This window comes from Lygodium microphyllum, chromosome 2 (assembly GCF_053477565.2).
Source record: "Lygodium microphyllum isolate KBCC chromosome 2, Lygodium_microphyllum_v1.1.10, whole genome shotgun sequence".
NCBI lineage: Eukaryota > Viridiplantae > Streptophyta > Polypodiopsida > Schizaeales > Lygodiaceae > Lygodium > Lygodium microphyllum.
The window spans coordinates 115,387,638-115,531,816 of record NC_141136.1 but is presented as its reverse complement, the minus strand read 5'-3'; the positions used below and the strand labels follow the sequence as shown (position 1 = coordinate 115,531,816).

Below are 144,179 nucleotides of genomic sequence, written 5' to 3'. Positions count from 1 at the left end.
TATGTGTTCACTTATGCTAGAGGGGCTACCTCTTGGATATCCATGGCGCAAAATGTATGACTCTTTCTACTATAGAGGCCGAGTATATTGCAGCCACAGAGGCTTGCAAGGAGGCTATCTGGTTAGGTGGTTTGATTGCAAACCTTGGTATGGTAGATGCTATGCCTACACTGATCAAAACATACCTGCAAATGAAGGTGCCATGGCTACCATTGAAGCTCTTCAAATCCGGGCTGAAGAGAATGCCAGGCAAGCTCCAGTGCCTTTGCTCTGATACCAGTTGAAAGGGAAGTGGAACCCAGGAGGAAGAAGCTTGGCGGTGAGAGCTATGGTGGATGGAGAGCAAGAGCCAAGAGAGAGAGAGACTCAAAAGTGGAAACTCCAACAACCACAATGTGTGGCCGGTCCTTCCTTTATTCAAACTGTCACTAAAAGAATAAAGAATAAGTGACTGTGATGGGCGCCCGCCACCTGCAATGTGTAGTGGCGAGTATTGTCAGTGTAGTAATACACGGGCGGCTAGGCAGAGGCACCTTTACCCCCAATAGAGCTACTTAGATACTTTGCAATCGAGCAGAGCTTTGGATTTATGCTATTGAGGCTAATCTATTGACAGAGTTTAATTTTCAAGAACCATTTTCTCTAATACTAGAATGATTACTATTTGCATAGTACTTACAGGGCTGTCACCAAAATTAGTATACCAAATGAATATGGTTTGACAATCTTGAATGGTGACCTCAAGGAGGAGGTGTATGTGGCTCAGCCACTAGGGTTGAGTTTTGAGAAAAAAAATTATAAGCTAAAAAGGAATTATATGAGTAAAACAAGCTTTTAGACCATAGTACTAGTGGATAGATAAGTTTTTTTAAAAGCTTAAACTTCAATAGATATGCCTCAGATGCTAACTTGAATGTTTAAAGGGATAATGAAACGTTTGTAGTGATTATCTTAAACCTTCTTATTTATAGGGATAATGAAACGTTTGTAGTGATTGTCTTAAACCTTCTTATTTATAGGTGACTATGAAGATCTGATCCATTAGACTTGAAAGGATTTGAGCTCTAAGTTTGAAATGGTAAACTTGGGCTTACCACAATATTATTTGGGGGTTGAAGTGTAACATGAGCCATGAAAAATCTTCATCTCTAGAAAGAAGTATGCATGGGAGATCTTGAAATCATTTGACATGACTAATTTGTAGATAGCTACACTTATAGAGGTCAATTCAAAGTTATCCATTGAGGATACATGAACACTCGTAGACATTGGGAGGTATAGGAGCTTGATCGATAGTCTTATCTATTTATACAACATCTAGCTAGATATTAGTTTTGCGATTGGCATTTTGAGAAAGTTCTTAAATGAACCATGTTAAAGTAATTAGAAAGCTAGGATATGGATGCTTAGATGCATGAAGGAAACTCTTGACTATAGTATCTCATATAGTTTCAAAAGCTCTCTTATGTAGAATTATGACTTAGACTAAGTAGGTGTGATAGTGATTCTAGGAAGTAAGTTTTTCAATATTGTTTCTCTTTGGGTTTAGGAATCTTCACATGGATCAATAGGAAATAACCAATAGTGAAATTGTCTTCTATGGAAGGAGAGTATAAGGCAGCTTATTTTGTTGCATGTGAAGCAGTATCATTAAGGAGGATTATATGGCATATGGGAGTGTATGATGAAGATCCAATAGTGCTAAGAAATGATAATTAAAGTTGCATCACCATTTCCAAAAATATAATATTTCACATGTCCACCAAACATATTGAAATCTAGTATCATTATGTGCATGATTTGATTGAGGGTGGGATTGTAGAGTTTTACATTACCAACAATTTAGTGTTTCACATGCCCGCCAAACATTGATAACTAGTATTAATATGTGCATGATTTGATTTAGGATGGGATATAGAGTTGGCCAATAGAGGAGAATGGAGTAGATATATTCATCAAAGATCTTACGAAGGATCTACTTCAAGTTCATCTTCAAAGGCTTAGCTTTGAGCCAGGGATGTAATTCACATGTAGGTGGAAAGTGTGAGTGGGGGGTTATATATGCTCAATGTCCGACCCTCATAAGTTGCTGCTAATGATCCATGGTGCTCAAAGTTGTAAGGTCCCCATTATGAGAAGAATCCATCAACTAGCCTGATGTATCATGATTTGTACGTCAAATGATGTGTATATGATTGAATAGCCAAAAGAGGACCTTTGTGGGTTTGGTCATTGGGTTAGATAGGTGGTTAAGCTAGTGGTAACTTGAGGCATATTGCATTGAGTGGTAGGGTGTAGGAACTATTAGGGATCCCTATTTTGGGATGCAAAGGCCGTAGAAGTGGCCCTTGGCTATGGGAGTCCAAGTAGTATACTCAGCTTGATGGAAAATGAAATATTCACTATAATATTCTATAAGTGAGTAGGAAAGGCTCATTATATGTGGTAGATCAATCAAACATGCCAACTTGACCACCTTCACGAGGTATAAAAGAGAGATTGTGATCCAAATTCATGTACAATTTATCTTTCACCTTTTCCGTATTCTTCTATCTAGCCTTAAACTCTTCACCTATCATATATTTAAATCACCATTTAAACTTCATAGTGGATGTGCATGGGTGAACATAGCCATATTTGTGTTAGCTTTTTTGGAGTTAAAGAAGTTTCTATCCTTCTCTTATTTGTTATGCACTCTTTATCCCTTGCTCAGGTTTTGTACGCTCCACCATGTACTTTTTATCGAAGCTTCTTCTCCTACATACTCTTGGTGAAATGGAGTGGAGCATGGCAATGATGGATCAAGAGCTTGGTGCACAAGGAATGTATATTCAAAACTTGAGACCATCTGCCACTTTTGTGGGAAGTAGACTACAATGAGAAGATAAGTTTTAGGTGAATCTACTATAAACTTTAATTCCTTCCTTGATTCTTTGCTTTCATTAGGTTGAAAGAGAGAGGCTTGTGGCCTGAAGCTAGAGTACGAGCCAACTAAGTGAGGAAACGTTGAGCTAGATGTCTACATATCACTCGATATCTTAGTAGATACTAAGAATGTGATGGAATCATAGGTTTATCCTACCCATGTTACAAGGTTCATGCTTAACTATGTGAATCTTTTTCTCTAGTTTCTATTTGCTTTGTTCACTTTTACCTTTAGTGGGATCTTTAGCTTTAGTAAGCCTTCTAACCCAACCTCTATTCTTGTCTTGGCAATCCTTTATGATTACATCACCATGTTTACAAAAAGTAACATATATATTGATAGTGACTTTCATTCGATCTGCAATAATAACAAGATTAAGTCAAATCAACCAAAAGAAATAAGTCCAATGTGACACACTAAGTGTTCTAAAAAATAGCTTTCCTAGCTTTTTTATTTGACTACACACACAAATTTTAAGGAAAAGAGAATGCTAAATCCACTAAAATATCATGCAGTATAGACTTCATACACAATCAAGATCTTTGGAAGCACCAAAGGAATAAATAGGGCGATTTGTTACATTTTACCTAGTATGCCTTATAGTAAAAAACATGTGGTTAGAAGTTGTACTCTCTGTCAATTTTAGTCACCTTTTTAAACAAAGAAATGTGAGTCCAACATGAGATTGAGTAAGTGGTCTCAAAAATAAACGTCCTAACTTTGTTATTTGTATATGTGCACAAATTTTAAGGAAAAGAGAATGTTAAATCCACTAAAATATCATGCATTCTAGACCTCATACATAGAAGCACAAATTTTGGAAGCACCAATGGAATAAATAGGGTCATTTGTTATAGTTTAGCCAATATGCCTTATAGTAAAGAGCATATGGTTAGAAGTTGTACTCTTTGGTCAAATTTAGCCACTTTTTTAAACAAAGAAATAGGGTCATTTGTTATAGTTTAGCCAATATGCCTTATAGTAAAGAGCATATGGTTAGAAGTTGTACTCTTTGGTCAAATTTAGCCACTTTTTTAAACAAAGAAATGTGCATATGTGTGCATTTGAATAATGGAAGGATAAGCACAAACAAACAAAATCTCTATCATTCACAAAGAGAACTTTCATAATATAAAATTTATTAAGCTAAGTGGGGTCAAAATCATTAAGATAGTCACATGTCACATTATGAATAAAACAAAAGCACCCTGGATTATGACTATAGTTTTTTCATTGTGACATGTTGTTCTTTGAGAGCTCCTTACCAAATGCATGGAAGAATGTCACATGTGCATGAGCCAAATTGTAAAAGCACATGCAATCTCATGCACAAAGTTCTACCATGTGATCAATATCCAATCTCTATGTGCAAAAATTTATTTTAGTTAAAGCAAGAGGTGCGCATATCTCATGAAATCTTCAAATGTGTGGAGATAATAAACAATGGGTCAAAACTTGATGGTGAGAGGAGAGAATGTGACACAATTAGCCTAATATTTTATGATATTGAAATATGCACAAAGCATTTCTTAAGGAGCTTTCAAATCTTTGTTTTACAATTCTTGCTATTATTTCCTAGATCCAAGCATGGATGAGACTTGAAAACCATAATGAGTATGAACACATGTGGAAACAAGGATTTAGGACCAATTACCATGCCTCACTTCTATAGGTTTGCTAGAGATAGCTTATGTATGTAAACTTAACCTTTTATGTCAAGCAATCTCGTAGGATCTAGAATATGAAATGCTTGTGGCCAAAGTACTCTAAGGTGGAAGTTGTAAAAAGAAAGGAGTCAAGATAAAGGACTAACACGAAAGAAATGGTTAGTGTACTACCGAGATCACATTCATGTTTCAAAAAAAGAGAGAGGTAAATGCTAAAATCTTACGGGAGACTCATGGTAGCCCAATTGCTAGACATCAAAGTTATGCCAAGGCTCTTAATGTTGTTCATAAAAGCTGTAACTAGCCAAGACAAATGACTCTTGAAAATCAAACCCTTCAACTTGTGAAAATCCTTGGGCAACCAGTCTAGCTTTGTACTTTTCTAAGGTACCATCAGCCTTGTACTTTACCTTCCAGATCCACTTGGTGCCAATAACCTTTCGCTTTGCTGGTCGATCCACTAGCTCCGAAGTGTCATTCTTCATTATGCTGTCATACTCCGCCTGCATAGCAGCCTTCCATGATGGATCTGCAAGTGCTTCTTCTAAGTCAGTTGGCTCCTTTACTTCTCTCATAATCTCAACCATCAAGGCCATATTGACTATGTGAGCAGAAGCCCTCCTTTGCTCCTCTGTTCTCTGAGACCTCCTTGGTCCATCTGCCTTATGAATCCCTGCTCTGATATACTCAAGAACTGTGTATAATAATGTGCCATCTTCGATGGCAGTGGCTGTGCAAGGCTGACCCATGTCCTCTGCATATAAATATGCCATATCTTCTGTCTGATGACTCTGTTCCTCTTAGAGAGAGAGAGAGAGAGAGAGAGAGAGAGAGAGAGAGAGAGACTCTGGAGGTATGCCACCTTGAATATTTCGAAGGTGGCTATACACATTTGTCCTGGAGCTTGAGAATGCAGATATTCATAGGAAGGCATTTAGATTGGATCTTGCAATTGGTAACAATATTTTGAAATTCTATGTTAAGTGCAACAACATTGTAGATGTAGAGAATGTATTTTTTGGGTTATTACAGCTCAATGTTGTCTCTCGGAGTATTATGCTGGAATTCTACTTTGAACTCAGTCAAAGAGAAAAGGCTGCACTTTTCATTAGTAGAATCATGTTGCTAAACATAAATCAGATGTGTTTTGGAGTGTCCTTGCCTCTTTTTGCTCATGGTGACTTTTCTCCTTGAGCAGCATTTATGTTTGGCCATTGCAGAGCTTTGTAGTTTTAGGATTTTCTATACCTTTAGTTAGTGTTTCCTACATCAAGGTACCCACTTATACAATCTCTCACTATGTTCAGTGCACATTATTTTATTTCTCACATAGCCTTCTTGGAAAAGTTTCATTTAGCTATTGTTTGAAGTGCTCCATGTCTACTCAGTTTCCTTCATGGTCTCCATAAAGGGAAAGCAATCAGGCAGTCTACGTGGTGGTGTACTACAGAACGGGTTGAGCTGAATAGAGACTGACTAGGTTTGTAGAACTATAGATTCATTGAAGAGTTTGGTATCACAATGGAAGGCTAGACTAAATGTGCCATTGCTTCTGATGCCAAGCCGCCGTTCCTCTTTTGAGACTGTACTCATGAAACTCTTAGGGATGAGGTGAAGATAAACTGGTGGCCATTGTTGTTGAAGCTTGATTGTTTCCTCTTTATAAATTATGTGCATGCATTCAATCACTGCTATTATGCAACAATTTTCAGGGGCTTTAGTATTTCATTGTTCAGCTAGTAGCGATGTGGCCTTTTTTATTCTCTTTTTAGTTGTGCTCATGGCTTTTGTATGCTACCTAGATGACCTCTTATACATTTGTTTATTCTTAACTCGACAACTTTATGGAAAAAAATCACTGATGTGGACAAACATTAGATGAAAGACACAAGAACAAATCAGTAGTCTTGTTTTGTGGCTGATGTTATGGTTGATGTTGTTATGCCTTGCAGTTATACATGCAAATGCAAGAGGAAGGGGAATAAGCAGGTAATTATAATTGCCCTTCATGCTTTTGGTTCCATCTTAGAAGGAGAAGGATTTGTTGAAGAGAAATTGAGCAACATATTGTGTTTGAATATGGTACAAGTTTTACATGCTAAGGTCTCAAACATGGAGCTCACTTTGGATGTTTTTGTTGGTAGCATGCTGATAAGCATATATGGAAGTGTGGAAGCATTGTACAAGCTTTCCTTATTAGAATTCTAGAATGACCTCCCTTCAATGGACAATCTTATGTCCCTTCTATTGCAATGCAAGGTTGAGAAGAATCCAACATATGCTTCTTTTGTGAATATGCACATATACAAAAATGGACTTGAGTCTCACAAGGTTCTTGGAAACCATTTGGTTTCTGTGCTCGTAGAAAGTAGACTTGGCTTACTACTAAGCAAGTTTTTCACAGGCTTGTCCAGCAAAGTGAGCATTCTCGGACTTCTCTTTTCAAAGGCACATTGAATCTGGTGACATATAAGGTGCTCTCACTTTGTTCCAAAATATGCAAGCAAATTCTGTCCATCCAAGCCCGTTTACAATTCAGGCACTATTACAGGCTTGCACAAAGCTGAATTTTGCTGATATTGGCTAGAAAGTACTTGTGGATGTGGTCAATGAGGGGTTTGAGAAGGATGTTTTTGTTTGTACTCAACTGGTAGATATGTCTGCCAAATGTGGTCTCTTTGGGGAAGCACATGCATTCATGGATGAATTGCCTTACCAAGATGCTATAATGTGGGCAACTCTGCTTGCAGAATATGTGGATCATGGACTTGGTGACTAAAGTGCTTAGCAGATATGCAAGTTCAGGGTATATTTATTGATGGTGTCACCTATGTTTGTAGCTTGAAAGGATTGCTAAGATAGGAGCCATGGATAGTGGTCAGGAATTACACAATGAAATTATAAAACAGAGCTTTGAAAAAAATCTATATATTGGCAATACACTGGTGGATATGTATGCAAAGTGTGGGTTGTGGCAGAAGCACTTGAGGTATTTGATGAACTTCCAACTTGAGATGTTGTCTCATGGAATGCTTTGGTTTCATGATACATTGACCATGGTCTAGAGGATGAGGCATTAGAAACATTGCAATGGATGAAGATGGACCGTTTTTCACGAAATGTGGTTACCTTCATTTCTTCTTTGCAATGTTGCTCTACCATGGGAACAATAGATGGAGTTCTAGGTGTACATTGTGAGATTGTGAAACACGGGTTTGGAAGGTATCAATATGTTATCAATAGTGTGATTGATGCATATGCCCGATGTGGATCATTTGCAGAAGCACATGATGTGTATGATGACCTACCAGTTAAAAATGTAGTTGTTGGACTACACTGACTGTAGGTTTTGTCAGAAATGGATTGAGTGAGAAAAATTTGGATTATTTTAATGCCATGTAGGTGCACGATTATGCTTCGCTGGATGGTGCCTCATTTGTTTGCATTTTAAAAGCTTGTGGTAGCATGAGAGCTTTAGATGAGGGGAATAAAGCCCATGCTTTGATTGTGAAGGAAGGATGTGGTCGGTAATGCCTTGATTGATATGTATATGAAATGTGGTTCACTTGAAGATGCACAGGATGAATTTGATGATTTGATAGTTAAATTAGTAATCTCATGGAAGATATTAGTAGGAAGCTATGCTGAGGAGGGACTTAGTGAGGAAGCACTTGATTTGTTTGGAAAGATGATAAAAAGTGGTCTCTCTCCTGATGCTATTACTTACATATCCATTTTAAAATGTTGTGGAAGCATATGCGCCAAAGGTAGGGGCCAAGGTTTCCATGCTGAAAATGCTATTGAGGGGCTTGAAAGAAATCTTGGTGTTACCAGTATCTTGATAGACATGTATGTGAAATGGGGACTGCTTCTAGAAGTGCATCACGTGTTGGATGACCTACCACTTAGAAATGTTGTCTGCTGGACTGCAATTATATTTGGGTATGCTGGACATGGACTTGCAAAGGAAGCTTTAGAGTGTTTTGATAAGATGCAACTGGAGGGTGTGGGTTCAAACATAATTACACATATTTGTGTGCTAAAAGTATGCATCATATCACGAAACGTGCAGAAGGTGCTTGCCACACATGATGCAAAGGTTGTCAAGGAAGAGCTTGAGAGTGATCCCTTCATAATCAACAATTTGGTGAATGTGTATGCCAAAATAGGTTCAATTATAGAAGCACAATATGTGTTTGACACCTCAACCATCCAAGATGTTGTCTTGTGGAATGCTCTGATTATTGGGTACATGGAACATGGCCTGAATGAGGAATTTCTAAGCTGCCTTAAGCAAATGCAGTTTGAGAGTGTACCTTTTAATGATGTCACTTATGTGTGTAGTTTGAAAGTTGGTGGGAGGTCAAGGTCTTTAGGCTGGGTTCAAAGAAACACATATAGAAATTGTAAAAGAGGGATTTTTGAAAGATGAATTTGTTGCCAATGCACTGGTAGATGCTTATGCAAGAGTTGGCTTATTTGCAAAAGCCGAGAGATTGCATAATGATCTAGCAGTTAAAACAATTGTCTCGTGGAAGGCATTAATCACAGGGTATTGTCAACATGGGAAGAGTTTATTTATGTTGATACTTTAGAGATGTATGAAGTCATTCAAGATTTTGTTGAGCATGAACATGAGAATATGGAAGAAGAAGAGGTAGAAGATGAAGAAATTGACATGGCATAGGATACTTCTTTTGACACTGCAGATCCATAAGACTTTGGCACATGCTGGAGGATGTGTAGGTTAAGAGGGGATGGATGTCATGCCGCTACGCAGACACAGTGTGAAAAACTCTAGAATGCATTTTCATTCGACGTTCTTATTAATCTAGAGAGCCAATGGCATATTAGTCATTAATGTCAGTGTTTGTAGTGTGAATGGTCCAAAAATACTAGATTTTTGGACAAGTTTAGCCAATATTTGATATTTTAGATATTATATCTTATAAATATCCAAAAATTGAAGACAACTTCTAGAATAGGATGACATGTAAAAGAAAGCGTGTAGCTTTTAGCAATTTTGGGAGGATTTTATGTAAAAAGAAGGATTGGCGAAATCACGCTATGTGTGATCACAATTTGAAGGCAGTGATGAACAACACTCTAAACTAGGAGATGCAGAAGGAGTGATCTGGCAGAATTTTGGCCAAGTGTCCTAGTATTTTACTTCCCTTTCGGAGCCAATGGAGGCATCAGATTAGCACTTTGAGCAGCATAAAGGAATGTATTTTTTAATGCACATTTTTGTCTATAAGAGATTTATCTTCTCATAATGCAGAAATAAATTGACAGGCTTCACCTCTGCGAGTATTCTTCTACATCTTCTATTTCTTTAAGCCCCTTCTTTTTCATCTACTCCTCTCCCTGAATCTCCCTTCACCCTGCTGTTTCTTACCCTCAGGGTAGACTTTTGACCCCAAATGCTCTGACAATGAGCTCCGAAACCAGGGTTGGCCTAGCAGGATGTTGTAGTCTATACCCTTCATGATGATGAAATCCATTGAAAATTGGATTCCTGTGATCTCCAACAACCAATTCTTCAACACTCCAAATGTCTTAACTTTCATCCCATTGACTAGTGTGACATTGAACCTAGCGTTCTCAATAGGCGAAGTTACCTCAAGCTTGGATCATTGCATGGCTAAGCACATTGACTCTTGCCCTAGTGTCTACAATTCCTTTCCTCATTGCGTCTCTTAGTGCCATGATAGGCAAGACTGCATGCATCTTAGTGCCTTCCTAGAAAGCATTAACATGTAAGGACTTGGGTACTGAGTGCATCATCAAGCTCAGTATTTGAGTCATTGAATCGAGGTCCTGCAGGTTAGCTGCCCCTAATCGATTGGTCCTTCCACCCACTGCTTCAACTCCTGCCATAGCATGTTGGGTTCTTCCTAAGCAGGTGTCCTAGGTGCAAAGTCACAGAGGTTGACACTAGCATTGTAAGAAGGTTGCCAGCTGTCTATTTCCCTCCTAATTCCATGCTTCTTGGCCAATGGTCTTGGCTAGTTTGTTGGCTCGTGGTACCTAGGCTTTGCCTATGTGGTGCTGCTCATGGTACAGATGCATCTCTTGACTTCAATCGAGTCGACGAGACCAGTGTGCTCACACTAGAAAGCTCATTAATTTCATATTCTAATATGGGCTCTGTGTCCTTTAAGTGCTCTTGGGCTCACCCACTCCTTGACCTTATCTATGGCTTCAAGCTAGTGCCTTGGGCTAGGGTACTCCCCAACCTTAGCACTCCCTTTTTCTATAGTCTTTGGAGTGGATGTTTTTACCTCTGCATTTGTGACTCTTTTTCCTATAGGTGGTGTCATGGCACTCCTTGTCTTAAGTGCGATCTTTGCCTTAGCTCTCCTTTTCCTTTGCCTATGACTCTTTTTTCCTATTGAGGTTGTGTTTAGGTTACTAGACCCTGGCAATGATATGAGAGCTTTGTCTGTGCTCGAGTAATAACATGCTACGGGATGGGTGTAGCCTCTCCATTGAGTGTTTTGATCCTAATGGCACTAATGGCATAATTGTTGAAGTAGAGGATGGTTTTCTTCTAGGGCAATCGACGAGGCAGATGGGTGATTTCACACTTGGGCATCTGAGTTTAGCCTTCTCTCTATTGGCTTGCTCTCTCTTAGGGCAGCACAAAGAAATGTGTCCTAGGTGACTACAAATCCAACATTGGATTGGCTCTTGGTTTCCCTCTTTGTTGTACAAGATGTAAGGGTTCACATATGCCTCCCCATTAGTTGGTTCCTCCACATAATGGATCGGAGCATCACTCATTGGTGGGTGGGTTACGAAAGGTCCAGGTATCCTAGGGATGGTTGTGGGATTAATCTCCATTCTAGGGATGGCCGGTTTCATATCATTAAGCGTTGGAAGAGCCAACAGGGCTCCCATTCCAAGTAAGTTTGGTGGCCTATCCCCTAGGTATGGCTGGTTGTACGATTGCGAGTATGGAAGTGGTAGCCTGCAATGCATGGCATCATGGTCAAACCTACTGCAATTGGCGCAAGGTTAGGACCTAGGGTCCTAACATTTTGTTGGTAGGAGACTTCCACCGCAATGCACGCATTGGACATGTGGGCACGTAGGTCTCCTCATTATCTCTTGCAGCCTTGCTAGCTCCATCTTCATCTTTGCTAGCTCTTGGCTTTGGTCAATGCTTTTCCCTTTATCTTGGATGCCTGGAACTGACCATTTGCCAGATGCCGTGGTTCTCTTTTGGGATTTGGAGTTAGTATCATCTTAGTTTGAGTTTCTAGAGCTTCTCTCTTTGAGTTGGGCATCTAAGCTAGTGTACCATGTTCTACACTTATCATCTAGGTAAAGATCAAAAGTTTACGTATGTTGGGCAAGGTCCATGAGGCCATTAGCCTCGCAGACTTGCTTGAACTGCTCTATGAAGCTATATGGGTCATTTCGGCTAGTATATGTCTAGCTGCTTCATGATTGCGGGAATTTTAGATTGTGCTCTTAGAGCCTTAGGTGACTCCTAACCTTGCAAGCAATGAGGTTCTAAGGTTGCTGCACTTTGCTCTATAGACGTATTGTTTATGAGCCACTTCATGAGAAGCTCGTTCAGCGTCAAATCTACCTCTAGTGCACTCTCCCTTTATGTGCTAGGTCTTGTATGATTCCTACTGGCTAGAGCTAAAACACGTTGGACTTCTCACATTTTAATGTCTTGCTGCATCACCTTAGTTTGCTGCTTGTGGTTGTAAGCTGCTATCTTTTGTAGCGCTAGCCGTGCTAATCTCCTCTCCTCCTCGAGGTCTGCTATGATGTCTTATGATGGCCTATTGTGGTGCTCCATCCTGGTTTGTAAGTCGTATTTATTCACTATCTATTGGATGTCAACTAGGAAATCTCCCAAGTCAAGTTCATCATTCTTGCGGTTGGAGTGGGTCTTGACATGTTTGCAGCTTCTTGCTCCACTAGGATGTCGATGAGGTTGTTTAATTAAGTTGGGCAGTGTTGCACCTCCAATCATGTCAATCCATCGATACATGTAGCGTTTTGTGTTGGCTCTCTCTTGGTCCCCGACTGGTTGGGTTTCTTGATCGTTTGTCTAAGTTTGAGGGTCATCTCTTATTAGTGGGTTTGTTCTTCTTATTATGTTTGAGTGTGTTTCTTCTTATTACAAACAACCCTCAACTTACATCCAGTCAGTGTGTGCGTGGCAATCTTTTCATGTATGGTACAAAATCAAGCTTTCAACTTTCAAGTGCACATCCAGTGACAACAATGTGGGTTGCGAATGCAAGCTAATGAATGCATATCTCGCTCTCCCCCTGTTTCATTTTTGGCCAAATATGGCTCTAAGGGCAATTTTTGGTCGCTCTTATGGGTTCTCTAGGGCCTCTACTACTTCTTTTAGCTTGGTTAGGGAGTAATTGCGGTTTGGGGCTCTAAATTGGTGGATAGCTAACGGGTTCACTAGCTGTCATTTGTAGGTCGTCAAGTTGCACTTTCTGTAGTTAGGAGGTTCTATGAGTCATTAGATGCATTTAGAAGGCTGTCGAAAGATTTTCCTACTGCAAGAGGTACTCCACCTAGCCCATGATGTGCTGGATCTAGCAAATTTTCCTATCAGCTTTCTGGTTTGATTTGCAGGCCTTCAATTATCACAATCACACTGTTTGATTTTGGTTAGTTTGATTGTTTGATTTGGAGAGATTTGAGTGTTTGCATCCTGATGGTTCAATTATCCGATTGTCCGATTTTTTGAATTAGAAGAGCCATGTGTCCAATTGGACGTGTTGGGGTATCGGAGTGATCCAATTTAGAAAATCAAGTTGTCCAATTATCCAGAATCGGACGTCTGAGCCCGATTTTGAGAAGTGGACATGCATGTCCAAATCCAACGGTAATGGTTCCAGATGAGGTGAAAGTTGAATCGCTGAGGTAATGATTCTAGGCATGCCAAGTCACACAAACTTTCAGAATGCAAGAATAGATAAGGGGCAAGGTTTGTATATACCTGACTCAGCTAGAAAGCATCTATACGTGACGATTGATTTGTGCTTTGCCTTGAAACTCTTTCTTCTCTCTCAAGCTCTGTCTCTCTCACTCAAACATTTGAGACTGAAACTGAGCCTTCACCTCCTCTTCCTTGGGTTTTAACCCCTTGTTCTAGTGCTAGAGTGTTGCCCAATTCATGCTCTTGCCTTGTCAATGGATTTCAACTCCTTTTGTCCTTTGTTTTTGCCATGTTTTGGGCCTATTTATAGTAGCAACCCTAAAGCAATTAGCTTCAATTTCTTGGTCCTATCCTACTCTAAATGCAACAAAAATCAAAGCTCAAGTATTGAAATGATTTATCCTACTTACTTAATCATTAAAAACTCAAAATAATTACTTGATTTGAAGATTAAACTCCCAAATCTCCTACCTACATCAAGCACCGATTTGGGGATAAAACCCTACTTCAATGCTCAATTTGAAGCGTGCAAGTGCTTAAGCTTGAATCCATTGCTCATCCATTTGGTGCGCAGATCGGACGCAGGTAGCTCACGTAGTGAATTCCCAAAGGTCCCCAAGAACAAAGCACTCTACTTTTTAGCACAAAAACCAATGTAAAAACAAGCACGACATGAGACAAAAGACAAATTGGGTTGAATCTCCCCCATGCCTTGTGTGAGCGCTTCACAAAGCATGTATTTAATATATATTTCCAATCTTTTTGCTCAAAATTTAATGAATAAAATAAACTGTCATTTTCTTATTAAGGTTTATCACCTAATAAAAAAATCATTATTTGATAATTAATTGTAAAAGAATTTTTCAATTAAATCCCCCTTTCCCCTCACATTGCATAGTTACATGGGGTGGGTGATGTTTTAGTCAAACAATCAAAGTCCCTATCAGATGTCTTGGTTGGCTGAAGTTTGGTCAATAGTCGATTTTGATTTTGATTTGGTGTTTTTATTGGTTATTGATTAGAGTTAGGGATACGGTGTGTATTTCTTTTTCTTTTTTGCCTAATACGGGGATATTGGGTGCTTGTATATATATATCGCATGAAGCTTTCGATCGCATAAGTGTAGAGGTCATGCCGAAATTTTTCTAGGATGTGGATTGCCTAGGGTGGTTAGTGAGTTGGTCAAGTCTGTGAGAGTTTTTGTGGTCAATATTTTATATCTTGTTATTTTGGTTGTTTTGTAGGCATTCTTTGTGATTGTCTGTGTGTGAGTGTGGTGTGTGTATACCATCTAAATGGCGCATCGTACTCCTCCCCTAGTCTAGTATGTTCATTTGTTGGTGTCTCATGACTACTCATCATTGCTGGATTCGGATATTATCAGTAAGGCGGGATTATCCAAGTTTGTAGCACTTTCATTGCTGCTTATCCCAAAGGATACTGATGTTTGTATGATCAATTTTTAGCCTCTTCCAATAAGAGGTCTGGTCCTATTCAAGGAACAATTATCCATATGATGCTTAAAATCTTGGGCAAAGTTCTGTCCTTACCATATTGAGGAGATCTTTTCCCATTGTTCGACAATTGTTCTCTAACAAGGATATCCTCAAGTTGCAGAAGTAGACCCAGGATGCATTGGACCGTAAGAGGATTATTACTACTTCAGGCATTAGTGTCTCCATGATCTCTAATCCTGTCTGGAACCAATTATACCAATTCCTTTAGGATAGGTTTATGCTTGTCAAAACACCTTCTAACTACCTTTCGAAGGAGTTATTCACAACTTCTCGAATAGTGTTGAAAGAAATTACTATAGTTCCTATCTCTTGTCAAAGGTCGATTGGGATTTTGTTAGAGCCACAAGGGGTAATGTGACTAATATCACATTTGGTTCCTATCTTTCTATTTTCTTAGCGTATGCTGCCCCCCAAAGGAAGTTCCTAACTTACCAGTTGATCCTCCAGTGGTTCCTCTTTCTCCTACTATTGAAAGCATTGATGTTGTCATTGAGGATCTTGATCCCCTCCCACTTATGGTAATTCAGAGGAAGCGACTTGAAATGAGTGGTTGAATCAGCTCCACATCCTCCTCCAGTCTCCATTTCTGTTTAGTGTAGCAGTCAGTTGCTTTGCCAACCTTGCTCACAATGTCAAACCTTTTTAGAGCACATTGAGATGGTACTCTGGAGATTTTCATTCCCTCTCTACAATGCTTGGTGATAGGAGACACAATTCTTTGAGTGGTTGAATCAGCTCCACATCCTCCTCCAGTCTCCATTTCTGTTTAGTGTAGCAGTCAGTTGCTTTGCCAACCTTGCTCACAATGTCAAACCTTTTTAGAGCACATTGAGATGGTACTCTGGAGATTTTCATTCCCTCTCTACAATGCTTGGTGATAGGAGACACAATTCTTTTCTTATGCAAAGACATCCATAACTTTTGATGACTGCCTGTATCTAGCAGCTTTATTCTTCTTGTTATAAAGAAGTTCAATATTCTAAAGAAGAGTTGAATAAAGCGAATAATGAGCTAGATTCTACTTAAGAAAGATTTTCTAATCTTTATACCCAGATGGAGTAGTAGACTAAGATTATTGATGCTTAGAAAGTGGAGATTTCTAGTTGGCAGACACTAAATCCCACTTGGTTAATGTAAGTGAGGAGAGGGATAGATTGTTGCAAGAGTCTCAAGAGCTTAAAGTTTTGATAGCTTCCCGGACAAAAGAGCTTAAATCAGCTAATACCATCCTTGAACAAAGCAACACTCAAATTCAACAACTTAAGGAACAACTGGCTCAGTTCCATTCTACTTTGCAGAGTCCTACTGTGTACAGTTAGTTCCTTCCTTATCCCTTGTGGATTTTGCGATCCTTCAAAGGAATGCTACCTTATGCCCCTTATTCCAAGCCAAGGTGGAAAGACTTCAGTCTAGAATGGATTTATTGTGGACTTATTTGAGCAGTTTCAAGAGTTTGTTCCTCTAGACCACTCTTTCTTTGTTTATTATTAGCAACACAAGCTGGCCTTCTATATCAAACTTTCAACGATGGATTTGCCTCTTCTAGAGGATGGTTGGAGTGGAGCTTGGTCTTCTGCCGATTTATTGATTGAAGTGACTAGAATGTTTTTTGAAGACTCTGTGACTAGAGACACTATGCTGTTGTCTTATATGTACTTGAGAAGTGATTTATTAATCCTAGATGATGAAGATTTAGCTTGGTATGTAGGGGATGTGGTATTACAAGCTACATTATGATGTGCTAAAAGGTTCTAATAATGTCTGATTGGTTCTATTTGAGTCTGTTGACCTTTTGTTTTGCTCTATTTTCCTTTTGTAGTATGAGGGGTTAGAATAATGATTGATAAAGTTTGAGAGTGTTTGGAAGCTTGTTGATTGATTCTTGATAGTTTTGAATGATTTAAGTAAGCTCAAGGCTTTTAGATGACCTTCTATATGGTACTATTTTTGTTTTGTTTTATTCTGTATGCATCTATAAGTGTGATGATGGATGAATGTGTAGCTTGGGGAAGTTTTCCAATCTTGGGAAGAGATGAATATAAGTTCAAAATAGCTCGAAGAAGTTGAAGAGGTAGTTGTTGAAGACTTGAAGTAAAGGTTGAAGTGACAATGACACTGATGAGCTATGAAGGGACAATGTAGTGGCTCTAGTGACCTTTCATATAAGATATACCTCTTGGGAGGGGTATCCACGACCAAAGAGGGTTTATGAAGGATTATTCTTGATTATCCATTGTACTAGAGAGAGAGAGAGAGAGAGAGAGAGAGAGAGAGAGAGAGAGAGAGAGAGAGAGAGAGAGAGAGAGAGAGAGAGAGAGAGAGAGAGAGAGAGAGAGAGAGAGAGAGAGAGAGAGAGAGAGAGAGAGAGAGAGAGAGCCAAATCTATGAAAAACAATGTATCTATGAGTAAGAGATTGTGAGAGAAAGCTATGGAACTTTTGAAGAAGAATACTATGTGATATTTTCCATTCAAAGTGGTGTATTCTCTTGTGCTCTTATGGTTTCTATATGAATTCTATGAAGAATATGAAGAGCATAATCAATTTGGTTCAAGCTAAAGCTGTGGGAGAATTGTTTCTATGAAGCTGCATGAAGATTTCTTGTTCTTGGTGTTGTTTTCCTTGTTGTGGTTACATAAAATCTGAAAAAGATATTTGTTGATGATACAATATAGATTTTCTTGTAGTAGATTCCTTGTTTTCTTGGTGTTCCTCTTTGGGATCCACTTTATCTTGTATTGCTATAAGGCTGAAGTACATTGAGATATAGGCTAGTTTGCTTCAATCTTCAATATAATGGCTATCATAAATGATTAGCTTTGCTTGGGTGAATTTTCCCCTTGATTGTACACCAAAGCTCAATTTGGGTCTTCAATCTCTTGCATGCAGGCCACAATAATTTGAGAATGGGTTACCCCTTGGATTAGCTACTACAAACTAATGCCTTCAACTGCTCCATGGAGTACTTGGGTCTTCAGTAATTGAGTATGGATCTCTAAGGTGGCTATGGAAACACAAATTTTTACTTACGGTTTCAACATCAATTTCTTCAATTTCTCTTTGCCCCAAGCTAAGAATGGCTTAGACTTGTTAAGGGATCACCAAAGGATGAGATAGGAAGTTGTAGATAGAGATTTTTCACAATTCTATTGTTTACAAGCACCGCTACTAGCTAGCTTGATATGGAATAGAAAAAATGCTATCACCTTTGTTGATCTATTGGGCCCAGATGTCTATCACATTACTCTTGTTACTGTCACCAGCAACTTGAGAGGTCAACATGATTTGGCCTATTGTTCCTTGGTCTCTTGATGGCTGTAGCAGGGTGGAATCACCTTTGGAGTGGCTAAGGATGCCTTGGGACTATTGGCACCTATTGTAGTAGTACTCTCCCTCTCTCTCCCAACCTCCACATAGCTTAGAATGGTTGTAATGATCCTTATCAAGCCACCAAATAGCTCTCAACTAGTTTGTGTGGGTAATTTTGACAAAGTGGTAGCCTATTTTGCCACTTGAAGCCTTCTATTTGTAATTTCTAGCTTCAATTAGTTAAACTTCATAACCTAATCTATTTGTAATTTCTAATTAATGATCAATTTGACCTTGCCCTATACTTGGATAGTGCCTATTCACAATTAATGTGCTAATCCCCATATGTGACATTTAATGGTCTCAACATTAAGTAGCCTTGGACTAGCATTTAAATAATTAATTAATGCCTAGTCCCATAATGTTACGACTAGACATTTGATGTCCCAATTAATGGCCTAGACCCCAAATTGACACTAAGCACCCACAAGTACTTGTTCGATATAACTTTGTATGACTTTTTCCAATGTTCACCCATAGTTCACTCAGTTGAGTTAGGTTGTCATTGTGACTTTGCCCAATTAAGAGAAGAGAGAGGAGTTTGACATCTTTGAGGGACTCACTTATGAAATCAAGCTTGAGAAGGTAGCTGTAAGTTCATCATGGACTTGCACTTGGGTAGCTCTATTATATCAAAGAAAATCAATGCATACTAATCCTTGATCTTCCCCTTCATCTTTGGTTTTAACAATTGCTTGTCTATTGGGATAGTCCTATGCTATGTGCCCTTTTGTTCACATACAAAGGAATTATTTGCACCCTTTAATTCTTTGCATCGTGCAATTGATTCCCAAGACTTGACTACTTGTTTTTGCCTCTTCTCAACCCTATTTTAAAATCTACCCTTCCTTTGAGCCTTTTGAAAACTTTTTGGATGTCTCTCATCATCATGTTATAAGTGCAAATCCTTTTGACGCATCAAAGCACGACTATACTAGCCGTCTCTGTGACTTGTGTCATGGTGGTGTTTATGCAAAAATTTATAATTCCCTTAGGTAGCCTACAAGAATACTTCTCAATTTTCTCATGAAGGGGGACATCATGATAAGAAGTAATGGGCAACAATGCCTCTCAAAACTTCTTATTGTATCGCTCTAGATTTTTGCATTGTAATGCATCCAACATATTCCAAGAAATAGTGATATCCACTTCAAAGGTGATCCTCAAGCAATTAGAAGCAAACATTTTCTTAAACTGTACACATGTTGATGGTGCCTTACCTTGCATTAGAAGTGTGGACCACCATACAATGCATTTCCCTTCAAAAAAGCGGCTACCTTTTGCATATTAGAAGTTTCGGTGAAGTTACCTCCCCAATAGGCAACATCAAATGATTGAATGAATGTCAATACTTTCAAATTGTCGTGCACACCACTAAAGGCTTCAAACTTTACCCTCTTCCCACCCTCACCATAGTCCTTTGCTAGCCCTTTGGAGTCAAGTTATCATAAACTGGCAGTTGCAAAAAGGGTCCACTTTCTGTAATTCCATTATAACTACCACCATATGAAGCATTTCCATGACCAACAATCATTTCTTGAGCCCATACACACCAAGGGGTGCAGATACATTACCATACATTCCACTTCATGCTTGAGGTATCATGCCCATACCACTATACATGGGTTTCACATTCAACTTGCCATACTCAGAAATATTGGGCCTTGCATTCCATGCATTGGTTGATACATACCCTAAAAATTTGTAAAATATATCCCCATATGCCGTCCTCGAGAAGCCATAGCATGGAATATCCTACCACCACCAAAGAACCCTTGGTGCCCCATATTTAAATACATGTCTTATTGTCCAAAATACATTGGGTTGGCACTACCAAGATGGCCTTATGTTTGTGTGGCTTGCCTAGGTCCCATTGGCTCTGGTTGCTTTTTCTTATCACTAACTTTTGGTGCATCTTGAGGTTGTGTTGGCTCTTCTTTTTGGGAGCTTCTTGTTGTCTCGAGGCTTTAGAGGATGATGTCTTCTTCTTGTCCTTATTGCCCTTCTTTGGTGAGTTAAAGAATCTCATGAATTGAGGATCCCTGGCCAATTGAGCAAAGATGCCTATTCTTGCCCTCAATCGAGCCTAAAATTGGTCATTCTATTCTTCATCTCCTTGCTGGTCAACAACATCTTGTGCCCTAAAGGAACTTGCTTCTTTCTCTAGACCCACATTCTCTTCTTGCCTATGTGGTGAGCCTATTCCAAGTTTATGTTTTGCATTTTTCCTATTCTTTTGTTGGGTACCATCAGACTGTGAGGCATCATCATAGCTTGAACAACAATGTGATGGCATGCGTACTATAATGCACTCACCTAGTCACAATTTCAGCAAGAGTTCAACTTCACTAACTTGCACATAAGTTCCTTGAGCCTACTACTCAAGGGAGTCAATGTATCTTGACAATCAAACCATGGAGCCATCCTTCTTTGCAATCATGGTGATAAGCTAATTTAACTCAAATTACAACAAGCATTAAATATACAAATCTAAAAATACACACTTTAATACTTAAGCTTGGATAGTTAACATGTAATTGGCACCCCTTGTAGTATTTTATTATCTTCTATTGCTATAAGGTTAAAGTACATTGAGATATGGGTAATCTTCTTCAATCTTCAATATAATGGCTAGGCTAGCTCTGGTTGGGAAAAAATTGTCCCTTGATTGTACAACAATATGGGCTCAATTTGGATCTTCAACCTCTTGCATGTAGGCCACAATAATTTGAGAATGATCGACCCCTTGGATTAGTTGCAAATTAATGCCTTCAGCTACCACATCGAGTACTTGGGTATTTAGTAATTGAGCATGGATCTCGAGATGGAGTGCATGCGAGAAGCGAGCTTTTGAGTGAGCTTTTTTGGGCAACCTCCATTTCTTGTTCCTCATAGTCCACTTATTCCACCTCTTGATTTTTTTGACCTCCACCACCACTACCACAACAACTTCCTCCACCACCACCACCACCGCCATTGTCGCCACTGTCACCACCACCACCATGACTACCTCACTACCACTACCACCATCTCTGCTGCCACCAATACTGTTGCCACCTCCACCACCACTACCATTATCCCCACCACCTCTATGATTGCCACCACTACCTTCACCCACTTACTCACTCACTCACTCACTTTCTCTCTCTCAGTTTCTCCCTCTATGTGTATATTCTCTTTTTCTCTTTCTAGCACACTCGATCAAATAGCACTCCATATCATGTAAACAATTTCTCTCTCTCTAGCACGTAACGTGGATTCATTCATGAGATCACCTTGGAAGAATGGAACACCATGACCCACACCCCTCTCTCTCTCTCTCTCTCTCTCTCTCTCTCACGAATTACTCCATGTCTTCACTCTCTCTCAGTTTAGGGTTGTACATGCAATTTCTCCCTCTCACTCTACATTCTCTCTCTCTCTCTCCCTCTCACACACACACACACACACACACACACACACACACACACACACACACACACACACACACACACACACACACACACACACACACACACACACACACACACACACACACACACACACACACACACATCTTAGTCACTCACTCTCTCTGTGTTTATCTCCCTCTCTCTCTCTCTCTCTCTCTCTCTCTCTCACTTTCTCTCTCTCATGCATGCAATTGGTCCACATTGTATCATAATGCCTCACATCAAATTGTGGCATGTGTTGTAACAAATGCTTCTCTTAAATCCTAAATACGTCTCTACCTCTATCTCTATCTCTATCTCTGACTTTGTCTCCGTCTCTGTCTTTGTCTCTGTCTCTATCTCTATTTTGTCTCTCTCTCTCTCTCTCATATAATGTGAATGCTTGGGTAGGCACTCGGTGTTTTTAGAACTTTAATTTCAATGCATTGATAGCTCCTTCCCCTCCCCCTCTCTCTCAGTTCCCCTCCTCTCTCCAACAAATATGATACAAGACAATTGATACAAGCGGTTGTGCTAAGAGGTAGTGTTGGCATTGCATTGCTGGTCACTATATAGGTGGTGTTGCTTCCAAATACAATGTGCAAGTTTTCTTCAGTGAGTGTGGGTTGGTGTATAAACATGTTGGCATTTGCATCCATCCCAAACACTCAGAGGTATACATAGTACAGGTGCTTGCATGCCAAATACGCTTTTCCTTCTGCAACACGGTCCATGAAATCTTGGCAATTACATGTTGGATTCTTTGCAATGTGCACATCATAACACTCATGCATGACACTTAAGTTAGCTATCTCTAGTTTGAAAATCTCATGCTTCAAGGCCTTCACCACTGTGTGGTCCTTCACAGCTGCATGTAGAGCAAACGTTGAGTTTATCCTTTTCCCTACAACCTGTGAAACACCTCTTCAATATCTACACAAGCCCTCATTAACATCTGCCTCTTGTGTGTCGCCTTTTGTAAAATAAACCCACCACTCTCCAACATGTGAATTTCTTCTATGGTCAAATAAGTGCCTCATGCCACACTGGCCATACTTGTGGAACCTTTGGCGGTGCGTGTTGAATGGAATAACAAATGTTCCATGTATGGTCCACACTATCATTACAGAACCACATGAATTGGTGTCGCATTCCATGTTGATTGCTAGCTTCTCCTCTTGAGTTAGATCACTCCATGATGCCCCAAAACAAAGGTGAAGGCACCCCATGTGATGTATTTTTAATAGGTTTTTTGGATTTTCCCTCTCTAGCTCCCAACCATCCTTGGCATTGTACATGGATGCGAGTTGGAATCCTTCTTATAGCCCAAACGGTGTCATGAAGGACTCTCTCCACCACCGTTTCCTCCGAACAATTTGGTGATACTACCCTTGATTGGTCGGAAGGAAAAGTGACCTCAAAGTTTAGTTTTCTTGTGCCCTTTTTTCTAGGTACATTTTCGGTCACATACTTAGGCTTGTGAGAGGCATTGGCTTCCTCGGATCCCACTTTCCCATCAACATTGTGTTTTCTTACTATAGTCACATTGTCCCCTCAAAAATCAAGATGTTTATGCAATTCAGTTCCTCTTGCCACCTCCTCAATCATTCTTGTTGTAGCCCACTCAAAAGCTTCTTTGATATGGGTCCTGCACCATGGAACTTTCCACCAATGAGTGCATGTTATTTTGTGTTCTATGTAGTAGAGCGTTGGTCAAATCACTGACACATGCATTGTACAAGTTGATAGATCCCTTGAATCCCTCCCTTGCCAACCAACTTGCATGCATTGGCTCTACCAAGTTCATGGTTAGCATATGAGCAATGTGTTCCACTACCTAGACAAAAATACAACACGAGAAGGTATGGAGCATGAGAAAATAAATGCACCACATGTCACATCCTACTATTACGAACTTGTCTTACCCCTGACAAAGTGCGTCTCCAATGTGGATATCTGATATGCCACCAACCAAGCCAACAATCCATAGCTGGTATATTGCAATCTGTAACTTTTCCTAAGGCCCACCAAGCCCGAATGAATTGATATTGCATTGTTGCATCATCTTTTGCGATTGCACACCTTCACATGCGGCACAAGCACTTATGCTCATCTTGAAAAATCTTGTGCACATACTATGACGTATGCATTTGGAAACTTTGTTCCCAATGAAATAAGAAAGATCTCTCCCTTCCTCACATTACATTGTCTGGACCACCATTGAATAATGTGTGGATGGCCCTCCAATTGGCAGCTACTTCATCTGCCATGACTCCTTGAAAATTAGCACTTGGGTGTCCACACTTCTCCATCACCTCATTCATCTTTGTCCAAAAAAGAGCTTGTGCATATGTATCCTCTTCCTTCATCTCACATATTGCTAGAGTCATCAACTCTTGTACACTACAAAAACACAAGAAAGAAATGGGAGAGTAAGGAGAACTATGCTACTTAAGTTTGTGTTGTGATGGTAGAATCAGGTAAGAGAAACTACCTTGGGTCATACACATGTGCTGCCATGGTGGTCCAATCATTAATGCGATGCACATGGTCAAAGCATACCCAGTTATTGTGTAGATCCCCAGTGCCATTCCTTCACATACGATTCACTAAGTCAACCCTTGAGGCTAGCCCAGTTGTTGACATTTTGAATATAAAGCACCTACTATCTGTTAGAAGATACAGATCTAGAGCATGACACAAGCTATGGTGGATGAAAGATGAAGACCAAACTCATAATGACATGGACAAGTAGAGACAAACTGTTACACAAGTGAATTAGGTTCCAAGATAGATTAGCTTGGACTCATAAACACAATCTTGTGTAGAATTGACAATGACAAGATACTTAACTGAAAGTACAAAGCATCATGACATTGTATTCATTTCATAGTCAAGTACAATGCTTTATAGACTTTGAGTTGTTCCACTCTCCTCACTGTGCATATGGGATTCAGGAAAGCTCTTCTTGGATCATAACATCATTTGTCTATTTCTCAACACCCCCCTCAAATGATGAGTCCCTACACTTGCTGGATTTTGCCCCCCCTACATGATAACATGGCCTGGAAGACTAGCTCATAGGTAGCCTAGTCAAGTTAAAGCTTGAGACTTTACATCTTTGGCAAGGGTTTTACAAACAAATCCACTAAGGAAAACATAGAGATCCACTATGGGAACAAATTTCTTAGAACAGCCTGTCAGAGTTGTTGATGGTGGCGGAAGTATCTTTTTCTTCTTCTTCATTCATAAATTGACTTTGGTGATGGTCATTCTGCATCTGCTGTGCTCTTTTCTTGTGGAAGCATTCACTAACAATATGGCCAGTTTTACCACAATATGGACATGTCATGCGACTCCTGTTGTCAGTGTTGAATCCTCGACCTCTTCCCTTGGGTCCAACAGCTCCTCTAGTGTATAAGAGGTTTTCCCTTGAGATGGTTTCTTTTACATCTTTGCTTTTAAATTTGCTTTCTCCATCAAGCAGTGAGTGCTCAATATCTTTGAGTGAGAGACTCGGAACGTTACTTAAAGTGGACACAAGGTTCTCATATGGATCCTTGTTTACACTTGCAAGCAGTACGACTATTGCTTCATCTTCATCAATATTCTTCTTAAGAGTTGCAAGCTGGGTTTTAGGCTCTTGAACTTGTTAATGTGCGTGGTCATAGAAGCACTGTCTTTGATATCTAGTTTATAAAACCGCATGAGGAGTTTTACCTTTGAGTTCTTTGCTTGGGTACCAAACATTCTGTCACGTTCCTCGCAATCGGTTCTAGCATTTCTAATGATGGATATATGATGTAGTATATCATCACTTAGTCCCTAGGCAATGATGCCTAGTGCCTTGTTATTCATTTTCTTCCATTCTTTGGTTTTAAGCTAGTCTTCTTCAACGAACCCGTCTTCATCATCTTCCCCCTTGCATTCTGCATCATCTTCAAATAGGTCCCACAAGTCCTTTTGCATCAGGTGATACATGGTCTTCTCCTTCCATGCATGAAATCCTTCTCCATTGAATTCAACTATTTGCTCAAGCTCTGCCATGTTGCTAAACTTTAGTTAACCAGCAAATGTTTGTATTTTAATGTGTCAAGATACACAAGAGAATCAATGTCAAATTGACACTAGTTGAGTGTTAAAGCTGAGTGTTAATGGATACTAGTCGGTACTTGATCTGCTTTCTCTCACAAACTTCCTAGATGGCTTCTGAGCTTGCTTGGGCACTTCCAAATAGTAATGAACTTTAGAGAGTATTTCTTAGCGATCAAAATCGCTGTTGATGACTTCAGTGAGAAGAACCTGTGAAGAATGTCAAATTTTGAAGCTTTGGCTATGGCTTCCTAGCTTAGGGTTTAGACACAGGTTTGGTTTTTTATTGATTTCATGAGCTACAGTGGATCATTTCCAAAAGTTTTTTAATGGAAATGTAGCTCTCTTCAAGCTCTATAGAAGCCCTATGATTTCGATGGAAACGACTCTGCGTGGAAGGAGAATAGACGGCTCGAATGGAACCAGGTGCAGATCAGACAATGTTGTCCAATTTTTGCAATGCTGAGTGGTCGATGACTGTCATGTGCCAGATAGAAGAGTTGGAGTTCATGAAGGTTTTCCTAGAAGAGACCTTGGAGAGATATGGCCTCTATGTGGAGATACAACTCCTCCAAGTCAGGTGGGTGCTGCTGTCCATAGACACATATATGGCAGCAACTTCAAAAATAGGCAATGCTGAGTCAATAGTGACCCAATGTCAATGACTGAGGTATAAGGGAGGAGCTCTGGAAGCAAGAAAACAATTCTCTAGAAGGAATTTCAGAGAAATTTGGCCTGTGGAGAGAGACATAAAAGCTTCAAGTTGATAGGGTACTGTTGGATATGGCTGCCATGGAAGCTTTATTGAAGGTAGAATTGCAAATGAAGTTGGGGATGAGATCCGACACTCAACATGAGTTGGGAAGAGGTGGAGATGATCTACTAAGCCATGCCTGATTGGGCTCTGATACCATGTTAGAAGATGCGGATCTAGAGCATGACACAAGCTATGGTGGATGAAAGATGAAGACCAAACTCATAATGACATGGACAAGTAGAGACAAACTGTTACACAAGTGAATTAGGTTCCAAGATAGATTAGCTTGGACTCATAAAAACAATCTTGTGTAGAATTGACAATGACAAGACACTTAACTAAAAGTACAAAGCATCATGACATTATATTCATTTCATAGTCAAGTACAATGCTTTATAGACTTTGAGTTGTTTCACTCTCCTCACTGTGCATATGGGATTCAGGACAGCTATTCTTGGAGCATACATCATTTGTCTATTTCTCAACACTATCATTGTCAACAGCTTGCCTAGGAAATAGGCTACCATGTAAAAATCTACATGCACAACGTTTATTTAACTTTAGAGGACTAGATTCCATTCCTTGATCACTCTCAGTGTGTGCTTCACAGACCATGTGTTTGAACTTGCATGCACAAAATATTGATCTTCATATGCATGGCCTTTTAAAGATATTTTGAAATGTGTTGTGAATGGAATAATATGTTACCTATTCCTCTGAATGAGTGGTTGGAGTTCCTCAAGTATCGTCAAGAGTTCAATGTCGAACATGGGGACACCTTGCTCATGAACTAAGGCACCCATCACTAGCCTTCTATCCATAGCCATTTGCAAGTATGTCGAGGTCTATAGCTGCACTAAAGTCTCTTTCCATTTCCTCTACAATATTTTGCACCTCTTTGACATTAGCTCTACATGTGCCTCTTTGCACCTCATGGTTATGTGTGCCTCTTTGCATGAGAGCGGAATTTAGGTGACGGGAAGTGCTTAAAAATAGCTAAAAATTATGAATATCAAGGGAAAAATATTCACTGTCAAAGGCGGCGGCTCGATCTAGGACGATTTTAAGCGCCAAAGTGCTTTAAAGGCGCCCGAGCGACACTTGGTGATTTTTCATAATTTTTCAGACAGTCGTGCGGATTGAGACAAGCTACTGGCCAATGCGGGATGCTAAGCCGGACGCCCAGGATTTTTCAGAGCTCGATTCCGAGTCCGGACGGGGAAATGGCCAAGAAACCGGTCAAGATTTGAAGAGGTGGACAAAATTTGGCCAAAATGGGCAAGTGACCCTTGGGAGCCCAAATTTAAATGTCACATGAAAGTTTGGGAGAGAAGAGATGCAACAAATCGTGGGAAGGAAACGTGAGCAGATGGCGCCGAAATTCACGCCATGATGTTGATCATGCTTCTCCCTGCCTGCAAACAACCCCCCTGTTTGACAATGGCCCCTCATTCCCCTCCGTATCCTGACTCTATCGCCGCCCTTCGCCCGTCGAATGATGGCCTGGTTTGGAATTTCTGATTCTAGTCTTTCTCTCTCCTCCCTCTCTCTCTTCTAAGAGGCAGTTCATGTGTGGGAAGGAGCAATGAAGAAAGAATGATGGAGGCTTGTCCGGCATGGACCGGATTGCTCCACGGGCTGAGAATGGTGATTTGTGATGTTGCTGGACATGAAGTGTTGCTGTTTTCCTGATCTACAGCCATGGACACAAAACCCGAAACACGCGTTTAAGCGGTAAACTACAAAATTACAAAGAAAATTTAGTGTTTTATGCTTTTGATTGATGGAATGCCGTTCATATGGACTAAGATTTGATTATGCTGCTGATTCTTCTGAGTTCTTACTGTTTATAACCAGAAATCATGAAAAACATGCATTTCATGGCTCGAAATAATGTCAAGAAACCCGAAAACGCATGAAAAAGGGGGAAAAACAAGGGTTTTGGGCATATAAATGGGGAAAACCGTCGATACACATCAACTAATCTTTCAATTTTGTTGCAAATGAACTAAGGGCCACAGCCCACAAACTGGTTTTCATTTTCAGCAATTTAAAAAATACAAGAAAATGAAGAAAATGGGGGAAAATGATAAAAAAACCATGAAAAATAGGGAAAAAATACATTTGAGGCTACGAAAAATATAGAAAAATGGGATTTATGTTTGTTGATGTATAACAAGGCTGGGGCATGAAGTTATGCTTCAGTTCAGCCTTGTTTATATGTTTTAGTGCGTGTTTCCTTCCTTTCTTCACATAAAATGACAAGGAAACCCTAAAAGAAATGAATGTAATGATGCACTATCAAAACAGGGAAGGGTAGAGTTGTGGAAAAAATGGTTAAATGCCGCTGAGCATGATGAATAATTTGCTGATTTTATATGTATTGCATCTAGGACGGAATAATAATGATAAAAATTAAAACCTAGTAGCACGAAGATCACTTCGGTGCTAGGTGTTGCAGCGAAGCACAAAGCGGTTAGAAAGAAAAGCATGAAAGAGATGTTTTGCACTTGCACGCTGCTGGTTTTTTAAAATGTTTAAGCACTAGGCATCCACCTCTTTGCATGATCATTTAGAGGAAATTAAAAGTATCAGAGTTAGCTCCTGGATATGCATAGCAATTGTCTTCAGTAGGCCCTTGACCCACCGTTGAGAGCGTGAGGTTCCTATGCTGTAGGCTAGTCGAGGGTTATAGGGGAAGTCAAGTAAGGACAATGGTACATTCCTGGATACGTTTATTTGGTACCTTGAGTGACGTTTGTGCGAAATGTCTAAATGTTGAGCGACGCATCGAGGGGCCAATCCCCAAGGTGTAGGAGAGTCGCAGAGGGTTGACGGCATTCAGCCGTAGGAGGAACCCCATGTGTATGTGATTCGAGCCTTTTGGCCATGTGAAAGGGACTCCCTCTGAGGAGCAATATTGGGTTAGGATCAGTTGGACTACAACGTATTACAAACGCAATGTTTAGGAAGGCAGAGATTTTGATAGACGCTCCTGGCCGCGAGGCCGAGGGGTTGTCTTGTGCGTAGTGACGAGGTCCGGCTAGTGCATGAGCCAGTGCCGGCCCGTTTTTAGGTCCATCATTGCACCTCTTTGACATTAGCTCCACATGTGCCTCTTTGCACCTCATGGTTATGTGTGCCTTGATGAATAAATAGTCTTGACATTGGCCTTGCTAACATCACATAATACACTACACACTCGCACTTGGAGAGCAAGATGGGAGGGTTCTTACAATAGAAGCATCCAAGGCTTTCGAGACCAACAATATAACTGACATTCTAACAATCAGTATGGTGGTATTGAGTTTACTTGCATGGCATGTATTTGGACTTGATTAGTGTGTTTTACTTGCGATAGGGTACTAGAACCATGTCATGCGACTCTGTAATCACTTTAATGATAGTGGAGCGAATGAAGAATCTTCCACCTATCCATGCCACCTTGTTTGGGGAGCTAAAAATTGACCTACAAATACAATCTCTATCGGGACACTCTAGCTCTTCGATACATTTGCTTCGGTGAACATTATCGATTGAGGAATGCCATCGATGTTGACGTGGGCTTTGTCCAGTAATGGCCATCGTACTTTTGCTTCATATCCTCAATTGGATGCATTTTGTCAGTTACTGGTGGAAGCTCGTACGCCCCATTGCCATCATAGAAAACAGGGATCTCCTCCACTCTCTCTATAGCGCTCATATTCTGAAGCAAATGATGTAAGACTTGGTGTCGGCCCCCCAAAGACATTATGTACTCAACCACACTTACATCATAAGAGGATTGTTACATCCCCTCCTCTTCCACATCAAGCGTGATAGGGATGGTGTTGTTTTTCTCAATGTCCAAGGGGGTGGGTGAGACTTCCACGATGATTGTTGTTTTCTCAATGCTATAAGGCTCTGGGTGAGGTCTATGGTGGGCGAAGGCTGCAATGTAGGCCCATTTCCTTGTTCGAAAATATAGTCTTGTGAGACCAAGGTATCTAGAACATATACTTGGACATCCTCATGGTCATTGTTACAATGGACCGACGTGCTTTGTATTCGGCCATTTGCATGGGTGATAGCAAGAAAATGGTAGCCATTGCCATTGCAAATGTCTTCATTCTTCAACATCAGTAACCAAATACTTGTGTAGTGCATAATATGTTTGGTAGAGAGGGATGATACATATATGCAGACCTCGGTATTTGGTGTAGCACTAGATGTTGGATCCATTTCCAAAGCTATCCACACATGTACAAATACTCATGTTAGATATGGGTGTCATTGAAAGACGTAGTGTGGGAGTGTATGTCATATAGAAGAGAGGGAGAGAGAGAGAGGAGGATATATAAAGTGTGTGCATGAGAGAGAGAGAGAGAGAGAGAGAGAGAGAGAGAGAGAGAGAGAGAGAGAGAGAGAGAGAGAGAGAGAGAGAGAGAGAGAGAGAGAGAGAGAGAGAGAGAGAGAGAGAGAGAGAGAGTGTGTGTGTGTGTGTGCATATACATGCATGTGTGTGAGTACGAGTGTTGTATATATAAAGTATTCGGCACGAGCAAGAGAGAGAGAGAGAGAGAGAGAGAGAGAGAGAGAGAGAGAGAGAGAGAGAGAGAGAGAGAGAGAGAGAGAGAGAGAGAGAGAGAGTGTGTGTGTGTGTGTGTGTGTGAGGGGGAGAGAGAGACAGAGAGGGAGAGAGAGGATACAAAGATTGTGTGGGAGGGAGAGAGCAAAAGAGGGAGATAGAGATAGAGAGAGTGTGTGAGTGGATGTGGGTGCCACGAGAGAGAGAGAGAGAGAGAGAGAGAGAGAGAGAGAGAGAGAGAGAGAGAGAGAGAGAGAGAGAGAGAGTGTGTGTGTGTGTGTGAGTGAGAGGGAGAGGGAGAGGGAGAGGGAGAGGGAGAGAGGGAGAGAGAGAGAGGATATAAAGATTTGTGTGGGAGGGAGAGAGCAAAAGAGGGAGATAGAGAGAGAGTGTGTGAGTGGATGTGGGTGCCAGGAGAGAGAGAGAGAGAGAGAGAGAGAGAGAGAGAGAGAGAGAGAGAGTGAGTGAGTGAGTGAGAGGGAGAGGGAGAGAGGGAGAGAGAGAGAGGATATAAAGATTTGTGTGGGAGGGAGAGAGCAAAAGAGGGAGATAGAGAGAGAGAGAGTGCGTGAGTGGATGTGGGTGCCAAGGAGAGAGAGAGAGAGAGAGAGAGAGAGAGAGAGAGAGATGTGTATATACTTGCAAAATTAAGAAAATAATCCACAACTTGAGGGAGGAGGAGGCGTTGTATCATAGGGGGTGTGTGGCCTTGTATAACCACTTTGACATAGTGGGGCATTAAATGCATGTCAGAGAGAGAGAGAGATGGACAAAGGGAGGTTGGGAGACATGTGCCATACAAAGAGAGAAATGTGAGAGAGGGGTGCTAATCGTATTTTTCTACTCCAAATATTGGGCCACCCATGACCCCTTCTTTGGTGAAAAATGATCCCAATTCACATGCACTCTCTCTCCTCAGCCATCATGGCCCACACACACACACACTCTCTCATACCCTGGACCCTAAACCCAAATAACTAAGATAGATACAGGCACCGAGATCCCTTTCTCAGTGGGTAGAATAATCCTAATCCACATGCACTTGCATCTCACTTGTATTCTCTCTTCATTTCCTCTAAAAAAATCCCATACAACTAACGTATTAATGCACAATCATATTAACTAATTATTTAGTATTACTATTACAATACATTGATTTATATGAAATGATTAATAGTAATATATAAATTAATAAATAAGTTAAGTAATATTAATATACCAATGGTTCACTTCATACTAATTGATTGCTATAATAACTAATTAATTAATAAGCTAGTTGATTGATATACATGAATTAAATAACAAGCTAACTATTATCGATTAAAAAATTAAAAAATAATTTAATTGATATAATTTGACTGATACACTAATTAACTAATCAATGAACTAATGGATACTATCTTGGTAAATATTATTTGATTTATACTAAACTAATAAAAAAGTTAATTAATAGATTAATATTAATTAATTAAGTAATAAATAGTTTTAAGAAAGGGGTTGTCGACAATCCCTCATCGGATGAAAAAATTTTATGGCGACCCATTCCTTGCGAGAGTAACTTTTCGCCCAATTGGATTTATGGGTTTTCTTCGTCTAATAAGGGGTTATCGCCGACGACTCCTTTTTGGCGAAAATAACAAACCATAGATCCGAGAATATACAGCATGGTGAGAATAGGGACCAATAGGGTACGGGTTTTTTTTTTCTCTTGGGTTTTAAAAAAACCCGTACCCTATTGGTCCCTATTCTCCCCATGCTGTATATTCTTGGATCTGTGGTTTGTTTTTTTGCCACAAAGGGGTCACTGGCAACCCCTTAATGGGCGAAAAAAAAACATAAATCTAGTTGGGCTAAAATTTACTATCCAAGAATGGGTCATCGATAAAAAAATTCATCCAATTAAGGGGCTGCCCCGACCACCCTTTTTTGGTGAGAAAAAATTACACATATCACATGCTCTCTCTCTTTCCCCTCTCTTTCATCACTCTTTCTCTCTCCCCCTATTTTCTATCTTCTTCATCTATAAAATGATCCATCCCTCCTCCCTTTTCACATTGCAAATTGTTCCACTCTCGGTATGCGATTCTCTCTCTCTCTCTCTCTATCCCTCCCTCACTCTCTCTCCTTTGTCTTTAAAAGGACCCCCTCCCCTTGCAATTCAAGTTCTTGTTTTCTATCCCCTACCCTCAATATGGTTTCATCTCTCTCTCTCTACCCCCTCTCTCTCTCTCCACACCTCTCTTTCTAACGTAGTCACACATACTCTATCTCACCGTTCTATCCCAGTATTTTCCCCTCTCTCTCTCCCCCTCCCACTCTCACACACACACACACACACACACACACACACACACACTCTCTCTCTCTCTCTCTCTCTCTCTCTCTCTCTCTCAATCTATCCCCACCTTCCTCCCTCTCTCTATCTCCTCCTTTCTCCCTTGTCTCTTTGTCTCCCTTCCTCTCCCTCTCCCTCGCTCTCACTCTCACTCTGTCTCCCTATATCTACCTCTCTCTCTCTCTCTCTCTTTATCTCTCACTCTCTTATTCCAATGTCATCTCTTCCTTCCCCCCCTCTCTCTCTCTCACTCACTCACTCACACACACACACACACACTCTCTCTCTCTCTCTCACAATTGGTATTTCATTGGCAGGAAATTGAGGAATCAATATATTTGTAAGAAGTAATCCTAACCCCCTCTATCATGGCCAAATCTAATTTCAAAAGACAAGATCATTTCACTCTTTACGAGGGCAATGCAAGGATTGCAGAAGGTTTAATCTGACAAACCTTTCCCTCACCGAGCTTGCTCCCTGGATGAGTGGGAGTTTTTATCACCATCGTGCATCAGAGGGGTGTGAAGGCCCGTGGCAAATGCATTACTGAGATTAACATTGAGGAAAATGAAATGGCCAATTGAACAGATGGTAAGCATCTCCTCTCTTGATTTTTGTTACGATTTCTCTATCTCCCCTTATAACCCTATTTTGGATCATTGTTTGTAGGAGAGAGAGCAACGATCGAGGATGAGTCTCTCGAGGACTCTAACCTGCCTCCACGATCTACAATAGGACAACAAGCTATTGTCATCGACAACATGCAATCACAAGGGGGGAGCCACCCTCCAAGAGCGAGAGGAAGAGTGATACAAACATGATCATTGACTTTCGCCGAGCTACAAGCAACCGTTGCAATTGCATGTGGGGAAGGAGTGACATCAAGAGAAGGTGGGTATGCTTCGATGACAAAGGCAAGGAAGGGCAAGATAAAGCTCATACTATTGGAGAGTGATACTGATGAGGAAAGCAATGACCATCAAAGCATCAAGTCCTTTAGTGCACAGCAAGGGCATGGCCATACGCAACCCAAGAACAATCGAACACAAAGAACCAAAAAGAAGCACATGACAGATGCTGCTGGCAAGACCACTCTCATAATCACTTGTGATAAATGTATTCTGCAAGCATGCATAGAAGATCAGTTGGAAGTGTTGACGGTGAGTGCTTGTAACAGATGGCATCATGATTTAGATTATGGTTTTTATTTCTTTACGTTGATTGGACATTAATTACTTCATCGTCTCATTTAGATGCGTGCATCCACCCCTTTGCCACCCATCCCAATATGCCGTTTGGTTTCCATGCCTACAATTAGACAAGTCACATCGAGGTACAAGAAACTCTCGAAAATCTTTTTTAGCAATGAGTACGTTAGAGGGATTGGTATATTCATAGTGTCATTGGAGACTCCAAGTCATCAGTGCAAGGAGGTTGATGATATGATTAGATCTGAGTGGGATTTCCATTGGCTAAAGAAGCACGAGGACTTCGAGGCAAAAATCAATGGCATTGATTGGGCCTTTTTGTTAAATTGTATGTTATGTTTGGGATGGTAACCGTCAGCTCACATCATGGATGAATGAGATACACACATGTGAGTGGCCCTAAACCGTAGGACCTTAACATTTTACAATGTGTTTGTTTCTTACGTCATCCTTAACATAATTGATTTTTTGCAACATCCTTTCCAGATAATGTGAGGCAACATGTGCACGTTGATTGTCGCCTTGTGAAAGTGACAAGTGTGGCAGAGGGGAAGATTTTGCTAGCTATTTCTTGTACAAATAGGTATGCAATGGACCATATTCATGAGATCCAAATATGCATAAGATCCTAATATAGAATATACACAGACTGGCACAAAATGGGGTTGTTCATACCTTGTATCCAGACCTTGTTTGCAAAGCAAGGATGCTAGGGCAGACTGACCACACAACTATTTTTGACAAGCTAACTGATGAGGCAAAGGCATGGGTGCAAGCGCATAGAAAGCTGACGCTCATTCCTGCATGGTACAAGGTACCATTGATTGCACTGGCCCACGTTATGTGGAAGGTAGGTAGTTCTTCAAGCTATCTTAACACTGTTCTTCCTGATGCATTTTTTCCTAATGCAATGATGTTGTCCCTAATTACCAAGTGCAGAACAAATATGATATGGCAATGTGACCAATCAAACAGAAACAGACATAGCTCTCCAACTTTGAGTTTAGAACCAAGTGGGGCAAGGCGTACTATAGTGTCAATGAAAAGCTTGTCAAGAAAACTCGATGTTTACTAAGAGTTGCAGACCCTAGTCTTGGAGAGAAGTGGTATCAGTAAGTTGCTACCTCTTTGTACCTGCAATCTATATGTACTCATACTACATTGGTCCAAAGTAACAATGTTTTTGTCAATGCAGAACTGTCTCATGCTTGGAGTGGGGCTCCAAGACGGGGGGTGCATTGAAGGAGGAGATGAAGGAGGAGAGAGTATACACATTGGTATCCTCAAATCGCGTAAGGATATTGAAGGCCATGGAGAGTTCTGACAGGAAAATTCGAACATTGATGGGCATGCCTGAACGTAGGTTTTTCTTGTTCATCTAAATCATGTGCATCATAAGTTTGACGAATTGGTATTAAATGACATAACTTTGATTCAAGCAGATGGAAATGTATCATTTCAAAGTTGGGTAAGAAAAGAGACCTTTTGGGCCATGTTGTAAGATGGCGGAAAGAGATTGCTTTTGAGTTGGGAGGACTACTATAACATTCAAGTGGAACACGATTTTGTTCTTCTAATACACCCAAGAGATAAAGAGAAAACATAGAGAGCAAATGTTTCGCATTATCTTCCATGATTTCAAGCTAGATGAAGATATAGAGTCACAGAAGTCAATGAAGTTAGCAACATGGAGGCTTCTGTATACGTAGTTCACAATATCCTTCTTTAGTAGCATGTCCGCGATGCTATCTTGTCAATCCATTTAAGATTTGTAATAGTGACTTTGCAAGCCAGGTTCATGTACGGGCAGATGGAGAGGAGGGCTATATGAACTTTGCGAGGAGAGCGTGAGGACTAGGCAAACGTGTAGGAGGATAAGTGCATGTATGAGGATTACTAGATAGAGCAAGAGTGGGAGGAGGAGGTATATTGAAGATGCCTATTTTCCTTAACTATATAGAAGGTGAATACCCCTCCAATGAGAAAAGTTTGTACAAAAAATACTCAAGGAAAAAACAAACACAAGAGACAAAAGGATTAGGAGGCATGGTAAGTGAAATGAGTTGCATTCTTAGGAGTATATTGCACTTTGTTATCTCCTAATGAAGAGACTATGATGGGTTCACAGGAAATTGATACTAGTAGTGCGGTTATTGTAAAAAGAAAATAGAAGAGCAAGCACACCCAATATCATTGAAGAGAGGCCAATCGGCCCTCATCACCAATTAATGTAGTTTCTCCATACCTAAAAGGTTTGATGTTTTGAAGTACTATAGCCAAGACATCTCTTGTGTCCCTGCAGCGAAAATATTCTTATTCATAACCAAAGTAACATCAACAATATTTTTTAACATGCAGAGGGTGGAAGAACTAAGTGTCTTGGATTTGAGGTCACATCGAACGTGGCGCATGCACAGAGAGGTAAAACAACGATGCTCATGAATTCCACACATGTCATGATTGGATGATGTTAGAGTTTTAAAATATTCTATCATTATATGATGTTAATAGTGATGTGTGTCCTTGTGTAGGGAAGGAAAGAATGCAAGAATATGGACTAGTCGTGCTAGGGGATATGATAGCTACTAGTAAACAAGCGTGACTCGTGGTTTTTTTTCCATAATATAATGCCAATGAGAATGGTCTGCATTTTTGCAGAGGGGAATACAATTTTTGATTTTCAACCTATAATGTTGGAGGATGTGCTAGCCCCAAACATTGGTGAACTAACGTATCTCAATAATACTATCCATAATAACATTTTGAATGAAAAATATGTTGCTAATTATGAAATTATCATGTAGAGGGCCATACTGAAAGTCACGTGGAAGTCCACTTGCAAGACATCGTCTCCCACAAAGCTACAATGGTGCAAGATGTTCCAGCCACACATGCAGGTAAATAAACATGTAAGAAGAATATTATCTATCGTTAACATTCAGTAAGAAGAATATGTTACTAATTGAGGAGTCAATGTGTAGAGGTCCACAACATTGAAAGCCCCATGGAAGACCCCTTGCAAGTCGTTGTCTCCCATGCCGCTATGATGGCGAAGGTGGAGTGGAATACTATTCTTTGTGACCCATTCGAGATCAGACATGCATTGCAAAATGATCAACTAAGTGAGGCATTCTCTTGATTGGTAGAGGCATTGGAGGAGGTCAACCAAAACAAGATGGTCAAGGTTAACAAAGAAACCACAAACACAACATGCAATATCATGGTGGTTCTCGTCTCCTTGAAGATAGTGACGTGCATGGATTGGGGGATGGAATTCTGTAATGGAACTCCCATACTAAGGCATAGTCAGTTGATGCCATGTATCTGGCTAATCGTGCTCTCAAGGACACATGGATGTTACTTTTCCTTGCCACAACACACTCCATGGTAGATATTGTCGAGCAAGTTGTGGAGGATGGAGAGGTGAGAGTTTTAAAGTCATTGGAGGTAGAGAGGTGAGAGTTTTAAAGTCATGATATGCTCATGTTGGATACTATTTATGTATCACACTTGTTGGATCCATTTAGTGAGTATAATTACTAAAATTAGTATTTCAATCTTTAAATGTAGGTATATGTGCTATATATTCTAGCGTACATGCATTTAGTTATCGCTTACAATGGAATCATCCCTCCGGAGTTCACAAAAGACGACATTACTGTGAATGAGTGGGTGCGAGATACATCAGGATTCCCAATGAGAGGTCACTATGAGATCCAATGTTGTTAAACTATTGTAGATATTTATTGTAAACATTTAGTAGATTCCTAATCCGTTATATGACTACCAAATACTGTAGGTGGCATGCAACATGGTAGGGCTTTTTCAAACTTTGCACTGGTAGCGCTAAATTCCAATAGATTGATTGCATATTTGTATCACTTCATCAAAGATGGAAGACATCTAAGAGTAAAGGTAACATATTTACATAAACTTGTACAATATGTGATTGTAATGTAGTGTTTTTTTTTTCATACCAATACATGGGTGCTCACCCTTCCACGTGTGCATGTACAACTACCTCCCACAACCCGAAAATTAATCATGTTCAATATGAATGGGGTGCTTCTACATAGGCAGCCAAAGCAAAAGGGATCGTTACCAGTGAAGCCCCTAGAAGTGGACAGGTATTGGGTGATTTTGTGGCAAGGGCTCGCTAGATTTTTGAAGGAAATATCTACATTGTTTGACATTTTCATTTGGAGCTCTATGAAGGAAGACAACTTAAGTGAGATACTCCAATTGGTTAGAAGTGAATGTGTGAATTCGTCAAAGCAAGCACCAACCTTTGTATTCCAATATGGACAAGGAAAGTGCAAAGCAACTCCCACAACAACTTCTGCAGAAAGGAGTTACACAAAGCCCCGTTTCATGAAATCTTTTGACGACATTGATTGGCCACACTTTAGCCCATAGCCCACAGCCCACAGCCCAACAACAACACTATTTGTGGATGATAACATGGAGAAGATGCAGATGAACCCACCCAACACCTTTATATATCCACATCCATTTGAGGGAAACCCCATGGACACTACCCTTCTGGAGCACATGCTTCCCTACTTGACCGAGCTAGCGTGCTTCCGTGGTTCAGTCCTAGACTTTGTTAGGGATCACTAATTCCACCCCCCAGCAATGGAACTCGATTGATATTTGATGTGCATGATGAATATGTACTTTTAAAATTATTAGATTATTTTTATTTACAAGCGCAATAAAATGGGGATGAGAGGGAAGAGGAGAAAGAGAGAGGAATGTGCAAGTGAAGGAGATTCTATATAGGCATCCACTCAATTGCAATACTACAAGATGTGTAAATAGAGCATGTGCAAAATATCTAGGGAAGGGTGGAGGGTAGAAACATGCATGTGTGTGAATGTATATGTGCACAGTGGATTGAGTAACAAAATGAGGTAATATTGTTTTCTTGATATTAACTATTCAAACAAAGTGAAAAACAATAGATATTGCACGTTACTATAGTGAGTGTAACAAACTATTTGATACCCTATCCTCTTGTATAGTAAGTCCACACAATAATGCTCGATTGAAAGTAGCAAAAACATGTGCAATGTAGTTTTGCTTATGTGTGCACAGTGAAAGTGATATATTAGGATATAATATCAAATCATGCACATAAAAGTGAGAGGTACGTGAATGTATATATGCGTGTGGGATAGCAATTTGATATTCTTTTCATCCTGATATTAACAGCTAAAAGTGTTTAAGACAATTTACCTCATGTAAAACCTTGATCCTTGTAATAATAAGAAGATTGTGAAAAACAGATAGATGATCCTTGCAAAATTAAGAGAGGGAGGAGAGAGAGAAATTGCTAATTTAGAATGTGTGCGAGTGAGAGAGAGAGGTTGCTATTTGAGAGAGAGAGAGAGAGAGAGAGAGAGAGAGAGAGAGAGAGAGAGAGAGAGAGAGAGAGAGAGAGAGAGAGAGAGAGAGAGAGAGAGAGAGAGAGAGAGAGAGAGAGAGAGAGAGAGAGAGAGAGAGAGAGAGAGAGAGAGAGAGAGAGAGAGAGAGAGAGAGAGAGAGAGAGAGAGAGAGAGAGTTAACATGGGGGGAGAAACATGGGAGGGACGGTAGTGGTGGAAGCGGTGGAGGTGGTAATGATAACGACAATGGAGGAGGTGGTGGTGGTAGTGGCAGCAATAGTGGTGGTGGTGGTGGTGGTGGTGGAGATGTTGGTGGCAATAGGGGCGGTAGTGGTGCCTGTTATGTGCACAAGAGAATAGGAGGAATAAGTGGAATATGTGAAACAAGAAATGGAGGTTGCCTAGAAAAGCTCGCTTCTTGCCCTTCCCCCTCGAGATGGATGTGAAAACCCTAATTTTAGTTGCTATAAAATAAGTTTTCAACAATAATTTCTTGAAATATTTTTCCCAAGCTAGAAATGGTCGAGAATTGTTAACAAATTGTTAGAGGATGAGAGAGGAAGCTATGGATATAGAATCTTTGCAATTCTGTGTTGACAATCATGTGTACCAGGAGTTGTTGCCTCGATTTGGGATACCAAAAATGATGTTGCCAGCTATTTCCTCTACTAATCCTTGGCCTCATGACTATGGTAGCCTTCATGTATTGGTTGGAAAAGCCTTGGCACTATTGACACATGTTGTAGTAGCATCTCCCTCTCTCTTCCAACCTCCACATAGCCTAGAATGGCTAGAATGAACCTTGATTGACCTTCACCTAGTTTGCATGGGTAATTTTGATAAGTGCATGCTTGTTTTGCCACTTGAGAATCTTGTAATTTTAAATCTAGCTTTAAATATTTAGTTTTTAGAATTTGTTTTGTGAGAATGAATTAATTTTTCCTTTAACCTTGCCCAATAATTGGGTACTCTCATTCACAATTAATGTGCTAACCCCCATGGGATATTTAATGATCCCAAAATTAATTAGCCTTGGACTAGGATTAACTAATTATTAATGCCTAGTCCTACAATTTCACCATTTGACATTTAATGGCCCAATTAGTGGCCTAGACCCCAAATTGACAACAAGCACTCACAAGTACCTGTCCAGTGTAACTTTCTACAACTTTTGCTAATGTCACACATTGTGCACTTCGATTACGTAGGTCTTTTCCCTAACTTAACTTACTTGCATTTCATATATGCATCTCACATGTGCACAAATTCGTAATGACAAAGATAAGCATTAAAAATACATGACCTCATGACGAGGTCACAACATCATAAATAGGGGATTCGACTATATAAGTGTTACTCAATTTAACATTGAGGGTTGGTAAATGAGAAGCATATGATAATAGGGGACTTGGTTTAATCTTATTGTGGAGTCTTAATCTCAAATTGAGCATGAAGAGGAGGAAGGGACAAATCCATTGGGACTGAATGTTGAGATTGAGGATGAAGACTTATAAGAGGAAAAGCACTATAAGGACTTGGTTCAATCTTATTATAGAGGCTTAATAAAAAAATTGAGTGTGAAGAGGAGGAGGGAATAGCCAATGAAACACCAATTTGAAATCAATAAAGATGAAGACTTTCAGATAATAGCACTATCAAGGGCTTGATTTAGTCTTAATGTGGAGGCTCAATCTCAAAATTGAGTCTTAAGTAGAGTAACAATATAAGGGACTTGGTTCAATCTTACGGGAGAGGCTCAATCTCAAATTGTTTGTCAAGTTAAGTAGAAGGAGGTACATAGTCATAGAGAATCAATTTTAAAGTTGAGTGTAAAAGCTTTCAATATTCATAGCATAATAGGGGGCGATTGAATCGTATTGTGGATGTTTAGTATCAAAATTGAGAATGGAAAAGTGAAAGGAAGTAATAACATATTTAATTACATACTATGCACTTTAGTTGATTGTTGATGTGAGACAAACTTACCTTTTGACCAACAGTAATGTGGAATATGTTTACCTTTTCGATTAAGGGTACATTTTTGCATTCAATATTGATGTTGGTTTTGAATGTGGCCTCCCAAGAACTTGCACACAACTCCTACATTTTGCAAAGCATCTACACATGCCACATGCTTATAAGCTACATTGTAGTATTTGGGTTCACATATATGAGGAAAGGAGAGGTACTCTCATGAGTGCAATTAGCGAGTCTTAGCAAAAGAATACAGAGAGAAAATGTAGCTTGTAACCTCTTCTTTGTATTCATGAAGTCATGGTATCTCCATAAGCCATTGCACATCATCTTAAACTCCCATATGATGATGATGGTATGTATGTCAATTGTCATCTTGCACTAGCATAACTAGATTGAAAATATATGTCATCTCTCTATGATCACAATGAAGGCTTCCAATAGGATGAACCTCATGCACATGGATGACTTTGACAAGTTGCAATTGCAAGACCAACAAGAATTCACAAGTGTGTGAGCTTACTAGGGTATGGGGGTGGCATTACATATATCAAGAAGGAAGATTGGCCTGCAATGTTGATGCAAGACCTACATTGTTCAAGTCAACAAGATGAGCACACAACGTTACTAGAAAGTACTATGAGAGTTGGTGGAGTATATTTAAAGAGCATGTTGGTAAGCAGCATGAGGGCTAGAGTAGAAAATTTTGTGAGTAGGCAATGGCTGACTTGGAGCTCAAACTGATGTCTAAATTGGGTATTTAAGAGCGATCTCTCTCTCTCTCTCTCTCTCTCTCACCCCACCCAAAAGGCTCAATTGTAAAATTGAGCCATTTAGAGAACAACTCCTCTCTCCTTGGGCTCAATTTGAAAATAGAGTCTCTAAGAGGCTTCATGCTCAATTCCCAAGTTCAGCTTTCCACTTCTTGCTTAGGCTCAATTCCAAGACTGACTTTCTCCAGTACATGTGCCTCCTTACTCCTTAGAATCAATTACAAATTGACCTTGTAAGATAACTTTAGCTTCTTTCTTAGGCCCAAGTTTAAAAATAGCTCCTAAGAAGCCTCAAGTCTCTTTTTAAGCTCAATTTAAAAATTGAGCCTCTAAGAAGCCTTAGGCCTAATTTAAAAGTTAGGCCTTCCACTCCTCCCTTCTTAAGAGCATCAAGCTTAATTTCAAAATTTTGCCTTTTGTTCCTTCTTACTTAGGCTGAATTTTAAAATTGAGTATCTAAGAGACCCCTAACTCCTCTCTTCACAGACTCAATTGCAAATTCCAACCTCCAAGAGGATTCTAGCTCCTCTCTCCTTAGGCTCAATTTCAAAATTGAGCCTCTAAAATATCTTGAATCTCTCTCATTTAAAGCTCACTTTCAAACTTGAGCCTTCTCTTCTTAGGCTCAATTTTAGAATTTTGTGATTGGGCATACAACTCCTCTTCTTAGACTGAATCCCAAAATGAAGCCTCTAGGAGGCTTCTAAGTCCTTTATCCTCAAGCTCAATTGTAAAATTAAGCCTTTTGAAAGGACTCTAGCTCTTCCTTTCCTAGGCTCAATTTCAAAAATTGCCTTTAAGAGATCTCTAACATCTCCTATCTAGTAAGCTTAATTTTGAAATTGTGCCTTTAAAAGGACTTTAACTCCTCTCTTTTGAGATTCAATTTCCAATTTTAGTCTTAGAGAGACCTCTAGCTCTATTTTCCTGAGGTGTAATTTCAAAAAGAGGCCTATAAGTGGCTTCATGTGTAAGTTTGAAATATTTTCTTCTACTCCTTAGTGAAGCTCAATTTCAAAAATGAACCTTTGATATGACTCTAGTTCCTTTTTCCTTCATCTCCATTGCAAAATAAAGCTAGTAAGAGGTCTCTAGCCTCTCTCTTGGCCTTAATATCAAAATCAAGCCTCTAATGAAGCTTAAAATTGGTACTTAAATTGGCTATTCTATTCCTCCCTCCTCAAGCTTAACTTGAACTTGTTGAATTCACTCTTTCTAGGCTTAGTCTACCTAGGCACAAGTCTATGATTAAACTCAAACTACTTTCTCAAGCTCAATTTCATAAATGTCTCTTAGAGACGTCTAGCTACTCTCCTCAATCTTAATTTAAAAATTAGGCCTCTAAGAGGACTCTATCTCCTCTCTCTTTAGGCTCAAATTGAGCACATAAGAGATTTATAATGTCCAATTTTAAAATTGGGATGGTTAGGAAGCCTTAAGTTAAATTTTCAAATTGGGCTTTCTATTACTGTTCTCTCAAGCTTAGTTTTAAAATTGAGTGTCTAGCTTCCCTATTCTTAAGACTAAGCCCATAACCTCTCAACTAGGAAAAAATTTATAATTTAGCATATACAAGGTCCATAACTCCTCTTTTCGCAAGCATGATCTCAAAATGGATCCTCTACAAGGATTGTAGCTCCTGTTTTCTTGGGATCAATGTCCCTCCCTTCTAGGCGACTTTAAAATTGAGTCTCTAAGAGGCCTCAACCTTGATTCAAAGTTGAGCTTTTCCATCATCCCTCCCAATGCTCAATTTTAAAATTGTATGTGAATTTCCTCTTGAATTAAAAAAATGATTCTCCAATTTGAAAACTAAGTATCCAATTCTCCTAGCCCTTGGCTAAATTTCAAAATGGAGCTTTTGAAGCCTATCTTTCAAGGATCACTTTCAAAATTGATCCCCCAAATCCAGATTAAAACTTTGGAAAAGTGAAACTAAGAGTGCTATCTTTGAGGTCCAACCTCCAACTCCTCTTTAGATGCTCAAGTTTTGTTGCTTCTAAAGTGAGATTTTGAGTAGACTATGCCACATTTACGGATGAGCTCTTCAACTATTTTTAAGTTAAAATATGCTCTATTGATTTATTAGAAAATATCAAATCCTATCACACTTAGAAGAACTAATATTTGAGGATAAAGAGGTCTCGTACAACTATCTACGCAACAAAATGTATAGGCCAAAGATGCCTAAAGTTGATATACCTCTTTCAAAAGATTGAAATCAAACTATATATACATATCAAAACAAATTTTTATTTTTTGCCATTGATGATAGCCCATTCAAAGGATGCAAAATTGCACTTTCTCTCATCTATTTATTAGTTAAGGAGATGACATTTGGTGTGCAAAATTGTTGTCGTACCTTCATTGACCAAAAGAAAAATACAGCATCAAGAAGAAGGTACAATTTGATACATTTTATTAGCTACTTATCACAAATGTCATCAATTTTATAATATTCTCAAGACATAAAAAAATAACAGCAAGGCTTCCATTGGTTAGTTATCAATAAAAGATCTCCATAGGTTGAAGATGATCTTTCAAATGCTATAATATATTTCAAGAACATGATTTTAGAAAAAGTTCCTTATTCAAAAGAAAGTTTAGGGTCATGGACTAGAAAGAAGGCTTACTATGAACCAAATTGAACTCTTGAAAAGAGTAATAGAATTAAGAATAAGAGTGACCAACATGCCATCACATATGCCACAAAATTACATTATCATTATGACCTTTATAATTGATGTACCAACAAGATCATATATATCCAAGCTACAATGTTGGTAAAATGATATGTAGATAGGAAATAATTTTTTATGTAATTTTTTGGCAAGGTTTTGAATTCAATAGTAACAAAATTGTTTGATTTTGTACATGAAAAACCATGTTGGGAAAAAATTAGAAAGAGAGAGTACCTTGTTATATTACATTCAAGTTAACAAACTTTTGGAGCATGGATCTATTACCCCTTTTATAGGTAGTTTTCTCTTCAGATGGTGAAAAAAATGAGAAGAAGATCTCAAATATTTCAAATTCAAGATTTGGTTTGTTTGCTAAAGACAAAATCAAGTGCTCCCAATTCTTATTGTAGTACTATGGCTTAAAGGTAGGTTTCCATTCATGGAGAAGAATGTGTTTAGGGAGTAGAAGTGAAAAAGCTCATTCAATAGGGAAAGATCCTAAAGTCCAATACTTTTGATGATTTATTCTATTTTTATGGAGATGTAAACATAAAAAGTATTATAGCATAAATCAAAAACTCAATTACTTGTATAGAGATGAAAAATGTAGGGTTTGTTTTCGGTCAAGAAATTCCAACTTGGAAGAAATTTCAAGGAAATATAGTTGGCGAAACAAAGTTTAGTCCATTGGATTTTGTGCATTTTTAAGTAGCTTGTTATTGGAGAAGAGCTACTATGCTACATTAAGTTTGGATGTAGTTATCACTCTATATAAAAAACTTTTTTCCAATGTATCATTATTATAGTTTTTATTTTAAAGTCTAACTTTTAGTGGTATTTTGTTTCTAAAAAAATATTGCACGCACACGCACGCGCGCGCGCGCACACACACACACACACGTACGCACACATGTACGCACGCACACATGCACGCACGCATGCACGCATGCACGCACACACACACACACATCTATAATATATCATTATTATATTTTTACTTTTTATTTTGAAGTCTAATTTTAAGTGTTATTTAGTTTCTAAAAAAACCTTGCACACACACACACACACACACACACGCACGCACGCACGTGCGCATGCACACACACACACATAGCATATACAAGTTTGATATGCTTATTATTATATATGAGTCAATTTTAGAACACATTTTATTTTCTTAATTTTATCATATCTATTATGACTCACACATTACTCACACAAAAGAAAACATAAAATCATATTTTTAATGATACTATACACATCCTAGATATGATTTTATAAAATTATCATATTAAGATAATGTACTATATCTACACATGAAGCATAAGATTTTCTTATAACCATAGTTGTTTCAATATACTTGGCCAATATTTCTATTATGATGAAGAGTCTTAAATACATTTCTATTAGGCTTATAATCAATATTAATGAGTGCATGTTATGCTACTATAAATAATCTAATGTACGCATAAGATTTGGGTCACTATAAAATGTTATATTTCAAAATGGCACTTACATAAGTGTCAAAATTACTAAATTGTTATTTTAAGTAAGATCTCTCCAAAATGGCTAGTTTAAACTCAAGATTTCAAATAAATAAGTTCAATTGACACAACTTTCATGCTTGGCCATCCATGAGTAGATGAGAAATTATGGGATGTAATATCTTAAGATACATCTAACTAAAAGTCATCTTTGTGGGAGTAAAGAGCCAACATACAAAATAACATATCCATGTACGATGCTAATTAGGACAAATTTGGTTGCGTTAACTAGATTTAAAGATGATCCATAGTAGAAAAATGCATATAATGTCATATATCATTGGAAAGATCTTGAAACAAAGAATATCAATGTATGATATCTAGAAATTCATGATTATATTTACAACACGATTAATATGCACAAAAAGCATAGCAAGTAGCATCCTTTCCCTCGAATATAAAAAATGTCACGTTGGAGCATTGTGTTTTAATTATCTTACTCAAAGAAAAAGAGGTTAAGGTTTTTAGCAAAGATACAATCTTCTATACAAAGAGCATCATCTAAAGGAGCCAAGGTTACATGTTCATATTGTGGAAGAGGCCATATCTCACAAGTTGACATTGTGGAAAAGAATGATTATTGAGACCACAATTGAAATAAATGAAAGTGTCTAAAATGCAAGAAGGTAGGGCACAATACTCTAGAATGTTGGATCCAATATGCCAACTTCCTAGAGCAGAAGACATTACTGTCAAGAATCGCGTGATGGGGGGATGTGCTTGAGCTGCTGCGCTAAACACACACTGTATACACAAGAGGAAGCTCACTCAAGAACACAAGAAGAGAGATGGAGGCCAAAACGTTTTCTTGCTGATTTTTTCTTCTTCTACACCCACTATACAATACAGACAAAGTATAGATAAGATCCAACATAAAGGAAAGTGGCCTTCTAAGTCAAACAATGCATAATAGACTACACTAATCGACTGGTGTTATATCTTTGCCAGCTGTAGGTAGGTGTAATAAACTAAATATAATAAGTGATAAGTCAGTGGCCATGTGAGTATCACAATGACCACCAACGTACTAAGTGTAGATGTGCAGACTTATCTAGCCATGCGGTCTATCATCAATGTCCACACGTGTTGAGCTTGCCATCTCAACACTCCCCCTTAAGCTCAAATCTATCTCTGCAAATCCAAGTAAGCTTCGAAACTTTCGAAGCTTCTCTGCACCCAATGCCTTTGTGAAAATGTCGGCTATCTGATCCTGTGTACTGACATATACCAAGTCAATCTCTCTTGCAAGTACCTTCTCTCTCACAAAGTGGTAGTGCACCTCAATGTGTTTTGTCCTAGCATGGAACACTGGATTCCTAACTAGCTGTATGCTGCTCATGTTGTCACAATGAATGACAACCGGACCATCTCCTTGCATGTCCAAATCACCTAATAACTTTTGCAGCCATACCACCTCACATGCTGCCATAGCAGCACCTCTATACTCAGCCTCTGTACTCGATAAAGCAACTGTAGGTTGCTTTTTGCTGTTCCATGTAACTGCTGCACTACCAAGGGAAAACATGAATCCACTCGTAGATCTTTTGTCTAATATGCTACCAGCCCAATCTGCATCTGTGTATCCAAAGACCTGTATGTCCTTACCTACCTCATAAAAAATTCCATAATGTAAAGTGGACTTCACATACCTCAATATATGTCTAACTATATCCAAATGAGGCTTTCTAGGCATCTGCATAAACTGACTGACAAGGCCAACATCATAGCTCAAGTCTGGCCTTGTGATAGTTATGTATATCAAACTCTCCATTATCCTCCTGAACATAGTAGGGCTTCTATCTCATCCCCAACGTCAGCACTCAACTTCACATTTTGCTCCAATGGTACTGAAAGAGGCTTACATGCTGTCATACCATACTTGGATAACATATCCAAGCCATACTGCCTTTGGGAAAGCCATATAGCATCATCACATCTGATCACCTCAATGCCAAGAAAGTATCTCAGCTCACCCAAATCTTTCATCTCAAACTTCTTCTTCAAGAAGTCCTTAACTTCAGCAATCCCATTGTCACTGTCACTTGTAATAATCAAGTCATCCACATAGATGACTATGATGACCAAACCTGCATCTCCCTTTCTCACATAAAGTGAGTGATCAACATCAGAAATACAAAATCAAATATTGACAAGATACTCTCCAATCTTGTCAGACCATGTTCTAGGTGATTGCTTCAGCCCATAGAGCACCTTCTATAACCTGCACACATATGTGGGATGCTCTAAATCCTCATAACATGTTGGCTGCTCCATATACACTTCTTCTTGGAATTCATCATGCAAGAAGGCATTCTTAACATCCATTTGCTGCAAACTCCAACCTTTGGCTACTGTCAAGGCAATCATACACCTAACAGTTGCCATCCTAGCAACTGGACTGAATGTCTCTTCATAATCTATGCCATATGTTTGAGCATAGCCTTTTGCAACCAACCTAGCCTTATACCTGCTAATTGAACCATATACATTATGCTTGACTTTGTAAACCCACTTACAGCCAATAGCTTTCTTATCCTTAGGTAAGGGTACCAAATCCCAAGTCTTATTGGCTTCTAATGCAACCATCTCCTCATCCATTGTTGCATCCCAATGAGCATGGCCAACAGCATCCTCAAAAGAAGTGGGCTCAACATTCTCAACTAGTTTCACCATATAAGCATAATGGTGAGTTGCATAACCTTCAAAACCAAATCTTTTAACAGGGTATCTGACCTTGCTAGATCTGCGTACCACCGGATCACTCAATGGAGCCTTTACATTACTATGAGCTCTCTGTACACCTGGTGTCCTGACTGAAGGAATGCCAAGCTCATCATCCAAACTCTTCGAATCACTAGAATCTGTGTCAAATCCCAAATGACTGGTAGATGCATCATTACCATCCAACACTTTCTTCTTTCCTTTGTCCTTTCCTGCAACACTTAAAACCCACTTGAAGATGTGGGGCTACTCCTTAGTCTCCTAGACCAAGGGCTCACTATAGGTATAGTACCAGATGATGTTTCTGGTCCACTAAGACTCTGTGATTCTTGTTTTTCTTTCTGCGTATAACTACCATGATCATTATCATCATCTAATACATCACCAACAGGTGCATATTAGCTGCTCATCTCATCGAAGATAACATCCCTGCTCACTCTGAACTCACCTGTGAGAGGGTTATAACAACGATACCCTTTCTGCTCTAAAGAGTACCCAATAAAAATACATTTTTCAGCCTTTGGATCAAGCTTCTTCCGTAGCTCATCTGGCACATGAATATATGCAACATATCCAAATACCTTCAAGTGTGATACATCGGGCTTCTTGCCAATAAAGCACTCTTCAGGAGTCATCCCATGAACTACAACTGTGGGAATTTTGTTCATAATGTAGACAATAGTGTGGACAGCCTCAGACCAAAAATGTTTGGGCATATTCTTTTCAGCCATTAATGCCCGTGCAACTTTTGCAATATGCTTATTTTTTCTTTCTGCAACCCCATTTTGCTGTGGAGTATATCTGTAAGTAAATTGCCTCTTTTATCTCATGAGTTCTTAAAAAGCTAGTAAACTTATTAGAGAGGTACTCTCCCCCTCCATCTAATCTCAAGCACTTCATTTTTAAGCCTGTTTCTGTTTCAACAGCTGCCTTAAAAGATTTGAAGTGCTCAAACACATCACTCTTTTCTTTCATGAAGTATACCCATAACTTCCTTGAACAGTCATCAATAAATGTGACAAAGTATTTGTTGCCACCAAGAGATACATTTTGTGTAGGCCCCCAAATATCTGTATATACTACATCAATTATTTTTCTACTCACTTCTCAGTCATGCGAGAAGGGTTGTCTTGCATGTTTACCAAACTTGCATGCTTCATAGACTTTATGCAATTCTGCAACCCTATAACCAATCCTCTGGAATGTATTAATTTCAGCCTTTGCACATTTGTATGTCCAATACGTTTATGCCATATTTCAATATCTGCAACTACTCCTTTTCCTTTAGCATACATAGTAGCATCCATTGCAAGAATTCCAGCATCTAAACATTGGGCCAACTCTACTTCCTTTTGCGACCACCTGTACCTATCATTAAAGTCTTCTACAAAACAACCTTTTGCATTGAATCGGACCTGCAACCCCTGATCTACCATTTGGCCAACAGACACTAGATTCATTGTAATTGATGGCATATATAATACATCTGTTAGACTCTTTGTCTGGCCATCATACAAGGACAAGGAAACCTTTCCAATGTGTGAAATTGGGTGGCATGAATCATCACCCGTTTGCACATAACTTGGATTTTATAAGTCTTGCATCTCTCCAAACCATTCAACATGTCTGGTCATATGATTAGATGCACCTAAATCAACATACCATACATAATCATGTGTCCCCTTTCCTGTAACTGCATTCATCATATGCTGCATAACAAACAGATGCTCATTTTTGTCTTCATTCTATCGTGAAGACGATGCGTAGTTTCCTTGTTGCAATTTACTACTGTGAATATCATCCTTCTTTGCATAGCAATGGGATGCAATATGGCTTGTTTTGCCACAATAATAGCAAACAATAGTAGAATTTCTAGAACCTCTATTCTGCCATCCACCTCTTCCTCTAGAGCTCCTCCAGCCTCTAAGGTTTCCTCGGCCTCTTGAAACCTGCATTTCACCAAATTGCTAATTGAACCTATTTTTCTGGTTATCACCAGCACATCCCATACCATGGCCTCTCGAATAGGATCTACCACGCCCCCTTCCTGAACTAGAGTAAAATGCTTGAACCTGTTCACCATTTTTTTCAGATGAGTCACCCTACATATTGATATCTTCGGTAGTGATGAGAGAGATCAACTCATCAAAATCTAAAAATGGCTTCCGTACATATACTGAAGTAACAAATGATTTCCATGCCTTCTCATTGTTAAGGCCACTCAGAGTGGATGAAACCAAATCATCATCATCTAACATTGCATCAATCTGCTAAAGCATCTGCAATGCTCCTCACCTTCAACACATACTCATTGATAGACATTTTTTCTTTCTTCAAGGCATCTAACTCTTGCTTGAGTTGAATCTTTTGTGCCTTTGTATTTACTGAAAACATGCTCTCAAAAATTGTCCAAGCTACATGTGAAGTTTCTGCATTCCTGATATGTCACATCATAGTATTATCAATGACTGTAGATAGCCAGTATATCACCTTTTTGTCTTTCACATTCCACTCTTGCCATGCTTTTAACTCATCTGCAGTCGGAGGAATACCCAGCTTTGGCTCCTTTTCTTCACTTGAAACAAACTCATAAAGGCCATTTCCAATGAGGAAGTTTGTCACACAAAACTTCCATGAAGGGTAGTTGTTCTTGTCGAGCTTCTCAATAATGGGATTTCCATTGTTCTCTACCATTATCACAAATAAGGATACAACACAGCAAGCTAATCTTCTGCAATCTTTCACAACACGTGCACAACAATACACCAAGCAACCTTTTTCACTGATTGCTCAATAGTACATGTAATCTGCAACCTGTTTGCAGATAAGCCTTATGTTTGCTTTCTGCAAATACCTAAAAAATTATAGATTCGCAATCTAGAACCTGCGTATCTACTTTCGGCCAATACAACCGAAATCACAGTGCACCTTGAAACTGCTGTCTGCAACCTTGCAACTCTAAAACGGGGTCTGAAACGGCCTCAGACGCCCAAAATAACTGCGAAAAAGCCCTAAAGAGCCTATTTGTAGAATATATAGTGATTTGCTCGCACACCAAATCTCACAGCAATCTGAGATTTTTGCTCGACCCTGCTTTCGGTGCCTCCATAGGCACTATCCAAGAGAGAGAGTGGAAGAATGGGAGAGCTTCTTACCCGTTGCTTGCTTGCTCGAACCTTGCTTCTTCTTCACTTCAGCCTTCAAAATCAGCATCTCTCAGTGATGCGGCTCTGATACCATGTCAAGAATCGCGTGATAGGGGGATGTGCTTGAGTTGTTGCGCCAAACACACACTGTATACACAAGAGGAAGCCCACTCAAGGACAAAAGAAGAGAGATGGAGGCCAAAACGTTTTCTTGCTCATTTTTTCTTCTTCTACACCCACCATACAATATACATAAAATATAGATAAGATCCAACATATAGGAAAGTGGCCTTCTAAGTCAAATAGTGCATAACGGACTACCTTAATTGACAGTCGTTATGTCTTTGCCAATTGTAGGTAGGTGTAACAAACTAAATATAATAAGTGATAAGTCAGTGGCCATGTGAGTATCATAATGATCACCAACGTGCTAAGTGTAGACGTGCAAATTCATCTAGCCAAGCGGCCCATCATCAATGTCCGCACGTGTTGAGCTTGCCATCTCAACAGTTATATCAACAATTCAAGTTGATCTAGACAAATTCTTCTAGCCCTTGCGTTTATTCCAAATAAATTGTTTATAAAAAGTCAATCAACATAAAAGATTCATAAAGAAACCATTGAGCTATGACTAAAAACTACAACCTATACATATTATACAATGTAAAAACAACTATACAACCTACCCTTGAGGAATGCATTGACATCTAAGGGTATAATGGACTAATTACATTTTATGTTTCACACAAGGCCTTAGTCTCAAAGGATGGTTGAAGCTAGTTAGGAAGAATTAATGTAAGCAAGAGGTTTTCAATCACATTAGGGACCTTGTGTTGAAGGATTTGGAGTCAATATAGGGGTGCATCCCCTCATTTAGGGAGGTAGAATCAAAGGCTTGTGGGCTATCCTTTAGGGCTCACAACAATTGTATTGCATGCCTATTTAATAACACATAATCAATAGACATGTATTTGTGTTCAATTGAACATTCTCTTGCTCTTTTTCCAATGGCGCCCTATCATGTTGATCATGATTAACTTTTTTACACACACAAGTAAAGGATCCAAGTAGTAGTGTAGAAGGATTTCCTCCTAGGCCCATGTCACTTGATGGAGTAGCTTAGGGGTGTTGAAGGAGGAGCTAATGCCACCATGAATCTATAGGATGAGTGCATCATTCTTGGATGGATCCTAAAGAAGTAGTAAGCCACTACTCAAAGTATCAAATGGCATGTGAAATCAACATGAGACGAGTCAAAAATTATGCAATAAGTAGTGATGGTGCCACGTGATGCTGAAGGATCCCAAATAAAGGGGTTACTTATTACAGATCGAATAGAAAAAGGTTATGTTTTATTAAGGGAAAATTCACAGATCCGGATATTTATAAATAGGCCTTAAACGCGCATGATATAGAGGGTATACATATAGTGAATTCCTTGGGCTTGAGATCAAGGATGAGCAAGTAAATCTACAAGTTTCACTCAATGACATGGAGTAAACGGATTCATGTTGTCAAATATGCAAGGGTTTTCACTTAGGTTGTTAGCCAATTTAGCTTACAACTAGCCAAGTTTGCAAATCCCATAACATAATGCTATTGCAAAAAAAAAAGGGCACATTGAGCCATGTGTAGTAGATTTCACTTAGGCAATGCCTTCAATAGGGTCTTCACTTAGTGAAGCACCCTTTTGCATAAATCATGCATGGGGAAATTTCAAGTTACAAAGGGGATATGTGTTGATGTTGAGGAGAAATAGAGGGCAGATAGAAGCTATAAATGTATCAAGAGAAAAATCAACCCCCTCTTAAGGTCATGTCATGTCAGAGGTGGAAGAGGAGCAAGCAACCTTTCTCGCCATTATGTCTAGGCCAAAGGGGGAGAAGAAGTGAGGGTATTGGCCCTAGTGATCCACATAGTGATCCTATAATACTAGAGTGTAAAGGAGTGGATCCTATGAGAGGATGCACATTACATTTATGAGGTATTATCCATATATTGGGATGTTTTTCACATGTTTTTGTATACAAATGACATCTCATTGGTAATATTGAATCCTTGGGGATGCTCAATATGGTGAGAATGGTGCCACATCGAGGTGACTACTTAAAGAGAGAAAAAACTATACAAACAGATGACTCGAATCACAGAAATTGGGAAATTGAGTGCTTGTACGGTCTAGGGTAAGACCTCTGAATTGTAGTGATTTGGGGGCTTAGAAGGAAATAAAACTATTAAAAATTAAGGGTATTGTAAGTAGAAAAGATAAAAGACCAAAGGACTCAGGGGCCCCACATAAAAATGACTCTATGACTCACCTTAATGAAACAAAAAATGAGGCAAAGAGAGTAACGGGGATATACATCAAATGCGTTGAATGCTTCGACCCTATAATTTTTAGGAATTAGGTGAATCTTTTGCCATGCCATGAGGCCACCCATTCTAGAAAGGTTGACGAGATCATGTCTTTTCAGGAATGAGGCGGATATTTTTTGGAAATGATCATGAGGTCATGTCTTTTTAAGCATGCAAACACACTATCGTGGCAATATCCTTGGTAGGATGCTTGAGATGTAAAAAAAACTTGCATCAATACAATGTCATCATGGTTAGAATGAGTGGTGGCTTACTCAAGTGATGTAAGAAGGGGTGGCATTAGTACTCTTTCACATAGTTTCAAAGGATGGCGTTATATCTTTGCCAGTTGTAGGTAGGTGTAGCAAACTAAATATAATAAGTGATAAGTCAGTGGTCATGTGAGTATGATAATGACCACCAACATGCTAAGTGTAGACGTGCAGACTCATCTAGCCGGGTGGCCCATCATCAATAGAAGCTATAAATGTATCAAGAGAAAAATCAACCCCCTCTTAAGGTCATGTCATGTCAGAGGTGGAAGAGGAGCAAGCATCCTTTCTCGCCATTATGTCTAGGCCAAAGGGGGAGAAGAAGTGAGGGTATTGGCCCTAGTGATCCACATAGTGATCCTATAATACTAGAGTGTAAAGGAGTGGATCCTATGAGAGGATGCACATTACATTTTATAAGGTATTATCCATATATTGGGATGTTTTTCACATGTTTTTGTATACAAATGACATCTCATTGGTAATATTGAATCCTTGGGGATGCTCAATATGGTGAGAATGGTGCCACATCGAGCTGACTACTTAAAGAGAGAAAAAACTATACAAACAGATGACTCGAATCACAAAAATTGGGAAATTGAGTGCTTGTACGGTCTAGGGTAAGACCTCTGAATTGTAGTGATTTGGGGGCTTAGAAGGAAATAAAACCATTAAAAATTAAGGGTATTGTAAGTAGAAAAGATAAAAGACCAAAGGACTCAAGGGTCCCACATAAAAATGACTCTATGACTCACCTTAATGAAACAAAAAATGAGGCAAAGAGAGTAAGGGGGATATACATCAAATGCGTTGAATGCTTCGACCCTATAATTTTTAGGAATTAGGTGAATCTTTTGCCATGCCATGAGGCCACCCATTCTAGAAAGGTTGCCAAGATCATGTCTTTTCAGGAATGAGGCGAATATTTTTTGGAAATGATCATGAGGTCATGTCTTTTTAAGCATGCAAACACACTATCGAGGCAATATCCTTGGTAGGATGCTTGAGATGTAAAAAAAACTTGCATCAATACAATGTCATCATGGTTAGAATGAGTGGTGGCTTACTCAAGTGATGTAAGAAGGGGTGGCATTAGTACTCTTTCACATAGTTTCAAAGGATGGCGTTATGTCTTTGCCAGTTGTAGGTAGGTGTAACAAACTAAATATAATAAGTGATAAGTCAGTGGCCATGTGAGTATGATAATGACCACCAACATGCTAAGTGTAGACGTGCAGACTCATCTAGCCGGGCGGCCCATCATCAATGTCCGCACGTGTTGGGCTTGCCATCTCAACAGTTACATCAACAATTCAAGTTGATCTAGACAAATTCTTCTAGCGCTTGCGTTTATTCCAAATAAATTGTTTATAAAAAGTCAATCAACATAAAAAATTTATAAAGAAACCATCGAGCCATGACCAGAAACTACAACCTATGCAAATTATCCAATGTAAAAACAACTATACAACCTACCCTTGAGGAATGCATTGACATCTAAGGGTATAATGGACTAGTTACATTTTATGGTTCACACAAGGCCTTAGTCTCAAAGGATGGTTGAAGCTAGTTAGGAAGAATTAATGTAAGCAAGAGGTTTTCAATCACATTAGGGACCTTGTGTTGAAGGATTTGGAGTCAATACAGGGGTGAATCCCCTCATTTAGGGAGGTAGAATCAAAGGCTTGTGGGCTATCCTTTAGGGCTCACAACAATTTTATTGCATGCCTATTTAATAACACATAATCAATAGACATGTATTTGTGCTCAATTGAACATTCTCTTGCTCTTTTTCCAATGGCTCCCTATCATGTTGATCATGATTAACTTTTTTACACACACAAGTAAAGGATCCAAGTAGTAGTGTAGAAGGATTTCCTCCTAGGCCCATGTCACTTGATGGAATAGCTTAGGGGTGTTGAAGGAGGAGCTAATGCCACCATGAATCTATAGGATGAGTGCATCATTCTTGGATGGATCCTAAAGAAGTAGTAAGCCACTACTCAAAGTATCAAATGGCATGTGGAATCAACATGAGACGAGTCAAAAATTATGCAATAAGTAGTGATGGTGCCACGTGATGCTGAAGGATCCCAAATAAAGGGGTTACTTATTACAGATCGAATAGAAAAAGGTTATGTTTTATTAAGGGAAAATTCACAGATCAGGATATTTATAAATAGGCCTTAAACGCGCGTGATATAGAGGGTATACATATAGTGAATTCCTTGGGCTTGAGATCAAGCATGAGCAAGTAAATCTACAAGTTTCACTCAATGACATGGAGTAAACGGATTCATGTTGTCAAATATGCAAGGGTTTTCACTTAGGTTGTTAGCCAATTTAGCTTACAACTAGCCAAGTTTGCAAATCCCATAACATAATGCTATTGCAAAAAAAAAAGGGCACATTGAGCCATGTGTAGTAGATTTCACTTAGGCAATGCCTTCAATAGGGTCTTCACTTAGTGAAGCACCCTTTTGCATAAATCATGCATGGGGAAATTTCAAGTTACAAAGGGGATATGTGTTGATGTTGAGGATAAATAGAGGGCACATAGAAGCTATAAATGTATCAAGAGAAAAATCAACCCCCTCTTAAGGTCATGTCATGTCAGAGGTGGAAGAGGAGCAAGCATCCTTTCTCGCCATTATGTCTAGGCCAAAGGGGGAGAAGAAGTGAGGGTATTGGCCCTAGTGATCCACATAGTGATCCTATAATACTAGAGTGTAAAGGAGTGGATCCTATGAGAGGATGCACATTACATTTTATGAGGTATTATCCATATATTGGGATGTTTTTCACATGTTTTTGTATACAAATGACATCTCATTGGTAATATTGAATCCTTGGGGATGCTCAATATGGTGAGAATGGTGCCACATCGAGGTGACTACTTAAAGAGAGAAAAAACTATACAAACAGATGACTCGAATCACAGAAATTGGGAAATTGAGTGCTTGTACGGTCTAGGGTAAGACCTCTGAATTGTAGTGATTTGGGGGCTTAGAAGGAAATAAAACTATTAAAAATTAAGGGTATTGTAAGTAGAAAAGATAAAAGACCAAAGGACTCAGGGGCCCCACATAAAAATGACTCTATGACTCACCTTAATGAAACAAAAAATGAGGCAAAGAGAGTAAGGGGGATATACATCAAATGCGTTGAATGCTTCGACCCTATAATTTTTAGGAATTAGGTGAATCTTTTGCCATGCCATGAGGCCACCCATTCTAGAAAGGTTGACGAGATCATGTCTTTTCAGGAATGAGGCGGATATTTTTTGGAAATGATCATGAGGTCATGTCTTTTGAAGCATGCAAACACACTATCGTGGCAATATCCTTGGTAGGATGCTTGAGATGTAAAAAAAACTTGCATCAATACAATGTCATCATGGTTAGAATGAGTGGTGGCTTACTCAAGTGATGTAAGAAGGGGTGGCATTAGTACTCTTTCACATAGTTTCAAAGGATGGCGTTATATCTTTGCCAGTTGTAGGTAGGTGTAGCAAACTAAATATAATAAGTGATAAGTCAGTGGTCATGTTAGTATGATAATGACCACCAACATGCTAAGTGTAGACGTGCAGACTCATCTAGCGGGGTGGCCCATCATCAATAGAAGCTATAAATGAATCAAGAGAAAAATCAACCCCCTCTTAAGGTCATGTCATGTCAGAGGTGGAAGAGGAGCAAGCATCCTTTCTCGCCATTATGTCTAGGCTAAAGGGGGAGAAGAAGTGAGGGTATTGGCCCTAGTGATCCACATAGTGATCCTATAATACTAGAGTGTAAAGGAGTGGATCCTATGAGAGGATGCACATTACATTTTATGAGGTATTATCCATATATTGGGATGTTTTTCACATGTTTTTGTATACAAATGACATCTCATTGGTAATATTGAATCCTTGGGGATGCTCAATATGGTGAGAATGGTGCCACATCGAGGTGACTACTTAAAGAGAGAAAAAACTATACAAACAGATGACTCGAATCACAGAAATTGGGAAATTGAGTGCTTGTACGGTCTAGGGTAAGACCTCTGAATTGTAGTGATTTGGGGGCTTAGAAGGAAATAAAACTATTAAAAATTAAGGGTATTGTAAGTAGAAAAGATAAAAGACCAAAGGACTCAGGGGCCCCACATAAAAATGACTCTATGACTCACCTTAATGAAACAAAAAATGAGGCAAAGAGAGTAAGGGGGATATACATCAAATGCGTTGAATGCTTCGACCCTATAATTTTTAGGAATTAGGTGAATCTTTTGCCATGCCATGAGGCCACCCATTCTAGAAAGGTTGACGAGATCATGTCTTTTCAGGAATGAGGCGAATATTTTTTGGAAATGATCATGAGGTCATGTCTTTTGAACCATGCAAACACACTATCGTGGCAATATCCTTGGTAGGATGCTTGAGATGTAAAAAAAACTTGCATCAATACAATGTCATCATGGTTAGAATGAGTGGTCGCTTACTTAAGTGATGTAAGAAGGGGTGGCATTAGTACTCTTTCACATAGTTTCAAAGGATGGCGTTATATCTTTGCCAGTTGTAGGTAGGTGTAACAAACTAAATATAATAAGTGATAAGACAGTGGCCATGTGAGTATGATAATGACCACCAACATGCTAAGTGTAGACGTGCAGACTCATCTAGCCGCGCGGCCCATCATCAATGTCCGCATGTGTTGGGCTTGCCATCTCAACAGTTACATCAACAATTCAAGTTGATCTAGACAAATTCTTCTAGCCCTTGCGTTTATTCCAAATAAATTGTTTATAAAAAGTCATTCAACATAACAAATTCATAAAGAAACCATCGAGCCATGACCAAAAACTACAACCTATGCAAATTATCCAATGTAAAAACAACTATACAACCTACCCTTGAGGAATGCATTGACATCTAAGGGTATAATGGACTAGTTACATTTTATGGTTCACACAAGGCCTTAGTCTCAAAGGATGGTTGAAGCTAGTTAGGAAGAATTAATGTAAGCAAGAGGTTTTCAATCACATTAGGGACCTTGTGTTGAAGGATTTGGAGTCAATATAGGGGTGAATCCCCTCATTTAGGGAGGTAGAATCAAAGGCTTGTGGGCTATCCTTTAGGGCTCACAACAATTTTATTGCATGCCTATTTAATAACACATAATCAATAGACATGTATTTGTGTTCAATTGAACATTCTCTTGCTCTTTTTCCAATGGCTCCCTATCATGTTGATCATGATTAACTTTTTTACACACACAAGTAAAGGATCCAAGTAGTAGTGTAGAAGGATTTCCTCCTAGGCCCATGTCACTTGATGGAGTAGCTTAGGGGTGCTGAAGGAGGAGCTAATGCCACCATGAATCTATAGGATGAGTGCATCATTCTTGGATGGATCCTAAAGAAGTAGTAAGCCACTACTCAAAGTATCAAATGGCATGTGGAATCAACATGAGACGAGTCAAAAATTATGCAATAAGTAGTGATGGTGCCACATGATGCTGAAGGATCCCAAATAAAGGGGTTACTTATTACAGATCGAATAGAAAAAGGTTATGTTTTATTAAGGGAAAATTCACAGATCCGGATATTTATAAATAGGCCTTAAACGCGCGTGATATAGAGGGTATACATATAGTGAATTCCTTGGGCTTGAGATCAAGGATGAGCAAGTAAATCTACAAGTTTCACTCAATAACATGGAGTAAACGGATTCATGTTGTCAAATATGCAAGGGTTTTCACTTAGGTTGTTAGACAATTTAGCTTACAACTAGCCAAGTTTGCAAATCACATAACATAATGCTATTGCAAAAAAAAAGGGCACATTGAGCCATGTGTAGTAGATTTCACTTAGGCAATGCCTTCAATAGGGTCTTCACTTAGTGAAGCACCCTTTTGCATAAATCATGCATGGGGAAATTTCAAGTTACAAAGGGGATATGTGTTGATGTTGAGGAGAAATAGAGGGCAGATAGAAGCTATAAATGTATCAAGAGAAAAATCAACCCCCTCTTAAGGTCATGTCATGTCAGAGGTGGAAGAGGAGCAAGCATCCTTTCTCGCCATTATGTCTAGGCCAAAGGGGGAGAAGAAGTGAGGGTATTGGCCCTAGTGATCCACATAGTGATCCTATAATACTAGAGTGTAAAGAAGTGGATCCTATGAGAGGATGCACATTACATTTTATGAGTTATTATCCATATATTGGGATGTTTTCCACATGTTTTTGTATACAAATGACATCTCATTGGTAATATTGAATCCTTGGGGATGCTCAATATGGTGAGAATGGTGCCACATCGAGGTGACTACTTAAAGAGAGAAAAAACTATACAAACAGATGACTCGAATCACAGAAATTGGGAAATTGAGTGCTTGTACGGTCTAGGGTAAGACCTCTGAATTGTAGTGATTTGGGGGCTTAGAAGGAAATAAAACTATTAAAAATTAAGGGTATTGTAAGTAGAAAAGATAAAAGACCAAAGGACTCAGGGGCCCCACATAAAAATGACTCTATGACTCACCTTAATGAAACAAAAAATGAGGCAAAGAGAGTAAGGGGGATATACATCAAATGCGTTGAATGCTTCGACCCTATAATTTTTAGGAATTAGGTGAATCTTTTGCCATGTCATGAGGCCACCCATTTTAGAAAGGTTGACGAGATCATGTCTTTTTAGGAATGAGGCCAATATTTTTTGGAAATGATCATGAGGTCATGACTTTTTAAGCATGCAAACACACTATCGTGGCAATATCCTTGGTAGGATACTTGAGATGTAAAATAAATTGCATCAATACAATGTCATAATGGTTAGAATGAGTGGTGGCTTACTCAAGTAATGTAAGAAGGGGTGGCATTAGTACTGTGTCACATAGTTTCAAAGGATGGCATTATATCTTTGCCAGCTGTAGGCAGGTGTAACAAGCTAAATATAATAAGTGATAAGATAGTGGCCATGTGAGTATGATAATGACCACAAACATGCTAAGTGTAGACGTGCAGACTCATCTAGCCAGGCGGCCCATCATCAATGTCTGCACGTGTTGGGCTTTCCATCCCAACAGTTACATCAACAATTGAAGTTGACCTAGACAAATTCTTCTAGCCCTTGCGTTTACTCCAAAGAAATTGTTTATAAAAAGTCAATCAACATAACAGATTCATAAAGAAACCATGGAGCCATTACTAAAAACTACAACCTATGCAAGTTATACACGGTAAAAACAACTATACAACCTACCCTTGAGGAATGCATTGACATCTAAGGGTATAATGGACTAATTACATTTCATGGTTCACACAAGGCCTTAATCTCAGAGGATGGTTGATGCTAGTTAGGAAGAATTAATGGAAGCAAGAGGTTTTCAATCACATTAGGGACCTTGTGTTGAAGGATTTGGATTCAATAGAGGGGTGCATCCTGTCATTCAGGGAGGTAGAATCAAAGGCTTGTGGGCTATCCTTTAGGCCTCACAACAATTGTATTGCATGCCTATTTAATAACACATAATCAATAGTCATGTATTTGTGTTCAATTGAACATTCTCTTGCTCTTTTTCCAATGGCACCCTATCATGTTGATCATGATTAAGTTTTTTACACACACAAGTAAAGGATCCAAGTAGTAGTGTAGAAGGATTTCCTCCTAGGTCCATGTCACTTGATGGCGTAGCTTAGGTGTGTTGAAGGAGGAGCTCATGCCACCATGAATCTATAGGATGAGTGCATCATTCTTGGATGGATCCTAAAGAAGTAGTGAGCCACTACTCAAAGTATCAAATGGCATGTGGAATCAACATGAGACGAGTCAAAAATTATGCAATAAGAAGTGATGGTGCCACGTGATGCAAAAGGATCCCATATAAAGGGGTTACTTATTACAGATTGAATAGAAAAATGTTATATTTTATTAAGGGAAAATTCACAGATCAGGATATTTATAAATAGGCCTTAAACGCGCGTGATATAGAGGGTATACATATAGTGAATTCCTTGGGCTTGAGATCAAGGATGAGCAAGTAAATCTACAAGTTGCACTCAATGACATGGAGTAAACGGATTCATGTTGTCAAATATGCAAGGGTTTTCACTCAGGTTGTTAGCCAATTTAGCTTACAACTAGCCAAGTTTGCAAATCACATAACATAATTCTATTGCAAAGAAAAAGGGCACATTGAGCCATGTGTAGTAGATTTCACTTAAGCAATGCCTTCAATACGGTCTTCACTTAGTGAAGCACCCTTTTGCATAAATCATGCATGGGGAAATTTCAAGTTACAAAGGGGATATGTGTTGATGTTGAAGATAAATAGAGGGCAAATAGAAGCTATAAATGTATCAAGAGAAAAATCAACCCCCTCTTAAGGTCATGTCATGTCAGAGGTGGAAGAGGAGCAAGCATCCTTTCTCGCCATTATGTCTAGGCCAAAGGGGGAGAAGAAGTGAGGGTATTGGCCCTAGTGATCCACATAGTGATCCTATAATACTAGAGTGTAAAGGAGTGGATCCTATGAGAGGATGCACATTACATTTTATGAGGTATTATCCATATATTGGGATGTTTTTCACATGTTTTTTATACAAATGACATCTCATTGGTAATATTGAATCCTTGGGGATGCTCAATATGGTGAGAATGGCGCCTCATCGAGTTGACTACTTAAAGAGAGAAAAAACTATACAAACAGATGACTCGAATCACAAAAATTGGGAAATTGAGTGCTTGTACGGTCTAGGGTAAGACCTCTCAATTGTAGTGATTTGGGGGCTTAGAAGGAAATAAAACTATTAAAAATTAAGGGTATTGTAAGTAGAAAAGATAAAAGACCAAAGGACTCAGGGGCCCCACATAAAAATGACTCTATGACTCACCTTAATGAAACAAAAAATGAGGCAAAGAGAGTAAGGGGGATATACATCAAATGCGTTGAATGCTTCGACCCTATAATTTTTAGGAATTAGGTGAATCTTTTGCCATGTCATGAGGCCACCCATTTTAGAAAGGTTGACGAGATCATATCTTTTTAGGAATGAGGCCAATATTTTTTGGAAATGATCATGAGGTCATGACTTTTTAAGCATGCAAACACACTATCGTGGCAATATCCTTGGTAGGATACTTGAGATGTAAAATAAATTGCATCAATACAATGTCATAATGGTTAGAATGAGTGGTGGCTTACTCAAGTAATGTAAGAAGGGGTGGCATTAGTACTGTGTCACATAGTTTCAAAGGATGGCATTATATCTTTGCCAGCTGTAGGCAGGTGTAACAAGCTAAATATAATAAGTGATAAGATAGTGGCCATGTGAGTATGATAATGACCACAAACATGCTAAGTGTAGACGTGCAGACTCATCTAGCCAGGCGGCCCATCATCAATGTCTGCACGTGTTGGGCTTTCCATCTCAACAGTTACATCAACAATTGAAGTTGACCTAGACAAATTCTTCTAGCCCTTGCGTTTATTCCAAAGAAATTGTTTATAAAAAGTCAATCAACATAACAGATTCATAAAGAAACCGTGGAGCCATTACTAAAAACTACAACCTATGCAAATTATACAATGTAAAAACAAGTATACAACCTACCCTTGAGGAATGCATTGACATCTAAGGGTATAATGGACTAATTACATTTTATGGTTCACACAAGGCCTTAATCTCAGAGGATGGTTGATGCTAGTTAGGAAGAATTAATGGAAGCAAGAGGTTTTCAATCACATTAGGGACCTTGTGTTGAAGGATTTGGATTTAATATAGGGGTGCATCCTGTCATTTAGGGAGGTAGAATCAAAGGCTTGTGGGCTATCCTTTAGACCTCACAACAATTGTATTGCATGCCTATTTAATAACACATAATCAATAGACATGTATTTGTGTTCAATTGAACATTCTCTTGCTCTTTTTCCAATGGCGCCCTATCGTGTTGATCATGATTAACTTTTTTACACACACAAGTAAAGGATCCAAGTAGTAGTGTAGAAGGATTTCCTCCTAGGCCCATGTCACTTGATGGCGTAGCTTAGGTGTGTTGAAGGAGGAGCTCATGCCACCATGAATCTATAGGATGAGTGCATCATTCTTGGATGGATCCTAAAGAAGTAGTGAGCCACTACTCAAAGTATCAAATGGCATGTGGAATCAACATGAGACGAGTCAAAAATTATGCAATAAGAAGTGATGGTGCCACGTGATGCAAAAGGATCCCATATAAAGGGGTTACTTATTACAGATTGAATAGAAAAATGTTATATTTTATTAAGGGAAAATTCACAGATCAGGATATTTATAAATAGGCCTTAAACGCGCGTGATATAGAGGGTATACATATAGTGAATTCCTTGGGCTTGAGATCAAGGATGAGCAAGTAAATCTACAAGTTTCACTCAATGACATGGAGTAAACGGATTCATGTTGTCAAATATGCAAGGGTTTTCACTTAGGTTGTTAGCCAATTTAGCTTACAACTAGCCAAGTTTGCAAATCACATAACATAATGCTATTGCCAAGAAAAAGGGCACATTGAGCCATGTGTAGTAGATTTCACTTAAGCAATGCCTTCAATAGGGTCTTCACTTAGTGAAGTACCCTGTTGCATAAATCATGCATGGGGAAATTTCAAGTTACAAAGGGGATATGTGTTGATGTTGAAGATAAATAGAGAGCAAATAGAAGCTTTAAATGTATCAAGAGAAAAATCAACCCCCTCTTAAGGTCATGTCATGTCAGAGGTGGAAGAGGAGCAAGCATCCTTTCTCACCATTATGTCTAGGCCAAAGGGGGAGAAGAAGTGAGGGTATTGGCCCTAGTGATCCACATAGTGATCCTATAATACTAGAGTGTAAAGGAGTGGATCCTATGAGAGGATGCACATTACATTTTATGAGGTATTATCCATATATTGGGATGTTTTTCACATGTTTTTGTATACAAATGACATCTCATTGGTAATATTGAATCCTTGGGGATGCTCAATATGGTGAGAATGGCGCCACATCGAGTTGACTACTTAAAGAGAGAAAAAACTATACAAACAGATGACTCGAATCACAAAAATTGGGAAATTGAGTGCTTGTACGGTCTAGGGTAAGACCTCTCAATTGTAGTGATTTGGGGGCTTAGAAGGAAATAAAACTATTAAAAATTAAGGGTATTGTAAGTAGAAAAGATAAAAGACCAAAGGACTCAGGGGCCCCACATAAAAATGACTCTATGACTCACCTTAGTGAAACAAAAAATGAGGCAAAGAGAGTAAGGGGGATATACATCAAATGGAGTGAATGCTTCGACCCTATAATTTTTAGGGATGAGGTGAATCTTTTGCCATGCCATGAGGCCACCCATTTTAGAAAGGTTGACGAGATCATGTCTTTTTAGGAATGAGGCGAATATTTTTTGGAAATGATCATGAGGTCATGTCTTTTTAAGCATGCAAACACACTATCGTGGCAATATCCTTGGTAGGATGCTTGAGATGTAAAAAAACTTGCATCAATACAATGTCATCATGGTTAGAATGAGTGGTGGCTTACTCAAATATTGTAAGAAGAGGTGGCATTAGCACCTTGTATAAGCACATTATCATTTTGAGGGTCAGCTAGAAAGTAAAATTTGAAGATCTATGAATGATGTTCATTTCAAGGTTTAAAGTTATCTATTTAAAGATCTATGAATGATGTTCATTTCAAGGTTTAAAGTTATCTATTTAAAGATCTATGAATGATGTTCATTTGAAGGTTTAAAGTTATCTATTTCAATTCACAAAAACTTGATCTTTATTGCTTCTCCAAGAGATTTTGATCCTTGACCTAAAGCCTCAAAGTGAGTGTAAAGCATAAGCATAAAATGGTGAGCTCTTGACCACACACACACACACACACACAAAACATGCATGCGCACATGCACATGAACACACAACATGCACGCGCGCATGCATGCACACATGCACATGAATGCGCGTGCATGTTGTGTGTGCATGTGCATGTGCACATGCATGCGTGCGTGCATGTTGTGTGTGTGTGTGTGTGTGTGTGTGTGTGTGTGTGTGCGCGCGCGCGCGTGAACCTTGAATCAACACAAACCAAGCAAAGAAACCACATCTTTAGCAGTCAACCAACTCTTAGTTTTATGAATTCTTCACCATGCAATGATTTAAAACTTCAAATTCCCAAGCATTCAAACTAAGATTTTCAAGTTTTTGTGCTATCTTGTTGGAAAACAAGGATAGCCTTATGTGCTCAAGAATGCTCTTATACAAGATCAAGCACACATTGCTTGTGACAAGAACATATTGCATTGCATAAATTGTAAAGCTTGTAATGGTTTAGGCACTGCTATCTAGAGTGGTAATACCTACCCATGAAAAACTTCATTAGGAAAGTATGCATAATTAGTTTCAATATATATCTATATTGTTTGAGTTAGACATTCTCGCAATACCATAAACTAGCAAGGCCTTTGCATTCAATGCCAACCCATGTATTAAAGAAAAATTCGCTAATGAAATGTTCTACGCCTTGGAGTTCGACATTCTCATAGTACTATAAACTACCAAGGCCTTTGCATTCAATGCCAACCCATGTATTTAAAAAAATTAGTTGACGAAATGTTCCACACCTCAACATATATAACCTTCTCACACATAGATGACATTGGGACATAATTAGTGTAGAAATAGAAAGGTTTGGCACATCTAAATGGGTAGCAAAAGCTCAACAAGCATTATTTCTCATAAGCTTATATTTGGCCCCTTGCCTCATGCATCACATTGGAGTGAAATGAGTTACCAAAGGAAGCTGAATAGAATCCTTGGTCCTAAGGCTAAAAATCAAGTGCTATACTTGAAGATGGAGTTCTATGCACTCAAGGTACAATTCAAGGAATTAATTATACTACATTTTAGTAAAATGAAAAGGAAAATGACTCAGTTAGTTGAAATTGTTGCTATAATCATTAAAAGGAATGTTGAAGGTGTGTTCATTACTAGTTTTCCAACAAGAATATGCCTCCATCGAAGATGTCTTAAGAAATGTCTTTAGTTACCTTAGAGCATAACATGTCTTCTCTACAACTCAAAGAAAAGAGCCAAAAGGAAACGAAGCTACTGCAATTACTCTAAGTATTTATTTTTAAGGAGGCCAAAGGATTAAAGTAGCAAGGTCAACTGCAATAATCATTGTGGCAAGATTGGTCATGACGAAAGATGTATTACCACAAAAACAAGCCAAGTTGTATTAACGAATGCCACTTCTTGTCTAATTTATAAACGAACCTTAGCTATCATCCTCACTATCTTCATTGAACCTTAGCTAGAGTTGAAGATATTTTAGCTAGGGAAATCATTGAAAATTTTATGGAAATCATATCCTATGTCAAACATGCAAACCAACTCCTTGAAATTTTACACTTGGGATTCCAATTTTAGATACTACAGAGTTAGACATGTCCTCTAGAGAACCAAACATGGTGCTACGCGAGGTGGGGGGATACTTAACATGTGGATAAATGTTCTCATATTTTTCTGAAAATGAAGTTCCAATATCTTCATACATTGGTTTAGACATAACATCTAAATGGGGAACATAACCCCATTTTTTGATACCCCTGCTCAGGTTATTCAGGCAAGCATATACCTTGACACTATGGGAGTGGCCTTGCTCTGCCACAAAGAACTCGTGCAAATTATCTGCAACCTCGATCCATGCTTGGCCAGGCTTCTTCCAAGCCCCAGTGCATTTTCTTAGTTCATGCACTTCTCTAACCTCTTCCCACATTTGAGCGCCTGCGTATATACTGGACATAAGGATATATCCAGCACCAACATCAGGATCAACCTGAATGATTCGCTCAAACGATCGCCTTCCCACCTCTATATCACCATAGATCTTGCAAGCCGAAAGTAATGACACCCATCCTGTGAGGTCAGAGGTCTCAGGCATGGTTAGCAGAATGCGTTCTGCTTCCTGCAAGAGTCCTGCACGACCAAAGAGATCAACCATGCAGTTGAAGTGATAAGTATTTGGGAGAATCTCATGACTTCCTCTCATGAGATTTATATATCCATTCCCCGTCTCAACCTGCCCACTGTGACTACAGGCTGCAAGGATGCTAGAATAAGTCATGTCCTCGGGCATTAAGCCTTGATTTTGCATAGTTTCAAAGCACTGTTTCACAGAGCCAGAAAGGCCATGATGGGCATAGCCTGCAATCATTGCTCCCCATGAGATCAAGTCACATTCAGATAAACCGGAGAAAACTTTACCACCATCATTGAAGCTCCCACATTTTGCATACATGTCCACTAGGGCATTACAAACATGCAAATCTAATCCATCCTCAGACTCAACAACCTGATCGTGTATCAAATGACCCTGAGCCAAGGCTCCAAGGCTGCCACATGCTTTTAAAATGCATAGAAAGGTGGGCCTGTTGGGTTTTATGCCTTGCAGTTGCATTCTACCAAAGAGGTTCAACGCAGGCAAATCATGCCCTTGTTGAACATATCCTGTTAGCATCGCACTCCATGACACCACATCATGAGATGGCAAACTGTCAAATACACGGTATGCATCTTCCAGACTCCCACATTTTGCATACATATCAATAAGGGCACTCCCAATCACTGTATGAAATCCAAGTCCGTTTTTAATAATATCATAGTGTACTAACTTCCCTGCATCCAGGTCAGTTTCACAGCAGCATGCTCTCAGGATGCACAAAAGTGTCACTTCATTTGGTTTTAAACCTTCCTGTTGCATTTTTTGTAGACACTGGAGTGCAGGAAAAGTATGGCTGCTCTGAGCATAAGCTGTAATCATGGAACCCCATGACACTAAATCTCGAGTTTGTAATCCATCAAACAACTTCTCTGCCTCCTCTAAACTGCCACATTTGGCATAGGTGTCGATAAGAGCATTTCCTACTGTAACATCTGAATCCAGCCCATCTCTAACAATCTGGTCATGCAGCAGCCTGCTCTTATTCATTTCTTCCCTAGTGGCACATGCTTTCAACATGCATAAAAAAATAACTTTATCAGGTTTCACACCCTGGCTCTGCATTTGATTGAACAGTTGAAAAGCAATGCCATCATGGCCATGCTCAGCATATCCTGCAACCATCACAGCCCATGTGATAACACTCTGATTTGGAAGTCTGTCAAATACTCTATGTGCATCAGATAATCTCTCACATTTGACATACATGTCAATAAGAGTGCTTCCAATAGCAATATCTGTTTCAAACCCACCACTAATTGTAAGAACATGAAGTAGCTTGCCCTGCATTAAATATCCTGCATTGCCACAAACTTTCACAATGCACTGGCATGCGATTTTAGTGGGAGGTAAACCCGTTCTTAGCATCTCATCAAAAACCTTCAGTGCTAAGATGCTTTCCCCCTGCTCTGTGTAGCCCGCAATCATTGCACCCCATGCTGCAGCATTTTTGTTTGACAACTTGTTGAAAATATTTTGTGACTCTTTTAACCCTCCACATTTTGCATACATGTCAATGAGAGCTGTCCCAATAACTATATTACACTCAATATTTTTGCTAAGAACTTCAAAATGAATAAGCTTACCCAAAGCAAGTGCACCCATGCTACTACATGCTTTCAAGCTGCACATAAAGATGACTTCATCTGGCTCAATCTCCTCCAGATGCACTCTTTCAAAGAATTCTAGAGCAACCTGGCCGAGGCCATGCTGGACAAACCCTGCCATTAACACAGCCCACGATACTGAATCTCGGGGTTGGACCATGTCAAATACCTTCTGTGCCTCGTGTAGCCAGCCACATTTGCAGTACATATCAACAAGTGTGTTGGCCACAGTCACATCTACCTCAAGTTTAGTTCTGACCAATATATCATGTATACACTTGGCTAGGTTTGCATCTCCAATATTACTGCAGGCCTTCAAGGAGCACAGGTATATGACTTTGTCTGGGATGACCTTGTGACTTTGCATTTCTACAAATAGTTTAAGAGCAGAATGATAATTTCCCTGTTGGATGTAGCCAGAAATCAAAGCAGCCCATGATACCACACTTGGATGTGGTAAATTGTCAAATACCTTTTGAGCCTCATACAAAGCCCCACATTTTACATACATGTCAATTACTGCACTGCCAATGACTGCTCCCAATTCCCACTCACTCCTGACCAATTCATCATGTGTGATCTTTCCCTGCTCTAATTCACCTGTGCAGCTACAAGCTTTCAAAATACACAATTGCATGACCTTGTCAGGTTGTATCCCTTCCTCTTGCATTTTCTTGAGAAGTTCCAGAGCTGTTGAACCAGCACCATGCTGGACATAACCAGTAAGCATCGCACCCCATGAAACGATATTGCGACTTGGCAGGTTGTCAAAGACTCTATGAGCATCCTCCAAACTACCACATTTCGCATACATATCAATGAGTGTGCTTCCAATGATGACATTCAGTTCGTGCTCACTGTTGATAATTTGGTCATGTACCAGCCTGCCCTGATGTAAATCTACACCATTGGCACAAGATTTTAAGATGCATGCATATACATAGGCATTAGGGGACACTCCCTGCTGTTGCATTTTGTAATATAGATCAAGAGCCCTGCTGTTTTCTCCATTGTTGACATGGGCTGAAATTATTGCAAGCCACGTGTAGACACCTGGGCTCAAAACCTTGCAAAAGACTAGGTTTGCTTCCAACAAGTTATGACATGATGTAAATCCACGGATCAGGTGATCCCCTAAAATGGTCACAGACTCTAAGTTGTTGTTGATAAGTAAAGAATGCAGATCCTTTATGGCCAGAGAATCTTTCTTTCTCATGCATTGCTGCAAAATGGAGTAAACAGTGTCCTCAGAAACAGGGGATCCATGCTTATGCATTTGATTCAAGTCCTGAAGTTCCCGTTCCAACTGATTGCCTGTTGTAGTGATCTGCTTAACATGTGTAAACAGTTGGAGCATCCTGGCAATTATGGATCAGCAGTGTATGATTTCATAGTTGAAAAAATACCAAATGACGGATGAAATGTACAAGCAATCAGTTAAAACTACAAAAATAAATGCTTCAGATGTGCCTGGTAGGAGCAATGAGTCATAACAATTTCTAACATCTGTAGATATCATGAGCTAGAACCCAAAAAAAAAACTTGTGTTTCGGATGTGTGCAATGTGCTGTTGGCCATTCCATGAGCCATCCACCGCTGCCATTTGTTCCTTGGTATAGGCTTCCTTGATGCTGTTTTTTCCAGAGAAGAGAAAATATTCTATTAATAAATCCTCTCAACTGACCATTAGTACACCTAGCACAGTTATCATAGGGTTTCTTAGGACAGTTAGTAAACCCAGAGCCGCTAGGCCTAGGGTTTACTACCTGAAGACATATTATGCAAAGTGTACATGTTTGATTGCACTATCGATTGATCATCATTGTGTTGAGCATTCTCTTGTGATGCATTCTCGCACTGTTGCTTGCACAGCTGGGCCAATGATGGTATCAGAGCCAGGTTCGCCAAAGCTATTGCTCACATACCTAGGCCAAACTATTGCTTGCACAGCTGGGCCAATGATGCTATCAAAGCCAGGCTTGCCAAAGCTATTACTCACATACTTAGGCCAAACTAGAGCCATTTTGGTTATCCACCATGGCAATGAATTGCTTAACACAAGTGAACATTTCTGACTTGAATTTCAGGGCAAAAGGCCAAGTGTACCTAGAATAATCACGAAGGAAGGTAACAAAATAATAGAAGCCTTTGATGGATTTTGTCTGCATAGGACCAAACACATTTCTGTAAATAAGATGTAACTTATAAGAGACACTAACCCGAGCATCCTTCAGAAAAGGAAAGCGATTTATCTTACCAAGGAGACATCCTTGACAAAACTGATTAGCCAGCATGTGGATTTTTGAAAGATCACATGTGATTCCAGCCATGAGGATTGCCTGTTTAGCCAGCATGTGGATTTATGTGTGATTCCAACCATGAGCTTTGGTCAAGGTGCCCAAATCTCTGAATAAGCAGCATGTGTAGGTGTTGTTTCTGACCAGCATACTTGGGGTTTGCCCGGTGATTTCCCCTTTCATTTGTGTAGCATGGAAAACACTTGATCTGAAGTTATTGTGGCATTGTGATTGACACAGCTTTGCTCTTGCAATAAGAAATAAACAAGCTGGTCAAAGGTATATGAAGTTTGGTTTCCCATAGTCATCGCTAATCTTACTTTGGTGGCAAAACCTCAATGATAAGATTCGGGCAAACCATTGGAAGTGGTAGATACAAGCTTATTATTGAGAACCACCTCATCAATATTGAGTAACTACTCTCTAAGATCCTTAATACCCCTGAGATAAGCATCAATATTACCTCCATCCATGTGAAGGTCTTTGACTTGCTTCAGAGATAAGCAACATGTGCCTTATTACATACCTCATACAATGGAGATCCCAAGCTTGCTTAGCTGACTTGCATGGTCTGATATGAGAGATTATTCTTTTCATCATGGATAACGCAATCAATGTATGGGCTTTGGGCAACATGATGACCCCAACAAGCCTCTTCTTGAGTAGGAGTGGTTGAAGAAGATGATGATAATTCAGCATCATTAGCACCAGCTCTTGACGTAGAGCCAAAGGTGGCTGGTGGGGAAGAAGTGGAAGACACGGGCCTCATGTCAATGCCAAATACAATATCACATAATAAGCCTAGATAGGATACTTGGTGCCATCGACCTTATCATCGGCCCCAAGCATGCTAAATAAATCATCATTATTGTTGCTCATGACGGCTGATCAAAAAATAAGGGCTTCCAAAAGATGAAGAGAGAAAACAATCACCCCACAACATGGGGGTGGGCTACAACCATTGCAAAACTTGCTGTCCACTAGGAATGCCAGGTAAAAAGACACACAATGCCTTCCTCTTGCTTGACTTTTCTTTTTTTTGGGGAGAGAGAGAAAGAAAGAAGAAAGTTATATTAACATCTACAAAGGCCAAGTTGGCCTATGAGACCAAAATGTTACATACAAAATGTCTAGGAAACTTTCCAGGTCCCAGTAAAGCTACCATCTAATGCTATGATAAACTAATTGAGTAGGTACAAAATGGTATATAGGCTGGGTACAATTCATATGTGTTCCAAGTATGGTGTGGAACTGCTCATGGAGCTTGGTCATCCTAAAATGTCCCGCATGGTCTATCTAACATCGAGAGGCTGAATCGGCGTGGCAGGGCCCTTTGGTGGTGGCGTAGTATCCCTTGTATCCTTGACATGTGCCTCCTGCGCGGGCGGGGTTAGTTGGGCATGGGCATCGGGCTTTGCTTCTTGTCGTGGCTATGGCTAGCGTGGTCCCCCACGGCCAAGAGGTTAGTGGGGCTGGTGGGGGCTCAGGGGTGGGGATGGTAGTTGGCTGTCGGTAGAATTCTGTGAGCAGGCATTGGGCAGCTCCCTATCTCTGCTTCAAGGTCCAAAGGAGGTGGTCTCTATGGCGTCGTATTTCCTATAGGAAGAGCCCAAGGCATCTCTGGTCCTTGAAATCCATCACTTTGGAGAGTGGCCCGAATCCTTCTTTAAACTAGTGGAAGCCTCCCCGGTTCTCGTAGTACGCTGGGCACCTGCATATGTAGTGTTCTTCTGTCTCCAATTCGAGCTGGCAAATTTGGCAGATCTGATCTTTTGGGGGGAGGGGGTGGGCCCCGTATCTGGTGTGAAGATGTATGGATTTGTCCGATGGCACTTCTGACTCCATGGGACAAGTATGTCCATGCAGCTTGGGCGGGAAATAAAGCCATCTGGAGATTTGTGCAGAAAGTGCTCCTAGTAGAAAGCCTTCTTTGTCCCTAGGTCTTCTGTAGGAGTCACCCATGTCTTGGCCGTGTGTAGCTGAATGATGTCCATTCTGATGATACGGTTCACCTTCTCCCGGCTGAGCTCCAGGAGGGGGCAATCTAGGTTGTATTGTAGTGGGGGGAGGTGGTCCATGTGTAGGCCAAGTGGCCTTTAGTGTCCCCTTGCAATGCTAGCTGTTTGGACGACTCCAGCGCAAGTCTAGGGTACCGATGCCAAGGCAAGTCCTATAGTCGGTGCAAGAAGGCCAGTGTTTGGAAGAGGGCCTTAGCTACAATGGGTGATGCCCCCATCTTTGCTCTGATGATCTCGTGTGGCACAAAGGGCTTGCTCCGGATCATCCATGAGATCATAAGTACCAGGGGTCTCTCCATCTGCTCCCATCCCTCATAGGTGGCCTCCTCTTGAGGCAGTGGCTGGTCCTGTGTGGCCCTCCTCATGTGGTAGAGACTGGATCCCCATATGGGAGCCCCTACAAGAGTGCTGGTGTGACTAGAGTGTCAAATAGCCAGAGCTTTGTACGAGGCTCCCGGAATTGTATGTGGGCGCATTGGTTCTCCATGGATCTGAGGGCTGCATTGCCTCGTGTTAATCTATCTTCTCCCGCCTTTCTCAAAGTGAATCTCGGTCCTGAAAATGTAATCCCCAGATAAACGTATCTTTGGACCACTTCCACGGCTTCCCCACAGTATGTGAAGGGGGTATTGACTGTTGAATCCATTGGGTTGAAGTGTTGAACACCATGAACTTGGTCTTCCCCAGGTTCACGGTGAGGTCTTTATCCTGGTAGAAGGCCCGTAGTGCCTCCAATTGGCACTGTAGCCCTTCAAGCGTGCTGGAGATGAGAACTATGTCATCCGCATATAGTAAGATGGGTATCAATATCCCTCCTAGGCTAGATTCCTCCCCTCCCAATCTATCCATGTACTCTATTTCATCAATGTAGAGACCAAATAAAGTAGGTGAGAGTGGGCATCCCTGTTTAACTCCAATGGTGTTGGTTATCTCCTTTGACAGCCCCCCTAGTGTTTTGACTCGGCCTGTGACCAATTCGTATAGTGCCAGTATCCCCCGACACATTTCTGGTGGGATCTCCAGTCCTTGTAGTCTCTGCATGAGCCTAGCTCGTGGTACCGTGTCGAAGGCCTTGCGGAAGTCCACGAAGCAGTAGTATACCCGCCTCCCGTGTGCCTTGCCCTCCTCTATAATGGCTCTAAGTGTGAAGATATGGTCAAGAGTGGAGTACCCCCTCCTAAACCCTGCTTGTCCAATCGCCCGATGCTAGTGTTGCTCTGCCCACTTGCTCAGCTCATGGTCCAAGATGGATCCATAAAGCTTGGCTAGTACATGGCCAACCATGATTGTTCGGTAGTTCGTGGGGGCCATGGGATCTCTAGCCTTCAGGATAGATATTATGGTGTTGGCCGACTAGCTGGCAAGGAAGCCCTCATATAAGGCTCTGTTGAACATGTGGGCTAGAAGGGGTACAAGTATGTCCTGGGTATGGGTCAGGTGCTCTGCTATTAAGCCTTCATGGTCTTGGGTTCGGCCATTCTGTAGTCTGTCAATGGCGTCCCGACCTACTCCGTGCTAAAGAATGTAGATGACTTGGGTCTGCTCCCTGGTGGTTGGGGCAGCAAGGGATGCTCGGATATTTGGTATAGTAAGGTCATATATGCATGCCATGTGTCCGGGGAGGTAATGGGTGTCTGAGCACGTGGCTCCTAGAATGCCTTCCACGCCTCCTTGCTACCCTTTCCCAAGAATAGTTGGTAGAATTCGCGTTTCACTTTGGATAGGTAGGCCCGTTTCTTCCTTTGTACAAGGTGTCAAAAGATTAGGCGTGCCTGTTTGTGCGTGTGTACTTCCCGTGCTTCGTCCTGTTGAAGTCAGAGCCAGGTTTCCCTGCACTTTGCGTGGTACTAGCTATTCTGTGGGACATTCTTGTCTAGAGAGGAGGGACGGGGGGATGTGTGGGGGAAGTACTTGGCCGCTAAGGTGTGGAGTGTTCCTGCCAATTGTGCTCTGATCTCCTCCTAGGGTGAGTAGGGGTTCATTTCCTACAGGCTCCAATAGAGGTGGTCGGAATAAGCACTCGTAGTTAACTTGGTGAAGTGGTACCTGGGGAATCTTGGGAGACTGCTTGCTGGGGGTGTTGGGTCACATCTACAGGTGATGTCAAACTGCAGGTAGGCATGGTCGGTGGCCACTACGAGCGGGCGGGGTGATATTCTAAAGGAATGGATGTCAGGGATAAGTGATAGGGGCCCGAGTATGTAATCCACTGTGCTTGCTCCCAGTTGCTGTGTAGGTATTCCTGGTGCCCCTCGTTTGTTGCAATTAGCCGCATGCTTATGTGGAAAGCATGTGAGGGCATCCGATCCTGGCCATCTATCTAGCCCGTTGAGGATGGCTAATCCGTGCGCGCCCCCTAGCGCCAGTAGGTGGTTGCTATACTCAGTGCATTCAATTGTATCTTGTGATGTACGGTTGAGCCCTATCTCCTCCGGTGCTATCTCTTTGTACATGTGGTCTTCGCTCTCGAAGAAGGGAGTTTGTCTCTGTGCTGTGCGGGCATTGAAGTCTCCAGCCAACATGACATCCCCCAAGTTATAGTGCATGATGTCCTCGTATAGTGGTAGGTATGGTGACTCCCCCTTCTGTGGCGCATATGGGGAGTGTGCTAAGGGGAAGTAGCACACCGCCATGTAGATGTCTCGAGGGCGATCTGTGTGTATCCGAATCCACATGAACTGGGCCTTCTCATCTTTTCGCATGACTTGCACCATAGGCTGTAACTCCTCCCTGTAGAGCACTGCGACTCCTCCAAACCCTCGTCGGGTCCCTTCTTTTGTTCAGGCTCTAGGGCAGCATGCCATCTCCCATTTGTATCCCCTCACTTTAGGTAGGTGTGTGCTTGGGCTATGGTGGGTTTTTGTATATAGGATGATATCCTTGTCGGTGAAGGTCTCTTGGAATAGTCTTGCATCTGTCTTCATAGCTCGGTTGCAGTTCCATACTGCAAACCTTGAGTGAGTCTCATAGGCCACGCCCCGTCATTGATGTTTATCTGTGATGATGACACGGCCATCTCAATATACTGCCCATTTCCCTGCTTTGCGCGCTTCCAACATTTGTGGCATGCATTCCTTACATTGTGCCACCTGTGCGAGTGTGAGATCATTCACCACATAGATCTTTTCCCCTTTTAGTGCTGTCCTTTTAGAGAGGAAGACTCGTCGGGATTCTAGGTTGGCGAATTTGAGGATGAGAGGTCAGCTTTTGGTGAGGTCTTTCCCTACGTGCCATGCATTCTCCACTATTGTGGGGTCCTCAACTCCCAGCTTTTCACATATCTTCTTGGCGTCTGCTAAGGGGCTCTGTCCCTCCGTCCATCCTACTACCCGGATATGGAGCGCTCTATGTTTTCTCCTTTTCTCCTCCTCCAATGCTGCATTCACAAATTCCTCCTTTGTTGGTGCCTTCTTCGCTACTTCAATCCACTTGGAGTTCTCAGCCACCTCAGCTTGTGCTTGTTTCACTATGTTTTGCCCATGTGTTGATCTCCTTTGTCATGTGTGTCTTCAACTCGTAGATCTTGGTTTGCACCTTTGTAGGCATTGTTTCGGTAATTTCCCCTTCCTCGAGGAGGTCAAGCTGGAATCTGTAGTCATCAAGCTTATGCCTCAGCTCTTCAATCACCCTATTTCTCTCTTGGAGGGATGTTTCAATGTCCACCTTCCAAGAGGTGAAGTGTGCTGTGATCTTTGCTTAGATTTCATTCTTCCATCCTTGCACTTTTGAGCTTATTTCCTCCTTGATTTGGTGTGCAGTTTCCGCACACATTGCAGCCATGATTTCCTTGATGTTCCCGACGTCCTGGTCGTGCATCTTGCATACGTCTCGGAGGGCCTCCATACTTTTCCTTGTGTGGTAGTCCGTCATCTTGTTGATGCTGCTCCAATTCGTCGAGTATTTTTCATTTTTCTCCCCTCGTGTGGTTGCTTAGCGACGGTGATGCTTTGCTCAAGCCCATCCTATCAATCCACTCGTCTTGCCTAGGGGATTGGGTCATGGGCTGTTTGGCCCCATTGCAGGTGGGTGGCGGGAGATGGTGGGGTTATCGGGATGCTAGCTGGATCTGGAGGTGGCGTGACTGGCTGGGAGGGTGACGGGTCCAAGTGCGGGGGCAGCGGGCCGAGAGGCTTGTGGTTGGGGGTAGGCTTGAAGGGGGGGGGGGGGGACACTTGGGTGGTGGCGAGGGCCAGGGAAGTGGGGGGCTAAGGGGGTGATGAGAGCCTGTTATGGCCGCGATGTCGGGCCATAATAGACCCACCGCCAATTGTGCTAGGCGGCAGTGGGCCTTGTTCGAGTCGCCGGGGGGGAGGAAAATGGTGGTTAGAGTCCTCGTGGCCGTCCAATTCATGGGGCCATCCGAGTGGCGGGGGGATGGTCCAAGTGACGAGCGTGGGCAAGTTCTTGGGCGGCTAGTGCCTGGCATCCGACTGGGCCCTTTGGGCATCCGAATGATGATGTGGATTGGACGGCAGACCTTGCATCTGAGTGATGACTTGGATTGGATGAGTGGTCCGAATGTCGGGTGTGATGTGGTCTTACTTTTTGTGGGTCAAACGGCGGTGGACAACCAGGTGTTGGGTCGGCAAAAGGCCTGAGGGATGGCACGGCGGCCTCCGGGTAGATGACGTGATGGTTTGCTAGCAGAGTTCGTAGAGATCGCTACGCGATGGCGGGGAGGGAGATCAAATGGCGGGCAATGGCGGGGGGAGAGGCATAGATAGATAGAGAGAGAGAGAGAGAGAGAGAGAGAGAGAGAGAGAGAGAGAGAGAGAGAGAGATTAACATCTACATAAGGCCAATGTGGCCTATGAGACAAAATCCAGAGTACATCCATGTCTAATGTCATCTCATCAGTAAGGTAAAGATAACATTACAAATAAGTGGGTGGCCTATGAAACAATACTGAAAATAACTATACGATGGGACTATACTAGGGTTGAACCATGTGTAGTATTGTTCCATCGATAGAAAAGAAAAGGAAAGGAAAGGGAGACCAGATCTGATAGAACCATGTACAAAAGTGTGGTGGAGACTGGATTGTAGCTAATCTCAAGATCTGCACATGATCTCAGCTATGATGTCATCCCTAGCTGCTTCCCTGATATGCCTGGTGGAGAGTCTTTGGTGTCTCGTGATAATGGCTCTAATCCGACTGCGATGTGGCCTCCTTGGACGTGGTCCTAGTAGACGGGGTCGTGCTTGACGAAGGGAAATGGCTCTATCCAATGTGACTCCACGGTGTGGCCTGTAAGGTGTCTGGCGGGGTGGCTCTGTCTCTGCTAGGCTGGTAGTGTCAGTAGGGTCGGCTCTGTAGAAGAAGTCTGTCACTGCTCTCTATGTGTCCCTCTGGGTGAGCTGGCCTCCTGTCTCGCAGTAGTGCAATTCGGCGCCTCTCGAGCTCTAGGAGGAAAAAACCTAGGCATCTATGGTCCTCATACTCCATGATGCGACAAAGGGGTCCAAATCCATCATGGAAGAGGCAGTGGTACCATCCTCGTATGTCATAGTATACTATGCATCTGCATATGAGTGCTCTTCCGTCTCAGACACAAAGCTGGCAAGTCCTATCCTCTGCTAGGGTATTTGTTCATCTGCTTGTCTCCATCTGAAGCCTATGTGAGGAGGTGTGAATCTGTTCGATAGCAACCCATACACTATGGGAGAGATGGGTGTCCATATATGCTGGCCGAATAGTGAAACCATCATCAGAGAGACACAAGAAATGACTCTTGTAGAACTCCATCCTCGATCCTAGAGAAAGTGGTGGATGGATCCATGTCCTTGCTTTTTCAATCCTCAAGATGTCAACTCTGATCGGCTGAGACAAAGTGTAGGGCAGTCAAGGCTATAATCCAAAGGTGGAAGATAGGGTCAATATCCAAACCATGTAGACTCATCCAAATAGCCATCTGTGAAAACCAACACTTCTTCTCGCCTCCTGTCGCTAGTTGTCTAGATGAGGTTAGTGCCAATCTAGAGTATCTATGGCGTGGAAGTTCCCATAGTGTGTGCCAAAAGGTCACTGCCCTGAAGAGTGCCTCCATAACTATAGGTGTTGCCCCTAGCTCTGCTCTGACAATGGGATGTGGGGTGGAGGGCTTACTCCTAATTATACGTGCTATCATCATGATCAATGGTCTTTCCATGCTGTCCCAACCATCATAATAATCCCTCTCTACTCCAATCTAATCAGAGAATGGGCTAAGACGCCTGTGGTACAAGCTACAACCCCATACCTCTGCTCCATATAGTAATGTAGGTGTGACTAGGGTGTCAAACAACCAGAGTTTGGTGCGGGGCTCCTGGAATTGTATGTGAGCACATTGACTCTCGAATGTCCCTAGTGCTGTATATCCATGTGCTAGACGTGTCTCTGATGCCCCTCTCAACGAAAAACGTGGGCCGGAGAAGATGACTCCCAAATAGACATGCTCCAGTATGTCTCTCCCAAATGTGAGCCCATGCTACTGGAGTATTGAAAACCGTGGTTTCAGTCTTCCCAAGGTTCATTGTGAGGTCTTTATCTCTACAAAAGATGTGCAAAGCATCTAGATGGCACTGCAATCCCTCCGGTGAATTTGAAATGAGAACAATATCATTTGCATACAGTAATATCGGTATCAGCACCCCTACCAGGTTGGCTCCAGATCCTCCTCCTCGGTCTATGTAATCAGACACTTCATCTATGTATAGACCAAACAATGTGGGTGAAAGTGGACATCCTTGTTTCACTCCTATGGTACTATCAATCCTCTCTGATAGCCCCCCACGTGCCCGTACATGACCTGTTACTGCCTCATATAATGCATAGACGCCCCATCGTATACCCTCTTGTACTCCAATGTCTTACAATCTCTGTAATGCGTGTACGAGGCACTCTGTGAAAGTCTACAAAGCAACAATAGATCCTCTTGTCTCGGGCTCGACCCTCCTCAATAATGGCTCAAGTGTGAGAATATGGTCCGGCGTGGTATATCCTCGTCTAAAACCTACCTGTCCTTGTGCTCTCTTGCCTTTCATTTCAGCCCCCTCACTGAGTTCATGCTCCAATATAGATCCACATATCTTGGCCAAAGTATGACTGATCATGATAGTCCTGTAGTTGCTTGGAATCAGGGGATCACCACTTTTAAATAGTAGAATGATAGTGTTGTTTGACCAACTCATAGGGAAACCTTCACATATTGCTCTATTAAACATATGTGCTAATATGGGTGCTAATATGTCACAAGCATGTGAGAAATGTTCTAATACTAGTCCATCCTCATCATGTGCCCTCCCATTTTGTAATCTATAAATTGCATCCCTAACCATTTTCCATGTGAAGAAAGACCACTGTGTTGGTCTACAAGCTTGTGGAGGCTGCATAGGAGGTGGTTGTCCTGGCAAGTCATACAGTTGTCTCCCATAGTCAAGACAAGCATCTGGTGATGTAATATGTATGGGGGATTGTCTTTCATGAAACATCTTTCATGAGATCTTGCTATCCCGCCCCAAAAATAGCTGATATATCTATGCTTTTGCTTTCGCTAAGTAGTCTCGTATCTTCTTCCGCACAAGGCGTTTGAAGAACGTCTTTGTTTGGCGATGTGTCTGAGTGCCTAGCTCCACTTCTCTCTGTAAGTGAGCTCGGGTGACTCTACACTCATCATCATACCAACTATTTTGGGGAGCAGTAGATTGCATGGGTCTACATCGGGGCAAGGTGTGTGGGAATGCATACATGGCTGATCCATGTATGGCCTCTGCTAAATCCCTTGTACATTCTTCCAACGATCTACTCAAGTCCAATGTATGTAAATTGGTATGCAGAGAAACAATGTAGATGTGTGAGGTGTCTTTTGTAAAGTAGTATTTGGGATGTTTAGGGAGGCATGGTGTTTCATGTTTCATATGTACACAAGAGAGCATGAATGTCAAAATAGCATGATCTGCTGCTATGCCAATTGGTCTCTTAGATATCTTAAAGTTTTGGGTGTCTGGTATCAATGCTGGTGAGCCTATTAAGTAATCCACAGTACTTGCCCCTCTGTGATTCCAACATGTCAAATTGTCAGATCTTGGCCAATGTGGCAGACCATTAAAGATGGCTAGTCTATGTGCACTTCCCAAAGTCAATAGGTGTGTCCCATAGGTACTTACTTATTTATCCTGGGCTCTCCTGCGTAGACCTATTTCATCTATGTCGATCTCTTTGAACATGGCATTATCATGCATATAAAAGTCACTCTGTCTATCTTCTGTGCGTGCATTGAAATCTCCTACTAATAATATGTCCCCAATGCTAGCATATCTCATGATATCCTCATAGAGTTTGTAGCTGGGACAGACACTTCGTAGCAGAAAGACTATTCACGGCAGATTGTTTGTTGCAATCTTTCAACTGACAGGTGGTGCCACTCAGGCTGTTCTCACACTAGTCAAGCAGCCCTTGTGCAACCTTTTGTTGCTTAGAAACACTGAGAGAACAAGTGCTATGCACAGGGCCGTTGTCATGACGACATGTATTTTTGAAACCTCACTTAACATGTGGATTAATTTTTAATTACATGGTTAAGTAAATGTTGTACATGTGAGGTGTAACTAGGGTTAGAGTAAATTTACGAGCCCGAGACCTAAGAAAATCACAAGATGTCAAAGGCAAAAGTTGCTATAAGTTATGCCGCATAGGTACTTGGTGGTACGTGGTGCCAATTGTTGGCCTAGGTCATCCATTTGGCTACAAGTGTCAGTTGGTGACACTAGAGAAGTGTTGTTTAATGGTACCTAATGACAATCTGATAGTCAAAAATAGCGCAGAGACACTTGGGAATGGAAGTTGCCTAGCCAATTTAATTATTGGCCAGTCAGATTATTTTTTAGGACACCAAAATAATTATTAGATTATTTTTTAGTATTTAAAGACGGGAAATTAATATTTAACTATGAAAATGCTGCAAAAACCATTTGGAAAGGTTGCCACTTGTCAAAAATGCCCATGCAAGACTGAAAACGTCTTTAGAAGCTGCAGAGATACATTTTTATAAATTTAGCCTGCAAGAGAGAGGGAGGAGAGGTTGCTGGTCTGATTTGCAGCCATTGGAGGATTGTTTGAGGTTGCCAAGGGTAGGAGAAGACCAATAAACAACAGGTGACAGCTGCATTTGACTGATTTTCAGTCATTCTTCGTGACAAACTCTGAATTTTCTCTCTCTACAGCTTTCTCTCTCATCTCCCAGCCATTTTACAACCTTGCTCTAAAGATCTCAACATTTGGAACCCTTGGAGACTGAAAAATTGCAAATTTCTCTGCTATAAACCCTAATTTACAGCAGAAATTAGGGTTTACCAACAGTCTCGGGAAGTGTGCTAAAAATTGGAAGCTCCAAGACTTGGATTTTTCAAGACTGAATTTTCAGCTAAATTCAGGTGGAGGACTAGCAAGCCATTGAATTTGGGGCATTTCCATCGTCTATGAAGTGGGTGAAGGCCAATTAAGTGCTCAAATCAACGGACAAATCAGATTGAAGACTTGCTAGTCACTTTGGACAGCAACGGGAGTTTGGATTTCGAAGGGGATCGGGAGAATCCCATTGAAAATAAACTTTCTCTTCAATAAAGCTAAAGAAATACCGTAAGGGACGCCAATTTTGGGGCCAATCGGGTGTGCATTGTCCAAGATCATTAGGTAAATTTGTATTTTCAGATTTGCATTAATTGTTTGCTGCTGTAATTAAGTTGTAATCAAGGATTTACCACCCATCCACGAAAGGAAGGATGGTTACATGGTTCCATTGCCGGGATACCGTCAAATCCTTTGAATTGGTGGGCCCATGGTACTTGATTGCAACTTGGGACTATTGCATTATTGCTGAAATTGTTCTCAGCAGTGAATTACAGCAAGCATGTCTTCACATGGCGATATGGGATCAAGTGGAGAGGATGTATCACTCCTTGGTCAATCACGTGGTGAAGGGGGAAATGCAATGATTGATGTTGGGCATGGTTCTCAACATGGACAGCATGCTGAAAATGTGGGAAATGACCCAAATGTTGGTACTTCAATGCATAAAGAGGGTAACGACCAGCAAGGGGTTGAAGAATTTGATGATAGCTTCAAGGATTAAATGCGTACGCCAGCGAATCTTTTTGCTAAATTGGCAAAGGATCCCCAGTTTACTCAATTCTTGAATACCCCAAAGGACAGCAAAGGCAAAGAGAAGAACACACCTTCTACAGCTTCGGGACAACCACAAGAATCGAAGGAAATGCCTAAGTCTTCTTTAGAAGAGCCCAAAATGCCTAATGAGCACAAATAGTTGGTATCCATGGGGCAGCAAGTGCAAATGCATGGCCAACTTGGTAGTGCTAATCCATGGGAATATGGGCAGTAAGGCCATTATGCACATGCAAGCATGGGACAACAAGGATACTTTGGTGGTGGTACCATTTTTCATGCTATGATTGGACAAACACCGCATACATGAATGTATGGCACAAATCCCTATGGTATGCAACAGCCAATGCATGGCTTACAATATCCAATGTATCCGGGTAATGCAAGTGGAATGCCTAATTCCATGTATGGCAGCATAAGCATGATGTTTGAGGCACAAAGCGGGCCATATGGATATGTATCGGCACCCCTAGGGACTGTTGGAGCACAAGGATTTGGTGCTGGTCATGTAGGTGCTTAAGATAGTGCTGGTTTTTATGCAAATACAGCCAATGCACCCTTTTTGTAGCAGCCCATTTAGGATAACTTGACTCCCATAGGTCCGCTGAAGGACTATGATGAAGGTGGCAAAAGCGTGAAGTTTGAACCTTTCAGTGGTGCACAAGATAGGCTGAAAGCACTTGTTTTTATTCAACAATTTGATGCAGCCTATTTTGGAGGCAACTTCACAAAGGCATCTAAAATATGCAAGGCAGTGACATTTTTGAAGGGAAATGCATTGTAGCGGTGAACTACACTTCTTATTCAAGGAAAGTCACCTACCACTTGGGTCGAGTTCAAGCAAATGTTTGCTTCAAATTGGTTGACAAGTACCTTTGAAGTAGACATTATGATAGCTTGGAATTAGTTGAATTCCAAAGATTGCAAGAACTTGGATTAGTACAATAAGAAGTTTTGAAATGCATTGTTGCTAGTTACTTCTTATCACACAGTACCCCTCCATGAGCAGGTGGAGAAATATATTTATGGAGGGTGTTCGGGAATTTTGCATTAAGTCCACTATTTCCAGCATGTCTCAGTGTATAGAAATCGCTACTATAATCGACACATTGTTGGATGGAAAGGATGCAAGATTCCACGATGATGATGCGAAGTCACATGTCAAAGAGTCAAAGGCTGAGAAAAAGTGTAAATCTGAAAATTAGGGAACATCTGCAAATAGGGCTGAAAAGAGGAACAGATCGCAGAGAAAGAGTAGGAAAAGTGATACACTATCACGTAAACCTCAGTTGTTGGCTGCCAATATGGTTTATCACATTGAGTTGGATGCCATGAAAGAGCAATATGTTGCTCATTCGAACTTTGCTAATGTTTATGATCAGCTTTGCAATGGCCAAGGGCATGGACACTTTGTGCTAAGAGATGGATTTCTGATGATGCATGGATGACTGTGTGTCACAAAGTAGTTAAGGCCTAGAGTTATCACTAAAAGTCATTCTCCTCCGTATGCAAGACACAGAGGTATTGATGCCACGGCTAAGGCAGTGGAGCATTTCTTTTATTGGCCAACTTTGAGGCATGATGTAGAACAGTTTGTTAAGACATGCATCATATGCTAGAAGGTAAAGCATGATAGGCAAAAGATGCCGGGTTTGTTGCAGCCCTTGCCTATTCCAAATAAGCCTTGGCAGAGCATTGCAATGGACTTTATTTTTGAGCTTCCTAAGACACCTACAGAAAATGACGGGATATGGACTATCATTTGCAAGTTTAGTAAACAAGCCCATTTCATTCCATTAGTGAGGAAGGAAATAAAGGCTGATCATATGGCACGATTGTTTTTGCTGCACATCTTTAATTATCATGGTATGCCAAAGTCGATCATTAGTAATCGAGACCCCCGGATGACCAGTCTACTTTGGAAGGTTTTGTTTGACAATATAGGTACCTTGCTAAAATTCTCATCAAAGAGGAAGATCAGGGGTAAGAGTTCCAGAAGGTACTTGGTGAAGTTTCAGAATTATTCACGAATGGATGCCAAATGGATGGAGGAGGATGACTTGGCAGACCATCCTCAATTGCTGCAGCTTTACCTTGATGCTTTCCAGTTAGAGCCGACTTTAGTTCGGGCTTGATCATGTTCAGTAGAAGCAAAGGTCCAAAGTATTACCTGATGCTTGTGAGGAAGCTAGCACCTCCGCTCCTCAGTAATGGACAGCTCTAGAAGTAGTGGATCTCGAATGTATTTAGCATACATTCAAGGTACTGTAGCTGAACAGTATGTTTGCCAGGGGATCACTATTCAGTGTACTAGTCACTATGTTTGGCATGTTGTTTGGCATGGTTTTCACTGCAGCTCTAAAACTGTACATTTGCATCCATTATGCTTAGTGTGTAATCAGTTATACTTGGTAAGCATTGGTTATGCTTGGTATAGCATCAATTAATGATCATCAAGGGCTGATTATCAAATGTTGGTTTTCAGCATATGATCACTAATATTCGGTGGTATTCAGCTCAGTTTTTGATCAGCTTGAGAACCGTTTATGGTTACTTTTTGGATTAGTTTTGCATCAGTTTTTGCATTGATTGCTGGTCAGTTTTTGCAATGAGTTTGTGATCACTTTGGGATCACATTTGCAACAGTTTGTGATCAGTTCTCAGATCAGCAAGTGATCAGTTTATGATCAGATTATGCCCAGTTTTCAATGGTTTACATCTAGTTCCATGGACAACAACATATGTTATGATGCCATTGATGTTTAAGCCATGGTTTATGCTTGGTTATGCTATGCTATGGTTCGGTTTTGCCAGATGAGTTGAGCTCATGAGAAATGGGCATGTCATATGATAATTTGGCAATGTTTTTGAGATTCTTTGTGAGTCTTATGTTATGTTATATTGACTGGTAATTTTCAGCATATGTTGGGCATATGGAATGGTTGAATAACAATGCGCAATGTTATGTTGACTATGATGCCCTATGGAAATTTCGAGTGTAGTACTTTGCTTTTGATGCATTTGGCAGTGCAACTGAGGACGATTGCAAGGATTTCAAGGAGGAGGGCTATCATGAGGATATGTATTTTTGAAACCTCACTTAACATGTGGATTAATTTTTAATCACATGGTTAAGTAAATGTTGCATATATGAGGTGTAACTGGGGTTAGAGTAAATTTACGAGCCCGAGACCCGAGGAAATCACGGGATGTCAAAGGCAAAAGTTGCTATAAGTTATGCCGCATAGGTACTTGGTGGTATCTAGTGCCAGTTGTAAGCCTAGGTCATCTATTTGGCCATAAGTGTCAGTTGGTGATACTAGAGAAGTAGCGTTTAATGGTACCTAATGCCAATTTGATGGTCAAAGATGGCGTAGAGACACTCGAGAATGGAAGTTGCCTAGCCAATTTAATTATTGGCCAATCAAATTATTTTTCAGGACATCAAAATAATTATTAGATTATTTTTCAGTATTTAAAGACTGAAAATTAATATTTAATTATGAAAAATGTTGGAAAAACCATTTGGGAAGGCTGCCACTTGTCAAAAATGCCCATGCAAGACTGAAAAACATATTTAGAGACTAGAGAGAGGCATTTTTATAAATTCAGCCTACAAGAGAGAGGGAGGAGAGACTGTTGGTCTAATTTGCAGCCATTGGAGGACCTTCTGAGACTGCCAAGGGTAGGAGAAGACCAATCAACAATAGGTGACAGCATCTACAGGCTGTTAAGACAAGGCAACAGCAATAAATGACTGATTTTCTTCAATTCTTTGCATCTACAAGTTGTTGTCGCAGGGTAGCAGCTGCATTTGACTGATTTTCAGTCATTCTTCGCAACAAAACTTTGAATTTTCTCTCTCTACAGCTTTCTCTCTCATCTCCCAGCCATTTCACAGCCTTGCTCCGAAGATCTCAGCATTTGGACCCTTGAAGGCTAAAAAACTGCAAATTTCTTTGCTGTAAACCCTAATTTACAGTAGAAATTAGGGTTTAGCAACAACCTCAGGAAGTATGCTAGAAATTGAAAGCTCCAAGACTTGGATTTTGCAAGACCGAAGGTGAATTTCATCTAAATTCAGGTGGAGGACTAGCGAGCCATTGAATTTGGGACATTTCCATCGTCTATGAAGTGGATGAAAGCCAATTAAGTGCCCGAATCAAGGGGCAAAACAGATTGAAGACTTGCTGGTCACTTTGGACAGTAAGGGGAGTTTGGATTGCGAAGGGGATCGGGAGAATCCCATTGCAAATCAACTTTTTCTTCATTAAAGCTAAAGAAATACCGAAAGGGGCGCCAATTTTGGGGCCAATTGGGTGTGCATTGTTCAAGATCAATAGGTAAATTTGTATTTTCAGCTTTGCATTAATTGTTTGCTGCTGTAATTAAGTTGTAATTAGGGATTTACCACCCATCCACATAAGGAAGGCTGGTTACAGCCGCAAATCTCAACCCTATGCAATAGGGTAGTCTCTCTGTCCATTCATAGATAGCTTGTGGTGCAGACGCCTATGACCTATGGCTGGCCCTGATACTGTGTTTATGAACCGAACAAAGGCTACACTTGCTCCGAATTTTCTGGCTGAATAGAACTACGTTGAAGACATTTTTCTTAGCCCAAAGGGGTTTTATGAGGTCATGCTCAAATCCCCTCATCATCGGGATGCTTTTAGGCAAGCTTCCATTGTCTTATGATCACAAGTTGGTGCATGTTGTTCCATGAGGCCAATGGTGGACTTTACAGAACTACTAGCAAGAATGCCCAGTTTGGGTGAAGTGGAGGGTCGCCCACCTGTGTATTGGCCTCTTTTGCTTGACGCCATGTCTAGCATTGGCAAAGTGTCTGGCTCCTCCCAGAACTCAAGCTGTCAATAGAAACAAAATGTGCATGCTTTGGGATACCTCTCACAAGCGTCCCACTTGGTTATGTGTGAATTATCGTCATATGCAGTCCCAACACTTCCATCGTAAATGGGGAGCTTTCGTGGGACATTGTTTCAAATGTGGCCAATTAGGGTATTTTATATCGGAGTTTATTGAAAGGAAAGAAGTGACAAGACATGCAAATGAAGTGCATGTTGTACAATAGGATGGTCCTGCCTCACATATGCATATAGATGCCCAGCCCCTAGGAGAAAATTTGGACAAAGGAAAACAACTACTTTCACCCCCCTCTAATGATACCCATGGTGGCTGGTAAAAGGTGCATTTGAAGAAGGGAAAAAAGTCAGATGATGTTCAGCGTACTAGATCCTTGGATGATGCATAGAATGTTTTGTGCACCTATGTGCACCATAAGGATAAACCTTTGTCCTACAATACTAGTATTACACCTTTGAGCACTAAGACAAGGTTTAATCTAGAGGCCCAATAGGAGTCACCACATAGTCCTCCTAAGCGTCTAGCTTTTGATAAACGTGGTAAAGTAATTACTCCATGGGATTGTGGATACCCGCACCACCACAGTACAGTTGATGTGGATCAACCCTCAACTTCTAAATTATGTAGTAATGGGACAAATGCTTTTGCTATATTGGTAAACTTTTTGGATAAGGATGCCTCAAACTTGATTTCCTTTTTGTTCGTCATGAAGCTGGCTACATGAATGTTCGGTAAGAGTCATAAACAAACAGGGAGAACCCTACACTATCATGGCTTCAAGCTTTTATATGTTGGTGTTTTTGCAGGAACCCATTCGGGTGTATTGTTGATTGTCCAAGAGCACTTTCAGCCAATCATGATTAAGAGAGAGGTATTAGGAAGATTCATAGTTGTTGAAATTAGTTATGATGTGGAAGTACTATGGCTAGTGGGCTTGCATGCTCCTAATGATGTTTTTGGCCATTGAGTTATGACAATAGTTGCAAGAGTGTCTCTCTTGGAAGACCTGGATTTATTGTGGGTGGTTTTAACATATGCCTCGATTCATCTCATTCAACTTCTTGACATGGACTAATGGATTGACTTGAATGCCACGACTTGGAATACTTTCCTCGGAATGCTCAAATAACGCAACAAGTTTAGCTGCTGATGGGATCTCTTTTGGAAAGTATCAATGAGTTCTACTCAATGGTGGTGTCATGGAACCCTTTCCTCTTCGCCGATCTGTTAGGCAAGGTTGTCCGTTGAATCCTTTGTTCTTTGCCTTGGCCATTCATCCCATTTTGACGATGTTGTTGGGTATGGCAACTAATGGCAAGGTGATTGAACTCTCACTTCCTTCATAGGAGCAATCGGTTGTGGCCAAGCTTTGGCTAATGACACTTTCATGTTTCTCAAAGTTGACTTGACAATATACGAAGAGCAATGGATACGTGGGACTTGTTTACTCTTGCTTTGGGACTTGACACTAATGCCTCTAAATCAGCCCTTATTAGTTGCATTGAAAGTGATTTTTAGATTCCATTTCAATCTTCTTACACACCATGAAGCCTCTCCCCCCTTTGGACTGAGATACCCCTTGGTGACATTGGATGACATATGGTCGACTGTATTTGGGACATGCTTTGATCAATTGGGTATACCACTGGCTTATACATTATAAGGATTGGCTTGCCCAAAAGGGCAACACCATCTGGGGTCTCCAAAAATGTCAAGCGTGGTGAAAATTTGTGGTGATGACAAGTTGGCTTAGCAAAACCTGTCAAATACAAGGCCTTCATTTCGCAAATGTTGATTGGTGCTCTTCCTCTTGCCTTTGTACTCTCCAAGCACCAGATTTCTGATGGTTGTTGCTTCTTTTGTTAGACCTTTGGGGAAACCTCTTGCCATCAGTTCCTTTCTTGTTTAGTGGCCAGGAAGGTTTGGTAACTACTGTTAACCAGTTGGTCCTGAGTAGTTGGGCTATCGATGCTTCCGAAAGATTTGGTCTTTGGACATCCCAAGTTCTGTGCTTTTGAGATTATGTTTTGGTAATATATAGAATTACCCATTCATGAAAAAAAAGAGGGAGAGAGAGAGAGCATGTGTATGTGTCCAAATAGATGTAGCCTAGGTGGTTAAGTTGAACACGTGGTGATCACAAGGCCTTGGGTCCAACTCCTACATTCCGCATGGTCATTAAGTATTGATGTAGAAAAAATGAAGATTTGAACTTGGTTCAACGGGTCAATAAAATAAGTGGGTTACCACTAGGGTAGCCACTTCAAACTTGATTACCCAAGCGGGAGAGAGAGAGAAAGAGAGAGAGAGAGAGAATGTGTGTGTGTGCGCGCGCGCGCACGTGTATTGTGAGGGAGTCCGCATGTAAATATTGAAGGAATCCTATTTAGTCTATCTTATCAAATGCTGTTGTGTTGTAGTGGACAAATAAGTTGATGTAGGCTGAGCGCTCTTTCCAAAGGTCTTCCTAATATCTATGAAGAAGTGGATGTCCAATGCCCTTCTGCTCAAAAATTCTACTGCAAAAAGTGGCACAAATCTGCCCCAACGTATGCTTGAATCATGCAGACTGAGAGCTGAAGAGGGCAAACTGAAAATTCCCCAAAATGTTACCCAATGTGCTGAAATTCGCAATTTCTGTACACCCTGCTAGATGTAGACTGCTGCCAAGGATTTTCAGTGTCACTGTCTGGTAGTTGAGTGTGGCCGCCAAGCAATTCATTGCTGCCGCCAAATAGGAGTTGCAGGTAGATAGGTGGTGGAGCTGCAAGCACAAGTGAAGCTCCACATGACAGGTGGACACATGGCAGGGCTGCAAGTATAGCCTTTGGTGGAGCTAGCAGGTCTGGAAAAGCCTCTAGGGATTGCAAGGAGGCACGATAGATAAGGGTAGTGCTTGCAGTGTGAGTAGAGCCTCTGGCAATGAAGGTGGCAAGGACGAGGTGGTAGTGGCTGCACTACTGCTCACACACCTGGGCCAACATACCCTATATCACCAAGCACTGCGAGTAGACCTCTGGCAATGAAGGCGGCAAGGAAGAGGTGGTAGTGGCTGCACTACTGCTCACACACCTGGGCCAGCATACCCTATATCACAGTTGTCATGTTTTTCATGTGTGCATTGCACTATATTACATCCACCATGCTTGCTAGGCTACATCTTCTAAGACCAATCAATCAAGTCAAGCATGAATCTCTGATATTTAACATATGCAGCCAGGTATGAAGTCAAGTATGGCCAGAAGAAGAGTACCAAACTTCAAAGCCATTCATGATTCAAGACTTCAAGTGCCTTAAGGAAGGTTACACAAAGACCTTGTTCTTCTACTAATAGAAAGCAACACACAGTACCTTAAATGTTTCCATTTCATTGCACCTTCTGATTCAACGTGTGGCACATGATTGAGAAACCCCCTAGGAGAAATCGGCCTTGTGAAGGTGCATAAAGAAAGGTGTATTGAATACCTATAGCCTTTCTTCCTCCTCCCATGCATGATTGAATTATGTGCCAATGTAATAGCACTCTAATTGTCACACAATATGCATGTAGCCATATTTGTCAGCAGGTATGATATAGTATTGTATGATACAATATGGTACTAAATTGTACCTCAAGTTTTTTTTAAGATATGGTGCAATAAAAGTATGCTTTTTAATTTGAAAACATAGTGTGATAATTTTGGACAACACATAATAGAACACATATTTAAAGCCAAAATAACAATGCCATTAGAGTATAAGATGATTTCAAGAGGGTAGCAACCCAAAACCTCTATGGCATATGACACATGGGCAACATGCGTTAGAATTAGATACATTATAGTAGATACATGATATATCATACAAAAAAGAGAAGTGTAGGGTAGATGAAGAGAGAGGCCTAGGATGAGCTATCACTATCATCAACATGTTCAATATTATCTGCATCCGAGTGCTCGTCAAGAGAGTCCGAAGATGACTCCTTAGAGGTAGATCCTGAGATGCTCTCAGGCTCATCCTCATTGATGAGGTTACCATCATCATTAAATCACTAATCTCTAGCAATGACATAAAAGTGAAATTTGAATAGTTTTATGATTACACATCACACATTGCAAACATGAAATCGAAAAAAAAAAACCTCAAAACTGAACTAAGTCTTGACTCTTATGGTTTACCTACTTGGAACTACCCATATTGAGCATTATTTGCATCATCCAAAAGTCAATGTGGCAATAAACTAGCCCCTCTTGCTGTCATGTGCTAAATTGATTGCGCATCTTTGTTTGACTGAGAATAGGCACTCCAATTTCTCTTATATGTCCTTAAGGGCAATCTTGGGTTGTTCTCATAACTATGGATTAAAGAGTCTTAAGTGTTGTGCTAAGAAATGCACTTAGCCACTTAAACAATCCCAAAACATGCTTATTTTAGGCTTATTTTAGCCAAAACCCTAAAACGGGGAGCGGATCGAGAAAGTTAAGTGGGAGAGGATCTAGAGACTAGAACCCTAATTTTCTATAAATTGGCAGCCAGCCCTCCACTCTTTCACAATCTCGTTTTTGCAAGTTTCAGGTGTTACCAGCTTGCTACCCACACCCCAGTCAAGGAGGACATCTCAGCCCTTGTTGTCCATCAATGTTCCCTATAGTCTGGCGCCTGTTTCCAGCCCCTCACACGCTGATTGCTGCTGTTTCTGCCTGGCGACTGATTGTTGTTCATCTGCACTGCTGTTGTACAGCTTGCCACGCCAGCAAACTGCTGCGTTTGCAGGCTCTAGCCGCCCTGACAGTTTTCTCTCTCCTTCTACAGTCGCTGCAGTCTTTCTCTTACTTGCCTACAGTCGTTTTTATCTTTCTCCTAGAGGCTCCGTTGTTAGTCTTTCTCTCTCCTGGAGGCTCCGTTTTTAGTCTCTCTCTCTCTTGCAGGCTGTGCTGCCCGCGTTTTTAGTCTTTCTCTCTCCTCATTGCTGTCTGCATCAGATCTAGCTTCTCACTGCTGCGTTTGCTGGTGTTCGACATCTGGAGGCTGCCTTGCTGCAATTCGGGATCCGTTCGGAGTACGACACACTCTCCAGCTCATTACCCCTGCCCTAATCCTAGAGATACAGGAGTTCGAGGTTCAGTATTCATTCACTGCATAGTGTGTTTGCTGCATGAGCATCGTATTATTAGTAGTCATATCATTTCATTTATTCACTGTGTTCATTGTCTCTGAGTTACTCTAACCCTAACCCTAACTGTGTTCTTTTTATCAGTCTGTGCTTTGTCGTTCGGTTTCTGTTTATGTTTCTGTGTTAGGGTATTTTTCTTTACATGGTATCAGAGACTGGTACTCTCTGAGAAACCTAGGCCTTTGATCTGAAAGCTCTTCGCAAGAAGCAAGAACCATAGTAGGTTCAAATGACTTCGAACACATCAACACCGATTCAGTCTCCAGATCAGCCTATGCCGAGAACCGAGCGAGAGTGGGCCAATCAGCTTGCTCCACAAAGTTCCAACATGGTGGGAGAAACATCTGAGTACATGGAAGAAAAGATAGGCAAGCTGACCTCTGAGGAATATAAACTGATCATAGCCTATCGACAAAAGAAGATTGAGGAGCTCGACCGAAGGATTGCCCTTCAAGAAAAGCTTCTAAATGAAGGTATGCATGGATTTCACTCTTCAGATGTTGCGCGTAAGTTTGATGATGTTGCAGGGCCGTCAAGACCTCCATTAGGGATGGGCCCCCTCTTGGAGAACAAGATCTGGAGTATGTTCCATTATTTCAGACTCTTCCGTCCTCTCCGATGCAAGGTACTTTTGATTCGTCTTTTGTACCTTCTTCTTTTATCTCTTCTGTTTTGCAATATTATGGTAGAGATCATGTGGAAGAAAGAGTCCAATTTGTTAACTACGGAAAAGGTCCTCTAGAGGACCAATTCTTGTATGTTAACACACGTCACGGGGATTATAAAAAAAAGCCAAATAACTCTTCTTCTGTTCTTTCTTCTTTTCTGTCTACTTCACAAAATCAAAATGAATTTGGTATTCCTTTCACTTCATTACATGGTTTATCATCATCTTTACAATTTCATTTTCAGTCTTTAAATGATAAAAATGAACAAAAAGAATCTGCACCTCATACACCTCACTTTTAAAACCCACCCATTCCACCATATTCTTCCGCTGCTTCATCACTTTCACTTACACCATTTACATTTCCATTTCAGACACCTCATGTCGCACCGCACATCACACCGGGGGGTTATGAAAACATAGGCACATCCTTTAGGACCTCAGCGGGGTGGTGTTCCACCTACCTCATACACACTTTCGGGATCATTGCAGCTTGGGTATCCCACTCAGTCTCTCCTAAGTGTGGATCAATTGCCTCCACAGTTTGCCTCCATGGCATTGCCTAGTGGACCTTCTGGTCATAATGCTGTGTCCTAGCCTTACTTTGGATAAGGCTACTGTGTCCCAGTGCCTCCACCTACACCGGCACCTTATGGAAACATTCATGTTCCAGTGCCTCTGCATCAATTGGCACTCATTGGACACTCACAGCCTACTTCTACCTACCCACCTCTTCCCCCTCCTTCTTACTCTTATCAGACACTCTCACCTCCACCATCATCTTACTCCACCCACCTGACACCTCATGGTTCTAGCTCATCTTCTGCCAAGAATGCATTTAATGACAAGACTCATTTTAACGGGTTAAACTTTACTACTTGGTCGAATTTGATGAGACATGTCCTTGATTCACAGAACCTATGGAATCTAGTACAAGGGTTGGAACTCCAACCCGATCCCGCATTTGTTCCATACGAGGTCATCTGCTCATGGAAGGCTAGGAATGCCTCCGCTATTGTCGAGCTGATGCAGGGCTTATTGCCAGAGTTTCATTCTCAGCTTCAGCATTTTGACTTAGCGTCAGAGCGATGGGCACACTTGACTAACCGCTATGCGGCTCGAGATAGGACCCGTCGTATTAATCTTGACCATGAGCTTCAGCTTTTCAAAATCACTGACCGGGATGACTTGAAAGTCAAGTTGGCTGAGTATCAACGTCTCCTTGCTGAATTCTCCACTACACGAACTCCCAAGTCCTCTGACAATCAAGTCACATTGTTCCTAAATAAACTCCCCAAGAAATACTTCAATTTTGTGGAAGGAATAGTTTCAAAGCCTACCATGCCTACATTCTATGAATTTGAGTATCAACTGTTGTGTTACGTACGGTTGTTCGATTAGTTTCATATGAATTCCTCTTCAGAGAGGGCTCTTCTTGCTCATTCTTAGAAAGGGCAACAAGGGAAGGGCAAACCAAACCAAATCTCCACTCAAAATCAAAATCAAACTCAAAAGCTAAATTAATCTGGGGATTCTCAAGGAAACTCCCAGTCACAACTCAAACCTGGGTGGCAAAATGTACCTAAAAAGAATAGGTATTGTCAACATTGTCAAAAGGCTGGCCATTTTGACGACGAGTATCGATCAAAGGCACGAGGTACAGCACCAAAACCTAAGTCTCAGACCCCCGCCCCTCAATCGGGCAACCCCCAACAGGGGATGCAGGGTGATGGCAAGAGGCAGTTTAAAGGTCAGACTCACACTGCCACCGCACAGTCATCTCAGTCAACAACGTTCTCAACTCCAGAGGGCTTGTCTCACTGGTCTACAGAGGCCCATATCGTCTCCATAGAGACATCAAATGCGAGTCTCGTCCACATCTGTGAGTTGCCTCTCAACAAGGTTATTGCAAAGGCCCACACGTCACAGCCGAGCACTTCAACTCCAATTTGGATTGTGGATAGTGGAGCTATACATCACATGACTCCTATAGAGGACATTTTCCGTACCCGAGCCCCCTGTAACCGAGCGGGTCCGTGTAGGAAATAACTCCTCGGTTAAGATTCAGGCTCAAGGTTACATCAGTTTTGCATCAAATGCAAGCTGGAGTGGGTGCCAAGCAAATTTTTGGATTTTCTTATGAAGAAAATTATATTTCTCTCTCATCTTGGCTTTCTTTCTCCTTCTAGTAATTTCTCAAAAGATCTTAGCAATTCTTAGCCATTTGGAGCAGATCTCAACCATATTTGGTGGACAACAAGAGGATTTCTACTGTAAAACCTAAATTTATGCAGAAATTAGGATTTAACAGCCAGCTTAGGACCCATGCCAATAGGAGAAGGCATCGTACACTAAATTCAGCACTTGAAATTTGTGAAATTATTAGGGAATTCAGATGCCAGCCCATTCATTGTAAATTGGGGTAACATTTGGTCAGTTTGCAGTTCCATTTATGCAAGTCCTAGGTGAAAAGTAAAGGGACAACTAGCCCGAATTGCTTGTTGATTGTTATTACAACTAGGGGCTTTTGAAACAGCAAAGGAGATTGTGAAATCTCAGCTTGTACTCATTTCATTAGCAATCAAAGTTAAAGAAATACCGAAAGAGGCACCTATTTTGGGATCAACAGAATATCGAATGTCCAAGATTATTAAGGTAAATTGTGCATTTCAGTTTATGCTCAATTATTAGTTGTTGTAATTAAGTGCTTGATCAAGTTTTACCACCCTATCCAAAGAGAAAGGCTAGTTTCATAGTTCCATTCCTAGGACACCACTCAATCCCCTGATTTGGTAGGCCCAAGGCACCTAATTGCAAGCTGAAGCTTTATGCTAGTGTTGATTTTTGCTTTGAACTGAGAAATTACAATAATATATCTTCATATAATGAGATACAATCAAGCAGTGATAATGCCTCTCAGTATGGACACTCACATGCAGGAGAAGAAAATGTAATGCCTAATCTTGGACAAGGCTTAGGCCATGGACAGCAAGTTGAAAATGTTGCTGTTAGGCAAGACGTAGGGCCTTCAAGGCATAATGATGCTGATAACTAGCAAAGTGAAGAGGAATTTGATGACTAGTTTAAGAATTCGATGAGGACAGCAGCAAATCTCTTGGCTGAATTGGCAAAGGATCCTCAATTCATGGAGTTTTTAAATGCTCCAAAGAAGGACAGTAAGGGCAAGAAGAAGAAATCATCTTCTACACCTTCGGGACAGCAAGATGCATTGAAGGAAATGCCAAAGCCTTCATTTGAAGCTCCAAAAGATGCTAATGAAGCAAAACAATTAATACCTATGGGGCAAGGAATACAAATGCAAGGCCATCATGGAAGTGCCAATCTAATGGATTTTGGACAGCCACTTGGGCATGCATGCTTTGATGGGGCAATCAGGATAATTTGGTCATAGTACGATTTTTCATGCTATGGTTGGACAGGGGACCGCATACGGAAATGTATGGCACAAATCCCTATGGTATGCAACAGCCAATGCATGGTGTGTAAGGCCCAATGTATTCAGGTATGGCTGGAAATTTGCAAACCCTATGTATGGCAACATTGGCTTGATGCTTGGGGCACAGAGTAGCATGTTTGATAATGCATCTACACCCTCGAATGCTCATGGGGCTCAAGGAATGAGTGTTGGTCATGCAAATGCTTCCTTTGGTATTGGTTTTGATGTAAATTCAGCGAATGCATCCTTTTTGCAACAACCAGTGTATGACAACTTCGCACCCAAAGGGGCAACAAAAGACTATGATGAGAGTGAAAAAGCAATGAAGTTTGAGTCCTTCAATGGTGCATAAGATAGGCTAAAAGCTTTGACTTTTATTCAACAGTTTGATGTAGCCTATTCAAGGGGAAACTTCAAGTCCTCGAAGATTCGAAAGGTAGCCATTTTTTTAAAGGGGAATGTATTGTAGTGGTGGTCCACTCTTTTGATACAAGGTAGAGCACTGTCAACATGGGTATAATTCAAGTAAATATTTTCATCGAATTGATTGACAATCACCTTTGAGGTGGACATCATCACAACTTAGAATAAGTTGGATGCTAAGGAATATAAGAATTTGGAGCAATATAATAAGAAGTTTTGGGATGCATTGCTACCTATTACTTCTCATCGCCTTGTACCCCTTCATGAGCAAGTGGAAAATAATATTTATGGACTGTCTGAGGAATTAGGGATTTTTGCATTAAATCCACCGTGTCTAGCATGCAGCTCATAGAGACTGCTGCTACAGTAGATACTTTGTTGCGTGGGAAGGATTTGGGCTTCATAGAGAGTGGGGAGAAGCCGAATAAAAAGTTGTTGAAGATTGAGAAAAGGGGGAGATCTGAAAATCAGCCTAAAAAGAGGCCAAAATAACAAAGAAAGGGCTCGAAATCATTGGCACGATGTAGAAAATTGATGACTATAAATAAATGCTTTATTTGTGAACAAGAGAGTCGCATTGCAGGGGACTGTCCCAATAGGCAACAAGCTAGAAAATCAGAAAATCAAAGAGATCCTAAGAGAAAGAAGCCCAAAACATCAATAGGATTGGTGTCTAATGATGTTAGTGATCAATCCAATGCTGATGCTACTGAGTTGTGCAGAGCATAGGGCAAAATTAGAGATCAACATGCATTGATTTTCTTTGATAACTGTGCATAGGCCAACTTCATCTCTCTTGACATGGCAGGCCGTCTAGACATCAGAGAGGATGAGATGGGACCTATGGGAGAAGTTGAAATGGCATGTAAAGGCCATGTAGAGCTTGTCACACCACTCATTGGAAAGCTTCAATTGCATATACAGGGATATATGGATAGCGAAGAGTTCTTTATTGCTCCACTTGAGGGTTGTGATGTGTTGCTTGGTATGCCATGGTGTCACTGTATGAATGCAATGATTGATTCTTATGCAAAAGATATCACTATTCAATGTAAGGGAAAGACACTCATACTTGATGTAAAATTGAAAGATGAATCTATCCTTCTTATATTTATAGCTGTCATTTCTAAAGTAATGAAAAATCATCAGCGTACTTGGTTTTTACAAAGGATAAAGATGATAGTGAGAATGTTGGGAACATGTCTAAGTTAGAAAAGGATCGCATGTCATTTTTTAAAATGTATGCGGATTGCTTCTCTCAATCACTTCCAGGGAAGCTACCGCCTGAACGGCATGAAGACCATGGCATATAACTTATCCCTGGAAGTAGGCCACCTAACAAGCCACCCCATAGAGTTAGTGCAGCCCAACAGGAGGAGATTATGAGTCAGGTGAATGAGCTGTTAGAAAAAGGGCCGATTCAACTTGGCTCATCTCCTTTCTATTTTCCAGTTCTTTTCGTGCAGAAAAGGATGGTTCATGGCGTACGTATATTGATTATCGTGCTATGAACAAGATCACGATAAAGAATCACTTTCCGATTCATGGATCAATGATTTTATGGATAGATTGCAGGAGGTAGCCATATTCAACCGTATAGATTTGAAAGTGGGTATCATCAAATATGCGTTAGACCAAAGGATGTGCCTAATATAGCTTTTAGAACATCTTTTGGACTATATGAGTTTCTCGTCATGCCTTTTAGGCTTATGAATGCTCCAACCACTTTTAGTCGGATGATGGATTGCATCTTCAGGCCACATAGAGGATTTGTAAGCACTTTCTTTGATGGCATTGTTGTATGTTCAAAGAATAAGGTACAATATAGAACTTAGAAGACACTTGGACATTGTGCTCAATGAACTACATGAGCATAGGCTAGTATCAATGACAAGAAAAGTGAATTCTTTTTGCATGAAATCCACTTTTTGGAACATATTGTATCGGCTGATGGTATTCGCATGGACCCTAGAAAGGTTAAGGCAATACGATCATGGACACCTTTGAGAAATGTGCATGTGATCCGTAACTTCTTGGCTTTACGTTATTACTACAAAAAGTATCTATGCGAGTTTGCTGAAATTGCATCTCCATTGTATGCCTTGCATAAGAAGAACATGAAATTTCAAGATGCTTTACTCTTGTCGATAACATGTGATGCACATGGCAGTTATTTCATGGTAACAAGCTAAGGACCCTGAGCATGTAGTGGGTGTCAAAGACAAAAGTTGTAATAAGTTATGCTAGTTGGGCTTCGGGGGTCAATTGATGTTAGTTTTGACCTTGGGACAGTTATTTGGCCAACAAGTGTCAATGGTAATACTAGGGACTAGCATTAATTAATTAATTAATACAAATATAAGGGTCAATAGAGGTTACGGACAACTCCAGGTTACAAATGGCCTAGCCAGTTTTTTTTTTTTCAAGTAAAATGTGGCTGATTATATTACTCAAAAAAGTTGATTACAACGGAATGTTCATGCTCAACAGACAAGTTGGAGCTGATGCAAGGTCACAAATACATCATGTATACAAGCCTCTCAAGGCGGTATAGGGGGGGTGGGGGCAAAAAGCCATGGGGGGGGAGAGGGGGGATGTATCGCCAACTGGGACTGCCTGCCTGCATCACGAAAAACAGGTCCTGGCAGCCCCAAGTGCACATGAAATGACCATGGAGCTCCTGACAAGCCCTGTACCTAATCCCATTGGCCACGGAGAGAGTGGATGATGGAGATCCAAAGCTCTGCTAAGGTCGCCTATACTGACAGTCTCTCTCCGCCGAAAGCCTCCTGACAACGTGCCTTTCAGATATGCCATCCAGTAAGGCTCCCTATAATCTCCCATACCTCCAAGCGGTCTGCTATGGGCTCCTGTACTTGTTGGATGGGTAGAGTCTCCAAACCGACCACTGCGCACAACCCTACCTCGATAATGAAAATTGTGTTTTGCATCTCGGCCTCATACAGAAGGTGACGGCCTTGGCTGACTGCCTGCCAGCAGAAGGCTCCCCATGAGATACATCTAAGGCTGGGTGCCATACAGCGAAAGATGCAGCAAGCTCCTCTCCACACGAGCTACGCCTCCTTACATGACCAAAGGCAGTGCTTTGGGGTTTCCAAAGGCTGCTGCGTACAATGCTTACAACCTCCCTCCTTCTACATCTTGGCAAGCCAACTTCCCACCACCAAGCCTCCATGTGCTACCAACAATAAGAGATATGACACCCTCCTTGGCCTCCAGCTATCCCATAGGCGGCACCAGAATGACCGTCGAAAAGGCTCCATAATATTGTGCCCGCCCAGTGCCTACCACGTGTCAGCGCCCACTCCATATCCTCCTGCATCAGTATGTGTCTGTCAATCCTGGCAGTGTACTCAAAGAACCTGGGTGGCTTTTTGGCAACTGCCATGGCTGGCCATAGCCACTCTCCTGGATTCCACTCCAGCTCATCAAGTGGTCTGCCCTCCCAGATCCAAAGGTGCCACTCCCTGAGCTCCTCCCAAAAGACATAGGGGTCCAATCGCCATGTCTTCCCTTGAAGGCCCACCACCTGAATCCTTCCCCACAAGAGGGCGGCTATCCCCTCATCCTACTACCCTTTGTCAAGGGCCAGACGTCCCTCCTCATGCACTGCGAAGAAAGTCCCGTGTGGGGTGCCACCCATCACTCTTCCTGCCACCTGTAGGGGATGCTTGTTGGTGAGAACCTAGCTGCCCATACCTCCCCAGGCTCTATCGGCTCTCGTATCGAGGAAGCAAGCCACTCCAGAGGTATTGTTGTCTCTATCTCCCTTCTCAACTCCACTCCCCTCTGACAGCCTGATGCTCACTATAGTACCTCCTCTTCTACCATCCTGTACACCTCCCACCATGTCCTGATGGTTTCAGGCCAGCCTCCTAACCAGCCCACTGGATGTGGGTGCGCTCGCCGATCTGTTCTTCTTCCGATCTTTGACGTGGGGATTCCAAATCACCGGCGGCTGAAGGTTTATCTCCTCGTGGCAGCCTGGGGGGCTCTATGTTAGGGCCTTGCAGAGGCCCTGCCACACGCGGAGTAGGCTGCCTAGGAAAGGTGATTTGGGGAGGGTGATCTCGGCTGATGCGAAAATCCATCCCAAGGACGGCCTCTACTCACCGCCAAGCCTCGGTCTACAGTCCTGAAAGCCCTCCTGCAATAAGACCTTCCAGGTCTGCCCGCCTAGTGTGAGGCCACGGACAACTAGCTTGCCCAAGAGAGCCATACTCTGATATTTTGGGTCTATGATCCCGAGCCCTCCCTCTAACCGATGCCGTATGATGGTCGCCTAGCCTAGCCAATTTAATTATGGATGGGCACATTTAATTTTGGGCAAGGTCAAAAGTGTCACACTGAAGCAGTGCGGAAGTGTATGACCAAGACAAAGAGTGAAGAGAGAGAGGAGAAATGAAATGAAATGATATATTAAAGTCTACAAAAGGCCAAAATGACCCATGAGACCATGAGTTACAATCATGTGTATGAGGGTACAACTATCTAGGCAAAATATGTATGTAGCACAAAGAAAAATAAGAAAGGAAACTAACTATGGCTGTGTAAAACATAGAGCTCTATCTAGTAACAATGAGCTCCAAATGGTATAATCTCATGTGGGTATGGTGGACCTAGCTCTAGCCCAAGAAATAATCCCCTGTATCCGCCTATGAAGGTGTCGCCAATGTCTGCGTCAAGGCCTAGGACGTCTAGATCGGCTAAGTTGAATGGCTCGATCAATCAGTACTCCTTATCTGTGTGTGGACTGTGGCAGTGAGAGAGGCTCTCGTGTGGACTGTGGCTGTAACTGTATTGAAGTCTTCTGAGTCTCCTTTGCAAAGAAGTCTGTGAGCTGCCTCTGTGGAGGGCGTCGATGTCTGGGAGCAGCTGCACTCCTGAGGCGCATGTCACAAAGCTGTCGTATCTCAAGAAGAAAGAGGCCAAGGCATCGTTGATCAGTAAAATCCATGACTCTGGATAGTGGTCCAAATCCGTCTCTAAAGAGACAATGGAAACGACCACGGACCTCATAATACGCTGGGCAATAGCAAATATAATGCTCCTCTATCTCTGGCTCTAATTGGCATATCTGGCATATGCACTCCTTTGGTGGGATGGATCTATATCTGCCAGTCTCAATCTCTAGCTGATGTGAGGGGTGCGCAACTGGCCAATAGTACATCTAATCCCATGGGAAAGGTGGGTGTCCATGTATCTCGGGCGAACAATAAATCCATCATCTGTAGTATGAAGGAAATGCACGCGGTAGAAAGCCATCTTTGTCCCGAGCTCCTACCCTAGTATCAACCATGTCTGTCTGATATCCAACTAGGTAAGATCCATCCTAATGATCTTGCGGATCTCTAACCTGCTCAGATCAAGAGATGGTGCATCAAGGGAGTACTGGAAGGGGGGTAACTTGTCCATGCTAAAGCCATGCAGCTCAAACCAAGCCAACATCTGTGCATACCAACATGAAGTATCACCCTCTCTAGAAAGCTATCTGGAGGACTCAAGGGCCAATCGTGCATACCTGTGTCTGGGTAAGTCCCATAGGCTATGTGTATATGCGACCGATCAGGTGAGGGCCTCTACCACAATCGGTGTAGCTGCTAGCTTGGCTTTTATGATCTCATGTGGCACTGAGGCCTTACATTTGATCATCCTGGATATCATGGACACTAAGGGTTTCTCCATCGACTTCCATCCGTCATAAGTGCACCCTGATCTGCTACGGTGGTCAAGACTAGGCCCCCATATCTGTACTCCATAAAGTAGTGTGGATGTGACCAGTGTATTGAAGAGCCATAGCTTGGTGCGGGTTTCTTGGAATTACACTTGTGAGCACATCCTCTCCAAACCACCTAGTGCTGTGTATCCACGAGTCAGTCTAGTGTATGCTGCCTCTTGCATAGAAAAGATGGGCCCTGTGAATAAGACTCCTAGGTATGCATAAGAATCCACATACTCCAGCTCCTCAGATCCATATGTGAATTTAGGTGTTGATCTCCTGACCCACTCTGGTGTAGTATTAAATACCATCACCTTGGTTTTACCAAGATTCATTGAAAGCCCACTGTCTAAAGTATAGGAGTGTAGTGCATCCAAGTGTCTCTGTAGACCCTCTGGAGAGTCAGCTATCAATACAATGTCATCTACATACAATAGGAGGGGTATCCAAGTGCCAACTAGTGGAGCTCCTCTATCTCCTTCCTGTGAAATGTAATCAGCAATCCTATCAATGTACAGACCAAATAATGTCGGAGAGAGGGGGCATCCCTGCTTCACCCCAATGGTGGAGTAAATAGGTGCAGAAAGGCCCTCCGGTGTCCGGACTCTGCCCACAACTCTCTCATACAATGCCAAAATACCCCAACTGAGCTCTTTCGGTACTCCCATGGTATACAATCTATTTATCAGCCTGTCTCTCGGTACTGTGTCAAAGGATTTGCGGAAGTCCACAAAGCAACAGTAGGTCCGTCGGCCATGGGCCCTTTCCTCCTCAATGATCGCTCTAAGTGTGAGGATGTGATCCAATGTGGAGAAGCCTCTCCTAAAGCCAACCTGTCCCTGTGCTCTAAGACCCCACATCTCTGCCCACCTGCTTAACTCATGCTCAAGGATAGAAGCATATAACTTAGCCAATGTATGCCCAACCATGATAGTCCGATAGTTACTGGGTAGGATAGGCACAATAGTGTTCATGCTCCAGCTTTCTGGTAGGCCTTCACACATGGCTCTGTTAAACATGTAAGCTAGGAGTCCTGCCACCAAATCTCTAGCATGGATCAAGTGCTCGACTACTAATCCATCATGATCTTATGCCTTTTCTATGCTAAGTCTGTCAATGGCCTCTCGGACCCTACTTTCTGTAAAGAAAGTGGTGGTCTCTGGACAAGGCTCAAGTGGGTCAAGAAGAGGTGGCTGACCCTCCACAGTATAAAGACTAGCTGCATACTCCTCCCATACAACGGTGGACGTAATAAGTGTGGTCGGGCAATGCTCTCTGAAAAGCCTCCGAGCCTCTCTAGAGTTCTGGCACAAGAATAACTGATATAGGTCTCACTCCAGCTAGGCCGAGAATGTTCTCTTCTTCAGCCGTGTGAGGCGTCTAAAGAGTATCTGTGCCTGTTTGTGGATAGTGTGTAAACGCCCCGAACAACGTAGTATGCTTAACAATTATGATATTCGCTTGTTTTCGAGATTTGATATAAAAGAGAATGAACACTTACACCTGAAAATGAAAATTACTCACAAAATTACAGCCATGAAAATATAAAAGTAATGGAGACAAGATTGAGGGTTGAAGATGGGCAACCTCTCCCCGAAGGAATGTATTTCTGCTCAACCCAAGTCCCTTAGGAAAGAGCTCAGTTACAATCAACCTGAGAATGAGGAGAAGTAATTCTCACTCTCACAAGATCATGCAAAGATGTACAAGCACACACGCACTATCTATAATGCAATGATAAGAACTGATTTCTTTACAGTATGAGAGAAGAAAGAGGGGAAATCAGCCTTTCCTCATCGTTGATCAGCAGTACATGGATAGGGCTTGCTTCTTGTTGCTAAAATAGAAGAAAGAGCTTGAGAAGGAGGTACTGTAATGAATTTACAGGCTTGATGTCCTGTAAAACAGCAGTGATAGAAGAGGGAATATGGACGATTTTGATAATGGAGAAGTGGGGGATGATGATGGGGATGGATGGGGCCAGTTTCTGGCTATCTATGGGTGTTGTACATGAGTTTACAACAAAGAAAAATGATGCTGAATGAAGAAAAACGAGCTCTTATTTATAGGAGAGGGAAGAGCTAGTACAAAAGGGGAAAGTGAAGTAGCACAAGACAAGTGTCTAGCCACATGTCATGAGATGTGACAAGTGGTGGGACACTTGGAAACTTGTGTGACAAGTGTCTTGACACTTGTCTCTTCTCTATGGCCTTCCTTTTTGGGCTGAATACTGTCAAGAATAGAAACAACCAAATTTAGTAAGCACAGTCAGAGTACAAAATTTACTATTTTTAGAATGACATCCCTATTTTTTAGAACTAGCATTTTTAGGCTAATTCGAGGCTCCTAAAATTTAGGGACCTCCTAAAATTTAGGGACCCCCCAATATGGGTGTCATATGAAAGCTTTTTCCGTGTACATCGCAAAAACAGTATCAAAATCTTCATGTGACTTTCCTATGCAAAGAAATGTGCATTTCAAGCTTTCAGTCCACACATGCACATTGTACAAGCATTTCATAATCATGCCATCTTGTTGATTGTAACTGTCTGTTTTGGCGGATCTAGCCCACACTTCAAGGCATCAATCCTTTCTGTATGCGAGTCTAACCCTGATATGCATGAGTTCTGGTCATAGGCGCCCAATCGGACCATATAGGTGGAAGTGTGAACTATCTTTTCTCTAACCCACCGCGTGAGTCCACCATAATCTGTAACCACTCATCAGTGGCCAGCTCCAATGCACTTTTCTTTATATCTAATTAGTGCAAAGGAAACAAATTTAATAAATCATTATATAGACAAATTAATGAAAAAGGATACAAATTTCATTTCTATAAAGTTGTGACATAGTGGACCCCAGTGCTCTCTCTCTCTGTAGGTGTGCTCTAGTCTCACGGCACTCATCATCATACTAGCTGTTCTGAGGTGTCACCCTGGCGGAGGCTCTTTGTGTGGGTCGTGATTGTGGAAAGGCTACACTTGCAGCGATGTATAGGACCTCACTGAACTGCTGAGTCAGCTCCTGTAGTGGAACGTCGGGGTCTGCATCATGTAACAACCTAAGGATCTCCGCCTCATAGGTATCCTCTCTCTCTTTGGAAAAGAGGTATCTCGGGTGCCGGTGAGTTGCATGATGGGTCTGCGTATCAGTGAATTGGAGGTCAATGGTGAATGATAGGTAGACATTATCCACTGCAACTCCGAGAGGGCGTAGGGATACTAAGAGGTCCTGGATGTGAGATATCAGCATCGGTGGGGCAAGAACATAGTCTACTATGCTAGCACCATGTCGGTGAGGATAACATGTGAAGGCGTTGGATAGGGGGTATCTAGCCAGGCCATTAAGAATGGCCAACCTGTGTGTTGTGCCCATCTCCACAAGGTATCTCCCATATTCGGTGACTTTCCCCATATCTTGAGATGTCCTCTCTAGCTATAGCTTTGACACATCCTGCTCCTGTAGCATATCCTCAAATGCATCAAAGAAAGACACCTAATGGGAGGCTGTCCTGGCATTAAAGTCTCCTAGTAAGATAACCTCTTCCTCCTTTGAGAGCTCCCAAATATTCTCATCCAAAGCCACATATGGTGATTTCCCCTTGGGTGGGGCGTATTGGGACGTCATAGGGGGAAAATAGCATATGGCAACATACAAAGTGTGTTCCTCACTACACACTCTTACCCACATGTATCTGGCTTACTGATCTCTGCGGACTACCTAGATCATCTGCTGTAGCTCCTTGAATAACACTGCCACTTCTCCTGACCCGTGATTACTGTGGTCTGTGCATGTCTCCTTCCTACAAGCTAACTCCCACCTATAGCCTGTCACCCGTGGAAGTGTAGTATGTGGTCCCTGATCTGTCTCTGAGTAGAACACTATATCTCTCCCTCTGAATGTCTCCTCAAAAGCTTCCACATCCAATCGGAGGGCTCCATTACAGTTCCAGACTACCACTGCAAGGCTGGTCCCATAGGTCCCATATGTCTCACGCCGTCATTTGTGGCACCTCTCCATGACTACCACTCTCCCTCCTCTATAGAAGGCGAGTTTGCCCTCCTCCCTGGCTGCCTTAATTTTTGGCATGCACTCCCTCATGTGGGCTAGTTGGGTTGGTGTGAGATCGTCACCCAAAAACACACCGGTCCCCTTCAATGTACGGCGTTGAGCTAGGAAGCCTCTCTAGCCTCCATGATGGGGAAGTGGAGAATGAGTGCACGCTCTTTTGAGCTCTCCCTTTTTGTGCTTTTCTTGCCCACTCTCCAAGGGGAGACATGCGTGTCTTTCTTAATATTCATTAACGTGTATAGCACCTTGGTGTCCTCATCCACTTTTTCATGCATCTTCAGCCCCATCACCCGAACATGAAGTGCTCTCATTTTTCTTTTTTATTCCTCCTCCAATGTGTCATTGATTATGGTTGTTGTAGGTGTGTGTGCTAGTGTTTTCCCTTCTTTGCAATTTGAATCCATTGCTCCGCCTCCTCTACTTGCTATTGGGTTTTCTTGAGTATCTCTGCCCAAGAAACAGCCTCCTTCGTCGTCTCCTCCTTTTTTTGGAGTTATTGTACTTCCTCTTTGATGCGGGTGAGCTCCTTGGTCATGCTAGGATGAATTTCTCCTTCCTCTAGCTTGGGGCTGAGTTGAATGTCAGTCAGTAGCTCCCTAAGTAATTGAATCTCCCCATCTTTGGCCTCTATCTTCAATTCCAGCTTTTTAATCTTATCGTTCAGCTGCCTGTTCACTAGGCTCAGTCTGTTGTCATACTCCTTGACTTTGTTGATGGCATTGATAATCGTCTGCTCTATCTGGACCTTCTCCATTTTGGGAGTGAACTCCGTCTTGTTGTGTTGGGCACAAGTTGATTACGACATATTGCTCCACCGGTGTGATCACAATTGAGGGCCTTTGAATATAATTCCAATGCCCTCCCTGTTGTTCGGCCCTTCCTGGAGTGATGTGATCTCCGCTCTTTCCTGAAGTGACGTGATCGACTAACGGGCAATGGCGGCAGGAGACGGGAGAACCGATGGGGCAAGTGATGAACGGAACGGGGCAGTGAACGAGAGAGAGAGAGAGAGAGAGAGAGAGAGAGAGAGAGAGAGAGACCAGTTACCACTATTATCCACAGACGGACAAGTGACGGACGGACGGAACAAGTGACGGGCGGACGGGCTAGTGATGGACATGCCAGTGACGAAAGAGAGAGAGAGATGACAGGCAACGGTGATAGGCAGTGACGATGTTGTGATGTTATGAGGACAGTGTAAAAAAGTATGGAATGCATCATCATCCGACTTCTTTATTGATCTAGAGAGTCAATGTGATCTGAGCCATTAGTACTAGTGTGAATTGCATGGATTTTACAATAAATAATATCAAAAATAGGCTAAAATTATCCAAAAATCTAGTATTTTCAGAGGTTAGAAAGAGCTTTTAGATTAGGATGACATGCAAAAAAGCTAGCTGCTTTTTCAGCCAGTTAGGGGATTTTCACAAGAAGGACAATTGATGAAATCACGCGCGTCGCGATCCCTGTAAACAGACTGAAAACTGCAGATTGAACTGAAAGAAGAAGAAGGAGTGATCTGGGAGATCCGTGGCTAAGCATCATGCGGCTTTACCCCCCTTTCGGAGCCAACGGAGCCATTAGATTTGGGTTCTGGGCAACAGAGAAAGAGCCAATTTTTATGATCCACGTTTTTGGTCTAAGAAGGAGATCCGAGAGAACTAATGCTTGGAGATTGCTTCTGAGTAGTGCAAAGATTCCAAGTTCTTTCAATACATATTGATTCAATTCATTGTGATTTGTTTTTGTCGTGTTTACCACTTGGGTATTCTCTATCTTCTCTTCCATCTCCTATCTCTACTTCCTTCTACTTCTGATCCCTGGTGGATTCGACCTTTTGACAAAAACCCCTCCGACATTGGTGAACCTGACATGAAATCGCGTCACAAAAGAAGGAAAGATAATATGGGAGAACCTTCAAATACATTCTCCAGTGATGTTTTGCAACAGTTGGTGCAAAATATGAATATGCTTATGCAGGTACAACAACAACAGGTGATGCAAGCTTTAGCTCAAACACAAAGTGTTGTGATAAATGCTTTACAAGCAGTTGAGCGTGAGGTGAAGTTATTCAATGGCAGGAATGTATCTACATATGTATATATCTATGCTCAGAAGATGGTATTTTGTATTTGTTACTGTTCATGAACTGAAAGCACGCATTACTGAAATATTCTTGCAGGATGCAGACTGGGTAGCCTTCAAGAAGACACTCGGGGAAGAATTTTACATTGCAGACACCAGTTTGATTACGCGCAAGACTTTTCAAGAGTGGATTTTACAACCCAATAAGGGTCTTGTGGCTACGGAATTGTTAAGAGAATTTGAAAGTAGATTTGAGCAGTTGAATCTCGCAGAATAGCAAGCTCTTACAAGTCAGAAAATTGAATTGTTTCTACAAGCAGCTGATCTTGAGCTTCAAGAGAAGCTTGATGATTTGCTGGAGGATCAGACTACAGAGACAGGTTTAAAAACAGAGTGGAGACATGTCAAGGAAGCTGTTATTGCACTTGTGAAGAAGCATAGAAGAAGAGAAAGATTGCATGTCTCTAGCTTGTCCACTGTTACGGGCAAAACAGTTGAAGTATCCAGTAAGCCACCTGCTTCTGTGGCTAACCCTATGGCTGTACTTACTATTGTTCCCTCTGTTAGGGAAGATGTCTTGGATGAATTGGTCAAAGGGATACGAGATCTTCAATTGAAGGTTGCAAAATGGAATGAAAAAGGACAAGAGGAAAGGGGACGGGCAGCAGCCTCTAAACTTGAAAAAAGATGTAGGTGGTGTGACAGTTTACAGCACGAGAGAAAGGATTGTACTGCCTATCAAGAGGCCTTGGCATGACAGCTTATCTTTTGGAAAGATGGCAAGATCCATGCACAAGAAATGCAATTGCCTCTTGCTTTGAATTTTGAAAAGGAAGGTATGCAAAAGTTGTTGGAAGACTTGGCTGTGCGAAATACTTATGCGGCAGTACATGCTTCTACTTTTGGTCTACAGTTGGATAGAATGCATGGCCAAGTGATGGTTGGTCCAAAGCCTGAAATATGGACACATGCTTTACATGCAGCTGAAAAGAGAAAGGTCACTGATATAGTGAAATGTCTCATGCACGGCAAGACATTCGTGGCATAACTGGTTGGGAATCACCAGTAGATGCATATTCAGTGTATGCATATTTAGCAAAGGTACAAAACACGAATGTACTTGTGGAAGAAAAACGAAAAAGAGATGAAGATATTGCAGGGACATCTAAAAGAATGACAAGAAGAAGTGTGGATCAACATAAAGCTGCAAATCGGCCATCTCCCAAGCATGTTATGGAAGAGGTCAGTCAAGAGTAAAAACAGGATAACAAACAAGAGGGCAAAAAGAAAGGCAAGCAGCCAAGATATAATTTGCAATCTGACATTGAGACAGCCACAGATCTTAAGAAGATTCTTGAAGAACGGATCTTAAACAGTCGGGTGGAATTTATCTTGGGAGAGGTGCTTGGCATTGCCAAGCGAGAATTTCATGATGAGATCATTGACATAATTAAAAGGAAGCGTCAATTTCTTGGTGATACCACTAGTGCATTGCTGCAATTTGAAGAGGAAACTGGTTTGTTGGGTATTCGGCCTGAATATGAGCATGAAGTAAGTACAATATTATCTATGTAGGATGCTACTAATCAATGGACAGCATGTGAAAAAGAGAAAAAAGTGGCTGAAAATGCATTATCTTGTAGCAATATGTATTGTGGAGTAAGGCAAATGCATCAATATGGAGAAGAGACTCTAGGATTTATTCCTCGAAGTCACTAAACAAAAAATCATTGGGCTAGAGCTACCACTGAAACAGTAGTGAAAATAGGGGAACGTAAAACTCCTTGTGTTGCTTTACTTGACCATGGGTCTGAGATAAATGTCATTGAGCATAGATTGTATGAAAATGGTGCATGGCCTGTGGACACTGATCATGGTTGGCGTATGAGGGCTGCAAATAAATCTTCAGGGGAGCTCTATGCTGCATGTCCTAATGTAAAAGTGACAATTGGTGATGTACAGGAAGAGCAACACTTCTTTGTGCAAGATAATTCCTCATATGCAGTGATTTTGGGACAGTCCTATATTACAGATGTACGTATAGAAACAAAGGTGCTTGATGATGGTTCTGCTTATGCAAGAGTCAAAAGCAAGGATGGGAGAAAAGCAGTCCAATTTCTTACTGTTTGTGTTAATCATCCTAGAAATCGTGATACGCTTCGAGAGTCTCCCTTGGTTCCAAATGCAAGGCAATTCAAAGACCTGGACTTTCATTAAGCATTGCTGTAATGCAGGGCTACAGTAGTGTTGTTCAGAGGGTGTACTCGCCTCTTGATGAAATGAAGCATGTATTTACTATTGGTAATTCTCAATTTACAGCAAGCAGTTCATGTTGGTTTAAGCCTATGGAAGCTATGTGTAGGGCTGAACGCATATCTATGAAACGGGCTATTAAGAAACTGAGATCATTGGGCCTGTTAGCTGAAAATGATGGCATTTCAAGCATCTTTTAGGGCTGAATATTACTGACACTATGGCTGAAATTTTAGCAACTATACATGCAGAAAATGAGATTGAAAACAGAGTGTTGTCAATATGTTCTTTGGATATGTATGATATTATAGCATTGTTTGCTCAACAGGAAAGATTACAATGGGCTAAAGCACTTGTGGAGACAAAGTATAAGACAGTTGACAAAAAGGTGAAACCAATTGCTTTGCCACTTCCACCAGAGAGTGAGGGTATGTATGAAAAAGTGTCAAGGCAACCAAGCTTACGGGATCCTAAAGATATAGGTCATCAGTTTACATGTGAAACATTACAGGAATTGAAAGTTGGTGCAGAAGGGTTTCTTTTGCCTGTTGAGAGAAACTGTTTTATGCAGATGTTGGCTAGACATGGGAAGGCATTTGCATTTTAACCAAGTGAAATAGGTTGTGTAGATCCAAATGTTGTCTCTCCTATGGTCATATTTACTGTGCCACATGTACCATGGAACTTGAGGCCTATTCTAGTGCCTAAAGCTTACTTGCCAAAGCTGATGGATTTGCTAAATGAAAAGATTCGCATGAAGATTTTGGAGCCTTCTTCAGCCCCGTACTCAAATCGTTGGTTTACTGTGCCCAAAAAGAATGGGACTTTGAGATTTATTCAAGACATGCAACCGGTCAATAAAGTGACCATAAGAAATGTGGGTGCAAGTCCTGTGGTTGATGAATTTGTAGAGGCTTTTGTAGGCAGAGCGATCTATTCTTTGGGTGATCTTTACTCGGGGTATGATCAGTTTCAGCTTGCAATTGAAAGCAGGGATATCACAACCATGAAGACTCCTTTGGGGTTAGTACGGATGTGTACTCTCCCACAGGGTGCAACAAACTCAGTGGCACACATGACAAATGCTATGAATAGGGTACTCCGGGATTTATACCACAATTGACTATGCCCTTCTTGGATGATGTTCCAATCAAAGGGTGTGCAGTGGATGAAAAGAATGAAGAGATGGATGCTCATGGATGTAGACAGTTTGTTGCAGACTATATTGTGGATTATGAGAGAATTTTGACACGTCTAGAAGAGGTGCATTTAACTCTTTCTGGACAAAAATCTGTCTTTGGAGTTGAAGAGGTTTTGATTGTTGGGAATATGTGTGGGTCTTATGGGCGAAGGCCATCACCAGCAAAAATAGATGGAATTGATAGAATACGAGATGTATACACAAATGTATCAGAGGTGCGTAGATTCTTGGGTGCATGTGTGTTCTATTTGATATGGATTCTTCACTTTGCACATGTAGCCGATGCTCTTTATGGCACATACCGGAGGATGTGCAGGTTAAGAGGGGGTGGATGTCGTGATGTTATGAGGACACAGTGTGAAAAAGTATAGAATGCATCATCATCCGACTTCTTTATTGATCTAGAGAGTCAATGTCATCTAGGCCATTAATACTAGTGTGAGTTGCATGGATTATCCGAAAATACTAGATTTTTGGATAATTTTAGCCTATTTTTTTATATTATTTATTGTAAAAATCTGAAAAAGTTAGAAAAAGCTTCTAGATTAGGATGGCATGCAAAAAAGCTAGTTGCTTTTTCAGCCAGTTAGGGGATTTTTACAAGGACAGATTGACGAAATCGTGCGCGTCGCAATCGCTGTAAACAGGCTGAAAACTGCAGATTGAACTGAAAGGAGTGATCCGGGATATCTGTGAGTAGGTGTTCTGGAATTTTACCCCCCTTTCGGAGCCAACGGAGCAATCAGATTTGGATTCCGGGTAGTAGAGAAAGAGCTGATTTTTCTGATCCACGTTTTTGGTCTACGAAGAAGCTCCAAGAGAACTAATGCCTGGAGATTGCTTCTGAGTAGTGCAAAGATTCCAGATTCTTTTAATACATATTGATTCAATTCATTGTGATTTGTTTTTGTAATGTTTACCACTTGGGTATTCTCTTTCTTCTCTTCCATCTCCTATCTCTACTTCCTTCTACTTCTGATCCCCGGTGGATTCAACCTTTTGACAAAAACCCCTCCGACAACGGGCGGTAGAGAGAGAGCAAGTGACGGACGGACGGGGCAATGATAAGACTGGAGAACGGACGAGAGGCAAGTGACGAACGAACGGCAGGAGAGAGACGAACGACCGACGGCGAATGGACAGGGCAATGGCGGCAGGAGAGAGAGAGAGAGAGAGGGGCAGTAAAATGCAAAAAATCCGCAATGAAGAATGTTGTATAAGGATGCAAATATATACACGCGTACAAAGAAAATGTATGCATATGTCTCCACCTCGAAGATCTCACACTCCGTGAAACCCAAGGGCAATCTCCACGATCTATAGCCTAAAAATTGAGAGCACAACTGTGCAAGTGTGGAAATTGGGGCCTATAAATAGCCCCAAAAAAAACATCAAATAATGATGGTCGGTTGCAGACTGGACAAAATTGTCCGACCAGCTGCAGCCTGATCTCCTGCGGCTGTCCGACCTGCCCTACCACATGTCCTGCTGATGTCAGCTCCTATTTGCCTATCCAGGGAATACCAATCTCTAACACCCCCTCTTAGATCCTGGACACAACAGAAGACTAAGGGATCTAGAGTATTATTAAAGTAAAGCCTCTTAGAAAGCGCCATCGTAAACAAGTCTGCAAGATTGTCCTCTGTCTTGCAATAGACCAAAGCAATAGTCTCATCCAGAATCTTCTCCCGAATGAAATGGTACTAGATCTCTATATACTTCATCCGAGCATGAGACACAAGGTTCTTGGCCAAGGCAATGCAACTCTCATTGTCACACTAAAGAACAGTAGGACCTCTCTGCAAGCAACCAAGCTCCTCCAAGAGCTTGCGAAGCTACACTATCTCACATGTAGTAAATGGCACTACCCAATACTCCACCTTAGTTGAAGATAGGGCAATCGTGGGTTGTCTTACTGCTCCATAAAACAGCACCAATACCCAAGGTAAAGCAATAACCTGTCGTGGACCTCCAATGATCCACATCGCCAACCCAATCAGAATCACTCCATCCTGTAAGTACCAAGTTTGTAGCACCTGTACCTCCTGGATAATAGATCCTAAGATCAGGAGTCCCCTGTAGGAACCGCAAAATCCTTTGAGCAACCTACCAATGCACCATCTTGGGTTCACTCACGAATCCGGCTAGCACACCTATAGCATAACGTAAGTCAACACAAGTATTGAGAAGCCCAATCAAGGAGCCAACCAACTGCCTATAACGGGTAGTATCCGCCAAAGGAGAATTAGAACGAGCTATTGCCTTCCAATTCGGATCCATTGGAGTCGTAAGAGACTTGCATCCCTCCATCTCACACGTAGTCAAGAGTTCCTATACATACCGCTATTGGAAAATAAAGATCCCCCTCAAAGTTTGATAGATCACATGACCTAGAAAGAAGTAAAGAAGTCCCATATCTGTCATCTCAAACTTCTCATGAAGTGCCACCTTCATCTGCTCAACCATCCGAGTATGGTTCCCTATCACAATCAAGTCATCCACATAAAGGACAAACAACACACGACCGCCACCTGAGGTGTGAACATAAAGCTGGGGGTTGGCCTTGGAATGCCGATACCCCGATTTCTCTTGGAGAAACAAGTCAATCTTCTCATTCCAAGCACAGGGAGCTTGCTTAAGGACATAGAGAGCCTTCCTCAACTTGTACACCTTACCATCAAAAGAACTGAAGCCTGGAAGTTGCTCAACATAAACCTCCTCCTTCAACTCCCCATTTAAGAAGGTAGACTTCGCATCCAACTGATAGACCAACCATCGCCTATAGCTAGCCAAGGTAGCCAAGGCAAGAATTGTGCGAATAGTAGCCATCCGAGCTATAGGGGCAAAAGTATCATGGATTTTAATGCCTGGGCGATGTGCAAAACCTTTAGCAACAAGGCACACCTTGTGCTTGTCCAACATGCCATCACTGCAATACTTCATCTTGAAGACCCATTTGACGCCAATGATCTTCTTATGAGGAGGCTTTGACACAAGGTACCAAGTGTCATTCCTCTCAATTGACTCAAGCTCCTGCTCCATCGCTCTTCACCAATGATCATGCTATAAAGCCTCCTCCACGAAGGTAGGCTCCCAATTGTGCATGACATGAGTCATCAAACGATAATTAGAGTACGCAAGCTCACTGTGGTGTGTCCGGTTTCTCCAAGAACATTGCGGACCATCCTGCGGTTGCCACTCAAGGACCCCCTCAATCCTTGCATCACGAAGAGTGTCTCAAGCCCGACGAGGAGGCCAGCATCGCTCACTATCTGCTGAAGTTTTGGAAAGGTCCACCGATGGCTGGGCGCAATCGGTGAGTCCAGGGACTGAGAACTAAGCTCCTCATCCGAAGAAGAGTCCTCAAGAGAGAGAGGCTCCAAAGAAACAGTCGCGGACGCCTAGATATCACCAAGATCTCCAAGAACGAGGTGTTCCTCACCCCCCTCTGAGGTTAAAACTTCCACAAACCGCAGCTCGTGTAGACATCCCGCTTAACGGGATCATACAATTAGTAACCTTGAGACTGCGAGCTATAGCCCACAAACACTTGTCTTTTGGAAGCCGCTTCAAATTTTTCATGTTGTGTTTTTAGGATGTGAACATAGGTATCACACCCAAAAACTTTGAAATAAGAAACATCTGGTTGAGACCCAAAGTACGCCTCATAAGGGGTCATACCAACAATAGTGGAAGTAGAGGATCGATTAAGAATGTGAACTGCAGTAGCCACATCCCCAGCCCATAGACAGTGAGATGTCTGACGATGCTCCATCATGGTACGGGCCCTCTTGATCACCCTACAATTCTTCCACTCCAATATTCCATTCTCCTGAGGGGTGTTTGTATTGGCAAACTCCCAGTGGATGCCACGATCTGCCAAAAAAAAAAAAGCAAGCTCATTAGAAATAAATTCTCTGCCCTTATCCGATCGTAAGGTCTTCAGTGTCCGCCCCGATCGGTTCTCCTCAAAGAGCAACCAATCTGTAAAGTGAGAGAAAGCCTCTGACTTCAACTTCAAGAAATAAGCCCATGCCATCCTGTTGTAATCATCCACAATGCGCATGAAATACAAGCTCCCTCTAAGGGACTCCATCCTCATCAGTCCACAAAGATCGGTAGACACAAGCTCCAAAGGTGTTGAAGACCGCCTTGAAGCCTTTCTGGAAATAGCATCACAAGTTTGCTTCCCACAAATGCAAGATACACAAGGTTGTTGGCTCACCACAATATCCGGCAAACCTCAAACAAGCTGTCCCTTAGACACCTTCCGAAGGTAATCATAGTTGAGGTGGCCAAACCGAGCATGCCAAAGCTCGGACCAAGTTTAAGAGGTAAGAAGAAGAGAAGTCAAGGTAGAAGAAGATCGCAACTTATAGACTCCATTCTCCTTATAACCTGAAAAAAGAACTTGTCTCGATCCACGATCAAGAATCCGAAAAGAATCCACATCAAATTCAACCAAGAGACTGAGGGCACAAATCTTGTGTACCAAAAGTAGATGGTATCCCAAGGCCAGCACATAAAGCACCTCGAATGTATGGGCGCCCATCTGGAATAAGATGCATGTCACCTCATCCCTGAATAGGGATAGAATAACTATTACCAATGATAATCTAGCCATGCAAAGGCTGCAAATGAGCATCACATGTTGAAGGAGTCAAGTGTTGTGAGGCACCATTGTCAACAATCCACTCTCGAGTGTATGGCGCCGTCAACATAGCATCAGAGGCCTTCAAGGTCAATTCCTCAACCACTTCCAAGTGGAGGAAAGTAGCTGATGAGGGAGCAGCCACTGCTCCAAAATCCTTTGGAGATTTCTTCTTCTTCTTCTTTTCCTTCTTCTCCTTGTTAGAGCAATCCTTCTTCCAGTGACCTGTCTTGCCACAGATGTGACAAGTGGACTCCTTTTCCTTGTCCTTCTTTGATTTGTCCTCCTTTCTCTTCTTTTGTTCCTTCCCCTTCTTCTAAGAAGACCGACCAACCAAGGCCTCAGATTTAGAAGCATTGGTCCCTTTCAACTACTCCTCTTGGTCCAAGAACATAAGAACCAACTCCTCCCACCGAAGAGTCTCAAACCGCCCTAAAGCAATCAAGGCAAAATAAAAACCACTGAAACGGAGCGGTAACTGTGAAAAAAGAGTTATTGCCATATCTTCAAAAGTGATTATCTTCCCTACGTTTTGTACCTGTATCTAAAGCTGCCGCAGCTTGTTAATATGCTCCCACATAGAAGATGACTTGTTGACACTCATGGTCCTTATTTGCACTTCCAAAGAAACTCGTTTCATGACAGTCATACGATTATACATCTGATCAAGCTCCAGCCATATCTCCCCAGCCACCGTCAAATACTCGATATGAGAGATAACAGCTATAGTACATAAGAGAAATAAAAACAAGCGAATACGAGTATAGAGTTTGTCCAAATGTGCTTGAGCCTTAACCAGCTTCAACTTATTACTGGAAGAGAGTTTGGACTCATCCCGCAAAGAAGGACGATGAATAGCCTCCGTAACAAGCTCTATCAAATCATAGGACTCCAGAATGGCAAGCATCATAATCCGCCAGATGCAATAGTTCTCGCCATCGAGATTTTGATCTATTGAAAGAGCTAGTAACACAGGCACCTTTCTGTCCATGATTGCCTGAAACTCTGTCTCGGCCTCAAAAGACATCTTCACCTACATCATCTGTACAAAACACAAAAAAGTACTCCCCCTCTAATTGTGAGAATGCAGCCTGCTAGGGCTCTTTGCTGCTCTCCCACTTCTTCTTTATTCGCCGAAGGCAATGAAAAGAATAATCTGCACTTGAAGGCCCAAAACACAGCCTTCTTCCTTCTCTAACAACAAAAATCAGCAACAACAGCTTTAGCAAATCCGCTCCTTTCTCACACGCCCACCCTCACCTTAGCCTTGTTCTAATGTGCAGCCCTCATTCTTGCCCTTGAATACTAAAAACGCAGCCTTGTGTCGTGCTGAAATCTCCTCTTTAGGTAGGTCCACCCTTTAATGCTCTCATACCGTGTTAGAGTGAAGTAGTGAGGAAGCATATGACCAAGACAAAGAGTGAACAGAGAGAGGAGAGAGAGAGAAAGAGATAGTAAAATGCAGAAAATCTGCAATGAAGAATGTAGTATAAGGATGCAGATATATACACGGGTGCAGAGAGAATGTTTGCATATGTCTCCACCTCAAAGATCTCACACTCCATGAAGCCCGAGGGAAGTCTCTACGGTCTATAGTCTATAAACTAAGAGCACAACTGTGCAAGTGTGGAAACTGGGACCTATAAATAGCCCAAGAAAAATACATCAAACAGTGTAGGTCAGCTGCAGCCTGCTGAACAAAACTATCCAACCTGCTCCAACTGCCCCCTCTGACCTGCCCTGCCGCGTGCCTTCCTGACGTCAGCTCCTACCAACAAAGAATAGCAATTTGCTACAAAAGACAACCATCTAGGGGTTTCAACAGGCAAGGGACAATAGGGAGACACCTTCCAAGGGCTGGCAACAGCATTGCTGATCAAGTGACAGCATTTTGGAGGTGTCTGGCAATAGATGACTACATTAAATGCATGCTAGAGCAGGCAGCAAGTAGATTTTAGGGTTTTCTCACAAAGAAATTTAGATTTCTCTCTCATCTTGGCTTTCTCTCACCTTCTCCAATAATTTCTCAAAAGATCTCACCATTTCTCAGCCATTTGGAGCATATCTCAACCATATTTAGTGGAAAACAAGAGGATTTCTGTTGTAAACCCTAAATTTCTATGACAATTAGGGTTTGATAGCCATCTTAGGACCCATGCCAATAGGAGAAGGCATCGTAGACTGAATTTAGTCCCTAAAATTTGTGTAATTATCATGGGATTCAAATGCCGGCCCATTCATTGTAAATTGGGGTAGCATTTGGCCAACTTGTGGTTCCAATTGTGCAAGTCTTGGGTGAAAAGTCAAGGGGCAAATTGTCAAAAGTGGATGCAATGATGGAAGCGTGAAAATTGCTGTAATAGACTGCTAAACACAAGAGACAAAGGAAAGAAAAAGTGCAAAAGAAAATAACACTACACAAGGAACTCAAAAGCAAAGAGATACTCAGGAAATGGAATCCATATACCAAGATATGAGACAATACAGAACCAATGTGAGTCACCAACTATGAAGGCACTGACACCTGCTCCTCTCCCTCCACCAGAACCAGTTAGGTGATGAATGATCAATGAATGTGAAGGAGAATCCTGAATAAATAGGCAAAAATAATGCCATAAATCATGTCAGGTTGGCCAGCAATAAAATGCTAAAATGACCATCATACAATGCTAAAATGACCATCATAAAATGCCAGGAAAAATGCCTAAATAATCAGGATAATATCCTAGTTCCCTAGCCCACTAACATGCACAGACTCAACCATGAATTGACATATCTGCTAACACTCTCTCTCAAATCATGGGTGATCTGATACAATACAATATACAATGATAATGTCCCATCATAGTACATATAATAAGGACCATCAAACTAGAACCATGGATATCCAAGGAGTGGGTGCATAAGCTACCACCAAGGTGCCTCAGAGAGAACCTATGTCAATGTCGATCGTATCAACGCCTGAAAATAGAGAAGAATCGTAACAACTCTCAATATCTATCAATAATGTCTCGCAGTAGCATACAAGACTATCCTGTCAAAAATGCCTTTGAAAATATGTGACCATGGATTCCGTACCTTTGGCTAGACCACCAAAGTGTTCCCTCATGTGAGCTCAGACTAGAAGTCAATCCCACTCTTTCTTAAAGAAACTGCTCATCATAAACCTAGATGTCAATCTCGGCTCTAGGATTTGAACTTGCTAGACTTCAATCGGTGCATCAGGGAAAACCCTCTCTAGAACCTATGTACCTATATACCTATATTGATGAGGTTCACCTACCCCATCTCACCACCCGCTCATACTCCCTCTGCCATGGGAGAGTTGTGAGGGATGACCTCATCATCTATACTATGGAAAGGATGCCCTTGTAACCATTGCCGAGGTCACATGGATGGAGCCTAAACCTGGACTTGGAGAAGAGGAAGACTTGCCCAAAGAATCATCACCGTCCGCGGCTACTCCTATTGTAAAGCTGCTAATGTCCGGCACTCTTGCCAAAAGGTGTCCCTTCTTGCCACAATAACAACACTGAGACTTCTTCAACTGTATGGCACCCCTCTCTAAAACTGGAACCTTTGAAGTACCAAGAGATAGCAGCCTCAAGGAAACCTGAAGCTGAACACAGCAAGTCTCCAACATAACACTTATAGATGAGTAAAGAATATTGGCATGCTGACCATCAAGAGGAGATGCCGAAGGAGCTATGATGAGGGAGATACAGAGAAGATGAAGAAAGACAAGGGATCTTTGGGGAGAAAAGTATGCCAAAATACAAACTCACAAGGGTTGCACAAGTTCCAAGCAGTAAAGAAAGCACATAGAGAAAAGATCAATAGTAACTAGAGTGTAGTGATGAGAACACGACAACCAGATGCACATGAACCCTCTTTAAAGCTAAGCAGTGTATCACACAATGAGAAAATAGACCAAAAATAACCAAAACCAGTATGAAAATACTGTCGCCCAGCCCTACACAGGAGCAAACAGCCACAACGCATATACTGATCAGTAAAATGCAGGCAGCAAACACCAAAACACAGATTTGGAAGGGTTAGTAATAGGTTCTTAGCCTAGAAACAAGCAAAAAAAGCTGAAAACAAAAACGGCAGTCTACCAAACACTGAGGAGACTAGTCGAAAATGATCAGAAGATGGGTCGCCTAAGCTATAAATCAGTCGCAGTAGTCAGAACAGGTCCAATCAATAGACAAAAAGTCAAAACTCAAACTTGAAACAGTGTAAAAGAGAAGTAGGAACAATGATCTACAATTTGACACCATGTCAAAAGTGGATGCAATGATGAAAGCGTAAAAATTGTTGTAATAGACTACTAAATACAAGAGACAAAGGAAAGAGAAAGAGAAACACTACAAAAGAAAAGAACATTGCACAAGGAACTCAGAAGCAAAGAGATACTCCGAAAATGGAATCCATATATCAAGATATGAGACAGTACAGAACCAATGTGAGTCAAAAATAATGCCATGAATCATGTCAAGTTGGCCAACATTTAATGCTGATCAGCCATCAATAAATGCTAAAACGACCATCATAAAATGTTGGGAAAAATGCCTAAATAATCAGGATAATATCCTAATTCCTTAGCCCAGTGACTTGTACAGACTCAGTCATGAACTGACATATCTGCTAACAAAAATGGCCCGAATTGCTTATTGATCATTATTACAGCAAGGGGCTTTTGGAACAACAAAGAAGATTGTGGAATCTTAGCTTGTACTCATTCCATTAGCAATCAAAGCTAAAGAAATACCAAAAGGGACACTAGTTTTGGAGCCAACAAGGTGTCCAATTCCCAAGATTATTAAGGTAATTTGTGCATTTCAGTTTATGCTCAATTATTAGTTGTTGTAATTAAGTGCTTAATCAGGTTTTACCACCCTATCCGAAGAGGAAGGTTGGTTTCAAAGTCCATGCAAGGGAGACTGATTTGGTCGATGTGCCTACACCGGAAAAAATAGCAAACATATTCACCATGGCTCTATCCAAAGACAAGTTTAAAGCTTTTTGCAAAGATTTAGGCTCACTTCCATTTGGGGATTGATTTGTGACATCCTTGTTTTGTTCACATCATTCACTCCAAGGGGGTTTATTACATACACCTTGTATTTTCCCTTGAGTCGTTCTCTTGTGAATGCACCCTATGCACTATTTACCCTCTTGCATGGGAGGGATTTTTCCCTTGTGTGAACACACTTCAATGTGTAGGTCTGTCTACATAACCTTAGGGTTGTACCTTGTATTCTCATTCTTGTGATTGATTTTAGGGAAGGTGCTCTTCCATGTTTCTTTGTGTGTCTACTTTCACTCTCAATCTCTACACCACTTCTTGTCTATCAAGCTGTCCATTCAATTGAACAAGCAGATCCTTAAATTGGTCATCAAATCCTCTCCCTCTTGCTGGTCATCAGCATCGAGTGGCCTTCACAAACCCACATTTTGGTCTACACCCAAATTTATTACTTACTACCCATGCTACATGCGTTGTCCAAAATTAGACATTGTGTTTCCCCCAATACTAAGTGAATTTTTCAGATTGAGATACATCATCTTTGCTTGATCCCACCTCACTATGAAGACATTCTTGTTGTAATGCTCATCTAATTATAATTTCCACACTAGAACAATGCTTCTAACTTCCAATCAGGTGCCATAGGCCTACCAATCAAGGGAATTGATGGTATCTAGAAAATGGAACCATGAAACCAACCTTTCTTCTCAAATAGGGTGGTGAGTAACCCAATTAAGCACTAATTATAGCAAGTAATGAAATTCACATAAACTGAAAATACAAATGCTACCACTTAATCTTGGACACAGAACACTCGATTGGCCCCAAAACTACAAGTGCCCCTTGCAGTATTTCTTTAACTTGTATTGCTAAAGGCTTAAGTACAATGAGATCCAATACAATCTCCTTCAATCTTTAATATATCTTGTTGTTCATAGCAACCAACAAGCCTTCAAACCAATTTAACCGTTGGATTGCTTGGGGATTGGCCTTCAATTTGCTCCTTTGAAGACAAATTCAAACTTAACGTTGGCTAACTAGCCTCTTGAAGATCTCTGAAATCCTAAAAGTTTAACCAAGCAGCCTTCAAACCAGTTTACCCCTTGGATTGCTTGGGAATTGGCCTTCGATTTGCTCCTTTGAAGATAAATTCAAACTTAACGTTGGCTAGCTAGCCTCTTGAAAATCTTTGAAATCCTAAAAATCTGGCTGCCTAAATTACTAGTAGGCCCAATCTCTAAGGAGTACTCCTAAAGTGGCTGTCAAACCCTAATTTCTGCTATAAATTAGGGTTTAACAACAAAAATTCTTCAATTATACCCTCCTAGGATGGAATTTGTTGGCTGAGATCTCCTGAGGGAAGCTATGAATTGGCTAGAGAATAGAGAGGAAGGTAGAGAGAGAAATTTCAAACTGTTATCAACAAAATTGGCTGAATTTGATGTTGTCTTCTTGTGAATGGTTGATTGACTGCAGCCCACCATCAATAGTAGGCCCAATCTCTGAGGAGTACTCTTGAGGTGGTTATCAAACCCTAATTTCTGCTATAAATTAGGGTTTGGTAGCAAAAATTCTTCAATTGTACCCTCCTAAGACGTAATTTGGCTTAGATCTCGAGGGAAGCTATGAATTGGCTAGAGAATAGAGAGGAAGGTAGAGAGAGAAATTTCAAAGTTTTATCAACAAAATTGGCTAAACTTGATACTGCCTTATTGTGAATGGTTGATTGACTATGGCTCACCATCAATAGGAGTCCCACATATAGTCGCTTGCCCTTGTAGGCCCCAAAGTTGTTATCACCTACTTCTAAATAGCCTACAGATGCTGGGACTTGCCTCCAATGGTCTCTTGGTTAGTTGGAGGCAACTCTTTGATAGCCTTCAATGCTGGGCTTATCACCACTGGTTGGAAAAGTACAGCAGTAGCTCTCTCCTCCTCTCCTAACCTCCACAATGATGGAATAAGGCTCCACCAACCTCTAATAGCCTTTTCCTCACTTACATGGGCAAGTTTTGCCAAGTAGTATCCTTCAAAATGTATTTTCCAATAATTTTCAGTCTAGTTAAATTATTTTTTAAATTGAAAATTAATTTAATTGTTACTTCTTGCTCAGAAAAATAACTATACCAACCAACAATTAAGCTAGCTAGAACAATTTGTTATCCAAGCAATCTTGAGCATTTATTAGCCCCTAAATTGACATTAATTAACTAATTAATTAATGCTTAGTTCCTAATGTTACCATTGACATCAATGGCTGATAAAATATTCTAGGCTAAAATCTCTACCATGTTGAAACCAACCTTCCTTTTCAAATAGGGTGGTAAATACCCTGATTAAGCACTAGTTACAACAACTAACAAATTCACAAAAGTGAAATGCACACTTTACTATACAATCTTGAGTATTGCACAGCTTGTTAGCCCCTAAAATTGGCGTCTCTCACAATATTTCTTTAACTTTTATTGCAAATGGATAGAGTACAACAGAGATCCTCTTATCTCCACTAATCCAAGTGCCTCTTGCTGTCTAAATTGAGCAGCAAGCCTCAAACCAATTTGCCTCTTCATTTACTTGGGAATTGGCCTTCACTCTGCTCCTCGAATGACAAATTTAGGCCCAAATCTGATATTGGCTCTTGAATCTCCTTGAAATTCCTTACTTTTAGCTGCTAGAATTCAAGTGCTATGCCCTCAATTCTGAGCATGCATCTTGAGACAGCTGTCAAAACCCTAATTTCTGTTGTAAATTAGGATTCGCAGCAAAGATTAACTTAAATCTCTTTCTCTGATGACTCAAACTATTGGAAAATGTTGAGATAACTTGAGAGATGGTTGGGGGATGAGAGAGAATGTTGTAGAGAGAGAAATTTCAGAGTTTCATCACGAAAAATGCTTTAAAATTGTTGTTACCCTGCTCAAACAGCCATGGACAATGTCACCTATAGCTTAGGACCACTAGAAAGACTCCTACCTCTCCTATATGGTTTCACATACACCAGAAGAACTTTGGGCTGCTGTCATTTGCTTCTGGATGGCTCCAAATTGCTGTCACTTGCTATAGAACTAGTCCGTGGTGGTTGCAAATCATATCAACAATATCTCCTTGCTCTTTAATAGTCTTCTTCTCTCTCACAATGGCTGGAATAGACTTCCACTAGCCCCCAAAAACGTTTTTTCCACTTGTGTAGGCAAGTTTTGCCAAGTGGCAACCTTCTATCCCATTTTTCGGCATTATCCAACTTATTAATTTAATTTTTAAAATATTAATTTTAAAAATTAATTTATTACTTATTCTAGTGCTTAGAAAATTAATTTCACCAACCAATAATTAAATTCATGAGGCTAATTTGTCTTCCAAGTATCCCTAAGCAATTATTGGCCCTTTGATTAGCATTAATTAATCAGTTAATGCCTAGTCTCTAATGTCACCAATATTAGTAGCCAATAAATTGATTTAGGCCCAAATTTGACACTGGGCAGTACCACCTAGTGCTTGTTAGGCATAACTTATTACGACTTTTGCCTTCGACATCCACTGCATCCTCGAAGTCTTTGGCCTGTTACCATGAAATAATTGCCATGTGCATCACATGTGCTTAACAACCTTGCACATATAACTTAATCAAATGTTATCGGCAAGATTAAAGCATCTCAAACTTTCATGTTCCCATAACAAACCTTCGTCTTAAAAACCTTGCAATCATCCTCAATTGCATCGCATTGTACCAAAGGAAAAGGCTAAAGCATATTGCACTCGAAGTTCCATAAGACATCATAGTCACAACATTAGCCACTGTTGAAGAAGTCCACATCAAACTTCATGGAAAAAGATCCTTTGAGACAATGTCTATTCGTGTGCTTGAATTCGAGAGAAAGTGGTCGGGCATCCTCCATGTGTTGAGGTTCCCACAGCTGGTGCATCAAAAGGAGGCACAGCATGAAAGACCATGGTGTCAATAGGAGAGATTGGTGTAGAGAGCAAAGAAGGTTAGAGAGAGTAGAGAAGGCAAAAGGTTACTTTATGAACAGATTTTTAAACATAAAGTATTTAAGAGAGAAGGCGTGAGAGATTACAGACTGCAGGAGTAGCAGAGAGCTGTCAAAGACAGTCTACAACTAATTCAAAACTTGGGCATTTTTTTTGGTGGGGAGGAGTGAGTAGGTTCAATCAATAAAAACTGTCCCCAAATAAAAATCTTGATTAAAGGGAATATTATTCTACCTTCTGTTTTAGTTTCTTCCCCCCATAATATTGTGTTAGTGGGGGAGCTATGACACGCGGTTATTGTCATGACGCTCGTGCCTGTCACAAAGGTTCACCACCAAATAAACGAAAATAGATAGGTCCCAGTCACCATGGTAAACTCCTAGGCCATGCCACGCAGCCATGTGGGTCCCCAATCAAGCCTGCACCAAGCAGAGGTAGCTGCCTGTTATCCAGCCACCCCCCTTCACATCATATCAGGTGGCCTAATCAGGACACGGCCACCTGGCATCGCACAACGCAGCCCTTCGCCATACTATCCAGTGCCAATGCCAAAAGGAGAAGGATGAAGGCCACTGTCCATGCCAAGTTGTGTGGATGTCCACGGTATGGAGGAAGCAAAACACAATCCTTCAATGAACCACCATAATGTCAGTGACGTCCTCGAAAGCAAGAGAAAGGAGATCCCTATCTGAATCCAGAAATTCATGAATCACAGCCTCCGGAGAGTTGAATGAAGAAAGAATGACCGCTATGATTCCCAATGAAGGTATATGAGGCTGCAATGAGGCAGAGGTCTAACAACATTTAGAGGTGGCCTTCTAAATCTGAGTGGAAAAGGGTCCAATCAGAAAAGAAGGGAGGGGTATCATAGATGATATCCTTAATGCCCTCATCAGAGTTGGTGTCTGTGGAGTCCTGTGAGGAAACACGCTTACTTTATGAATACAAAAAGCGGGATGTATCCATCACTGGCAACTGCATGCTCCCCAATGAATCTTTGAACTGCCTTTAAAAATGGCTATGATCATCTTGTACTTGTCTAATTAAAGATGGAAAATGACTGAAAGCATGCATTGTTGCCTCATTGAGTATAATATAGGAGACCAGAATTGAGCAGTTGATTATAAAGTCAAGTTCCCATAGCCTGCATATCTCATCAAATGAGATTGTCTCTTGATGTTGAAACTGTTTTGCTTTCTACAAGTAAACAAGTCATTCCACAATCTCAAAAGAAAGATTTTAGAACAGAACAGGCATACCAAGCACACCTGCAATGAAATGAGAGGGAAGGCCTGACAATCCTGGATGTCTCTCTTCCAACCAAGCTCTTATAAATTCTATCAGACCAAAATAACTGGCACCAGTTGCAAATAAACCCATCATTCCTGATGTTGTGCCTCGATACAAACCTGAAAACGAAGATTAAAATATATAAACACAGCATGTAAGCAGAGCCTGGTGAGATTACATGATACTCACTTCCTAACAGAGGAGAGAGGGCAGACTGCACAAACAGCCATAGGCCCTGAGACTAAGTTACTGACATTCAGTCAAATAGCGAACACAGCAACTGGCTGAACAAGACTACAAACATTCAATAGCTTTTCCAAACTTGAATTTGAAATCTTCAACTTTGGAAGCGCATGATTGGAATTTGAGGCATACATTTAGAGCAGCAATTTAAGGCACTTGAAAATTGCAGATAACTCAAGGACATCAGTACTATTGATTTAGAATGGCCGATAGACATTGTAATGTCATCCAGAGTCAACCAGAAAGTTGTACAAGAGCATCAAATCAACACAGAATGAGCACCAAGGTTCAATAATTTACATCTTGGACCATCAATTTTCAGAAAAAGCCAAAAGACTTCAGTAAATCTGGTGCTTTCCTGCACATAAAACAAAATCATCAGGTTTGACCGATCAATCAAGTAAACTCCAAGATGAAGAGCAAATCTTTCTTTTTTCCTTTGATCAACACCTGCATTAAGATCAACACATTAAGTTTGCATACATGTGGCCAATATGTTTTGGCCAGCTGTATATGTTTTCAAATGCAGACCCCTTCTTAAAACAAATATCATCTATTGCAACCCTAGTTGCATATAAAAAAGCTTCTACCAACTTTTTAGAGAAACTCAAGCACTTCAATTCAATCAATCAGTGACAATATGAGATGTTGAACTTCCCTACATAGAATAAGGAGCCTGTACCAAGAGTCAATGGTGGTATCTAATGTTATAGGTTTTCAGTTCCATGGCTTAAAGAACAAGGAAGAAAGCTCATGATGCTGTGAATACAGCGAGTATGAGAGAGAGAGAGAGAGAGAAGTAGGTGACAAAACAGATCTGGCTCAATTGGTTAAGTTGAGCGTGTGGTGACCAAGTCTTGGTTGGTTAAATTCCTGCATGCCGCATGGTCATTTAGTATATGTGTAGAAAATAGGGAGATTTAAACCCGGGTCAGTAGGTTAATAAAATAAGTGGCTTACTAGTAGGGAAACCACTTGACTACGAAAAGGAGAGGGAGGTAGGTAAGTTAAGAGCACAAGACCCTCTGCACAACATTCAAACATCCAGTAGATGAGATGAAAGTACAAGAGGGTGCATCTAAATATATCTGCAAATGGACCAAGACTCTACACCCCCTAAAAGTGACCAAATTGCAAATGCCCAAAAGTGACCAAATACCTAGGACTCGTATTCTGCCAAAACTCTAGCTCATACTTCAGCTTATTGTGAAGATGCCCAATTCCACAACAGTGAACCACAAAATGGTAGAAAAATCCTCCTATGAGTTCATGCTTTTGTACAAACAACTAGTGGCCAGCAAAAGATAAGTGAAACCTGCTGAAACTTGTAAAATATGAGCTGTAAGCAGCCCTTAACTAATCTGAAAACAGGCCTTACTTCAAACTATACCACTGAACAAGCTGGAAAGGCCTCTGATACTAGCCTCAGACCACACTCTAATGTGCATAAGGCCCAAAAAACATTCAAAATGGCTCAATATGTGCCCTCATTTGAAAAATAATGGAAATCCTGCATAAACAATGCTGCTAGTGGACATCTCCAGAGCTGGGACAGCTGCGTTTTCTGCCTGATCAGGCCATCCTGCTGATATCATCAATCACAACTGCATTTTGCTGCTGATCAGCCTCCTAACTGCTGCCACATCATTCGGAGGTCATTCGACATTGCTGCTATTGTTTCGGGATCAGTTCATGTATGACGCACTTTGACACTCTTTTAGTCACCTTTGCCCTAGTCCTAGAGATATGGACGTTGGAGACCCCATTGTTTGTATCATCATTCATTCATACATTCATTGGCATTCAGCATTCTTCAGATTGTGTTATTTGTGTTGTTGTACACTATGCGTTTATACATTTGTCGTAGCATTTCTTTACAACCGCCTGGTCAGTGAAGGTAATGGAGGCATTGACACAAGTAAGGCCATGAACTGAGAGGAGCTGGAAGCCTAGATCTAGAATAAAAAGGGCTTCCACTGCAAAGCACAAAAGAGGATAGTTGAAGAAGACAACATGATGTCATGATACCCACACCACAAACAAGAATGGATGGGATGTTACCTAGATAAGGAGCTTCTTCCACTATTGCGTCCTTAAAGATTCATAGTGAGAACGATTGGGAAAACCCAAAGATGGAACCTCAATGTCAAGCTCCAAGAAGACCTACCTATCTTGGTGACTTGTCATGATGAAGATCTCTGTGTGAAATTTAAAAAAGCAAGGGGATATTGTTGAAGTAGTTCTAGTCGAAGATGGGACCCTCCTATAAAGAAATACTCGAGCACCAAAGATAAATACAAGTGTACCACAAAACACAAAGAGATAAGGGAAGAACACAGAAGTGAAGAGTAACTCAGAGAGTTGGAGACAATGATCATTGAAGAACGCATTATGAGTAGATAGAATGCTAAATGCAATGTGTAGAGTGGATATAAAACCTTGAACTCCCATGTGTCCAAAGGACCGGGGCATTGAGATGATCTAGAGTGTCATACTTGTGTTGGTCCCAAAACACAGCAGGCAGCCCCCATATGTGTTCACCGGCTGTAGATGCAGATTTGTGTGTCCGGATCAAGCTGAACAAGGCAGTGGCAGCTCAGAAACATTGGGCAGCAGGATGCGGCTGATGAGGAAGATGAAGGCGACAGCTAGGAAAGCAAACACAGCCTTTTAGCCGCCCCTAGAAGATAGGCGATTGCTGTAGACTGCAGGAGTAGGCTGCAAACGAGCTGTATACTGCAAATGCAAGTGTCTCAATGCCGAAATGACGATGGCACATGCTGGTAATCTGCAGAGACATACTAAGGATTCACCAGCAGCAAACACAACAATTTGGGCTAAGAGGACTGATCGCCAGGAGCTGGACACTAGCTAGCAGCACCACAAACTGAGGTATCTGCCAATGGGGGGTCAAGACAGCAGTGGAAAGAAGATGGTAGCTGTGCAATGATGAGATGGACTGAATGAAAAGGCGGATCCTCCATAATTAGGGTTTGGCTTATGCGGCACAAACACTCTAGGAAAGTATGGTAATTTAATGAAAGTTCGGTAATAAACATGTCTTGGGGCTATTTTAATAAGCAAATTAGTCTGTAATACATTTTTAGCTCAACATCCCCTCTCAAGCCCAAAACCAGTACCCAAGACGGAGACTACAAAGCATAGCTCAACCCAAAATATCCTGAGGTGTCTCACCCCAAAGCAACTAGGGTATCAAACAAAAGGTGAACATTGGTTGCCAATGGCCTACCAAGAGTCAAGACTATAAAGACACTAGTTATCTCACCTCGGGATCCCAAAGGGTCACCCTAGAGAGGCCAAGGTATCAAACAAAGGGTGCTTGTCGGCTGCCTAGTCACATACTAGGACCTACAAGGGCTGCGAAACCACATTGAACCTCTCCCTCTCTTGTGTTTTTTTGACCAGAAGGGCCAAAATTTCAGTTTGTATTAAAATCAGACAGCAACATGGCAAAGCCATACAAGAATAACAGGCCTGCTACAACTAATAGATGGCATCCCATCTGCCACAAGTGATGAAAAGTAGAGCCAAAATTTTCAGTTTGTATTAAAACCAGATAGCAACATGACACAGAGCTTGTTACGCTGAGTGATCTCTGACATTGACTTGATTCCTCCATTCCATGTGAATATACTGCTCAAGCCATTGCTGCAGCCTTCTGCTGCTTTGAAGGTGCCACAGTACCTTCACGGAAGTTGTTCTTAAATAGCCTTGGCAAATGACGAAGATGGCGCATTCTGCCTGTGCCTGTAGTCTTTCTTCTAATTGCCTTCACACTCCAGTTATAGTGACGCAGTCGCTTGGCAGGATATGTACAAGCTGCACACCGACTCTTCTGAATATGGAAGCTGCATCTCCCACATCGCCTACATAGTGTATGAGACTTGTTCCTGCGTTTGCCAAAGCTCCCTGTTCCTTTACCCATGGGAGCTCGAGAAGGTGAAACCCTGGCGCTCTCGCAGAATTCTCCTGCTCGCCAACCTCTCTCTCTCTCTCGCGTCCTTTTTAAGTAATAGTGTCCTTGGGGGAAAAGTAAGGGATGGTCAAATCTAACATTACCAAACAAAAAGCTGTTCCAACCACCCATAGGTATTGGTGATAAGAAAAATATGGAGGGCATGTGCCATATGCTGCCATAAGGAAAATACGACCATAGAGATTGTCATGAGAGTTATCATGTGTTAGAGTGCACCAAATGCGGAAGCGTATGGACAAGACCGAAAGAAAATCAACATGAGAGAAAGGGAGAGACAAAAGAGATAGAACACAGAAATCTACAGTCAATGAATGTTGAAATGAAGAGGGCAGATATACAAGGACTGTAGACATATCTCCTTAAGCCTTCTCTCTCCTACCAGCACCTGGAAACAAGTATGTGGGGCAGGCTGCCAAGTGGGCTAAATCGGAGAAAAGAATGAAATAAAATAATGCAACTGGCCAACAAAAAACTAGCCAACCTGATCAAAAAGCTGCCAACTATAATATAAATTAGTAAAAAAAATCAACGATCGGTCCTCTAGCTGCCACGTGGCACCATCACTTGCCTAACAAACTGCCCATACATTGTGTCTGCTAAAATGTCCAATGACTGACAGGAATAATCAATAATGCTCTCCGAGAGTACCTCCAAGAGAACTGATTGTATCAATGGTAACCTGAGAAATGCTAGTCCAAGGGATGAATAATCTCTAACACCCCCTCTTAGATCTCTTGGACACGGCATAAGGCTCAAGGATCTAGAGTGCTCTTGTAGAAAAGCTGAGGAAGCACCTTCATAAACAAATCTACAAGATTATCCTCTATCTTGTAGAAAACCACATCAATGGTCTCGTCCAAGATCTTCTCTTGAATGAAATGGTATTGAATCTCAATATACTTCAACCTAGCATGAGACACTCGGTTCCATGCCAAAGCAATGCAACTCTCATTGTTGCAATGAAGTGTTGTAGGACTTGTCTGAGGATAGCCAAGCTCGCTTAGTAACTCGGAAGCCATACTATCTCACATGTGGTAGAAGACGCCAGTCTATACTCTGCCTCTATGGAGGAAAGGGCAACCGTGGGCTGCTTCTTGCTACTCCACGAGATAACACCTGCACCCAAAGTAAAACAATATTCTGTCATTGACTTGCAATGATCAACATCTCTGTCTAGCTTGTGAACACCAAATGGGAAGTTGGAGTACCTGCTGGATAATGAATACCAAGATCAAGGATCCCTCTCAGGAACCACAAAATCCTCAGAGCAACCTGCCAATGTACCATCTTGGGTTCACTCATGAACCTAGCCAACAGACCTGCAAGAAAGCAAAAATCAACTTGAGTGCTAAGAAGCCAAATCAAGGACCCAATCAACTACCTATAGTGGGTGGCATTTGATGCTGGAGAATCTGCATGGGATGTAGCCTTCCAATTCAGATCCCTAAGAGTAGAAGTGGCCTTATATCCCTCCATCTCAAACATGGCCAAAAGTTCTTGCACATACTGTTGTTGAGAGATGAAAATCTCCCTCAAAGTCTAGTAAATCTCATAGCCTAAAAAGAAATGAAGAAGGCCCATATCCATCATCTCGAACACCTCATGTAGTGCCACCTTAGTCTCCTTGACCTTCTGGGCATGGTCATCTGTCAAAATAAGATCATCCACATAAAGCACAAACAATGGGTGCCCTCTAATTGAGGTGTGGACATACAACTAGGGATCGGAAGAGGAACGTTGATACCCCAACTTCCCTTGGAGAAACAAGTCTGTCTACTTGTTCCAAGCACGTGGAGCCTGTCTGAGGCTATAAAGGGCCTTCTTCCAACTATACACCTATCCATCTAATACGCAAAAGCTAGGAGGCTGCTCAACATAGATCTCCTCCTTCAAATCACCATTGAGGAAGGCAGACTTCACATCAAGCTCATAAACCAGCTATCTCCTATGGTTGGCTAAGGCAAGATCGGCTCTAATGGTAGCCATCCAAGCTGTAGGTACAAAGATGTCATGGAAATCCACCCTTGGCCGCCTTGTGAAACCCTTTGCAATAAGCCACACCTTGTGCTTATCCAGAGTACCATCACGGTGATATTTGGTCTTGAAGACCCATTTGACACCAATCACCTTCCTATGAATGGGCCGAGGCACAAGATCCCAAGTGCCATTCCGCTCAATAGCATCCAACTCCTGTTCCATAGCCTTCTTCCAATGCTACGTGACTACAAAGCCTCCTTCACACAGGTGGGCTCCCTATCCTATATGGCATAGGTCATCAAACAATAGTTAGTACAAACAAGCTCAGTGGCATGTGCCTAGTTCCTCCAAGACAACCATGGTCCATCTTATCATTGCCACTTCTCAAGGACTCCCTCAATCCTTGAATCACAAAGTGTGTCTCACACCCAACGAGGAGGAGGTCGGATCTCTCCTCTACATGCACCATCTGTTGAAGTCTATGGTACATCCAACGGCGATCACCCAGGCACGAAGCCGATGGCAAAGTAGTATTCTTATCCGAAGATGAAGCATCTCCACAAGGTGCAGGCTTCTAAGGTACTATCGCTGGCACCCAACTATCTCCTAGATCTCCAAGCACGGTGTCGTGATGTTATGAGGACACAGTGTGAAAAAGTATGGAATGCATCATCATCCAACTTCTCTATTGATCTAGAGAGTCAATGTGATCTGAGCCATTAGTACTAGTGTGAGTTGCATGGACTATCCGAAAATACTAGATTTTTGGATAATTTTAGTCTATTTTTGATATTATTTATTGTAAAAATACGAAAAAGTTAGAAAAAGCTTCTAGATTAGGATAGCATGCAAAAAGCTAGTTGCTTTTTCAGCCAATTAGGAGATTTTCCATTAAAAAAACAAATTGACAAAATCGCATGCATCGCGATCGCTGTAAACAGGCTGAAAACTGCAAATTGAACTGAAAGAAGAGGAAGGAGTGATCTGGGAGATCCGTGAACAGGTGTCCTTGAGTTTTACCTCCCTTTCAGAGCCAACAAAGCCATCAGATTTGGGTTCCGGGCAACAGAGAAAGAGCTGATTTTTCTGATCCACGTTTTTGGTCTACGAAGGAGCTTCAAGAGAACTAATGCCTGGAGATTCTTCTGAGTAGTGCAAAGATTCCAAGTTCTTTCAATACATATTGATTCAATTCATTGTGATTTGTTTTTGTCGTATTTACCACTTGGGTATTCTCTATCTTCTCTTCCATCTCCTATCTCTACTTCCTTCTACTTCTAATCCCCGGTGGATTCGACCTTTCGACAAAAACCCCTCCGACATTGGTGAACCCGACGTGAAAGGTCGTCAAAGAAGAAGGAAAGATAATATGGGAGAACCTTCAAATACATTCTCCAGTGATGTTTTGCAATAGTTGGTGCAAAATATGCATATGTTTATGTAGATACAACAACAACAACAGGTGATGCAAGCTTCAGCTCAAACAGAAAGTGTTGTGATGAATGCTTTGCAAGCAGTTGAGCGTGAGGTGAAGTTATTCAATGGCATAAATGTATCTGCATATGTATATATCTATGCTCAGAAGATGGAATTCTTTGGAGTGGCTCAATCTGCATGGAGTTGGTATTTTGTATGTGTTACTGTTCATGAATTGAAAGCACGGATTACTGAAATATTCTTGCAGGATGCAGACTGGGTAGCCTTCAAGAAGACACTCAGGGAAGAATTTTACATTGAGGACACTAGTTTGATTACGCGCAAGATTTTCAGGAGTGGGTTATACAACCCAATAAGGGTCTTGTGGCTACAGAATTGTTAAGAGAATTTGAAAGTAGATTTGAGCAGTTGGATCTTGCAGAACAGCAAGCTCTTGTAAGTCAGAAAATTGAATTGTTTCTACAGGCAGCTGATCTTGAGCTTTAAGAGAAGCTTGATGATTTGTTGGAGGATCAGACTACAAAGACAGTTTGAAAACAGAGTGGAGACATATCAAGGAAGCTGTTACTGTGCTTGTGAAGAAGCATAGAAGAAAAGAAAGATTGCATGTCTCTAGCTTGCCCACTGTTACGAGTAAGATAGTTGATGTATCCAGTAAGCCACCTACTTTTGTGGCTAACCGTATGGTTGTACCTACTATTATTCCCTCTGTTAGGGAAGATGTCTTGGATGAATTGGTCAAAGGGATGCGTGATCTTCAATTGAAGATTGCAAAATTGGACGAAAAAGGACAAGAGGAAAGTGGATGGGCAGCAACCCCTAAGCCTGGAAAAAGAAGTATGTGGTGTGACAGTTTGCAGCACGAGAGAAAGGATTGTGCTGCCTATTAGGAGGCCTTGGCACGACAGCTTATCTTTTGGAAAGATGGCAAGATCCATGCACAAGAAACGGGATTGCCTCTTGCTTTGAATTTTGGAAAAGGAGGTATGCAAAAGTTGTTGGAAGACTTGGCTGTGCGAAATGCTTATGCGGCAGTACATGCTTCTACTTTTGGTCTACAGTTGGATAGAATGCATGGCCAAGTGATGGTTGGTCCAAAGCCTGAAATATGGACACATGCTTTACATGCAGCTGAAAAGAGAAATGTCACTGATATAGTGAAATGTCTCATGCACGGCAAGACATTCATGGCATAACTGGTTGGGAATCACTGGTAGATGCATATTCAGTGTATGCATATTTAGCAAACGTACAAAACATGGATGTACTTGTGGAAGAAAAATGAAAAAGAGATGAAGATATTGCATGGACATCTAAAAGAATGACAAGAAGAAGTGTGGATCAGCCTAAAGCTGCAAATCGGCCACCTTCCCAGCATGTTATGGAAGAGGTTAGTTAGGAGCAAAAACAGGATGACAAACAAGAGGGCAAAAAGAAAGGCAAGCAGCCAGGATATAAGTTGCAATCTGACATTGAGACAACCATAGATCTTAAGAAGGTTCTTGAAGAACGGATCTTAAACAATCGGGTGGAATTTATCTTGGGAGAGGTGCTTGGCATTGCCAAGCGAGAATTTCATGATGAGATCATTGACATAATTAAAAGGAAGCGTCAATTTCTTGGTGATACCACTAGTGCATTGCTGCAATTTGAAGAGGAAACTAGTTTGTTGGGTATTTGGGCTGAATATGAGCATGAAGTAAGTACTGGATTATCTATGCTGGATGCTACTAATCAGTGGGGACAGCATGTGAAAAAGAGAAGAAAGTGGCTGAAAATGCATTGTCTTGTAGCAATATGCATGGTGGAGTAAGGCAAATGCATCAATATGGAGAAGAGACTCTAGGATTTATTCCTCGAAGCCACTACACATGAAATCATTGGGCTAGAGCTACCACTGAAACGGTAGTGAAAATAGGGAAGCATGAAACTCCTTGTGTTGCTTTACTTGACCATGGGTCTAAGATAAATGTTATTGAGCGGGGATTGTATGAAAATGGTGCATGGCCTGTGGACACTGATCATGGTTGGCATATGAGGGCTGCAAATAATTCTTCAGGGGAGCTCTATGCTGCATGTCCTAATGTAAAAGTGACAATTGGTAATGTACAGGAAGAGCACCACTTCTTTGTGTAATATAATTCCTCATATGTAGTGATTTTGGGACAGCCCTATATTACAGGTGTGCGTATGGAAACAAAGGTGCTTGATGATGGTTCTGCTTATGCAAGAGTCAGAAGCAAGGATGGGAGAAAAGTAGTCCAATTTCTTACTATTTGTGTTAATCATCATAGAAATCGTGATATGCTTCGAGAGTCTCCTTTGGTTCCAAATCCAAGGCAATTCAAAGACCTGGATTTTCATTAAGCATTGTTGTAATGTGGGGCTACAGTAGTGTTGTTCAGAGGGTGTACTCACCTCTTGATGAAATGAAGCATGTATTTACTATTGGTAATTCTCAGTTTACAGCAAGCAGTTCATGTTGGTTTAAGCCTATGGAAGCTATGTGTAGGGCTGAACACATATCTATGAAACGGGCTATTAAGAAACTGAGATCATTGGGCCTGTTAGCTGAAAATGATGGCATTTCAAGCATCTTTTATGGGCTGAATATTACTGACACTATGGCTGAAATTTTAGCAACTATACATGCAGAAAATGAGATTGAAAACAGAGGTTGTCAGTATGTTCTTTGGATATGTATGATATTATAGCATTGTTTGCTCAGCAGGAAGGATTACAATGGGCTAAAGCACTTGTGGAGACAAAGTATAAGACAGTTGACAAAAAGGTGAAACCAATTGCTTTGCCACTTCCACCAGAGAGTGAGGGTATGTATGAAAAAGTGTCAAGGCAGCCAAGCTTATGGGATCCTAAAGATATAGGTCATCAGTTTACATGTGAAACATTACAGGAATTGAAAGTTGGTGCAGAAGGGTTTCTTTTGCCTGTTGAGAGAAACTGTTTTATGCAGATGTTGGCTAGACATGGGAAGGCATTTGCATTTTAACCAAGTGAAATAGGTTGTGTAGATCCAAATGTTGTCTCTCCTATGGTCATATTTACTGTGCCACATGTACCATGGAACTTGAGGCCTATTCTAGTGCCTAAAGCTTACTTGCCAAAGCTGATGGATTTGCTAAATGAAAAGATTTGCATGAAGATTTTGGAGCCTTCTTCAGCCCCGTACTCAAATCATTGGTTTATTGTGCCCAAAAAGAATGGGACTTTGAGATTTATTCAAGACATGCAACCGGTCAATAAAGTGACCATAAGAAATGTGTGTGCAGGTCCTGTGGTTGATGAATTTGTAGAGGCTTTTGCAAGTAGAGCGATCTATTCTTTGGGTGATCTTTACTCGGGGTATGATCAGTTTCAGCTTGCAATTGAAAGCAGGGATATCACAACCATGAAGACTCCTTTGGGGTTAGTACGGATGTGTACTCTCCCACAGGGTGCAACAAACTCAATGGCACACATGATAAATGCTATGAATAGGGATGGATGCTCATGGATACAGACAGTTTGTTGCAGACCATATTGTGGATTGTGAGAGGATTTTGACACATCTAGAAGAGGTGCATTTAACTCTTTCTGGACAAAAGTCTGTCTTTGGAGTTGAAGAGGTTTTGATTGTTGGGCATATGTGTGGGTCTTATGGGCGAAGGCCATCACCAGCAAAAATAGATGGAATTGATAGAATGCGAGATGTATGCACAAATGTATCAGAGGTGCGTAGATTCTTGGGTGCATGTGTGTTCTATTTGATATGGATTCTTCACTTTGCACATGTAGTCGATGCTCTTTATTAGCCTCTAAGGAAAGGTCAGAAATTTCATTGGGAAAGGAAGCATCAAAAACCAATGAAGAAATTGAAGCAACTCTTAAAATCTGCTCCTACATTGAGAAAGGCTGACTATTCACATGGAAGCCTATCATTATTACTGTTGATACAAGCCCAATTGGGATTGGATGGGCAATTGGGCAAGATGATGAGGAAGGACAAAGATATACAATTCGCTTTGGTGCTAAATTATTGACTGAACGACAGAGAAGATATCCACAGGTTAAAAGAGAATTATGGGGAATTGTGACAGCCCTTAAATGTGATAAGGAGTATTTTAGGGGTGCTCATGTAGTCATTGAGATCAATTGTTTGACAGTATTGGGTATGATTACTAGTTGTGCTACTCCGGACATTGCTATGCTCCGGTGGATTGCATACATCAAATCTTTGAACCTTGAATTTCAGCATATTGCAGGAAGAGATAACCCAATGGTAGACATGTTATCTCGAGCACACTATGAGAATGAAGATGGAATGATGGATGAGGAAGAAGATGACTTTCTTATGGCTGAAAATGATGTTGCAAGAGTGAATTTAGCAATGCAAGGTGTTGCTACAGCATTAACAGAAGCTTGGACAACAAAGAGAAGACACTTTACATGTTTTATATCTTGTGTAGAAGTGTTTCTGGAAGACAAATAGGCAGGAGAGTGGCTGAGAATTTGTCAATATCTCAGTACATTAACAAAGAGAGATGAATGGTCAAATGAGGAATTTAAGAAGATCAAGAGGAAAGCCTATGAATTTTTTTTAAAAGATGGATATTTATGGAAACATGCTAAAAAGAAACAGGGTATGCCATTGCGAGTTTTGGGTGACAAAGCTTCATAAGTAAAAGTAATGCAAGAATTTCATGAAAGCTTGTGGGCTAGTCATAGAGGTGTTTGGGATACTTTTAGAAAGATCAAAGAAAGATATTGGTGGCAGGGTTTGTATAAGGATGTTACTCACTTTGTGGAAACATGTACAACATGTCAAATGTATTCAACTGTGAGACATCGTGATGGATTGCAACCCACATATCCATTGTCTCTTCATTTTAAGTGGGTGGTGGATTTGGTCACAATGTCTACAAGTCTTTGGAAAATGAGGTATCTTGTGGTTGCTCATGAAGACTTGACTAATCAAGTGGAAGGGAGAGCTTTATGTGCTAAGATGACAAATACCGTATGTACTTTTCTCTTAGAAGAGATCTTTTGTCGATATGGCAGTGTGGGAAAAATTACAACAGATAGGGGTGAGTTGGATGCAGATAAAGCTCATGATTTCTTTGCACGGTTGGGGATAAAGCTTGGGTTAACTTCAGCCTATAACCCTGAAGGAAATGGCAAAAGTGAAAGAGGTCATCCACCTATTGTGAAGGCATTGGCAAAAGCATGTGGAGAGAAGGTAAAGGAGTGGCCACGATTGCTCCCTTATTCTTTGTGGGCTGACAGAACAACTCATAGTGTTGTTACAGGATATATGCCTGCAGAATTAATGTATGGTCAAAAACCTATCATGCCGATAGAAGAGATGACTGTCACATGGAGTGTGTTACCTTGGGAGGAGGAGTTGAATCGAGAGGAGTTGTTGGCCTTATGGATTAGACAATTGGAAAGAAAGTCAAAAGACATAGAGGCAGCAACTGCAAAGTTAAGGGCAACAAGGATACAAAACAAGAAACGGTTTGACAAAAGACATAGACTGAGACCAAGAACCATACAAGATGGGGATTGGGTATTGGTTTATGATAGCAATTTAGATAACCAACATAATGGCATGCGTAAAGTTTTCAAAATATGGTTTGGACCCTATGTGGTAAGACAAGTGTTTGATAATGCTACTTATGCATAAAATGAGGTGGATGGGACAGCCATAATACTTCCGGTAGCAAGGAAAAGAATCAAATTATTCAAAAGGCGGGAATCTATTGCCTATGAGTTACCAGAATTGGAAGAAAATAGTGACCATGATATAGGGGCTAGCTAGGAAGATATGGAAGATGAAGAAGCAAAGGATATGGTTGCAGAGGATGAGGAGGACTCAGAATCCAGTGACAACTAGGATTT

At 41.2% G+C, this 144,179-nt stretch overlaps 2 protein-coding genes and 2 pseudogenes across 7 annotated transcripts; 1 reads left to right on the top strand and 3 right to left on the bottom strand.

The window, feature by feature from the left end:
• The first annotated feature begins 7,753 nt into the window (after nucleotides 1-7,753).
• LOC148040211 (pentatricopeptide repeat-containing protein At4g18520, chloroplastic-like) lies at nucleotides 7,754-9,025 on the top strand. The gene is made up of 3 exons (XM_087663315.1): nucleotides 7,754-7,912; nucleotides 7,996-8,116; nucleotides 8,166-9,025. Exons 1-3 carry the CDS (start codon nucleotides 7,754-7,756, stop codon nucleotides 9,023-9,025), a joined length of 1,140 nt encoding a protein of 379 aa, XP_087519441.1.
• Nucleotides 9,026-68,945: 59,920 nt separating this feature from the next.
• On the bottom strand, nucleotides 68,946-134,655 carry LOC148040208 (pentatricopeptide repeat-containing protein At2g33680-like). 6 transcript variants are annotated; one of them, XM_087697604.1, is made up of 4 exons: nucleotides 134,475-134,554; nucleotides 131,171-131,228; nucleotides 130,597-130,746; nucleotides 68,946-72,615 (listed from the first exon to the last, which is right to left on the bottom strand). In XM_087697604.1, coding segments are annotated over exons 2-4 (3,741 nt in total). In that variant the 5' UTR covers nucleotides 131,173-131,228; nucleotides 134,475-134,554; the 3' UTR covers nucleotides 68,946-69,026. The 6 variants fall into 6 exon arrangements, with proteins under 6 accessions (XP_087553730.1, XP_087553710.1, XP_087553719.1 ...); XM_087697584.1 differs by lacking the exon at nucleotides 131,171-131,228 and having other exon boundaries at nucleotides 134,475-134,655; XM_087697593.1 differs by lacking the exon at nucleotides 131,171-131,228 and having other exon boundaries at nucleotides 130,606-130,746; nucleotides 134,475-134,655.
• On the bottom strand, nucleotides 104,954-106,933 carry LOC148040210 (uncharacterized; annotated as a pseudogene).
• LOC148040209 (uncharacterized) lies at nucleotides 109,428-110,874 on the bottom strand (annotated as a pseudogene).
• Nucleotides 134,656-144,179: the final 9,524 nt, after the last annotated feature.

What these genes read in the sequence shown, in the direction of transcription:
- LOC148040208 (XM_087697584.1), bottom strand. Translation starts at nt 134,515, where the DNA reads ATGGAATGGAGGAATCAAGTCAATGTCAGAGATCACTCAGC. An exon ending in AATGTCAGAGATCACTCAGC is followed by an intron (nt 130,747 to 134,474) that starts GTAACAAGCTCT and finishes CTTCGTTTTCAG; the next exon opens with GTTTGTATCGAGGCACAACA. An exon ending in TTTCATTGCAGGTGTGCTTG is followed by an intron (nt 72,616 to 130,596) that starts GTATGCCTGTTC and finishes CATAATTGCCAG; the next exon opens with GATGCTCCAACTGTTTACAC.
- LOC148040211 (XM_087663315.1), top strand. Translation starts at nt 7,754, where the DNA reads ATGGGAACAATAGATGGAGTTCTAGGTGTACATTGTGAGATTGTGAAA. An exon ending in ATGACCTACCAGTTAAAAAT is followed by an intron (nt 7,913 to 7,995) that starts GTAGTTGTTGGA and finishes AATGCCATGTAG; the next exon opens with GTGCACGATTATGCTTCGCT. An exon ending in GATTGTGAAGGAAGGATGTG is followed by an intron (nt 8,117 to 8,165) that starts GTCGGTAATGCC and finishes GTTCACTTGAAG; the next exon opens with ATGCACAGGATGAATTTGAT.